At 44.3% G+C, this 114,957-nt stretch overlaps 1 protein-coding gene across 1 annotated transcript; it reads right to left on the bottom strand.

Annotated features, from left to right (window-relative positions):
• Nucleotides 1-3,788: 3,788 nt before the first annotated feature.
• On the bottom strand, nucleotides 3,789-107,018 carry col16a1 (collagen, type XVI, alpha 1). The gene is made up of 70 exons (XM_042338619.1): nucleotides 106,765-107,018; nucleotides 92,524-92,643; nucleotides 87,527-87,598; nucleotides 86,181-86,298; nucleotides 81,450-81,573; nucleotides 80,497-80,772; nucleotides 79,553-79,633; nucleotides 79,105-79,200; nucleotides 71,307-71,342; nucleotides 66,799-66,825; nucleotides 65,325-65,342; nucleotides 63,742-63,786; nucleotides 61,552-61,596; nucleotides 60,313-60,378; nucleotides 59,073-59,117; nucleotides 56,645-56,731; nucleotides 55,485-55,523; nucleotides 53,071-53,115; nucleotides 52,460-52,495; nucleotides 51,307-51,414; nucleotides 47,749-47,784; nucleotides 46,627-46,662; nucleotides 46,125-46,247; nucleotides 44,305-44,349; nucleotides 43,592-43,627; nucleotides 42,865-42,918; nucleotides 42,521-42,574; nucleotides 42,046-42,171; nucleotides 40,843-40,878; nucleotides 39,920-40,027; nucleotides 38,709-38,831; nucleotides 37,350-37,403; nucleotides 37,228-37,269; nucleotides 36,756-36,791; nucleotides 35,824-35,877; nucleotides 35,195-35,263; nucleotides 34,661-34,714; nucleotides 33,851-33,877; nucleotides 31,806-31,901; nucleotides 30,868-30,921; nucleotides 30,666-30,737; nucleotides 28,662-28,715; nucleotides 27,761-27,805; nucleotides 25,685-25,801; nucleotides 24,213-24,257; nucleotides 23,966-24,046; nucleotides 23,022-23,066; nucleotides 21,953-21,997; nucleotides 21,281-21,334; nucleotides 19,766-19,819; nucleotides 18,470-18,523; nucleotides 16,731-16,775; nucleotides 15,814-15,867; nucleotides 15,187-15,222; nucleotides 13,977-14,039; nucleotides 13,468-13,539; nucleotides 12,563-12,616; nucleotides 12,433-12,477; nucleotides 12,292-12,336; nucleotides 11,739-11,792; nucleotides 11,335-11,388; nucleotides 10,709-10,759; nucleotides 10,026-10,115; nucleotides 9,202-9,237; nucleotides 8,165-8,209; nucleotides 7,266-7,454; nucleotides 6,780-6,846; nucleotides 5,114-5,287; nucleotides 4,715-4,792; nucleotides 3,789-4,004 (listed from the first exon to the last, which is right to left on the bottom strand). The coding sequence occupies exons 2-70, from the start codon at nucleotides 92,603-92,605 to the stop codon at nucleotides 3,802-3,804; spliced, it is 4,830 nt and encodes a 1,609-aa protein (XP_042194553.1). The 5' UTR covers nucleotides 92,606-92,643; nucleotides 106,765-107,018; the 3' UTR covers nucleotides 3,789-3,801.
• Between the last annotated feature and the right edge of the window lie 7,939 nt (nucleotides 107,019-114,957).

Genomic DNA, 114,957 nt, shown 5'->3' with positions numbered 1-114,957 from the left:
CTAGGCTCGAAGCATTGCTTTACTTTATATTTTAGTTGCATTTTTAGCTTTCCACTGAGCCTGTAATAAATGTGTACATATAACCACGGAACCGAAGGAAGACTGTTTGGTGTTTTATCATGTCTGTGCCAAATCACCTACATCTTTTTTTTCCAGAAACTTCCATGGAGATGTTTAAATCGAACTATTGAGGGTGTTGAAAGGTGCTAAATAAATTGTCAACACTTTGAAAGGTCTGATTCCTACCCCTTGGTGACGTGAGTTTGAACCCAAACCATGGACTGATTGGGAGGGATGGGAAAATTTACAGCCCATTCGGCCTAACGTGTCTGTGCGAAAGTGGGTGTTGGATGTGAATTTGCGATGTTTCGTAATTAACCCATTATGAAATTACACAAATGTGTCACTTGACAAGATCTCCAGCCAGGTACCTGTTTGGGGCATTGCTTGGTTATGAGGGTCAAGGCCAAGGGGTGTGATTGGATGAGTTTTCTCTGGTATATCACCTGGCCTAGGATTATCCCATCATTGAACGTCAAAACAAAGACAAAGTTCTAATCCCGTGGTTTGGCATTCCTCATCTTAATGAACGCACAGGAAACAGGAGCCTCGTCACTTGGGATCATTCTTACACGCTCCCACTCATGACAACATTCATCATATTGACAAAATGTGAGGTAAAGACCAGGGCAGGTAACAGTGAGGTTGCGTGACCAGGAAGCCAGTATCGAGTGACAGCTTAGGGGTTAGAGGGCTATGGTTTCCAGCACTTTGTTGGGAGCTGAGCTCATTGTCTAGGTTGACAGTAATACAGCAATTTGCATTTATATAGCGCCTCTCACGACTCAGCTGCGTATGGGATCTTGATATGACCAGATAGCTGTCAGAGTTGGTACAAAAAAAGTTTAACCTCAATACTAGACAGTAATGACTGTAAAGAACTTTGAGATGTTTTACTCCACTGAAACATTGTAAAAAAAGCACGTTCTTTCTCATTTGAGTCCAGTTAAATTACAGACTTTGTGGTTTGCATAGAGAAATGGATCAACAGTCGAGCACTAAAAAAACATTAATGGGAGAGAAATGGAAAATGGAAAAATCAATCATAGAAATAAAAACAAAGGAGCAATGGCACAGACTTGATGGGCCAAATGCTCCTTTTGTGGGGAAAGTTTCGATATTACACAGGAGACTGACAAAGAACCAGAGGAAAACCAGTCGTGCAGAAGATCAATTCTTTCAAAATCCACAAAATACCCTTTAATTTAATTCAGGCATCTGGAGGAGTCTCTGCATTTAACAAGATACAAGCACAAGTGATTCTCAAAAACCCTTTACAACCGGGCATCGGAGAACCCAGTGATCAACCCAAACCACACAGGTAAGTCCATTCCACACACGGGGCAATAGTGGGGTTGGTGAGTACATAACACAACATAATAGGAGACAAGGAAGAAGCAGGGAGGTGAATGGGGAGGGGGTGGAATCCCACTGAAGAAATGGCTACAATCAAGTTAGTGTCACACCTGCTCTGGAAGTCCTGCTTCCAGAAAACCCACAATTTTGTCCACTCGTTTGGCAAAGTGCATATTCTCCAATGACCTGTACCCGCAGGTCCTAAAATATGCACAAGCAGATGAGTAGCCCACCAGCAGGGGCTAATGAGGGTGGGATGGGGGGGTTGGTGGGGAGGAGGGAAAGAGGCCTGACCTGGAGAAAGCTCACAGTCTATACTGACACTCCATTGCAGTGCTAGGGGTGTCTGCTTCATTATCAGAGGTGCTGTATTGCGGAGGACACAATCTAACTGTCGCCCTATTTGCCTTCTCTTTTCTAATAGATCCCCTGGTGCTATTCGAAAAGAGAAGGTAATTTCTCCCGGTGTCCGGGCCAGTAATACCCCCAGGTTGAACTGGTCTCTCACTTCAGTTCTGTTTGTGGGACATCGCTGTGAGCGAATTAGCTGCCGCGTTTTCTTACAAATGCACTTTACAGTAGATCCTGTGAAGTGTTTTGAGATGTCTTGAAGTTGTGATAAGACACAAGGATTGTTATTGTATAAAATGCAAGGGTTATTATTATATTTCACACTTGGGGAACTTGACCGATTTAACCCAGGAACTGTCTGTGCTGGCTCCCTCAAGAGCAATCCTTTCAGGTCCATTTACCTGATCTTTCTCCATGCCCGTGTAGCTGACTCTTTTTAAGGTATCTGTCTAGTTCCTTCTTGAAGGACAATATGGATTCCCCGCTACCAAAGCTTCGCCCTACCGCTCCTCGCAGAGCATTCCCTATCCTATCCTAACCACTCTGGTGTGTGAAAAAATCTCTCGTAACCTCCTCCCCATTTGCTCGTTTACTACGTTAGTTGATACCCTCTAGTTACTTACTCACAAATGGTGGAAATAATTTCTCCCTATTGATTCATCAACAAATAATTACATCTGTATAGCGCCTTTCACACCGGGAAGTCATGCTAACATGCTGGACTCTATCAAAACCCTTCATAATTTTAAAAACCTCTATCAGGTCACCCCTCCACCTTCTTTGTTCCAGCAAAAAAAAAGTTCCAGTTCCTCCAGTCTCCTTTTATAGGCCAAACCTCTCATTCCCTTTATCATCCTAGTAAATCTCCTCTGCCCCACCCTCACATCATTCCTAAAGTGGGGGCGACCAATACTGGACACAATATTCTAACTGCGTCTAACTAACAAGTTATGCAAGTTTAGAATTACCTCTTTCCTTCTACATTTTAAGTTCATCACTTTACAGTATATTCTGCGAAGCGCTTTGAGACGCTTTGAGGTGCTACACCAAATGCAAGGATTATTATTATTCCACACCATCGTGAGATTAATGAGTTGATAAGACAGTCCGCTACACGATTGCTGTAAAATGCAACGATAGTTTATTTCATTATATGCGGTCGATTTTTTTTGCGCTCTTTCAAAGAGAGGGAATCAACGGTTGAGGGACGGAATTTGTTTCAGATTTCCAGCATTTGCAGTATTTTGCATTTTGTTTGAACACTAAAATATACTTTGGAAACTGCATTGCCTTTTGTTGCAAGCGGACAGGAAGGAATCGGCAAAAGGTACGGATTAAAGCAGTTGAGCCTAAGTCGGCGCATGAATTCAACACATGGAGGACATGGAGCAGAATAACCTCAATAAGTCTCGATCCCTGCCTCAGAAGATCCCTGCCCCCGACCGCCCCCTAACCCAGTCCTGTGCCCTTCCCACACCAGCTGTCCCCTTGCTCCACCCGTCTGAACAAAATCCCTAATTTAGTGCTAATTTATGAGCAATTTTGCCCTGCGAGCTCATGCTCTAGAAACTGCAATGAGAACAACGCAGTCCCAAATCACAATCCTATGTGCCACCACTGCTTAATGAAGCTACAGTTTGACCACTAGGGGGCAAAAGAAAGCAACCCCATGGCTGCTGCCTGATGCCTCCCATGTGGGTGGTGCTGTGTCTATGGGTGGAAGGGAATGGCACCCGACCCAATTGCAGGGACCCACGTACGCTCTCACAGTGGATATACTATGTCGATGCAAGCCTCGGTTATCTGGGTTCATCTGATGGCCGGTGGATCAGGGCTCAGTCCCGGTGACTAAAACTTTGAACCTGTCGCCCAGGAACGTATCAGGTGATGTTTGTCCATGTGAGAAGCTTTCATCCAAAGGAATAAAAAGGGAAAAGATCTGGGCTTGAAGATATTTGCAAATATAACCCCCCACTCCCACCCACCCCCATAATCCTCCCCCCTCCCCCCCACCTACCCCAAAAATAAAATGTCTCATTTGTCCCAGTAAGAAGGTCCTTTTGAATTCTTGGAGTTATAAGGCTCTGGAGCCCTCATAAGGCAATCAGAGGGTAAACAACGACCATCTTTCCCCGTCGATCCTTGATGGCCAAGAGGACCTTGAACGCCAGGAATTCCCTGCTGTCCCGCTGGCCCTGGTGGTCCCATTTTACCATATCCTGGGGGTCCCGGCAACCCTGAAACACAGAGAAAGAAATATAACACCCTGGAATGGTTCATGGAACACTCGCTAATTGTTGAATGTGAGACGGAGATGGATAGCTATTTGTTAGGTCAGCATATTAAGGGATACGGGGCAAGGGCGGGTAATTGGACTTGAGGTACAGATCAGCCATGAGCTTATAGAATGGCAGAACAGGCTCGAGGGGCTGAATGGCCTACTCCTGTTCCTGTTTCTCTGAGACATTGTTCATTTAGTCACTCAATCCACGACTGTTTGTGGGACATTACTGGGCGCAATTGGCTGCCGTGTTTCGCTCATGAAATACACAGTCATTTCACTTTACAATATATCCTGTGAAGATGTTTGAGACGTTTCAATGACGTGATAAGGCGCTTTATCAAATGCAAAGATCATTATCGTTATTATTATTATTTTTATCTCCATCTGCACCTGAAGCCTAGCTAAAGGATATAGCCCCCATCCTCGACTTCAGCCATCATTATTCCCACAACAATAGCGGGCTTCGGCTCAGAGCGCCATTTCGGAATGCTGGATGATTTCCAGGCCTGGCTGTTAAATCCTTAAATCCTGCTTCACCAGCTATCAGCTTCATATTACAAATTTCTTTCACAAATCACTCGAGGCATAGGAGGAGGAAGGACTAGCGAAGAGGACGTCTGAGGAGGCACTGCTCACACCGAACGTCACACCCCCCTCACTCACCTTGAGGCCCAGGGGGCCCCGAGTCTCCCATGTTGCCTATTCCCTGCTGCCCACGTTCACCCTTCACACCAGGTTCACCTGTTTCAAGAAACGTTTCAATCATTAGCATTTCGACTGAACCACGTTCAATTTACAATGTAAGATTCCGGTTCACGAATCCTGTTTTATATAGCACATAATCACAAGGAGGGTTGATGCTCACAGTGTTCTGTCCTCTTAATGCTGAGAAACTGAACTCTTTGTAGAAGATACCGTAGATATGACTTGGATTTTACAGAGATTAATAATAAATTGTCATAATTACTATATTAGTTATATTATACATTATTATATTAATTATTATTATTGATTAATCAATACACTTCACATTCTAATTCTCAGAATATATACCCTCATTACCTTTAGACCCAGGTAACCCTGAACGTCCTTCTCTTCCGATCTGTCCTGGAATTCCAGGCTGTCCTGGTGGCCCGGGGATACCAGGGTTTCCTGGTTTGCCAGGAGTGCCTGGCCTGCCTGAGGTTGTTATCTCTGATGGAGTCTGCATTCGGGATAGGTAGTAAGCCATTCTTTCTGAAGAACATAACACACGGCCATCAGGTAACCCCCAAACTGGCTGTGATATTACACTGAGCACTCACAATTTTCATTACAAGGAAGAACAGGTCTCCCAGTCAGCAACTGGAGATGTTCAGATAGTGTTAAAATGTGTGTGTTTCTGTACTTAGATGGATCTAGTCTTCCATCATAGACTTGGCACAGCGAAAGCACAGTGTTAGAGTTCTCATCCCCAAGTCAGAAAGTTTTGGGTTCAAGTCCCACATCAGGAATTGGAATCACATAGTCTAAGCTGACTCTCCAATGCAGTGCTGGGGGTTGTGTTGCTTTGTCAGAGGTGATGTCTTTCAGATGAGACGTTAAACTGAGGGGTCTGCCTGTTCAGGTGGACATTAAAGATCTCATGGCACTATTCGAAAAGAAAAGGGAGTTTCTCCCGATGTCCTGGCCAACAATCCCCACAATAAAATTAGTCACTCACTCCGTGGCTGTTTGTGGGATATTGTTGTGCTAAACTGGCTGCTACGTGTCACCAACAAAATACACAGTGAAACATTTTACAATATATCCTGTGACGCACTTTGGGACGTCTCAACGATGTGATAAGCCATTATGTCATATGCAACGATTATTATCTATAGTTATTTCCTATTTAAGCATCTTACTAGACTCACATTCACAAGTTCGCAGCTGAGCGTGTCACTGGCTCCCAAACCCTTCTGTAATGGAGGGTCCCTCATGGGGATTAGGGCACAGGTGGTTTTCCACTCCACACCCCTTCTGAGATAAAGAGCTTCACTCTGCTGCTAAGCAGTTTCCTAGAGTAATGCCAAACTGCCAGGCTCAGGTACTGCAGCAATGAACACAGCCCCATCCCTGCCTTTATTGGATTTACCACCTCGAAGCTCAAGCCCAATGAGCCCCTTAACTACCTGAAGGGGCTAGAGAAACAGACTTAAGTTTTTCCACTTGCAATCCCACTCTGATCCTGATCGCATCACTGCTCTGTGCCCAGCAATATTTTAGGTTGGCCCATCGCTTTACGACAGTGGACTAAATGTGGATTACTTTTTCAGCTAATAGTTGATTTGAGGAGAAGAGGGCACAAATTTAAGATTAGAAATAGTAATATGCCTTTGATATAAGCCCTTGAGAAAAAATAAATAAATTGGTCACTTCAATCCACGACACTGTTTGTGGGACATTGCTGTGCTAAACTGGCTGCTAAGTTTCGCCAACAAAATACACAGTGAGAACACTGCTGTGTGCAATTGGCTGCTGCATTTCGCCCACAAATATATAGTCAATTCACTTTACAATATATTCCGTGAAGCGCTTGAGATGTCTAGAAGTTATGAAAAGCGCTTTATCAAATGCAAGGATCAAATGCATGGAACTGTACAGTGTATTTTTGTATTTTGTGGGCAAATGTGCCAGCCGGTCTGTGCCCATCAGTGTCCTCCAAACAAACAATTAAAACAATGGAAGAAATCAATTGTACATTTACCATCAAACACTTTGATAACTTCCTGTCTTATCATCCTCCTGATCTCGTCAAAGTTAATGGACTCAGCCTGTTGGAAAGAAACAAGGAATATTAGGATTCTTTCCAAAATGGACATGCATTGCACGAGTCTAGGCAAGTCTGTGTTTGATTGGAAGTGTGTTTTCAGTTTATTCTTGATTGAATATTTCCTTATTTATGACATAAATCACTGGTTTACAGTATAATTCTAGTCATATGGCTCCGACAGAAGTTGGGATGATTAAGTCTCTTTGGCCTATTTGATCTCATGCTTCCACAATGTCAACCCTACCATCTTCCTGTTATAACATCAAGCTGGTTAGTAAGGATGAGATCAAGTAGGCCAAACCCTCCTTTAATAATGCAACTTCTCTTGTGATCTCATGAGTACCTTCCTTTGTGACATTAAAATGTCTATCATGACAAACCTCTGTGTGGTGTGGAAGTGCTGACAAAATAAATCCTTACCCCTGTTCCTGGCATTCCTTGCACACCAGGTACTCCTGAAGGCCCTGGCAATCCGGGAAGTCCTCTCTCTCCATTAGTACCACGGGGTCCAATTGGCCCCATGGAGCCGCTCTTTCCCGGACCCCCATGCATGCCAGATTTCCCCCTCTCTCCTGGGGAACCCTTATCCCCTGGACTTCCCGGATCTCCCTAAGGAAAAAACATTGGAAGAAAGTATTTAACATCCATTGCCAGCCTGGAGCGGGATTCACCATCAGCATCAAGCGGCACACATAGAAAAAAGCCTTGCAGCAATGTGGTGAGGGCAGCTTTTGGCTGTGTTTCCTCTGTGATATCCCTGACCAGCCGAGTGTTGCCTCTCAACCACTCTCCTACAGCGACACTCTCTGATCAATGCCAAAGGGAACCATGAGGCAAAATCTTACAACCATCCCCTCAGCCCCCAGTTGGGCTATCAAAATAGCTGTGATGTTGAGCAGACAGGGCTTGTACAAGTGAACTGAACCATTGCGAGCTGCACCTATTCACTGGACAATCAGCAATTAACAAGGTATTATTCCTGTTAAAATAACAGTCAGCCAGTGGGAACTCCGCTCCGGGAGATGATCTCGCAGGAGTGACGTTCCCGTGCGCTGGCATAGAGCACTTCCGGTTATTGGAAGGAATCCTGATTTATACGATTCAGATTACTTATCAAGGAATTTTCATTCCTATTAATAACTACATTATAAACAGAGCCTTATAATATCATCAATATGTGCCACAGGATTCATTGTAAATTGTAGCGACTGTATTTATAGGTCAATGTGGCAATCCATTTGCACACAGCCAGCCTGACAGCTAAGGAGTTCTGACAGACCAGAGCTCGGAGGCTGATGTTCTTCACAATGTTCACTTGCCTTGGGTCCAGGTGATCCTGAGTCTCCAGGTTTACCAGACTGCCCCTAAAAACACAAGTCACGGCACCAGTGAGAGTTGTAACAAACAGAGAGCACAGAAAGAACTTACATTTTTTATACTATTTTTCAAAACCACATCCAACTATTCCAAAGCCTCCTATAGAACTCTGTTAAGTTTAGCTACTGTATATTTGTAGACAAATGTTGCAGCCCATTTAGCTCAAGGCAAAGTCCCGAGTGGTCTGAGACACCGCCCCTCATGAAGGGCATGATATACATGCACATTACTGTTGCCCCTCAAATGGTCATGAAGTGAATCTTCATGTGGATTATTGGCCAGACACCAAGAAAAATCATTTTCTTTTTCAAGTGTCATTTGTGTCTTTGACGGGACGGGAGCTCGGTTTAACACCTTGTTCAAAGGACGGCATCTCCGACTATGTCAGCTCTCCTCCCCCCCCTCTGTGCTGGGTCTGTGAGCTCAAGTGAGGCTTGAACTCACCATCTGCTGAACTAGAGTTGAGGACACTATGAAAGTAACGGTCCTGGCGGGTTACGGCGGTGTGTACCTAACAGGCTCTATAACACTTTTCGAAGGTTTCAAATAAGTTAAAGAAAGCACAGCAGCAAATTCCAGAGCTCGGTACAGGACCCAGCGCAGCTTACTGCAACAGGGTGAGTGTCAGAGATAGGTCAGACCGAAGGGATTGGACAAAAGCGGTTGAACGTAGTTACGGAGCCATTTCTCCCACAGCAGATATCGCCTGGGATATCTCCTGGAGTGAAATCCCAGACTGTATCATTTGCCGCATTTTTCTGCCCATTTATTTTAATGTACACACACTGCTGTGCGCCACGATATGTGGATGCGGAGACTTGGCAATGTATAAAGAGCGAGTGCACCTCCATGACAGGAGCTGTGTGCGAGGTCAGGGGGCAGACCCACACCAATGGGGCCACGGCCAATCCCAATTTTACTCAACGCTGATGTTCAACTTCAACCAAATTACGATTGTGTTTCTTGTCATGCATTGTACCTCTTTCCCCACTGGCCCATCATTGCCGGGCTCGCCCTAGAGAAACAGGACACAAAACACACACAAGAATTAGTTCCAGGAAGCAGTCGTGCTGGTGAAAGCCAATATTTCCTCCCAACCTCTCCAACCTGCTCACATTCCACCCACCCTTCCCCATTGCTCAGCTGGCTTGGCATTTCTGTACGTCCCTCACTTCTGCGCTTCACTATCTGTGCCCATACTTTCAGCCACTACCTCTGGAACTCCCTGCATCAATCCCCTCTATCCTGCCCCCTCTTTGCTTATCTCCAGATCCCACTTGAAGACCTTCTCCTTTGACTGTACCTACGGTTACCTCCACTTTCTTACTAGCTCGGCATCAAACTGTTCAACGCTCTGAGACTCCCCTGCACCTCCCAACCCCTCCCGGTGTTGGGAGCTATATAAATGCAAGTAGTAGTTGTTATTGTACCAGCAAATCTCCTGCACCCCAATCTACAATGTAGTGCGAGCCACTTGAACATGATCAGACAATGGTTTTTATTCTTCTCGCCTCTTCCTATCCCCAATCCACCCTCCCCCCAGTTCAATTACAGAAACACAGTTACATAATTCAGGCCATCTCCACCTGACAAGACCTTTGGTTCATACATGTAATCCAGTCCCTTGCTCCTACCTCAGGTCAGGAGATGAGCTGTCACCTATTGCGCTGGATAGATTTCTGAAACTAACTGCTTGATCTTAACCCTCCTCCACTGAGACTGAAACCAACTAAACACAGCAGCCGGTGGCTGCACCTGGAGCAATGACTCAGATTGAGTAGATAGTTGGAGCACATGACCTACCATTGATCCGGAGAGTCCAGGTGGCCCTGGAAGTCCAGCCAAACCTGGCAGCCCTCGCTCTCCCTTTGAGCCACGGTCACCCTTTATTCCCTGCAAGAGATCCAGGCAGTTGCATTAATTAGGCAGTTTGGTTTCCTGTGATCAGCCGGGTGGGTCTCAGATACACGAGAAACCAAACCAGAGTGAGAGCTGTGCTGAGTCAGTGTATAACAGAGAGAGAGGGAGAGAGAGAGCGAGCTCGCTGTGCTGAATCAAGATTCGTCTACAAATCCCTTCGTGCCTTGGCATCTCCCTACCTCTCCGACCTCCTTACTCCCCACGACCTTTCGCCTTGACTCGTCTGGCTTCGGCCTCTCAATTGTTCCACATCCCCTCTGACCCGACATCGGCGGTTGTGCTTTCAGTCACTATGCCCTGAATCTTTGGAATCTCTGCCTCAAGCCCTCCGCCTTTCCCCCTCCCTCCTCTTTTTCAGATCATGGTTCCTCCTTGACCGTGCCTACAGTCACCTTCCCCCTCCCGCTGGCTCAGCGTCAGATTCCGCCACAGTTAAGCTCTCACTGTTAAGCTCTCCCTCTGCGTGAAGGGCGCTATATAAATGCAAGTTACCTTTGTTGAATCACAGTAAATGTTCTGCTAACGACCAAAATGTACCTTCAATGTAAACCGTGTTTGTTACTCACCACACCTGCTGGTCCCGATGGTCCTGCTGGACCTGGATTTCCCGCAGAGCCCTGAGCGTAACACAGACAGTTAGATACAAATCACCACACGTGTAACTCTCACACACCGCGTGTTACTGTGGGTGACACTCTCTGACACACCGCGTGTTACTATGTGTGACACTCTTTCACACGCCGCGTGTTACTGTGCGTAAAGCTCTCTCACACGCCGCGTGTTACTGTGCGTGACGCTCTCTCACACGCCGCGTGTTACTGTGCGTGACACTCTCTCACACACCGCGTGTTACTGTGCGTGACGCTCTCTCACACGCCGCATGTTACTGTGCGTGACGCTCTCTCACACGCCGCGTGTTACTGTGCGTGACGCTCTCTCACACGCCGCGTGTTACTGTGCGTGACGCTCTCTCACACGCCGCATGTTACTGTGCGTGACGCTCTCTCACACGCCGCGTGTTACTGTGCGTGACGCTCTCTCACACGCTGTGTTACTGAGTGTCATACACACACACGAACCACGCAGACACATATCCGGACACAGGCACAGACCCTCACACACATTCACAGATGAAGCACTCTCGCACTAACGCTGATTAAACGCAACATTAAAATGAAAATTGAAAACTCACAATGTGGCCGGGGAGCCCTGGAGGTCCTGCTGGCCCCAGGGGCCCCGGTTCCCCCTGCGGAGGAAGAGAAACAATCACATCAAACCGCTGTCAGCACCAACACCAGCACTGCAGTCTATCCTCCTCTCAAACAGGCCACAGGTCAGGAGCGGAGTGAGGGAGGAGTGGATCGCACACCGGATGCTCTTTAAACTGCGTTTCGGCCATTCTCTTGACGGGAACACAAACTGCCGGTTGACAGCGGGTCACCAAGGGTCAAGGATGAAACACTGGTGTATCAATTCCAGCATTTCCTGATTTATTTCGGATTTCCCGGCTTTGACGGAATTATTTTTATTCTTGCTCTGGCACAGGCTCAGTGGCTCACGGGGAGCAAATACGTGAAATGAACTTTTAATACTTGCCTCAAACCCTGTCCGCCCCTGGCTCCCCGGTGCACCGGGTGGTCCTGGCTCTCCCTGGAATAAACAGAGGCTGAGGTCAAAGCTCTCCCGTGCTCCATGGTCTGCACAGCCTCACAGACAGACAGACAGACAGACAGAGCTCTTAGGATTACACACACACACACACATACAATACACATACAAGCACAAATACAGGCACACACATACCCATTCAAATACATGCACATAAACACAGACACCCAAATACACATACACAGACACATGCATGCACACTCGAATACACATGCACACACACACATGAACGTAAAGAGCCATTAATGGAGTCATACAACATACATACACACACACACACAAACCACACAGACAGGCACATACACAGGCACATACCCTCACACATATACACAGATGAACATGCACATACATACTTACATACACACACACGTACAAGACCATTAATGTAGTCATCACAGCACACACATATACAGACACACAGACATACATCCATACACATGCACACACATATACACATGTACAAGCACAGGGGAATACATACCCGGAGTCCAGGCTGGCCGGTCATTCCATGTTTTCCTTTGAAACCCTTTCAAAATAAAGAAGAGTCAAGTAAACACATGCAGTTCCCCTCTCGCATACTGTGAATGTGACACTGATTAAAGACAAAAAGCTGAAGGCTTACTGGAGGACCACGGAGTCCTGGTAGACCTGGGGGACCAAACTCGCCCTGCAAAAGAAATCAAAGATGGTTCCTACTGCCCCGCTTCACCGTGGAAACCACAGAACACTTGGCGATCAAGTACCAGTCCTACCCGCATCCCAGGCTTTCCGTCTTTCCCTTCAAGACCTTCCATCCCTGGGGGGCCCTGCAGATACAGGAAGGAACATGATAATAATAATAATAATAATCCTCGCATTTGATAATCACGTCACTGTGACATCTTAAAGCGCTTCACAGAATACTGTAAAGTATGTATTTTGTGGGCGAAACATGCAACCTCAATAACTGGAAAAATCATGGAGTCAATGACCAGAAAGAAAGTGGAGGATGACCTACAGAAAAAGAATCTAATGAATGGCAGCCAACATGAGTGCAGAGAGGACAGGTCTTGTCTGATCGGTCTCATGAGCTTTTTTTTGATGAGGTGACAGCTCAGATTGACTGTGGGAACCAATATAATGCAGTATATCTAGACTTCTAAATGGTGTTTGACAAGGTACCAGATGAAAGACTCCTTCACAAACTGTGTTCACTGGGTATCAAGGTCATTAAGCAGGATGTCTATAGTGGGACCCTATCCTATTCCTGATATAATTAATGACCTGACCTGACACTGACTGAGACACATGCGATGTGCAGGTGAAGTGTTTAAGATCAAAGTACCTGAGTGTAGTTCCCCATCAGATGTTTGGAGTTAGGTGGGTTCTTGGCTGGAGATGTGTGTGTATGTGGAGGAGTTGGGGGGAGGAGGGTTGGAGCAGAGAATGGATTCACAGATTTGTGGAATTAGGGCAAAGATCAGGAAAAAATTCACAGATGAAAACCCTGGACTTGTGAGCTGACTCCAGAGACCCGATCTCGAGGTCTCCAGTTTGTATCAGCTCTAACTTTCAAAGTGTCCAAAACGAGCTAAATCTGATCAGAAATGATACCACTAGTCGCTGGCACTATCCATCACCATTATCAGCTTCTAAAGGTACGTAGAGAGGGGCTTACCTGTAATCCAGGCGGCCCGGAACGTCCTGGAGGACCTGTGGGTCCCGTTTCTCCCGGATTTCCCCCAATCCCCTGGAACACAATATTAAACAGCATTACACAATAATATTACACGTTACAACAATAATAAGATTCCTTACATTTTGTATTGCGCCTTTCACATCGGGAGGACATCGCAAAGCACTTCACAGGATACACTGTAAAGTGCAGTAGGGTATTTTGTGCGCAATGCGGCAGCCAATTTGCACACAGCAATGTCCCACAAACAGTCGTGAAACCTAGGACCAATTTTATCTGGGGGATTGCCCTCCCATTTGTGAAAGTTGGGAAGTGATACAACATCTCACCCTGCGGTTGTTTCAAGTGTGTTGACACTCCAGAGTCAGAAGGACATGGAGGCTTCTGTCTCTCAAACACACACACACACACACAACCTCTCTGAAGGTGATTGCATATCTAATTCTATGAGTAGCAGCGGTTTCCACCAACACTGTAAGGAATGAACTCACCTTCTCGCCCGGAGGTCCAGGAGTCCCAGACTGACCAGACTTTCCTGGGAATCCAATCGGTCCCTACAAACACACAGCAGATGAGGTTGAGAGCAGTGCTGATACAGGACAACCTTCATTCTGTTACTGAAACGTGAGTAAACTTAACGATTAGAGAGAAACCTTTGACGAGCCTCTTTGCTGATTTGAGTGACGTTTTTGCTAGTCAGTTTCTGGGTGGTTCTGGTGTCAGAGGGGGGCTGTTTTATACAACTGCCACAACACTTAACTTTACACAGGAGAAGCAAGATATCACTCTCACTGCTGAATCCATAGCTATCCCTCTCTCCTACCAGAGACAAGCAAAAAAACAGCCGATCACAGCTGATCACACCTGGGGAGAGAGGTCTCTCTGACTTCACTCTGTGAAACATCACAGGTTTTAAACTTTTCCTCTAAACTATTGCTCCCATATCCTTCCCAAAACTACGCAAAAGACTTGTTCTGCTTACTGCTCCTAACCAATGTCTTACATCAACACCTCCTCTCTGTTTCCTCTATTCAATGCCCAGCTTCTCATTTCTCTCAAGGATTTTTACAATCTGTGTATCTCGCACAGGCTCCTCACATACCCATCTAGATTCTGGTTAGTCAGGACCTTTTTAAATGTGACTAACCTCAATAATAGTCCTCGAAAAAGTGCGTAAAATGTCAAAATGTATTTCACACAGAATCACTATTAACTGCATCAACTGCGTAGTTTTAGGTGAACACAGCAGACACCTAACTTTGCACACAGCAAAGTCCTACAAACAAAAGTGATACGTATGACCAATTTATGAAGTAAAATAATCTTTGTCTGGAGATTTGTTGGCCAGGACATCAGAAAAATCTCCCTTCTCTAAATGTACTACAGGATCTATACTGCCCAACTGAACGGGTAAATAGAATCCGGATGAATTGAACGTCTCATCCAAAGGACAATATCTCCAATAATTCAGTGCTCCCCAAGCTCTGCCAGTCTAGACTGTGAAGCCAATCCCTGACCTGGGGCTTGAATCCACAAACTTCAGAGATGAGAATGCTACCAACTGAGCTAGGCTGACACTCATGTTATTCAGAAATAAACAACCTGCTAACATCCACTGTTCACATCAAGCAGAGACTGGAAATTGGATTAGAAACAACAGCATTATCACCCCAGCGTCATCCTTCTTTAGATAACACTCACCTGCTGACCAGGAAATCCCGCTTGTCCTTGAAATCCCTGGAAAAGAATATTGGGAGATATTTTACACGGCAGGATCATTTTATTTTGGTCAGCCAAGTGTCTGACACATGCTGGAACCCATCACCACGCGTTGTGAGTATACAAACTTGACTGAGGGTTACACATATATACTCCATCTAGTCATGGAAACCTCCCCGTATCTGGAATGGAATTCACATTCACTCTCTGGAGGGACACATCCTGCTCATCTAATTCTAGACAGTATTAGACGCAAGTTGGCAAAAATCGTTAGGGTAACTGTTGGAGTTTAACCAGCCAAAACTATACAGCGTTGCATTGAGGGTGCTCTCTGCCAAGTTTCCTGCTGCTTGTTCAGATAGTACCAGCCTAGCCTTTAGGGCTTTGGTTTGTAGGGTTAACTGGAGCTAAGTGTGAATAACCCCTGCACCAGTGACTTGTCTATAAAAGAACAATGTGCCAATACATCACAGACCACAATTTTCACCCCCAAATCTGGAGGAAGGAATCTGGAGTGAGGATGGGCAGGATCACGAGTTTGCAGTGAGGTTGGGGAGGGAGGGGGTTAGGTCATGAACAGTTTTAATTACAAATCACAGAAGCACTAACCTGATCTCCCTTCTCCCCCTGAGAACCAGGCAGTCCACGGTCACCTTTGAGTCCCTGTCAAAGCAAGGGTATCACGTGAGAAGGCGTCAGTTTCAGCTGCTTGCATTTGTGTCTATGCAATAAAATCAGGTTATAACTTTCACTTTTGTCGTTATCCCTGTTCAGCTTTGAGGCAGAAATTTGATTGAATCAAAATAGAAAAATGTGGGGCCAGTTTGTGCCGTGTGTAAACCACGAGCATTATCCACCGTATGTATACAAGTGCCAAGAGGCAATCACATGTGCTCTCAATTATTTCATTAGCGTTCAATAAAGGATTGGGTTGTTACTCAACTCTAAGCCTAGGAAATCCTTTTCACGAGTAGTCATGAAGGCAGCTGTAGCCTGTATACACATGAAGGATAACTTCCATCTGGGTCTAGATTTACTCTATTGTCTTACAATTTCAGAGTCCAGATTTTGGCAAGTTTGGCAAATAGGCTTTCCCTTCAGTCCTCCCGGGAACTAGAACTCAGGCCCAGACCCACTCAATCCCTCCCAAAGAAAAAACAGTCATCCATAATCATCGGTACAGACACGATGGGCCAAATGGCCTCCTTCTGTGCTGTCTAATTCTATGATTCTAATTCTAGGTGAGCGTTATTGTGATGTCTTTATCTTGGGGAAGGAGCTCGAGTTTGGAACACTAACTTGCGACACTTATGTACAATCTCTTAAAAGCTGCCTGTCATCCCTTTTCTTTCTGTACTCAGCTTCCGCTCATTTTTTTTACTTCATGGAGTCTGATGCCTTCTGACCTCTAGACAAATGTTGCTCAATTTCCGCTTTTACTTGATAATCTTCGGACACCTGCCTGCAGCTCCCAGCTGTCCCAATCGGCTTGTGTTTGCAGTATACTCAGACTGGTGTGTACTCACCGCTGGTCCAGTTGGGCCCTGGGAACCAGGAGAACCAGGGGGTCCCTGCACACAAGAACAAGATAATAACAATCCTTGTGTTTGACATCACAATCTTACCACGTCACTGAAATGTCTCAAAGCGCTTCACAAAATTTACCTTAGAGCACAACTAATTTGCGACAGCAGTGCCGCACAGACAACAATGAATTGGGCAGCTAAATGTATTTGAATTCTAGAAGGAATTTCGATCGGGGAGGGAAGAAATGTAAACCACATAACACAACAACACAAAATTACATTTGTATAGCGCCTTTCACATCAGGAGGAAGTCCCAAGGCACTGGACAGTCAGAGTTTCGGACCGGAGCTGGGGGTCGGGATTGGGGAGGGTGAAGGCTGGTGGGGGGAAGCAGGGAGATCGAAAGCCTGGTCGAAGAGGAGGGTCTTGAGATGGAGGCAAAGGAGGGGCAAGGCAGAGGGACTGTGGGATGTAGTTCCAGAGGGTGGCGGCAGAATGGCAGAAGGCCCGCCCGCCAATGATGGGGCGGGCAAGGCAGGGGACGTAAAGCAGACCAGAGCCCGCTGAGTGGAGGGAGCAGGCAGGATGGTAGAAGGTTTAGGAGGTCGCAGAGATAGGGGGGAGCAAGATCATGGAGGGCTTTGAAGGTGAGGACCAGGATCTTGAACTGTATTCTCTGTGTGATGGGAAGCCAGTAGAGTTGGGCAAGGATGGGGATGATAGGGTCATGGAGCCTGGTGCGGGAAAGAGCACGGGCTGCGCAATTCTGGATGATCTGTAGGGTGGGAGTTGTTGGGGAGTCGACAAACAAGGAGTTTGTATAGTCAAGCCTTGATGTAATGAATGTTTGTATGAGGGTCTTGGCAGCCTGCAGTGTGAGATATTGGCAGAGCTGGGCAAAGCTACAGAAGTGGGGGAAGGCAGAGTGGGTCATGGCACAGATGTGGGGTAGAAAGGATAGTTGACAGTCAAACAAAATACAACAACAACAAGATTCCATTTATAGAGCGCCTTTCACGTCGGGAGGACATCCCAAAGCGCTGGACAGTTGGGTCAGGAAATGGCAAGGTTCTGGACTGGCTTAGCAGAGTGGAGTGTGCAACCATGGATGGTGATGCTGTCGGCGCCTGAGGCGAGGAGGCACTGACAGGAGCCAATCAGGAGAGCCTCGGTCTTGTTGCCGTTCAACTGAAGAAAGTTAGCTCTCATCCAGGACTTGATGTCTGACAGACATTATGTCAGGACAACAATGGTCCTGGAGTCAAGGGTGGAAGCAGAGAGGTACAGTTGGGTGTCATCCGCATACATGTGAGAGTTGACCCCATGTCTGCGGATAATGTAACCATGAAGGAGCGTATAGATATTGAAGAGGAGGGTACCAAGGACAGAGCCCTGAGGAACTCCGCACGAGATGATGTGGGGGCTGGAGGAGAAACCGTTTGTGGAGATGAAGTGGAGGTGGTGTGGGAGGTACGATCAGAGGAGGTACAAAGTACGAAGGAGCAGAGCTGGGAAGCAACGACTCGTTCCAGGACCTTGGAGAGGAAAGGGAGGTTGGAGATGGGGCAGTAGCTTGAGAGCAGAGATGGGTGCAGGGAGAACCTTTTAAGGATAGGAGTGATGACGGATGTTTTTAAGGGGACAGGGAGAGGTTTATGATGTCTGTGAGTAGAGGGGCAAGGAGGTGGAGCTGGGAGGTAAGGAAATAACCGAGAGGAAAAGAACAACTCCTTTCTCACCAAAGCTCCTGTTTGTCCACTTGGACCACTGACTCCACGCTCTCCCTTCATTCCCTGAAAACAAACGGGGGCAAGTGGTTAACAGGCGTCTCTCAATGACGCTTGGGGAGAGGTTAGAGCAAATGGTTTCATGTTAATGACCATTAGAACGTGCAATGGTTTGCCACAAGTATAATGTTTCAAGGTGAATTTAGCTAAATCTAGAGTTTTATTTTTGGCCAGTCAAATGTCTGACACATGCGCAAACCCATCGCCCATCACCGTGCTTAAGAGTATCCAAACCAAAATAAGAATTCCATGTATCCCACCTACACATGGATGTCCCAGAGAAAGATCCTGGTTCCTAATTCCGTAAAGTATTAGGCACAGTTTGGCAATAGCCAAAGCTTGGGGACTCCAGAGTGTGCGTTGGGGTAACTATTGGAGTCTAACGAGCTAACACCGCATAGCTTGCCATTGATATTGTTGTTCGGCAAGCTTTTCCGCTGTTTACCCAGCTAGGACCACCCCGCCCATTAGGGCTTTGGCTTGCAGGGTTAGCAGGAGCGGAGTGGGATGACTCCCTGCAGTGACTGGTCTGTCCTTCCAGGTCCTGCCAAAGAGCCAGCTGGCTGTGCTGGAAGAACGCAGCCCGGCCTGGCTCAGGAACTGGACTACCGAGACCCCCGCAGATGGCTGGCTCGATTCCGACATTCCATTGCCAGCATTTCACCTTCAGCTCCAAGGAGACCCTGCACCTTGCTTACCTCCCCTCCACACCCCCAACGAGGACAGTCACTAGTTGGTCATTTGATATTTGACAAATGTGGGTTTGGTACAAAGTACAGCTCCCTCTCCCCCAACACCCTCCCTTTCCCTCCCCCCCCACCACCAGATCAGGTGCAGCACACAGATCTAGAGTAATGCTTCGACATTGACTCAACCAGCTGCATATTCTCTAACTTCAGAAAAGTGCCACTACTACACTTGTTTGACGATTCCTATTCCCAATTCTGTAGCCGATCTGAGCGAGTGTAGGAACAAGGGTCAGACACCCAGGGAGGGTATGTGCACCGCAGTCAATAGCCTGTAAGAACAGACACTTCAACGCTCTCATCCAGACTTGATTCAGACCCGAGTCACAGAGGTAAAAAGGCTGAGGGTCCAGTGCGCTGAGATATCGCGGAGCTCACAGCATGTTTTGTCTTGGCAACACTCAACCCATCATCTTTCCTGACTCAGGCTATGACCTGATAAAGGTGTCAGTTTCGGAGTTGCTTTCCCCACCCGCCCGCACAGTGCGAGAATGAAACCTACCGGCATTCCTGGAGGCCCTCCGGATCCAGGGTACCCCGGGGAGCCTGGTTGGCCCTGAAGAGACAGAGAGACATGAATGCGTGTTTACTCTGAGCTGATGGAGGTTCAATTACTGAGGAAGTTTCAGTGTATCAGCTGTTGAAGTGAGAGCCCTGTCTCCTCATCTCCCTGACATAACCTGGCTTATGGCGATGCATGATAAGGTGCTACCATGTCATCTGCTTATCGTGTCTATTTTGTAATATTTCTTAACAGGATTCCTTGATAAAGAAATCATGGGAAACAAATGAGAATACAGAAGGATTCTGTTCATCCCTGCTCCGCCAGTATATTAGATTATGGCATATCTTCTACTTCCATTCCATTAAACAGGTAGGTTTTTTGATGACTTTGGAAGACAGATCAAAGTGGAATGTTTGCGGGAGGGAGTTCCAGAGATTGGGGCAGTAGGGGCTGAAGGCTTGACCGCCGATGTTGTGGGATATTGTGGTGGGGTGGTGGTGCAGAAAGTCACAGTTTCCTGATCAGACGATGGGAAGATCATAGAGGGGCAAGGGCGGGAGCATCCAGATTAGAAAAAGGAAGGGACAGAGAAGAGAGTCTCGAGGTACACCACAGGTGACTGCGCGAGTGCAAATGGAGAAATCATTGGAGGAAACAAAACCCATGTGATGGGGCAAGTTGGACTGAAATCAGGAAAGTCAATCCAATGGAGAAAGATGAGAGAGGAGAAGCAATTGAGGAGGATGGAGTGGTCAACAGTGTCAAAGACAGAGGACAAGGAGGGAACAAAGACCATCATTTGTGTCTTGGACAAGAACTTCCTCAGTTGTGGATTTGGGGAGGCAAATGTGTTGAAAGTTGAGGAGATGCAATTGTTCGGTTACTGGATTGCAGCATTCAAAAGGGAATTCAATACCATTTGTTGAACAAAAAAGAAATTTCTTTTTTATAATAATAATAACCTTTGTGTTTGATACAGCGCCTTATCACGTCGTTGAGACGTCTCAAAGTGCTTTACAGAATATACTGTAAAGTGAATTTACTGTGTATTTTTGTGGGGAAAACGAAGCAGCCAATTGTGCACAGCAATGTCCCACAAATGGTTGTGGATTGAGTAACCAAATTTTTGAAACATATAATAATTTATTGCATTGAAATGCCCGAAAAGCATCATAGTAATGAATATTTGTGCAGCCACTGTTTTTGAATGAGAAATGGAGAGATAGAGAGTATGATTGTTTATTGAGTTACTCTAAGATGGGCGGATGCACTGCTATGGTTTGTTCTGTTCTTACACAATATGACAATTAAAAAATTACATTTAGATAAAGTCTTTGATGTCGGGAGGACATCCCAAAGCGTTTGACATCACTGTCTGGGCAACTGAGCTGGGGATGGGAGCTGAGGGTGGTGTGAAGGAGAAAGTGACTGAATGAATGGTCAGAAAGGTAGGTTTTGAGACAGACGGACTTGCAAAGCACAACTGCTGACATGAACGAAGCACCCACTCACCTGCTCTCCTTTCTGCCCGGACAGCCCTGGTAACCCTCGCTCACCTTGAAGTCCCTGACACAGAAACACATTTAACAATCAAGCTCTTCTGAACTGACAGGAGATTCTTTTTTTATATCAGCCCAGTGTCTGACACAAGCAGAAACCCGTCACCATGCTTAAGAGTATCCAGACTGGACTGAGAGTTCCACGCTTACATATGGAAATTTCTGTGGTGTTTGGAATGCAATGTGCCCATTCTCCCCAGAGAAACGAACCCTGCTTATTTGGCAGAGGCTGTGAAGAGATGAAGCTTGGGGATCCTGAACATGTGTTGGGGTACTGCTGCTGTTTAACCAGCTAAACCAATTCCAAAATTTTGGATGTTATTCCAGATTAGTGAAAGCTCTTCTCAGTACCTGCTCAATGCCATTCCCAATAATTCCCAATTAAATCCTAATCATTTCTTACTGATCCACAATAACCATTAGGTAACACCAGACAGATCAGCTTACTATTGCTGGGCTGAATTCTTCCATTGCCCCCATCCCAGAACACGCCCTGCTCCACCCGCTGCTTCCACCATTCCCTTTAATCTGTCTGCCTCCTCCCATTTCCCCCCCGCCCATCTCCGGCCCCTTCCTATTGGAATAAATCAGAAGATTCCAGGGAGCATTCCCATCGCATACTTACAGGTAAAGCCGGGGGGCCTGGAGAGCCAGGAAAGCCAGGGGGACCCTGTGGGGAATCACATCCAATTAATGTCACATTTCAGCTCAGAGCCTGACAGGTAGCGCTCACTTTACACATAGTTTCAGAACAGAATTATTTGTACTAATTAAGGAGGGAAAGTCATGAGGAACCTGACTCTGGGAGACTGGGAAGCCTGGCCATTGCATAGTCACAGGCATCATTTGGCTCCAGAACACCTTTGACCCGAGCTGAGAGCGATAGGTGGTGACCAGCGATGACCTACATTTGGAGCTTCTGGTTTTAATGGCAGAGCCCGGGCACTGCCACTTGGCGGGAGAACACTCCATAAAAACTTCAGCTCCAATAATATTAACACAGTGGTTTGTTACACAGATAACACTGGGTTTACATTGCTCTACATAAAATCCCCTTGTGGGGGAACAGCTCTGTGCCATCACCAACCAGGTCCAGATGCACTCGAGCAGGACTCCTGCTTGGGCCAACGATGGGTTGGCGGGTCACCAATGCTGCCTGGACCACATTTTTTATGTAGATAGTTAAAGCCAATGTCGGGAGCTCAGTGATTTATTAAGAGAAATTAGAAAATGTGGCTTGTGATCACCCCTGGAGAAAGTCGTGACGTTTTTCATTACGCAGTGGGTAATCAACGACTGGAACGGGTTGTCAGCAAAAGCGGTAGCAGCTCGGACCTGGAACCCATTTAAAAAAAAACAGCTTGATGCTGTGATGGGGGTGATGGTAAGGTGGGTGTTCTGGAGGGATGAGATCAGATGGGTCAAAGGGCCTTCTTCATCTAAACCAAACTTTTGGTCTTGTGGAGCTGTACGACTGGTGACTGACTGGTGAATATCCCATTGAGTTTGTTCAAGTGATGTTGCCCAGAGCCACTTAGAGAAGCACTGTGCTGGCTGGCGTGGACTTGATTCAGCCTTCACGCCATCCGTCTTCAGCGCTGGCTTCGCTCACTCGTTGAGAACTAAACATCATGTTCCCTGTTCGCACCCCATATTCTCAATCAGTGGCTGTTCCAATCCGGTCCGACACTTACCGGGGGTCCAGGGGAGCCAATATATCCTCGGAGACCTGGGGGGCCCTGCGAGGAAAGAAACGACACGTTTATTACGCCTCCAATGTCGAAATGTCTGAAAGCACTTTATAGTAATGATAGTAATTATTGTCAAAGTTTTTTTTAAAAAAAAGGCAAATGTGGCAAACAGCAAGGTCCCAATGCCAGCATGAGGTGACCATACGGCTAATTAGGCGAAATGTCAGCCTGGGAGGTACTCCATTCTCTCCCAACTGTCTCACAGGAACTTTAACATCACAAAATACACAGTCAATTCACTTTACAATATTCTGTGAAGCGCTTTGAGACGTCTCAACGATGTGATAAGGCGCTATGTCAAATGCACGGACTATTGTTATCAATGAATAGACAATCTAGAATAATATAATAATAATAATCCTTGCATTTGATACAGAGCTTTTCATGTTTTCCAGACGTCTCAAAGAGCTTCAAAGAATATACTGTAAAGTAAATTGACTGTGTATTTGTGGGCCAAACGTGGCAGCCAATTGCGCACAGCAGCATCCCACTAACCGTTGTAGATTGAAGTGACCAATTCATTATTTTTTTTTCTTCAGGGATTATTATCAGGTCCGGGAATCGAATCCATGTCTCTTGCTTGTGAGGCGAGTGCTTTAACCACTGAACTGCAGGACTCCACTGTGATTTACATCTCATTTCACACAAAGGATAGCATGTTTAACGGTGGAGAGTTGCCAATTCTACACTAAACTGCCCGACTAGAATATAAGCTCCAGATCAGATATGAGGCTTGAACCCACGACCTTCGGATCCAGAAACGAGAGAGTGACTGACTGAGGCAGGCTGTCAGTCATTTTGTGTTTATGATCGAGGGAGGGAGGGACAGCCCGCGAGGGAGGGAGAGAGAGACACGAGTTCCTCCACATTAACTCCTGTATCCTCACTTGCTCGCCTTTGACTCCATCATGACCCGGGAGTCCAGGCATCCCAGGAGCCCCAGGCTGCGCACAGTCACGGCCATTTTCCTGCAGAGAGAAAATAAAACATTTGGTTGAAGTTTGTGACAATCAATAACCGTCAGCAGTTGCTGTGTTGGATGCAGCACTGGGATTGGGTTGAGACGCTGTCCTGCTCCCAGTCCAGCTCTGTGACTGTGGATTGAGCTTTAATTGCCTGATGCTGTGTACGTACCCTCTGTTCCTGTGTACGCGGCAGCCCTCTCTGCTCCAGTTTGCACTGAGGAGAAATGGAAGGGAACCAGTTATACTAACAATAATCCTTGGATTGGATATAATACATCTAATGTCAAAACATCCCTCAGAGCTTCAGTCACCTGTCAAAGCTAATCCAGTAGAAGAATGTTTACCTGAACCTCACTTTAGCAGGATCATACTCCCCCCCCCCCGGACTATGAGTCTCAAATCTCATCCTGGGGCTTAAACCTACAGCCTTCTGACCCAGAAGATTATCACCTCCCGAATTGACTTCTCAAATGGCCTGTTGGTCTCCCCAGCTCCACAATGAACTGATCCAAAACTCTGCCGCCCACATACTCATCTGCACTAAACTGTGTACCCCCATCACACAAGTTCTAGCCGGGCTCCGCTGGCTCCCTATCGCTGATCGGATCGATTTTAAGATCCTCACACTCGTTCTCAAATCCCTTCATGCCCTGGCACCTCCTTATGTCTCCGACCTGCTCACCCCCCAATGCACAGCCTCTGCTCGACTGGCTCCGGCCTCCTGCTTGTCCCTCGTGCCCTCTGTTCCACTATTGGTGGCCGCGCTCTCACCCAGTACACCCCGAAACTCTGGAACACTCTTCATCTATCCCTCCGTCTGGCCTCTTCCTTCCTCATCTTCAGGTCGTGCCTGAAGACCTTCCTATTCGGCCGTGCCTACGGTCACCTACCCCCAGCCCCACCCCCTGGCCGGTCGTCGTGCTCCACCACTGTTAAGCGCTCTGGGACGCTTCCCTGTGTGAGGGGCGCTATATAAATGCAAGTTGCTGTTGTGAAACTGCTACTGACTGAATCAACACCATCAACATTGTTGTTGTGTTTGTTGATGTTGACACCCACTGTCCTGCATCGTGGATCCTTCCTACTGTCACTGCAGAAATAAATACATTACGAGGTGAGGACAAACAGGAAACCCGAGGCCAGGGGTTCTGAGGCTGAGGTGGGAGCGGGCTGAGGTGTGCAGGAGACCAGGACCTGGGAGTATGGCAGGGCCAAGTGTGGGGTATAGATGAATGCAGAGAATGAGGGCTGCTGGAACAAGGGTGAGAGAAAGGTGGGTAGAGCGATGGGGTGGGGGGGGTGCAGTATGGGGGTGGGGAAGGATGGACAGTGTGATGAGGAGTGCGGACAGATTCACTTCTATAGGATTTGTCAGTACAGTGGCCTCCTGTGCCTGTAGGAGGTATTTGTTTAGTCCCACCCTCCCTCCTTTCCACCCCAAAATCTTCCGCATTTATCCTTTTATCTAATTCCCTTTAAAAGCTACAATGTATTTTGCTCCAACTGCAGTTCTCGGTCGGGCATTCAGTGTCCTAAAAATAAGCCTCAAAGTAAAACAACTTTCTGCACTCCTCTTCTCCCTGTGTGTTTTTAGTGAAGTTATCAAAATTAAGTCCTAATTAGCGGTGACATCGCACTGACCTTCTCACAATGATCGACACCAGCTGCTCCTGGGATGCCATGTTCTACCTTCTCCACTTTGACCCCCGACACTCCCTGGGCCCCAGGCTGCCCGAAGGTGCAGTTTCCACATATATTCTGCAGAGAGGCAGACAGGGAGAGAGTGGTTAAATGTGACTCCATTCCTCAGTCCCATGGCCTTGCTCCCTCACTTGCCTCCTTCAAGGCAGGTCTCAAGACTCTCTCCTTCGACCGTGCCTTTGGCCTTCCTCCTACCCATACTCTTCCTCGCTCCTGATCCCCAACCCCCTGCTCAGGTCCAAATCCTAGACCGTCCAGCGCCTTGGGACAACCTGCCAACGTGAGAGGCGCAACACAAATTTAATTTGTTGTGTGTGTGTGTGAATGAGAGACAGAGCGAGTGCGTGAGAGAGTGGGGCAGAGTCTGTGAGAGGGAATGAAAGATACATTGTGAGAGACAGAAAGAGTCTATTGGGAGAGACAGAATGTGTGTGAAAGAGAAAAAGGAAAGAAAGCAGTTTACAGCAAAGTGTATATTATAAATAATAATAAACTTAAATTTGATACATCGCCTTTCACATCAAGAGGATGTGTCAAAGCACTTCACAAAATTTACTGTCAAGTGAATAATAATAATAATCCTTGCATTTGATATAGTGCCTTATCACGTTTTCTCAACGTCTCAAAGCACTTCACAGAATATACTGTAAAGTGAATTGACTGTATATTTGTGGGCGAAACGCGGCAGCCAATTGCGCACAGCAATGTCCCCACAAACAGTCGTGGATTGAAGTAATATACAGGAATCAGGTGTTTGAACCGACTCATATCTTCAAGCAAGCATATATCCAAACTAAGGCAAATATTTAATTAAACATATTACATTCAGAATGATTCCTTATAATAATACTTGCATTTGATATGGCGACGTCTCAAAGCGCTTCACAGAACATATTGTAAAGTTGATTCACTGTACATTTTGTGAATGAAACTCAGCAGCCGATTGCGCACAATTGTGACCCACAAACAGTCGTGGATTGAGTGACAACATTATTATGTTTTTGAAGGATTTATTACTCCCCAGAAAAGCGATCCGCCAAATGACTAACAACCAAGTTCCTGTTAATAATAATAAACATTAACGATGCTTATTACTGTTTTGGGCAAAACTTTCACTATCAGGTTTGTAGCTGTGTATGTTACCAAGGGTACTAGACTATAAATTCCCTTTATTTCATCTTTGTGGTAAACAAATCCTTGTCTTAATGTGAACAGGTGTCCAATGCTGAATCTGTATATTAAAACATACAAAAAAGTACAGAGAAAGGGGCAACTGCTTTGCGCACAGCAAGGTCCCGCAAACGGCCATTAAGTTTTATCTTTATCGTATTATTCCGCAGACACATTTTAGCTATGGGTATTGTTGGCAAGATCACCTCGTGCAGGGTAAAACGCAGTGTGTTATCAATACTGTGGTAATATGCAAAGTGTTTTAAAATTATGAGGGTTCACTGCAGTCTGTGTTATTAATGCTCAGTTACCGCACGCAGCTTACACAGAACTGAATGTAGCAACTGTTGTGAAGGAGCAATGAGAGGGAAAATATAATGTTGGGCAATATTGTGAGCTCCCATTGACTTCAGGTATATTACTATTATTATTCTATAACTATTATATTATTATTAGGTGGTGTGGGTTACTATTGGCCTTAGGACTACTGTTGAGGTCTGGGCAGAGGGACAGCTCTCTGGACCAGGTGATCGAGGTGATTAGCGGATAAACAGCATGTCAGGAAATCAGGAGGCAGGAGTTTTTCACCCAAAGGGCAGTGGTAATCTGGAACTCTCTCCCCCAAACGGTTGTGGCTGGTGGATCCATACATATTTTCAAGACTGAGGTGGACAGATATTTGTTAGGTCTGGGTATCAAGGGATATGGGGCAAAGGCGGGTAGTTGAGGGACAGATCAGCCTTAATCTTATAGAATGGCAGAACAGGCTCGAGGGGCTGAATGGCCTACTCCTGTTCCTATGTTTCTGGAAGAGAGTGAGGTCTCGCACGTTTAAAGGATTCTCACCTTGAGCAGGGTGTGGTTTCGCTCAGCGACCAGTGACAGCGGCGGCTACAGCACAGAGCAGAGACAGAAAACACAGCTGAAAATATAGCAATATAGCAACCAAGACACATTCCAGCTTCTCCGCTTTATTGCTGGGAGACATCCGTGAGCTGCTTTTCAAATGCAGCCGAACCTATTGTCTGTGAAATCCACCAGAGATCTTCACACGTGATTGTATTGCGTCCATTCCCCTCAACTTCTCTCCTCTCCCCGCACATATACAACCTCTTGGCCCCACCACTAAAACCTCCCTCCAGGCCTCCAATTACCACTGCAGTTTGAGACTCAAGGACTAGACAGCTCTCTGCTCACTGCCCAGTGCTGTGAGCAGTGTCCATGGGTCTCATCTGTGATTCTCTCTCCCTCCCCTGATGGGGGGACGGCAGAGAATTCAGTCTTTCTCCAAAGATCAGGAACTTGTTGTGAAGAGAAACGTGGGGCTGGAGTGGGGTGGTGGTGGGGGGGGGAAGGTTCATGGTGTGATCACCTCCTAGAGAGGCTGTAGGGACTGATTAATAGCGACTGTGCAATAGGCTGTCATGCTTTCAGTTAGCCTACGCCATCCACGCCTCTCTAGGTAACTCTCTGACCTCCTCCTAACTCCAAACTTAAATTAGTTTTTCGCCCAAAGAGCAGTGGAAATCTGGAACTCTCTCCCCCAAAAGGCTGTGGATGCTGGATCCATTCACATCTTCAAGACTGAGACGGACAGCTTTTTGTCAGGTCAGGGTATTAAGGGATATAGGGAAAGGCAGGCATTTGGACTTGAGGTACAGATCAGCCATGATCTTACAAAATGTCCGAACAGGCTTGAGGGGCTGGATACTCTATGTAACACCACATAGCTTAGTGATATACTCACCATCTCTCCGGGCAGGCCTGGTGTACCGGGCAATCCATCATCACCTGCGACTCCCTGAAAAACAGAGGCCGGGTTAGAGGGTCGTGGCCCAGGCCAGGGAGTGCTGGAACCAGGTGTGTTACGAAGGGCAGGACCAGATGTTATATCTGAGAGTGCTACAAAGAAGGTCAATCCAGAGCTCAGATTAGTGACGGAGACAATCAGTATCATGCTATCTGTACATTTCTTCATTTTCAGTGTTTCATCACCAAATTTGCAGATTGTGAGATTATTTGGGGACCAGTTTTCACTGATATTTGTGACAAATTCAGGGGGGGGGGGGAACAAGGATTCTTCCCACTCAGTTCTTGTTAAACCTGTAAGCCAAAGCCTGAACAGGTAATGAGGTACAGTTCTGGCTTCTACCATTGACTGTCTAGTTTCCTGTACATAGTGGACAAGTCAGGAGGTCTCACTAGTGTCAACAGTGTCCTTGGTAACCATTGGAAACTCTTGCAAGATCGCGCTGATGGCTGATCAACTTCCTGCTGAGTGACGTCAATTGTGACCTGATGAGTTGGAAGCACTGAGCAGCGTCCATTTTTATAAGACAACTCATTATAAGACGGGTACTGAATATTGAACCTAAACTAACCCCATTGTAACAGGATCTGACTGTAGATGGAAATATCCAGAGAAGCTTGCTATCAAAGAGTTAATACAGAACTGGCCCTCTCCTCCACCAATTTTCAGTGAGGAAATATAGCTTGTTACCCCGTGTTTAAGTGCTCCAAAACGCCGTCCGGTATGAAGGGTGCTATATAAATGCGAGTTGTTGCAAGTGTTTACAGAATTTAAAGGAAAACTGAAAATTTCCTGGAAACATTTGCTAAAGTAATGTAAACTCTGGAAATGAAGAAACTGTGTATTATCGGGTGTTAGAGAGGGAGACAGGGCAATGTAGACCAGACGTGGTTTACTGCCCCTCCCTTGGTGACATGCACTCTTTGCATCTCTCTCTCTCTGTGTGTCGGTATCTCTGTAAAATTCGCTCTGGATTTTCGTGTGAAACTGGAGGTAACATCCCGCCGGCCAGGAACGTCATCGGAGGTCCAGTGTATGCAGGAGCCCAGCCAGCGGGAATGTGCACCTGTCTCAGATTTACTGCGTTCTGTAAATATCTGATGGCAACCTAGGGCCTGAAATGCAAAGCTCGCCGTGCGTTGTAGGGTTGGCTACCCTGACTGGACAGGTACCTGTGTGTTCAGTCTTCTTTCTGTATTGAGAAACTGTATGAGAAACAACAAGGAAACTATTAATGATACCAGTCAAGGTGTGTTCCACCACACAGTGCAAGTGTGTTTGGGTGAGAATACCTTTGTTATAGTGTTACAGAACATCAGTGTTACAGTGAGCGGTATATCAGTGATATAGTGAAGAGTACGTGTTATGTCAGTATTACAGTGAGGGTTGGGTCAGTGTCACACTAGTTCTAGCCAGGTGCCACTGGCTCCCTATTGCTGAATGGATCAATTTCAAAATCCTCACACTCGTTTTCAAATCCCTTCATGCCCTGGCACCTCTATACCTCTCCGACCTGCTTACCCCCCCAACCCACTACCTCTGTTCGACTGGCTCTGGCCTCCTGCACGTCCCTCGTGCCCTCCGTTCCACCATTGGTGGCCGTGCTTTCAGCCACTACGCCCCGAAACTCTGAAACACTCTTCCTCTATCCCTCTGCCTTACCCCTTCCTTCCCCAACTTCAGGTCGCGCCTGAGGACCTTCCTATTCAACTGTGCCTTCAGTCACCCCCGGCTCAGCATCATGCTCCACCACTCTCAAGTGCTCTGGAATGTTACCATGCGTGAGGGGCGCTATGTAAATGCAAGTTGTTGTTGTTACAGTGAGGGGTGTGTCATTGTTACAGTGAGGGGTGTGTCAGTGTCTTGTGAAGTGGGTAACCGGTTAACAGCCCTTATTCCCCTGAACACGGGTTAGACTGAGACCTGTTTAAAGTTTCTCACCTGAAGGCCTGGGATGCCAGGCAATCCCGGGGGCCCAGGGGGACCTGGAGGACCAGGGGGTCCCAGCGGTAACTGAAAAAAATAAATCAAAGGGGTCATAAACACATTAAAGTATCAAAGTTAACGCTAATATCCTCTTTGAGCGCGTGTAGTGGGTGCGTGGTGACGTGAGTCGCGGTAGTGTGGACTCTCTGGGAATCACCTGTTGACTGTTTGGTCGCTTTGTGTGTGATCCTCGGTCTCCGGGTGCCCCTGGCTGACCACGGTTCAGGAGATAAAGAAGATGATTAGTCCAGGATTCTCTGCTGCGAGCCTATCACCCTCATCCATTAATACACCATGGAACCACGTTAATGCACGTTTCGCCCAAAAAACACACACAGTCACTACACTTTACAGTATATCCTGTGACGACGTGACAAAGCACTATATCAAATGCAATGATTATTATTATTATGGACCAGTGTGGAGTTCAACATTCTTGATCAACTCACCTTTCGTTCTTGTCCGTGCTCTTCGCCATTCCTATCTTTGTGACCTCCTTCAACCCTACCGACCTGGCCACTCCCTTCACTGAGCTTGCTTCATGCCCCCACCGCCACCCTCTCCGTCCACCATCAGCAGTCGGGCTTCTCAGCCTTTCTGTCCCTGCTCTCTGCACCTCTCTGACTTGCTCTTTCCCCTCTTACTTGGCACATCTCAAAGCTTATCTCTCTGACAGCACTTTTGGTTATCTTTTAACTCCCCACCCGATTCCCACCCCAAGCTTAGGTGCCCGTCCAGCATGGTGATTGTCCTCCTGACAGGCACTACATAAATATAAACTGTATTGTAATGCAATAATAATATAATAATAATCCTTGCATTTGATATAGTGCCTTATCATGTCTTCAAGACACCTCAAAGAACGTTGACACTCAATTGCACCTCTCACACCCTATATAGTGTGTGTATAGTGACTGAGACCCATGGGTCAGACATACGTTGTATATTGTGAGATACCCAGGAGTCTGTCTCAAGGGGATATTATGATATTGCATGTTATTGCATCCATAATGTCAAAATGGCTCAAGGCAAGGTGACATCAAAATATGCTCAGCCCAATGCCCTGGTCCGCATGTCACAGATGTGTATACTTACAGAGGCTCCGGGATACCCTATGTCTCCTGGTTGGCTCGGTGTTGCTGGCTCAATGTGGCGTCCATGTAAACATGCACAAGACTCGCCACGTTCTCCCTACACAGCATAGGGATCAATAGAGACATTCAGCAGTATATCAATTCTCATTACGCAGCACAAGAGCGCTAATAAGAACATAAGAATTAGGAGCAGGAGTAGGCCATTCGGCCCCTCGAGCCTGCCCCGTCATTCAATAAGATCATGGCTGATCTATTCTAACTCCACCTACCTGCCTTATCCCCATATCCCTCAATCCCTTTATCCACAAGAAATCTATCAGTCTCAGTCTTGAATATGTTCAAGGACTCAGCATCTACAGCCATTTGGGGTAGAGAATTCCATAAATTCACTACCCTCTGAGTGAAGAAGTTTTTCCTCAACTCAGTGCAAAAAGGCTTTCCCCTAATTTTAAGACTGTGAACCCTGGTCATAGTTTCTCTAACCAGGGGATAAAGTCTCCCACTATCTATTCTGTCATTCCCCTTAATAATCTTATAGGTTTCTATAAGATCACCTCTCATTCTTCTATATTCTAGAGAATATAGGCCTAAATTGCTCAACCTATCCTCATAACTCATCCCCCTCATCCCTGGTACCAACCTAGTGAATCTACGCTGCACCCCCTCCAAGGCGAGTACATCCTTTCTTAAATAAGGAGACCAAAACTGCACACAATACTCTAGGTGCGGTCTCACCAGGGCCCTATACAGTTGCAGAAAGACTTCCCTACTCTTATATTCTAACCCTTTTGTAACAAATGCCAACATACCATTAACCTTCCTAATTGCTTGCTGTACCTGCAAACTAACTTTTTGTGACTGGTGTACAAGGACACCCAAGTCCCTCTGAACGCTAACACTATCTAGTTTCTCCCCTTCTAAAAAATAATCTGCTCTACTGTTTCTGCCACCTCGGTGGATGACCTCACACTTCCCTACATTATACTTCATCTGCCACCTATTTGCCCACTCCCCTAACCTATCTATATCTCGTTGCATTTTCTTAATGTCATCCTCGGTGTTTACTCTCCCTAGTTTAGTGTCATCCGCGAATTTGGATACATTATGTTCAATGTCCTCATCTTGATCGTTGATGTAGATTGTAAATAGCTGAGGTCCAAGCACTGATCCTTGTGGCACTCCACTAGTCACAACCCGCCAATCTGAGAAGGACCCATTTATCCCTACTCTGTTTTTTTCCCGTTAGCCATTCTTCAATCCATGCTAATATATTCCCCTTAATTCCATGGGCCCTAATCTTGTGGATCAACCTTTTATGTGGCACCTTATCGAATGCCTTTTGGAAATCTAAATACACTACATCCACTGATTCCCCCTATCTAATCTACTTGATATGTCCTCAAAAAAATCTAAAAGATTTTTTTTAAGCATGACTTTCCTTTTGTAAAGCCATGTTGACTCTGTCTAATCATATTGTGATCCTCTGAGTATCCCAGTATGACATCCTTAATTAAGGATTCTGTGAGAGCTAGATCAACATTACAGTGAAAGATGTGGGTATATCACTGTGTTACAGTTATGGGTATGACACAGTGTTATCAAATTCAACAAGGCAAACTAGATGCTGGGTTTATTATAAGAGACCGAGAATATAAAGTATGGCAATGCTGTTTCAGTTTGGGTGGTTGGGTGGTTTGGGGAACCCAATTGTAGGAAGGGTCCAGTGACAGTTCCTTACACTAATACCTGGCTGACAGGACTTCCTTATACTGAGAGGGATCACAAGAACATAATAATAATTGGATGAAAGAAAACCAAGGTCCTTCCAGTTTGCCTTCCACCATCCTGGCAGTCACATGCACATGTCATGTCCCAAACTATATACTGTATCCGAAGATGTTATTTCCTAAAACAATTCTATCCAATTTGCTATGGTTTTGATCAATCTCAATAGCAGATTTAGTTTGCAAAAGCTTGGTTACTGGATCACTGTTGACAATCCTGATGACATTACTCTCCTTCGTACATCAACTTCTCCAGTCTTACCTTCTCGCCTTTTCCTCCTTTTCCTCCCTAAAATATAGAAAATACAAATGGTTACTTTTCACAAGATAGGGACAGATATCCAGAACTAATTCCTATCAGAGGAGTAGCAAGGGATCATGTAATGTGATGGGAGTCAGTGACTAATCCGTAACATTGCCTCCGCCACTATCTCTCCCCTCAGGCTGCCAGACTCTAATCCACACATTCATCACATCCAGGCTAGATTACTCCAACTCGCCGATCGCTGGACTTCTTCCCTTCACAAGCTGCAGACTATCCAAAACTCAGCATTCGTTAAGCTCCGTGAGCCTATCACTCCCATCCTCTCCCAGCTCCACTGGCTCCCCGTTACCCCAACAGATCAAGTTCAAGATCCTCATTCTAACCTTTAAAATCCTTCCATGGTCTTATCCCACCCTACCTCTCAAACACGGCCATCCCCTCCGCTCAGCAGGCAACGAACGGCCAGCTTTACGTCCGCCGCCCCACCCACCCCAACACTGGAGGTCAGGCTTTCAGCATATCTGCCCCAACCCTGGAACTCCATCCTAGAGTCCCTTCACTTCGCTCCTTCCTTCACCTGCTCCACAGTCCACCTCAAGACCTTCCTCTGAGGTACAACCTTGATTGTACTTTCAGTCATCTTAATCCCCATCGGCTTGGCCCCCCATCCCCCTTGGCCTGCAGCTGAAAGATACTAAATCAATGTAAATTTGTGTTGTATCCCAGTTTCACTCATTGAATGACATTCTACTGCATAAACTAACAGTGAATATGGAATCGGCAACTAATAAGTTAAGGAATACTTACAGGGAAACCTCTTTTACCCAGTAACCCTGGATCGCCAGACTGGCCATCTTTTCCCTAGTGAAAATCAACAGGAGAGTTGATAGTTAACTGGAGGACAGGTACAGAGTTTAGATGCACAAAAAAAAGGCTAAAAGGGTGAAAACACAATGACGTCTCTGAGGTCAGTCTCACTGGTTTTCGATGCACTGAAGCCTTTTTTTTTAACAGCACTTGCAATGGAATGAGGAGCATTGCAGGAAAGAGATATCTGTTTTTGTGTGTGTGTGTGTGTGTGTATGTGGGGGGGGGGAAGAGAGAGGGGGAGTCTGCGGGTGTCTGACTCATGCGGGAACCCATCATCATGCTGAAGAGTATCCCAACCAAATTGAGAAATCATGCATCCCAACTACACATAGAAATCCCAGAGATAGATTGTTGGAATGGAATGCCCTCTCTCTCCCTGAAGGGATGCTTCCTGCTTACCTAATTCTGGAAAGTATCAGGCACAGGTTGGCAAATAAAAATACAGTGGAAAGAAAAATCAAGGGCACTTACCCTGATACCAGGGATTCCTACTCCAGGTGCCCCGGGATGCCCTGGCAGGCCGTGTTCTCCAGCTTGTCCCTATGTATGTACAAAATGAAGTAAGTTAACTCATCCTCAAAGCATTGCTGTCTGACACATATGAGGATCGATCATCACACTTAACAGTATACACAGATAAACGGCCTTGTGAACAGGGATATANTTTTTATTATGCATAAAACTGGGCTTAATATTCCAGGAGCTGAACTAATACCTTATGGAAATGTGCCATTATCTTCTTGGCTCTCGTACAGAATCTGGAATTACGTCTTTTTTTTTAATGGGTTTGTTTATTTGCTTATTTGCTGGCTTATCTTTAATGCCCCGTGCACCTGTGATCCTCACTCTCTCTGCTCCTCCACTTCATATAGAAATATAACATTGATGAAAAATTTATTTCCTATAGCTTTCCTCTCTCTTTTGCATTTTTTCCACATTGTACTCTGCCTGCCCTCTCTGCTGGCTTGTCCATGGCCTCCATAGGGCAATGCGCACCTCAGCTCATGAGCTGCTGAGGTAATAAACAGTTCAGTTGATAATGACAGCTCAGAAATGACGGATGAACACTCGATGTCTCGCTTTCTCTTTTAGACACTTACTTTGTTGCCTTTCAGCCCCCGCGTTCCAGGATCACCTGGAACTCCCGCAATGCCCTGGAGACAAGTACAACAGCAATGTCTGAGGCTGCGCAAAATAACAAGCCAACTCGCTGCTCTCTCTCTCTCGCTCTCCCTCCCGCCACACATTCCCGCGACCGTCACAAAATTCAACTAAACTCTGCGACTTACGTTATTTCCTTCGTTGAGAATATATTTTGTGTGTACACACACATAATTCAGATTTGCAAAGTGCTTCGGGCACATATTTTAATTGAAAGCTGCTCTATAAATGCAAGTTATTATTAAAGGTAAGCGGTTCCTGTCTTAAACAGGTATGAGAAGGTTGGTTCCTAAATGGGTTCTGGAGACAGTGCAGTTGCTTTGTGCCCTATAAGGCATGAAAGGAACAACATGAATCCCAAGACTGGGGATGTCCCAAATGCTGTAACAAATGTTACAAACAAAGCTTTGGGACTTGATGTCATTTTACAATCTGAAAATGTTTGGGACTTGTTTACATTTCGATTCTTACTGGGACCAAAGGAGACATCAAAACGGAATCTTTCAACATTACGAGTGAGTGGTTTGGCCCATTCGTTTGTGGTCAAAGGACTCCTTTGGGGTCCACAACATTTTCACAAAAACCCAGCTCCAGCTACGAGAATTTTTGAATTTTTCAAATCTGTTTGGACATTTCATTAATAGTGACTAATAGTGGGAATCACTAAGAAAGTCAACATGTAATGACTGATTTGCAGAGTGTCAGGCATGATGTATTGTGACACCTTGATGCAGTGCTGGGGATATATATGTTCCATTGTCAAGTAATCCCCAAGTTCTATCAATCCTCACTTAAATCCACCGATTCACTGTTAATGGATCCTGTTTCATCACTTTTCTGATTTATTGTTTCTCTGTTGGGTTTTACTTACAGCTGCTCCTTTGGGTCCCACTGAACCATCCTTTCCCTGGAAATGAGTAAAAAAAAATTTCAATACAAATAGTTATTTATATCCTCTATACATTCTTGGATAAGTTTCTGAGTCACTGCAAAACCATGACTGGGCAGGGCTAACTGTGGTTTTTGTGCACTTCCAGCTAAGATACTGAAGGAGATTGAGAAAGTAAACCCAGACTGTCATGCTGGAAGGATAAGATATATAGACTGAAGGGCCTTCTTCATCCAAACCTTTCTGGCCATCATTTAGGACTCATTAAAGCTTCTTATCAGGACCCTCTGATTGTTTTCGGAGGCGAAAATTTGCCCCTTCTGCAGTCTCCATCTCCTCCATCTCACTGCACCTCGTGTACAGTTATTAACCACATCCCGTGAATCTCAGTACAAATCCATACTTTCCCCTAAGCTGTGGTGTTTGTATCAGGGACAGGAGTGTCTTCACTCACCCGGGGACCTGGATGTCCTTCTCCCGAGGTTCCCTGAAGGCCCTGTCGAACACACAGCACATTAACTTCCATTCAGTGCCCGAGACCAATGTACTGCTGATGTTACCACCACGAGCACTTACCTTCTCGCCCTTGGTACCTGGTAAACCTGGAATTCCTGACTTTCCTGGGAGACCCTAAAACAATTCAAATTTCACAAAGTGAGTAAAGAATCCATTCCTGAAAACAGCCTATTTGTGCTCTGGTTTTACATCTTAGTCTCTCTGTGCCAGGCTTCATTCCTATCCTGTGACCCCTCCTGGCCCTCAGTGTGTCTACCTTTCCCCTCAAGGGTATACCATCATCCCTTATTTGGCTCCCTGCATGTATCTCTTAATATGCCCGTCTACATCTTGTAATGTAATGTGTTTCTGTGTTTTACAGCTACAAGAACAATTTGCATTTATATAGCAGTCTTCCCAGGCCTAGTGTCTAAGAGTGCTGGGATTGACTGTGGCAGGGAGTTCCAGAGATTAGGGGAGTGATGACTTAAGACACGGCCACCAATGCTGTTGCACACGGACGTGGGAACACACAGCAGTAAAGGGCATTTGTGTGGGGTACAAGCAGGCCAGAGAGGTAGGGAGATGCAAGGGCTTGAAGGGAGCTGCAGCTAAGGGTGAGGACCTTGAAATAGATCCTTTCGGAGACGCGGAGTTAGTGGAACCTCACAAGGATTGAGGTGCAGCGTTTTCTATGAGCGAAGTTTTGTACGAGTTGGACCTTGTGGATGGTGGGACTGGGAAGACCTGCGATGAGGGTGTTTCAGAAATCGAAGTGGGATGTCACAACGGCATGCATGGATTTTAGTACCTAGGGTGAGCTTAGCCCAGTTGCCGAGTTACATAGGAACAGGAGTTAATGGAATATGCCATCCTGCCAGAACAATGACTGTGGGACTGACCTGCTTACTCCCCAGCCCACAACTCTCGCCTCCGCTCATCTGGCTCCAGCCTGCTGCTTGTCCCTCGTGCCCTCCATTCCACCATTGCTGGCCGCGCTTTCAGCCACTACGCCCTGAATCTCTGGAACACTCTCCCTTTGCCCTTGCCCCCTCCTTCTCCATCTTCAGGTCGCGCCTGAAGACCTTCTTCTTCGATTGTGCTTATGGTCACCTCCCTTTCGTGCTCAGTCACTGTCAAGCGCTCTGGGACTCTAACCCGCGTGAGCTGTTGTTGCTGTTGTTGTTGAGCCACCGTTTTGAGAATGAGAATGAGAATGACCGTGCCTTCAGCTCCCCTCTCGACTCTCTTCCCCCTCCTCGCTCCCTCCCTTCCCTCCCCTCACCCTGACCATTTCCCCCCTCCTCGCTCCCTCCCTTCCCTCACCCTGACCATTTCCCCCCTGCTCGGGTCATGACCCAACTGTGCAGCGCCTTGGGACGTCCTCCTGACGTGAAAGGCGCTTTATAAATGGAATCTTGTTGTTGTTGAGAAACTCACATGTTTGCCAGGCTCTCCGATGCCAGGATGCCCCGGATCACCCTGAGGTCCTGGTCTGCCGGGAAGTCCGATAACACCCGCAAAATTTTCCGGAATGGTGGGGCAGATCTCACATTGATCTCCCTTTACAGCACAGGGTGAAATAAATACCACAGGTCAGAGAGCGACAGTAGGGAGTTGACAACAAATGTACGAAACAAAGAGAGGCTGGCTAAGATTAATGCTTTTCCTAGTGAGAGCTCAGGAGATTGCGAAAGGACGTGATGGAGGTCTTTAAGATCGTGAAGGAGTGTGACAGTGTAGATAGCAGAAATCTTCCTTTAATTAGGGAATCAGTGACAAGGGGATTGTTAGTAAAAGAGGTTATAAAAGGTCTCTCAATCCTTTGGAATTATAATAATAATCCTTGCATTTAATATATCGTCTTATCACATCTTCAAGACGTCTCAAAGTGCTTCACAGAATAGACTGTAAAATTAATTGACTGTGTATTTTGTGGGTGAAACGCAATAGCCAATTGTGTACAGCAGTGTCCCACAAACAGTAGTGGATTGAGTGACCAAATTATTATTGTTTTAAAAAAAACGTTTTGAAGGGATTATTACCCCCGGAAAAGCGATCCGTCATTCGACTAACCACTGGGTTCTTACTTACTGTAAGGTAAACAGAGGAGTGTGGAGTAAGGAAACTTGCCTAACATTTCGCCCTTTCTGGGAACTGAAACCAGGTCCTCTTGGTTGTGAGGCAAGTGCTCTAACTGATACACTACAGGACTCCACAAATTCATCACCACGAGGGACTATTGAGCTGAATTAATAGCAGTGTTCAAAAAGGAACTGGATAATCACCTGAGCAGTAAAAACATTAAGGGATATGTCTAAAGAGCCGGAAAATGGGATGATATTAATGGGCAACAATATGGTTGCAGTGGCAGACATTGACCCCTATGGGTTCTTATGTGCTGAAAATATAAACACACCCCTCTAACAGGTTTGCTTGCCATCAATAGCACTGTCTGGTACGCTTTCCCGCTGCTTTTCCATCTAGGACCACCCAACCCGATAGGGCTTTGGTTTGCGGAGCAAAGTGGGAGGATCAGGTTAAAGTAGACGTGAGCTAAAGGTTATGGAGGACAGATCCTGAAAGGCTGGAAATGCTGAGAGCAGCTGGACAGCAAGTGAAGTGGAGACTTTTGTTCATTATTAACTTACCTTTTGACCTTTCAGTCCTTGTGGGCCTCGTCTACCTGGATCCCCGGGAATTCCTGACAGTCCTGTGAGACCCGGAATTCCTGATTCTCCCGGTTCCCCGGTGTCTCCCTAGATCAGGAGGTTTAACACAGTTGCTGGTTACTAAAATAACTGATAATAATCCTTGCATTTGATATAGCGCCTCACCCCATCATCGAGACGTCTCAAAGCACTTCACAGAATATATTGTAAAGTGTATTGACTGTATATTTTGTGGGAGCCAATTGCGCACAGCAGAATAAACAGCTTCAATTCTCCCCAACCTACCACTCAATAACAAGAACTGACACTTTATTCCACTGTGTCATACTATCATACTCAAACGCCTCAAATCATTAAACAGTACTGACAGGTTCACTGACATTATTCACAGACAACCATGAAGGGAATGATCATTGTATCTGGAGGATTTTTGGGCAGATCAACAGAAGAGACTCCCTTCTCTTTTTGAATAGTGTCAGTGATCTTTAGTATCTGCCTAAAGCATACCAAGCAATTGAGACCAGATTTAACAACACTGCAGGACTCCCCAGTGGAGCACTGAAGTGCCAGTCGAGATTATGAGACCACACTCACAATCTTCTGATGAGATTGCTACTAACTGAGCCATACAGCTCCTAAATTAGGCCAGAGGGAAATCCCCTGGGGAAAAATCTCTTATCTCCCCCTCCAAACCGCAGTGGGTCTGCGAAAGGAAAATAGATAGATATTTATGACATAAGAATTATGAGCGATATTGAGAAAAGGCAGGGAAATGGGATTAAAAGTCTGCCTCGTGCCCATCAAGATCCTTAGATTCTCAACACCATGATCTGAGACTCTGTTGATGCTGGGGACTGGGGGGAGGAGGTTGAGTCTCCCCTAGTGACCTTCTAGGAACGTACCTTTGTTCCCCTCACTCCAGGCGGTCCCGGTAAACCCTGGGGAAACAGGAAAAGATGAATTGATGACCGAGAGTTTTCACTGAATCGCTTGGTTCATGGAATATTGGACCCCTAAAAAATTTCGATTCAAAACAGGAACATTTTCTCCATCTTAACAGCCAGAATTTGTACACTTATTTCTCTTGGGAGTTCAAACCATGGAATGTTCCTGCACAGATACAGATAATTCTGCCCATTGTTTTCTCTGGATGTCTAATCTCACTCTCCCGCTCGCTCCTCCATACTCTTTATCTATGGGCTCTGTCTCACCTATGGTTTGTGGCAGAGAATTCTACATTCCAACTACTCTCTATATGAAGTTTTTTTTTTCTTCCTTCCCCTTCCATTCTTTCTGCGATTATCTTAAATTGTTACGCTCTAGTTACTGACTCACTGACCGAGCAGGTAGCAGCATTTTTAAGGGAATTGAAGAAGGTTGATAAAAAGGTAGGAGAAGAACAAGGGAATGGATTTGAATAGACGTCTCTTGTGGGAGAGTTAATACAAGCACAGACACGATGGGCCAAATGTTGTCATTCCTGATGTAAATGTGATCAAAAGAACGAGCAGTCAAATATCTTCTGAGAGGAGGGAGAAAAATTGAAAGTAAAAGGTTGCAGGAAAAATGTATTAAAAAGTTTTTGATCACGAATAGTTTAGAGTTATGTTCTTCTCTCTCCTGAACAATGGATGTGTGCAACAGAATGCCAAGAACAGCTGTAAATTCTGTGTTATGTAAACTGCTTCAAACATAAAACTATATTAACTACTGGAGGTACAGACTAAGAGGTCAATATTCTGTGTGCTGGTGGGGCCTGGGTGGGGGTTATGCGGAGGGCAGGATGGAAGGTTTATAACAGTGATGTTCTAGAGTTTGGGGGAGTAAGAGAATATCCATGCCGGGGATGGGGATGGGGTTTATTTGTGGGACATTAAACAACTTGGGGCTAGGTGGGTCAATCTCATAGCCTTTAGTGCGAAGCAAGACATGCATTTTCAATGAAAGATCAGCGACCTGAAATGTTAACTCACTTTCCTCTCTCCATAGATGCTGCCTGACCTGCTGCATATTCCCGGCGACGTCTGTTTTTATAATTACCTTGTTCTCTGTTCATTCGAAGGTTCATATCCATGGTTGAAAGATTTGCGTTTCGAGGAACTCACCGGGTTCTGAATCTGACTCATAGCTACAGGATTCATCCCCTTTTCATGGGTATCCCTTCCTGGTTCTCCTATTTGGATCCCAATCGGATGAAGGTTGGTTGGTGAACATGCGGTACATCCATCCCCCTGTTTTATGAGAAAGTAGAAACCTCAGTGGCAGCTGTGGCAACCATTCCAATAGGATAGACTCCAATAGGATAGAGTACACACCAATAGACTACACACCAATAGTGTACACACTAATACATCACACACCAATACATTACAATGTGCTGCAAGCTGTAATGAAGCACATTACCAGGGCCCTGACTGCCGAATGATGCAGCTGGTAAATCAATGACTGAATGGATCCATTATAACTGCTGTATCTCAGAAGTGCAGAGAAGTGTGGTCTATGCAGTTTGATATGATACAGAGGCCAATATGTTAAGTGAAGGAAATCCTCCAATGGCTTGTCACACACTGCAACACTAACCTTTTCTCCTTTAATTCCTTGTGTTCCTGCTTTACCATCGTTCCCTCGATCACCCTTAAAAATATAAAACATTCATGAAAACTCTCAAATATTAGACCATTATTTTATACATGGTCATGACACAGGGGGCGTCTGGGCTGTGAGCTAATGCTCCGTGCATTATATCTGATCTAAAAATCAACGTGAGCTCAGGGTCTTAATATCCTTTAGAAACAGTTTTAGACCTTAGATGTTTTGAAAACACACTGCTTTGTTTCTTTTGTCCTCACAGATTTCCACTGATCTCTGTGACATGCGAAAGTCTTTAGCAAGAGACGAGAGAAATGAAAATACCCATCACTTACTCTGTCACCCTTCGACCCATCTCGTCCGGCTAAGCCTGAATTGCCTCGCTTCCCCTAACAATACAGAACAAGGTTTAGTTACAAAGGTTGACCCCAGTGAGTATCCCCAGCCAAGTTTCATTCTACCGACCATTCAGAGTCAGCGTCTAGTTTTAAAGCCAACTGCGATCGCAGGTTGTACGGTCTCCTTATTCTGAGGGGTGCAGGAACTGATAAAAAGCCCGGCTGCCCCTCGCTGTGCAGTCTCAGTTCTATCACTTTTATATTTATCTTGTCATCACGTGTAGAGAGTCCACAGTGAGAAAAACCAACAGACCTTACATAAACACATCCCGACATAGAAACTCGCTCACCACATACACCAACAAAACAATACACACACACACACGCATGCACACACACACACACACACAAATGTGCAGAGGAAAACAAATGATTTGAAAAGGTGGAGAATTTTATAATTGACGAGGGTTTCTGTTTTCCAGCAAGTTCCGCTGCCATTAAAAGTGAAATGAATGCGTATAAACGAAATAAATTTGGGGATTGGATACTTCCAATGTTGAGTTAGCATTGTTGGGTGTACGTGGTAACGCTCTCTCTACAGTGCCTCGGCCAGCAACCCCACATCAGGTACAGCGCAGTTAGACACAGAGGAAATCTGATGTTAAATAACATCAACAAATTACAAACGAACACAATCTTAAGTGGAAACGACCTATAGACTCACGGTTCTTCCTGTGCGTCCTTGTTCCCCGGCATTACCCTGTAGAGGAGAAACTGTGTCAACTCATCCGAACAGTGAACAAACAGCGTTCAGCCTCTGCCATGTTACCCGCTGAATTTCTTCTAAGTTCGTATTGTAACTTTTACTCCGCTATTTTAAAAAAAAGCGCTTCCATGAGAATCTTAAAAGGAAAAACTTCCTTCGATCGCACACCCAATCCACAGGAACATGCAGCCAGTGCAAGGCTACCTGGGTTTGATGGGTCACTGAATAGATACACAAGGCTCCTCTCCCAGTATGGTAGTGGCAGGGTATATCAAGTCTCCGCTCTCATCGAAAGGACATTTTAGTGATGATAATAATTGTTATTTTCTTGGTGTAGGAATAAAGCATCCTGCTGCAGCCGCCCTCTGACAAAGTGGCCTTGATACAGAGACACGCCTTGTTGAAGGAGTCCATAGCAAAATGGAAAGGAGTCAATGTCAAAACTCCCCCATTAAGAGGAGTCTCATAGAGCGGAGACTTGCTGTGTCCCCATCTCCTCTTCTGTGAGAGGGAGACGTCCCACAGACAGCCAAACAGCAATGTTCCTGTCCTAATATTTCAGGTGTGATTAAAGTCCGTGCTCGATTCCGTATAACTTTCAATAACTTTAATAAATGTTTCAAGAAAGTAGCTGTCGAGAAGTTTTAAAGTTAGAGACACTGTGACCTTACCTTCTCTCCTTTTGCACCCTCTAATCCTCGCTCTCCTGGCTGGCCCTGGGGGAAGTTTAAAAAGCCGTGCATTAACTCGTGACAGCAAAGAGATCGACAGCAATGAGATGTCACAGCTCAGAGGCACAGGGCAGCTCTTGACGACAGACTTTTAATATCAATTTAATTTAGTGTGTCCATTCGTTGGATCCAATTTTCTCCAATTTTCTCCCCACTGGCGTTCGTTCCGCTCTCTGCTCCTGGTCTGGCCTCCTCTTGCTGGTTGTGGTACCACACGGTCATTGGCTGCATGCCATTACCCTCCTGCCAGTGATTGTCCGAGGGCAGGAACCGAGTGACTATTGTTCAGGTGTGAGCGTCGACAGGCCACACCACTGTAAAGGGCGCCACGGCCAAAGCTGACCTCTCTTCACCCCCACACGAGCACACAACCAGCAGAGGGACCAGGAACAGGAAACTGGGCTGGTTTTCCCTTTCCTAACCCTGAAAAGATCAGAGTCAGTTCAATCTCCCCACGTAGTCCAGGCTGGGACCAGCAAACTGCATGGATCACATTTTGACCAGCAGGTTCCTCCTGTATGATACCGGTAATTCTTGTTTGATATTTAAGGAATCTCTACATTTAAACCATTTGTTAAACCCACCCCCCACCACCTCTCCTCACACACACTGTACAATATCTTCCTGAACTCAAACTGGCTCGATTTGTATCACTGACCGTATCAGTCTCACAGGAGATCGCAAGATCGCTTTAGATAAAGATTTCCTTCAGCCCATTTGATCTCTTCATCCCAGAAAACCCACATCACCATCCTTTCATCACAGCATCAAGCTGTCTTATAACAAGTCCAGTATCCTGGCCTCAACAACCTTCCTCGTAACCTGTTCCAGTCTTTAGTTACCCTCTAGGTAATAAATACTTCCTGGTGTCTGTTCTGAAATTGTTCTTTGCAACTCTACAATAATAACTTGCCTTTATATAATGCCCGTCACGCAGGATAGCGTCTCAAAGCTCTCAGTTCCTGTGTCCTCTTGTTCTACTGTCTCAGTGTATTTGAAAGCATTGTTCTGGGTTTACTTATTCAATCTTGTTTAATATCTTGTACACTTCCATAAGGTCACCTCTGAGACGTCTCACCTGCTGGGACATACACTGTGGTCTCTCCACTATGAAACCATCTTAGGCCGAAATAACACGGGGTCAGACACCAACTGCGATCTTACTCCACGTCAATTTCTCAAAAAGTTTTGAATGAACAGAAACGTTTCTGACAAATTGTGAAATTGTTAGTAAAGGTACGTCGCTGAGGAGCACAGACGCGGAGGGTGTCAGGTTCAAATCGGCTGCAAAACAATGGAGCCCCATTATAAAGCACTTTATAGAGCAAATTTGATTCTAATGTGGTTGCCTTATGGACCCCATTCACTTTGAATGGCAGCACCTCGCCAACTTCACTGAGGTCAACGTCCGGGTTACCATGCCAACGTCATTTCCTGCTTCCTTGAGCATGCCCCAACCAGGAAGTGCTGTCGGCCGAGACCCAATGCCCAGGAAGTCAGCCATTTTAGCTTCCGGTTTAAAAAAAAGCCCACGTTCTGGGTCATTAGGTCATTCTGCGTGCGTAGGAAACAGGAAGTGATTTTGGAGGTCACCCAGTGACCCATTGGCTTTAGGAACCACCCTGGCAGGCAGTGAGCATGCACAGTGAAAGGGGCAACTTTCTGGATCCCAAATATTGTATTATAACACAGCTCTGCTGTAGTTGATCGCAGCTCAGGTGACGTTAAGCAATGGGGGAGTTTTGTGCTGTGACACTTACAGGCCTTCCATGGTTCCCTGTTCCTGGTGTTCCTTGGTCTCCCTTAGATCCCGGAGCTCCAGGCAGTCCCACATTGCTTGCGAGCCCATTAGGCAGCGTAGGACATGTCTTGCATGCGTCACCCTGCAGCACACATCCACGCGCACAAAAAAAACAATCACTGACATTCCTATTCAAAGCTGGGCAGGTAAGGAACTGTATTACACCGACAACCACTTGCACGTTCAGTAAATGTCTCAAAGCACTTTACAGAGATGGAATGGGAGCTCAGGTAGGGGGGGATAAAGGAGAGACAAGTGGTTGAAAGTACAGTCAAAGAGATAGTTTTTAGATGGGATTTGAAAGTGTGGTGGGAGGGTATGAGGCAGAGGGATCTAAGGAGAGAGTTTCAGAGATAGGAGGCAAAGTGGCTGAAAGCTACTCCAGCACTGGTGCAGCTGAGGAATATAATATGGAGTTAGCATCAATAAGAATGAACTTGTGAACACACAAGTGAACGCACCTTCGCTCCCTTCACACCTGGCTGTCCTTTGTCTCCCTGTTTGGAGTGTAAATCAGACACCGATCAGATAATGCAAGACTGTATGGATACGAGGTATGTGATGGATTTTGGATAAGCAAGCAGCACAGTGAGACTAAACAAACATAAATAATGCCACAGGAATTGCAAATCATAACATCTACAGACTCTGGCAGACAACAGACTCTTATTTTAATTGGTTATTTTGGAAATTATGAATTGCCACTTCAGATTTTACAGGGAAAACATGGAAGGGCGCAGCTTAAACTCCAGGATTTACAGCATTGTTGCTCTCTATGCAATTACATCTTCCATTCAGTTCTCTATTGATTGACAAACCATGCTTGTAAGAGAAGTCCATAAAACTGGCCATCTGCTCTTTATTAGTCTGTTCATTGTTCATGCAGTATATTGCTAAAGACTCCCAATCGCCTCCCTACACAAGTTGCAGACTGTCTAGAACTCTGCAGCTCGTGTCCTTTCCCGTCCAAGGATCCACAAGCCTATCACCTCCACCCTCGCCTGGCCCCTTCTTTTTAAAAAAAATCATACAGTTTTAATGTAATTTTTAAGTTACTCAGGCTACGTCTAACTGATTATTTTCTCCAATTTATTACTACCACAAAATACAGTCAATTCACTTTTGTTTTCGGTCAGCTGGGTGTCTGACACATGCGGAAACCCATTACCATGCTTAAGAACCAAGGTTTGGGGACACCAGAGTGAGAACCAGAATAAAGCGCTCCGGGACGCTAACCCCCGTGAAGGGTGCTATATTAATGTAAGTTGTTGTTGAGATTGGATACTGATCAATGGGTACAAGGAGGGCGAAGGGGAGGTGACCATAATAATAATAATCCTTGCAATTGATATAGTGCTTTTCATGTCTTCTAGACGATTCAAAGCGCCTCACAGGATATACTGTTTAGTGAATTGACTGTATTTATTGTGGGTGACTATAACCTCAGAGGATCTCAAGATCAACGCCCTGATCTCAATATGCACCACCCAGGAACAATGCCCTGATTCTCCCAGACAGTAATTGGGATGCCGTTAATAGAATATGATGATCACATCAATTTTCCTCTTGATCTGTGAACTCACCTTTTCTCCCCATGCTCCTGTTGGATCTGGTTTGCCCTAGGAGAGATGAGTGAATTAATTACAGGAGCAAACACCTTCACTTGTCAAGGAACATAATTCTGTGCCCTTAAAAGTAATTAACCATCACTTTCCAGCTCGTTCCCATGACTACGGCAGACACACTGAACTGCCAAACAGAATATTTTTGCAACTGAGCAACGAATGCTGCATCCCAGACACCGGGTAAGTTTAGCATTGCCTCGGGACCTGCTTTGTGTATCGGGGAGATACATTTTGTAATATTTTCTACATTAAAACCAATTCCAGTTCAATAGTTTTGTGGAAGCCTGTGGTTTATTGATTATAACATAATAATAATAATAATAATCCTTGCATTTGATATAGCGCTTTTCACGTCGGGAGGACGTCCCAAAGCGCTTCACAGAACACACACTGTAAAGTGAATTGACTGTATATTTGTGGGCGAACGCGGCAGCCAATTGCGCACAGCAATGTCCCACAAACAGTCGTAGATTAAAAATGACCAATTTATTATTGTTTTGGTTTTGGAGGGATTATTATTAGGCTCTGTGTGGAGTAAGGAAACTTGCCCAAGGTTTCGCCCTGCCTGGATAGTGAAACATAGTGAAATACTGAGCACCTTTGGATGTTCTCCCGACGTGAAAGGTGCTTCACAAATGTAATTTTGTTGTTGGTTGGGATTCCCATCCCTGGGGACTTCCCAGGCAATGACATCCACCGACTTAGTGAAAATACAGCACCATACAATATAATACAATACAGCACAGCTCTACATTATCAGTCTAGGAGTCTCAGGTCCTGATACTGAGCTCGATCATTCTGGGGTGACTAGGCAAGAGTGATACCAACTAACAGAGACAAGCTGCCTCACAATTTAGCAAATTTGCTTTAGCAAAGACCATCTGAACATAAGTAGGACCGGAATTGAGGTCTCACACCTAACAGTTGTAGTAGCCACCAAGTGCTGTTCTCAGGCTGTCATTAAAGTGAACTATAAGGGAAAAGGTTAACTACTCAGTAGCTATGAAAGATTAACGTTAGGTTAAAAAACTTTCATAATGTTGGAGCGGTGAAAGCGATGAAATAAGGGACAGAAGGAAAACTTGGGAGCTGATGGTGTAACTGGGGATCTGTGCTACAGATGATTCTGGCCAATATGCTCCTTTTTTGGCAAGATGCTTGGATCAGGCACTGGAATCCAACTAAAAATAGCTAGTCTGGAAAGCCTTGTACCAACCATTTCCTGGTGAATCATTCATTCAGGGTTCAAATGAAATTGACTTTATTGCTGTTTTTTCACTTTGTAAGGATTCTTAAGAGAGTAGCTGCTGGTAACCAACCCCTAGCCATAGAAATTGGAGAGAAGACTTTTTCTTTAAAACACCCTTTTTTATTGAGAAACCAGGTTGAAGAACCTTGGTGCTGGACACCATCAAGAGTGAGCACGCTGTTCCAAGGCTTCTGCAATCTCTACTGTTCAATCAATTTGCTTTGGATACTGTTAAGCATGGTGTCAGACACCCGGCTGACCAAACAAAATCAATCTGCTCATGGAGCGTGAGTGATGTAAGGCGAGTGATATGGATTGGTTTGATGCTCCCAATCGTGAAGCATTTCCCCATCACACCTAACACCCGGCCGAATGATCCGGCTGAAACCAGAGGCCTTGCTAATTTTGTCTTAGCACTTCAAGGCTGTGCAAAAAATTCTTAAATTCTAAAGTCTCAATTTCGAAGCCGGTTCTTTTTAAGGATGGCGTTAATCCGATTTCCAAACTGAGGCAGCGATTAAGAATATTTCCATAATTCTGTGCAAATTTAGAGGTTAAGATGAAGTCGTTGTTCAGCCCTCCGAACCTCAAGGTGGGGAATCTGTGGCCTGGGGTCTCCTCTTGTCTTGCTTTCCACACTATCTTTTCACTATCTTAGGTATGATGCCTTTGTTGTTGTTGTTGTTGTTAATTAATAATAATTGTTGCATTTGGTATGATGCCTTTCACAACAGGAGGTAATGGATTTATGTTAAACTTATGTTTGTTTTAGAAACCTGCAAAACAAAAGCAACTCACGAAAGGACTGAAAAGCGACTTTAAACATGGAGAGACCCACTGAACGAGGCAGGTAAAAAGGTTGCCTTCCGCGAAGAATAATCCTTGCATTTGATACAGCGCCTTATCATGTCACTGAGACGTATCAAAGTGCTTCACAGGATATATTCACAGGATATATTGTATATTAAATTGTATTTTGTATTTCGGGGATTGGGTGACCCACATTTTTTTTGAGGGATTAATAATCCAGAAAGTGATCTGCCAATTGACTAACAACCGGTTCCTATCTACTGCTAGATAAACAGAGGCAAACAATAAATAATAGTAATAATAAATACAAGGCATAAAACAACCTTAATGGCTTCCAACAGCCATATAAAGTGTTCAGCAGCTTTCCCTTTTATGTAAAAATACTCCGGTACTAAACACATGAAAATTCCTGGGGATTAATTATGTGTAACTGCTTCGGTCGTCCAAGTTTAGCTGGTTTGCATCTTTCAGTTACTGTATATTTTAGCAGCCTCCATAGTTTCTTTCGTAACACAAACCAGGCTGAAAGTTTCAACATAATCCTTGCACATTAAATATTAAATTCGCCTTCAATAATATACTACAGATGACTCCAGAGTAGGTCATGCCAGATACAAATATTAAAGATAACAGGATAATAGGAAGCAAACCCCATCCCATTTACTCCCATTGTACCGAAATCCAACAGACGAAACAACCACGCAAACAAATTGCATTTGTACAGGGCCTTTCACTTCAGAAGGACGTCCCAAGGCACTGGACATTTAAGGGTTTGCACCCAATCTAGGGATTGTAATCAAGAGGGATGGAGGGTACTGTCAAAGAGGAAGGTCTTGAGACAGAAGGAAGTTAAAATTAAACGTCTTCCCATTTCACACACCACGCCAGAGAGAGTGATCTTTCTCATTTCCACCAGGAAGGGTTGCTAGCCACTAATACCTACTCATCCCCTCAGTTGGTGACTCGTCACGTTCAGGTATACCGAGGGGAGTTTAATAATAATTATCCTTGCATTTGATATAGTGCCTTATTATTATCACCCCCGGAAAAGCAATCCACCAATCGACTAACAACTGGGTTCCTACTTACTGCTAAGTTAACAGAGGGTTGTGAAGGAAGGAAACCTGCCCAACATTTCACCCTGACAGGAATCAAACTCAGGTCTCTCGCTTGCAAAGCGAGTGCTCTAACCACTGAGCTACAAGACTCCACTTTAACATAGTCTCACTCTGATCGGAAGTTTTTTGTTTTGAGCTGAGACACAGAAATCTTATAACTCTCCACTACGGCTCATCGAGTCACCACTGACTGGCAGTGACAGAGAGTATTTCCCTTCTGGCCATCACTTGCTATATCCTTGACTGCAGAGGGACTTGAGCAAGTGGACATCCTGAAGAGAAGAGGTATTACTGAGAAAATCCAACGAGCATCAACTTCACTATGGAGTTAGCACTCACCGGCTTCCCAGGGTCTCCATGCCCACCCGGGATTCTTACTTTTCCTGGAAATACTTCAGATGGTCCAAATCCTTCTGGAATGGTGGGGCAAACACCACACGAATCTCCCTAGAAACCATTAAATGATCACACATAATAAATATGGGAAATGCCACCCGGAATTAGTTATCACAAGGCTAGAAGCAACTTCAGAACCTTTGGCAAATTTGTAGCTTTGGTTATAATAAAATAATAATAATCCTTGCATTTGATATAGCGCCTCATCACGTCTTTCAGATGTCGCAAAGCGCTTTACAGAATATACTGTAAAGTGTAGTGACTGTGTATTTTTGTGGGTGAAACGCGGCAGCCAATTGGACACAGTTGTGTTATAATAATATATAATAATAATCCTTGTATTTGATATAGCGCTTTTCACGTCTTCTCGACGTCTCAAAGCGCTTCACAGAATATGCTGTAAAGTGATTTGACTGTATATTTGTGGGCGAAATGCGGCAGCTAATTGCGCACAGCAATGTCCCACAAACAGTCGTGGATTGAAAATGACCAATTTATTATTGCTTTTTGTTTTGGAGGGATTATTATTAGGCTCTGTGTGGAGTAAGGAAACTTGCCCAAGGTTTCGCCTTGTTCCACGAACAGTCGTGAATTTGAGTAACCAAATTCTTCTTATTTTTTTTGAGGGACTATTACCCCCGGAAAGCGATCCTCCAATTGATTAACAAGGGGGTTCCTACTTACTGCTAATAGGACATCAGAGGGGTTCAGTGTGAGGGGGGTGGGGATAATCAGTCTGTACATAATACCCAATACACAGATCCAACCAGTTCATGTTTAGCTCACAAAATTATGCAAATTAGAGAGGAAATTAAACAGGAAATCTTGAATACATCCTAGCCCTGAAATTCCACCTGCTCTTAGCCAGTAACACTAGTTATCTTCAAATTTATGACCGTGCAAGACTGAGGGAAATATCTTAAATTTAAAACCGGCAGAAAGCAGGTTTACAAATTCAGATTGAGTTTATTTATTGAGTTTTCCACAATTCTACAAATTTTCCAAAACTCTTAGATTTTGAAGCCAAAATAGTTTTGTGGACTAAGACGAGGTGAAATTTAGACAACCCTCATTTGTAAATAATGAAATAAAGCACCTTTTCTCCCTTTGTCCCTGGGATTCCATCTTTACCCTGTGGGAAGGAGAGAGGACAGAGATTAACTAGCGAATCAGACAAAACAAGGATATGGAGATTTTCCACTCTATATATAGTTTCTGTTACAAACCAGACTCCCAGTGCTTGAAACTGAGTTACTCAAGAGCATTAAACAAACCAGAAAGTTCGGAACATTTATTTTCAGAGAGTTTTGTCCTCATCAAGGAGAGGGAATTAGTACTGAGAATGAGAACTTTCCCCTTTTGGGCATTTCTAAACCAGCATTCCCAGGCCAGCGATAGCACGGGTTAGATACATAGTAAAGCTCCCTTTACACTGTCTATCCACACTCCCAGGTCAGGATCAGGACATCAGTACAGCTCCCTGGATCTACTCCAAAGATGTACACTTACCACAATGACTGAGCAATGTCTCTTGTTGTGCTAGTGTTGAGGCATTTTTGAGTCAGAATCCAATCAAGTTAAATGCTGGGCAGCATTGTACTGCGCACACTTTACCTGGGTCAGATTTTACATTTAAACGTACTTCTACTTAAACCACAAGAATAAAAGAGTTTTTTTTTCTCAATACGGTGATGAGGTGATACTCACTGGAGTTCCAGAGACACCAGGGGTGCCTGACTGCCCATCGTTTCCCTACAGAACAGAAAGAGATCAGTAAAAGGCTTCAATCTGGAGACACACACACAGACAACAGACAGCCTCTCTAGGTCAGATGCTAAACAGACTCTTCAGGTCAGATTTGTGTGGAGTATAAACAGCGGCACAAACTGGTTGGGCTGAGTGGTCTGTTTCCGTGCTGTACATTCTATTTAGACACTAAATACTTCATCTCCAGGTTGGACAGTATAGATATTAGAGCGTCTATTTGATAGAGCATCTGTAAACATCAAACATCTCAAAATGCTTGCTAGGGATTTGCTGTAAAACGTAGTGACTGGTCAGCACAGCAGCCAACTTGCACACAGGCAATGTTGCACAAACAGCCATGAAGCGAACGACCAATATACTGGGGGGATGTTTTGGCCAGGACACCCCTTTTCAAATAGTGTCGCGAGATCTTTAACGCTCAACTGAGCAGGCGGACGGGACCTCGGTTTCAAGTCTCATCTGAAGGATGATGCCTCTGACATTGCAGGCCCTCCCCTGGTATTTCACTGGACTGTCAGCCTGGACTGTGAGCTCAAAAGCCCGACTTGGAGCTCGAACCCACGACCAGAGGTGAGAGTGCTGAGCCAAGCGGATACAAGACCATAACAAACATAACATTATTATATAAAACAGATGGGCAGAATGACCAAAAAGTCGTGATACCATTACAATGTCTAATAAGCCTTAGAGAAATTATGATTTTCTTTTAGGTAATAGGTTGGATATCACGACTTTTTGGTCACCCTGGAGAAAGGCACAAAAGCAGCTTGCCCTTAGCTGGGCCCTCTTCCGCCCCCCCCACCACCACCCACCATACTCCCACACCTTCCGCTTGTCTCTGCACAAGGGGATAGTGTTCTGCAGAGGAAAGCAATATGAAAAATAAGTAAAATCAGCACAGTTTGCACAGCAAGGTGCTGTCTGTTTAACCTCTCAAAAGACTGGCACAGTGTACCCGAGGACAAGCAGCAGAACTAACAACTGAGAGAAAGAAAGCCCGACTGTTGTGAAATCATGAAATATTAAAAAAAAGTAGATTAAACCATACCCAATGTTTTTTTATAAAGCAATGACAACTGCCTCTGCCACTTTTTTTTTTGCTTTGAGCGAGAAAGATCAAAACAGTGACATTTGTTACCGCAGAAAAATCAATGTGAGTCAAGAGATCGATGCGGAGATCTGTCACTGGGTCTCTCAGGCAACGTCAACGTGCAAATAAAAAGCTTCCCTGCTGATCAGTTACAGTCCCTCAGTGTCATTGAGATTATACATTTACTATGTATGAATCAGGACATAAATGTCCTATTCCATGCCTAGTAAATGTGGAGCCTCAATGATGTGATCTATATCTATATCAAATGCAAGGATCATCATGGTGCATGACGTGTATTTGATAAATCGCAATTAATACTAAAAATAATCCTCGCATTTGATACAGCGCCATTCACATCAGGAGGACGTCTCGAAGCACCTCCGCGGACTTGCTGTAAAGTGTAGGGACTGTGTATTTTGTAGGCAAATTAAGCTGACGCGGTTTATATTGGGAATGGAGGCTTGGGAAATAAGATGAAAAGATGAGAAATCCTGTCTTTGGAAGGTAGCAGGCCTGAAGAGGAGAGGAGAGGTGGAGGAGAGATGCATACATCCTCAGGAGATATCCTTGAGTGCCTTTGGTCAGTAATTGCCTGCAGTAGAGCTTTTTGGCAGGAGAGAGAATGAGAGAGTAAACAATAGTGGACTGATTTTTGCGCTTTCATCAGAGATTGTGCTTTCACCCACTGCTCCCCAAGACTTTCCAGTATCTTGTGGGTGTAGTGGATGAAAGCACAAACAGCTTTTTTTTTCTGACCAGAGGGTTGGGTCAATAGTCTGCAGTGAGGTGAATTACTACACACACACACACACGCACACGCACACACAAATGGACTTTTTTTTGCACACACCTCCGACTCAAATTGTAGACTTGGATGCGAAAGCAATCGACATATGTTCATTCGCTGGGGGAAGTCGTCACCATTGCTGATGGTGAGCGGAGGGGACAAGTGGGGAGGAGTGGGGTCTGAGCAGGAAGGTGATGCTGAACAATGTCAGGGCACTGGTTTGAGCCCAGCTGCATCACTGGGTATAATTCTGCTTGCAGTTTTGCTGTGAGGACATCTTGACATTGGAGAAAGCGAATCATTTGCCAGTGAGGCAGATTGTGTGAGAACATCCGGAAGTGAATTGGATTGCTATTTGGCGCTGAGCTGGATTGAGTGTGCAGAGCGTGTGAGATTACGGTCTTGGTTCAGACAGATCAAATGGACTGCTCCTCATTTCCCAGCCCCCATGCTGCAGCCTGAGATCTCACTCACTTGCTCTCCTTTTGTTCCGGGTGGTCCTCCAGGCAGTCCCTTTGGAAGAAGAAAGAAAATAACCTTCAGTGGTGACTGACAGCACATTGATTGCTTCCTATTGAGGTGGATGGATGAGATCGTTAAACAAGCTTCAGTGAAAGCTGCGATGCAGCTCACTTCCCAGCATGGAGGCTTGGAGAAGCAGAACCACAAGCTCCCAGTGGATTCAAACTCTCCTCTTGGCCCCTGAAGGTGACTGAACTGTGCTTGAAAAGTAAACTTGATGACAAATTTTCATCATTTATATTTGACCACATATAGATGCAGCACAGATTAGATACAGAGGAAAGCTCTACACTGCCCATCCAGCACTCCCAGGTCAGATATAGCACAGGTTAGATACAGGAAAAGCTTCCTCTACAGCTTTCAAACAATGTGCCTTTACTTCAGAGGAGCCCTCTGGCACTACACCAGTGGAACATTCCCTTTCTTTGTGGCTTGACTTTTTGTGCCGTGACCTCAGACGTAAATGGTCAAATCACCCTCAAGATAAGACCCTTCCACCCTTCCAGGTGGCGGAGATTGAAGACTTTTATCACATCAGCTTGGTCTCCTAAGTCCAGAGGTGAAAGATTATCGCACTAAAAATCTACTTGTCTACTTTTGAATTACTGGGTGTAAAATGCAATGCCTTGATGTGTAGACTGACTTAGGTATTCTGTGAAGGGTCTCAGAAACGCCATTTGCTGTGGAATTTGCTGTGTGTGATATGATAGTGACCAAACGTGGTCAAAAGCTGCCCATAATCATTGTTGGACAAGAGCGATGGCGTTTCATCGTTGAAGACCAGTGATAACTTTTTTTTCTTTGATGTGATAATATCACCAGCGATGACATACAATGTGCCCCTCACAATGTGACACTTCACAGTGAGTTTGTTGTGAAACATCAGTTTTCACCCATTGAATTATGTCAGATTAAGTGGCGCTTTGGGACATCCTGCCGTCATGAAAGGCGTTAAACAAGTGCAATTTGTTGTTGTTGTAGTCCTCACAAGTGCAGCATTAAGTAAACCCCATGGAACTGGTGTCATTACAACGGCAGAGCTAGATAAGGAAAGGAGAAGAAAGTTTGTTCCATCACAAGTGTCACAAACAGAGCTGGAGCGGGATACTCACTGGTTTTCCCGGGATTCCTATTCCCGGAGGTCCTGGAGGTCCCTGCTCACCCACGAGACCTTCAGGCCCAACAGCTCCCACATTTCCCTGAATGAGAAGGAAACAGAATGGGGTCAAAACTTCCTTACATTCTACCCACTGGTGAAAGAGTTAGGGCCACATTTCCTTCAGTTTCCCTGACATATATATCCATAACTGAGGAGGCAGGGAAAGAAGCACCTTGCTGAGCAGATAGAGACATTTGCCACATAACCCATTCTGACAAATAGCAACATGTTTAAATACAACTGGAAAGGCTTGTCCAGATGGTACAAAACCAATAAGATCTTGATTTATATAGCGCCCTTCATATAGAGTAATGTCTCATCAATCTTTTTTGGACAGTGTTGGACTCTGAGCAAGGGGGGGAGGGGGTCGGGGCAGGAGGAGGGGGGGGAGGTATCCATTGACACGTTCAAAGAGTAAGATTTAAGAAGTGACTTAAAGACAGACAGAGGAGGTGAGATGGATTAATGGAGGGCAGGAATTGCAGAAGTTAGGGTGTAGGAATTGAAGGCTCGGCCACTGATGGTGGCGCGGAAAGGAAAGGGGGATAGGAAACACTAGATGAAAAAAGACCAAAGTCCATCCGGTTTGCCTTCCACCACCCTGGCAGTCGCTTGTACATGCCATGTCCTGAACTACTCACAGTTCAACATTTGTGTTTGGTATGGATATGGAGTTAGCTGAGCTGAGAGGCAAGCGGAGGAGTGGGATAGGATAGAAGATTAGAGAGATCAGGAGGTGTCATATGTATTCCCTCTTAAACCGAAATCAACGGGTATGTATTCTCAATCTCTCACAAAAACCTTCCCGGTGAATGGTGTCTTGTAGCAAAGGAGTCCAGTAATTCACTTCACATTGGTTGCCGTTTGTTTCGCTGGCTGAAGATGGCGCTATTTATTCACAATGTCAACAGTATGCTCCCACCCAATCTCTCGCTCTTCCAGGACACATCCCGGAGTTGGCAGATTATCAACCCTGAGTTCAGTACTGCGCAAACTAACATCACTGTATCTCTGAAGAACTCAGCAACAATCAACAACGACTAGGCGTTTATCACTAAATTTATTGCAGTTCGCGTGCAGTGTGCCACACGTGGATTAATATCAATACTTAATAATTAATAACCAATAATTAACAGTCAGTTTGGTGCATCTTCTCGGCATTCCTCTCATCGCTCCCACCCTCTCCTCACAGACTCTCAGATCAATCTGAGCCAAAAGATGCCTAACTGCAGACGGCAACACACCAATGCCAAGTGCGGAGAGCAGATACCCTGCGGGCACAGTCACAGTTTATAACTGAGACTATGTACCTCTGCAACCCCTTGTCAGAGATTGATACAATGAGCTATGGCACTCCCAGTGGATGGGGCTCATTTCAATCCTATACCCTCTGGGCAACTCATACATCAGGCTCAGGAGCTCCACAAGCTCCCGAGCTCTCAAGAGATTAGATGATCTGAAAGTTAATCTGGGCCACCCCCAGGTAAAATTATTTTGCACCGAAGCTTATTAGAAATGTGGACAGCGTTACAAAAAATGGCTGGTGAAGGTCAACCGCTAACAGCACGTAAAAAACTATTAAAAGGCACAGGGAGAGAGCGAGAATGGGATTAAAAGTGGAAAGTTCCATTGGGGGAGCTAGACTTGATGGGGAAAGCGCAGGTGAATAGGATTAGAATATGAAGCTCCAGTAGTAATAATAAGAATCCTTGCATTTGATTTAGTACCTTATCAAGTCTTTGAGAAGTCTCAAAACGCTTCACAGAAAATTCTGCAAAGTGAATTGACTGTATATTTTGTTATCGAAACAGTCCGGGAGCTAGAACCAGCACAAATTTGATGTGGAAGGTGAGAGGAAAGGAATTAGAGTAGAGAGCTCCAGTAGAGGTAGAGAACACTAGCACAGACTTGGTGTGCATCATGGTCTATTAATAATCCTATAAATCCCAAGTCCCAAATCCCTTTCCTTGACCGATTTCTCTATCCAGTTCTCTGTTACAATTACTAATTGATTACTGGGACTCCCTGCTATGCTGCTCCTTTCGAGTGGGAATAAATTAGAAAGAGATCCAAATCCTGTAAATAGCATGCGTAAATGTCACACTTATGCCCTCTTAATGGCCTTGTCAGAAATCAACCGCTATTTAACACACAGTGTGCTTACATTGATTCACTACCAGCCTTTATTTACTGTGGGTGCTTTTACGAGGCCCAGGGGGTATGTATGAGGCTCTCAGACTTAACAGATGGACCTGAAGTTCAGGACATGATCCTCAGCCTAACAACAACACTCCCAGCCACTCTCCATACAATAGTACAGCATCTTCCCCCCACTCCACCCTCCCGAAAAATCTTATGCAGGTTATAAATCGCTGACAAACCTTTGCACCCTTTGGTCCGGTCACACACCGCTCTCCCGGTATGCCCTGAGATAAAAAAGGACACAGGAGTAACAAATTAGAGAAGGAATGAAAAGGATAAAAAATAAACAGGGTTAATCACTGGCAATCTTATTCTGCATCAAATCCACGTCTCTCAGAGGTAAACAGGAGAGACTTTCATCCTGTCCATCAGAATGTCCGTGCTAACCACTATCACCCTGGAGGTATCTGTCTGTCTCATTGTCAGTTGCTTTCTACATCATCTAATTAGACTGTCAGCCACTTGGACACTGGCCAGTTGAGACATCAACAAAATTGAGGGTTTTGCTGAAAGCAAACTCTCTTCAGAACACTGGGGTGGTTCTATGGTCAATTGCTATTACTTCTCAAGTTACTGTGAGCATCAGCAGGTTTGGTGGTAGTGATGTGTGGGGTGGGTGGGGGGATGGAGGTGAGAGGGAGTTGAGCCCCATTCACTCATGATATCCACGCACCTTCCATCTCTGCATCTTTCATTTCCAGCCAGTCATGAGCCTGGAGCAGGCTGATTATTCCTTACCTAAGCAAGGGTCGCAGAGACTAATTGTAGCCTGGGCCCAGATCAGCCACTCGCAGGCTGGAACCTGTGACAATGGCTCCCTGCCACAAGAGGCGGGAAATGCTTTCCAATTATTTACTGACCTCCAGGATCATACTGAAAGCGTCTGCTTTTCATTTAAACATCAATCCAGCGCAAGCCAATTTTATTGCACATATGTGATCGGTTTGCTGAAAGTGCCCTGCCAAAACTCCCTGTCACAGTGCACATAAACAAAATGCTTACTTAGACAGAGTACAGCTTCCTCTACCCTGACCATGCAGCACTCCAAGTTCAACCACAGTAAAGCTCCCTCTTGCACTCCCAGGTGAAGTATTGTAAGGGTCAGACACACCGTAAAGCTACCTCTAAACAATTTTTAATTGCATATTGTTTACAATGCCATGAATTCTGTAATTAGATAAACGCTTGAAGGAATATTATAGGATAAGATGGGAACAAACAGGAGAGTGGGGTTAAATCAAGTGACCCGTGTGATTAAAAAAAGACATGATAATAACAATAATCCCTGCATCTGATATAGCGCCTTATCACGATAAGAAAATAATAGTAAGCTAAAATAGCTTGCTTCATGCTGTAAATCTATGATTCTATGAAGGCATGAAAATCAGTATATGGTTTGAGTGTAGGTGGGATACTCACATCTCGTCCTGGGAGCCCAGCCAACCCTCGGGACCCAATATCACCCTTTTCACCTTTCTGAGGGTTCTGAGGTGAAAAGACACTTTGAATTACATGTCGTCAATTCAACCAGGGCCTGATACAGACCTGTTAAATGCTCACTTGCCTGAAAAAAAACACTGGCCACTGGAAAGCAGAGGCTGACAGCTGGAATTGTTGCAAGTACTGCTTCACCTTGTCTACCCAACCTTGTTCCCCCATCACTATGTCGAGCTGCTTTTTAAAACGAGTCCATTGTCCAGGCCTCTACGACCCTTCCCGGCAAACGGTTCCAGTCATGAAGGCGTAAAGATACATTCTGAAGTATTGATCTGGGTTTACTAAAGTATCACAACCCACTTCATAAAGCTTTGTTGTCAAGTATACTGCCTGCGTTTGTAAACATGGCAGTCAATTGCACCAAAAAAGATTTCACCAACAAGACATGAAGTAAATAATCAATTAAACTGGAGCATCATTGATCAGGTGGACGCTGAGAGAAAATATCCTCTTTTTCAGAAGTGTCGGCCTGAACAGGCAGATGGGACTTTGTTTCAATGTCTCATCTGAAAGATGCCCTCTCCGACAACATACATCACTCCACAGGAATGCCAGCCTAAATTATGAGCTTAAATCCTGACATGAAGCTCGCACACACAACATTCCTGCCTAGAGGCAAGAATATTGTCAAGCTGATACACAGGAGAGATCTGCAAATGTCTTTTTAACAGATATGTTCCTTGTGCATTCTTTCCCAGCCTTCAAAAACCTTTCACCGTGCTTGGTCAAAACCCCTGAAATCCCCCTCCTCGCCTCCTGCTTGTTGATCCACATAGTATTTGTGAAGACGGTTGTCTTACACGAAGGTTGCTCAATATATAAATGGAGTTTGAGGCAGGCTAGAGAGAGGGATTAGGATGGGTGGAGGCTCATGTGGAGTATAAACATTGACATGGGATACTGGAGCTGAATGTCTGTGCCGATGCTGTAGATTCTACGTGATATAAGAGTAAGTTGCTCCCGCTGACTTTATCAGCGACCTTCAAAGCCTGTAGCTCTTCCAAAATTAATTTTAAAATGCACAACAGGTTCCATAAAATATGAAACATTGATTCTGAATTACAAGCTAATTGAAGCGATACAGAGAATTACAGCCACTGTAAGTCAAAGCAAACTCGCAGCAGATAAATCTGTAGATCGACCGACCAGTGATGAATTTACCTGAGATCCCAGTAAACCAGAGTCTCCAGGAGGTCCCATTTCGCCCTGTTTAAAATCACAGAAAAATCAGAAAGTCACAACTCACCCAACAATGTTAGATCGTAGAGAATCAGACTTTACAGGTCTCAGAGATGAGATGTGAGAAGTTTGGGGACGGTAATTTTCACTTGTTTTAATGCTATTTTATTCCCAGAACGGTCTCTGTCACCAAACTAATCAAGAACAAACTATTCCCAGGCTTCTGCTAGAGGCACTGTGTAATTGAATGGCATATTGGCAGATGCACTGTGTAACTGAAGGACATTGATAGATTAGCTGTGTAACTGAGATGCATATTGGCAGATGCAATGTGCTTGAGGTGCACTTTGATCGATGCTCTATTTGACTAAGGGGCACATACTCAGAGAGGGATTAAACGTCTCAGGATGGGTTTGATCATAATATCTGATGGGTTATAATTCCTTCTAAAAAAATAATTTGGTCACTCAATCCACAACTGTTCGTGAGACGCTGCTGTGTGCAATTGGCTGCCGCGTTTCGCCCACAAAATATACAGTCAATTCACTTTACAGTCTATTCTGTGAAGCACTTTGAGACGTCGAGAAGACGTGAAGAGCGCTATATCAAATGCAAGGATTATTATTATTATTATTATACAGTCATTTCACTTTACAATATATTCTGTGAAGCGCTTTGAGACATCTCAAAGATGTGATAAGGCACTACATCAAATGCAAGGATTATTATTATTATTAATCAACTAATCTGTGATGACTCCCCTTCGTTTTGATTAATTAACTTGTTGAGACCACTGCACCGACAATTCCAAGCAATCCACCCAGAGTTGGATTCCAGTACTTCATTCCATGTTTTATGTTCTAAAGCAGCAGAGATAAAGTGGATTTGGGACTCCCTCTCCCATCAAATCGTTACTCTTAGCTCCTAAATATTGTTAATGAAATTTAAAAAAAGTAAGCATTTGACATAGTACCAGTAATATTGAAATGTCTCAAAATGCTTCACTGTAATTACTGTCAGGAAAAGTGGCAGCCAATTTAAGCAGAGCAATGTGCCACAAATAGTCGTGAAGTGAATGACTAATTTTCTGCAGGATTGTTGGCCAAGAGCCTGGGAGAAACACATTCCTCATTTTGAACAGTGAAGTGGGATCTTTAACATTCATCTGAACAGGCAAGTGGGACTTTGGTGTATTGCCTCAACCAAAGAACGGCACCTCCGTCAATGCAGCCACAAGCCAAGTACGAGACTCTGGGCTCAAGGTCCCAGCATGGTCCAGCGTAAATCGGGCTGGGGAGGGGTTAGGGTTAAGGTTTGGGTTATGGACAAGTTGACACAACAGCAGATCCTCAGCTGCAGCTTAGACATCAAATACATCAAGTCGCCCACCAGGGCTGCTTCAGCAAGTTCAACTCTGTCATCCACCAAACATTCAGTTGTTTTTTAGAAAAATTCTGGAGTCTTTTTTTGTGCCAAAGCAAAGAAAACAAATCTTGATTTCCAATCACATCTGGTGCCCAGCCAAAAAGAACATATCTGGACTCAACTTACATTTGTTTTGAATAAGGATTAATTCACAACAAGTGGAAAGCAATTACTCAACAGAAATAATTGGTACAAAATTCAATGTAAGCTCAAGACGCCAACTCTTTGTTTACTCTGGATTATTTCTTTTTCTTAGCCTTTGTGATTTCTTGGTCAGAGATATTTAACTGCCGAGCTGATGAAGTCCACTGCGGAGGAAGCTTTGGCAGGAGAATTAAAGAGAATGTCTCAAACGCAGCTGGTACGTAACATCTCATGGCTGGCACCATTCTGACCGCTACCTTGTGTGTGTTCAGCTTGTTACCACTGCAATTGTTGCTCAGCTCTTTAGCATTACAACAACAACAATGTGCTTCCTTGTATTGACTGTCATGTCCTCCGCTGCCAAGAAAATGACCCAACGCAGCAGACACTGACAGAGCATCAGGCTCTGCCAAGGATTTTTTTTCATGGGCTCTGACTAAGCCGACTGGCGTGCAAGCAAGAAGCTGAAATCTATCACTGCGCATAAGAGTGGAGATGGGAAGAGAAAGAACAACAACAATCGGAAATAACTTCATCCTTAAGGCATCAGAGCACTGTATATTAAGACACTTGAAAGCTCCAGTGACAATGATGAATACTTACTGCTCTACCTGGCTGTCCCTTCTCTCCTTTCTGTCCTTGTGGGCACTGAAAATCAAGAGCACAAATTCAATCTGTTTCTAACTGGCCGGAACTTGATTCATCACTCGCGCTCAGTTCCATTTGGTCCAACGTCAAAATGAATGTTGTGTTTTATGCAAGAAAGACCAATGACAACACAGAGCTGGCAAAGCAGAAACCAGGCGTGGAACTCGGTCCTCGGTCTAAGTGGGCAAGTGCAATAAAACATGTCCTAATAATCTTCACTCAGTCCAATCCCCATCAGGAACATGGAAACAAGAGGAGGCCATTCGGCCATCTTGCTTGTGCCACCAGTTAATCAGGTCACTGCAGACATTAGATATTTTAAATCCTATTTGCTGCCGTTTCTCCATACTCTTTGCTAATCTGACCTTTCAAGTGTTTATCTACTTCCCTATTCCAACATATTCTGTATCTATATGCTTGTGGGACACTGCATTCTGCATTTTCACGTAGATATTTTCTGATCCCACTTGTACACAGCCTGTACCTTTGTCAACAACAACAACAACACATTGCATTTATAGAGTCTTTCATATCAGGTGGGCAGTCCCCTCAGACTGTCCTATACCGCCCTTATCCCCTCAGACTGAGCTCAGTGCCCCTGTTCTCTCAGTGAGACATGGGGAGGGAGGGGAGGTGGAGAGAGAAAAAATAAGTACGGAATAGGCTTAAAAATAAATGAAAAATACTCAATTTTGAAGTCATTTAATCCCATCTGCTTGTTTCCTCATTGACTTCCTTTTCAATCTTTCACTGTGCTCTTCTAGAGGTCTTGATCAATATGAAAAATTGAGAATCTCCAAGTTAAGCTTGTTGTGAATGGAGCTTTGCCCAAGGACAGAGAACGTGAATTTAAAGCCACAGAGGAGACCAAATAATCCTCCTACATCTTGTGAATCATTAAAGCTGAGATGGTACTAGGAAAGAGCATTGGTTTCAGAGATAAATAATGGGGCCAAACCCTTTTCACAGGCTGGGAAAATAGCTGAACAGATTTCAAAACAGCCTTTTCTTCACTTGTCTCCTCACTGCTTGGAGCTGAGCGCAGTCACAGGGGAAATCAGGCCCGTAGAGTAAACAGGACATGGCACTATATCAGCCAGTCTAAATACTAAAAATCTTCCTTTATATTCTATTTGCACAAACAATAGTCAAGCCTGAGATTTGGCTTGTTCCCCTGGAGTCTTCGTTTGGTCCAGACACAGACAAACTGAGGTTGTTTCAGGGTCATAGATTCATAGAATATTACAGCACAGGAGGCCATTCAGCCCATCATGCCTGTGCCGGCTCTTTGAAAGAGCTACCCAATCAGTCCCACTCCCCGCTCTTTGCCCATACCCCTGCAAATGTCATAGGAACATAGGAATTGCTGGAAGAAAAAAGATCAAGGTCCATCCAATCCACTTTCTACCATTTTGGTAGTCACATGCTATAATAATGGAGATTTTGAGACCAATTAATTCTAAGCTTTAATCTTTTGTTCTTTTAATTCTGAGCCCCAACACATCAGGAATCTGAGAGATTGATCGCAGGTCACTTACCAACAGGCAGTTTTCAATCTGGGAAGAGAAAAATATTACAAATAATGAGAGTTCAAAGATAAACCTTGGTAAAATCTCAGCTGTAACCTTCGCTATTGCTGTCACACTACGACACTCTGGGTCTCTCTCCCTGTAGTCCACGGACATCAAACCCAGGAGAGTCACTTGTCAATGGGAGAGTCATGTTATTCTTGTGAACATCCCAGTGACTAGCATGAGATTGGGGGTTGGGCTTCCCCAGTGGCTCAGTTGCTACTGGAAGGGAGCCACAAAGATAATAATAACAATAATAATCATAATAATAATAATCTTTACATTTGATATAGCACCTCACTGGTACTGAAGATATGGGACACCAATTCTGAACCTTAGTACACTAAGATGGGGAGGGGGAAGGGAGGAAAAATACCAGTCTGGGCTCGTAGTGAGGAATCTTGATGAATTCCTTCAATAAAAAATTGGTCACTTCAATCCACAACTGTTTGTGACACACTGCTGTGTGCAATTGGCTGCCATGTTTCGTCCACAAAATATAGTCAATTCACTTTACAATATATTCCGTGAAGCGCTTTGACACATCTCGATGACGTGATACGATGCTATATCAAATGCAAGGGATATTATATTATTATTGTATTGTAATGGTTGGCGTGTACACAGACTGGGTCAGCTTTAGACCTGATGGGCAACACTAGTCATCGGTGCTCAAATATGAAGAATGCCACTGGGAGCCAAGATGGGCAAATCCTGACCATAATCAGTATCTCCAGAAGAAAATCAGGGAGACAAACACTTCGAGCCAGACGATGATCCCCTTTTGAATCAGCCCAGATCGAGTTCAGTTTAACTCAACATTCAAAGCATTCGCCGAACAGAAGGGAATTACTGGGGTATTTCTAGGAATGGAATGTCCTACAATGTGATAAATATCATATCACACACTGCATTTTGTACCCATGTGATTCGCAAACTCTTCCAGTCATTCCCTGAGGATTTGGGGGGATTTCCCCCTCCCCTCTTTAGGGGATCCTTAAGGGGATCTTTAGGGGATCCTCTAATCCTTAAGCGTCGTAACCCAGCCCGCTCTCTAAAGTGGGTAAAAGACACTCACACGTCCACAGTTCACAACCGCAACCTTTCAAAACCTCCTAAAGGCAGTGTAGACACTGATTCCAATGTAAACGATGCCAAGACTGTTCATGTGATTGACATCTATAGCCAAGTGCAGTTACACATTGTTTCACCTTGTCTGCACTAGTGCGCGCTGCACATGTGTAATGCAGAAGGAGTGGGGTGCCCACAGCAGAATACTCTGAGTGCGTAATGTAAGGGCAGAGTGCTGCATATGTGCTGCTCTGATGCAGCGAATAGGGTGCATTTACATTGCTAAACTGAAGTACGCTGCATCACACGGCTCTTACACAGCGTGCTCACTTAGTCTGATCAGTGAGATTCATTCATTGCGGTTAATTACCTTCTGTCTGTTCAAGCTGCTTGCATCCTGCAAGAGATTAATGAGAAAGCGAAAAATTAACGTCTTCTCAAAACTCTTGGAGGATGCTAAGTTGAATTGAAGGATGCCTGCCCTTCGCGTGAGTTTCTGATATCTCCTCAGGCTAGAGATTTAGTCTAGTGTTAAGTGTCATTGAACTTTTCTCATTAATCTTTCTTGTTTGCACTATACTCATGGGGTAAATGGAGTTTACACAATCCTTGCAACACCACACTCTCATTCTCCATCCCAAAGACATTCTTCTTTGACCGCACTTTCACTTATCTTCCCGAAGCCCTCAGCTCGGGTGCAAACCTCGACTGTCCACCCATCATGAAACCAGGCATTGTTTCAGGTATATTTGGATTGATGCCCATCCTCCCCTCAAACTCACCACTGGAAATATGCATTGAACATATTGACGCTCAATTCACCATTAAATACAAGGTGCAGGTGCATACCCATCCAGCAGAGGGCAACAGTGTCCTGCCTACACGAAATAACAGAGCAAAACACAGTTTTTGGGTCACCAATACCCCTGGACTTACACTCCCTGGACCACCAACCCCACCTCCCCATCCCTCCCATGACTATGAGGGAGCCAGAATGATTGGGTGTACAAGAATCCTCCGCCTCCCCACCCCAGAAATCAGTCAGGCAGATAGAAACCATCACGAACCATATTTCCATCTCAGTTGGCAGCTCTCTGACAAAGAAAGTTGGTCTACGGTTCTTTTCAAACTCCTATCCACCTCTGGATAAATAACTCCCCCGTTCCTGGCCCAAGTTCGTGTGCCCCCCCCTTACTGCCGCACTCTTTGCCAGACTCCCTTACCACTCTGCCCATCACTCACTGCTCTCACAATTTAACTGAGCCACTGAACCTCTGGTCCTTCACTCCACAGCTGTTAGCAAGGACATCGCTGTGCACAAAATTGGCTGCCTAATTCGCGCACAAAATACACAGTCACTACACTTTACAGTGTAATGAAGTGAAGCGCTCTGAGATATCTCGACGACGTGATAAAGCGCTATATCAAGGGCAAGGTTTATTATTATATCACTGACAGAAATAGTAGGCAAAATAGATGCTCGGAAACAGCCTTTATTTTCTATACTCTAATAAATCATTCACGTGTGGGTTAAGAAGGTGGGAATATGCTGACAATACACATTACCAGATCAGAACACTCGCACAAATGATGAAGCGACAGCATCACATAGATTCAACCCAGTGAGAGCAAATACTGGCCCACGTCCATCACACGGCTCACAGGCATTTCCATACAAACAATGTCAAATGTATTCCAGCGATTGCTGACTGTGCTCGCCGACTCTGCCAGCTGTTCGCACCCTCCTCCCCCATGCCAGCTGTTCACCTCCTCCTTTCCCCCACTCTTCCTACCTCCACTGACACTACGCTCATTAACCTGCAACAGCTGTTTAGATACAGCAACAGCAGTCGCTCATGTATCATTAAGTAAACCATATGCCAGTTTGGCTCAGTTGGCAGATCAGTCTTGCCACTGGAACGGAAAGTTCCAAATCCACCTTAAATTCACTGTCCAAGCTGACGCTCCAATGTAATGCTGGGTAAACGCTGCATTGTCAGAGGTGACTTCCTTCCGATGAGACCTTAAACCAAGATCCCGTCTGCAGGTGAATGTTAAAAGATTCCATGGCACTATTTCAAAATAGAAGTTGAATTTCTCCTGGCCAACAATCCCAATCCTCCAGATTAATTGCTCCGGATTGTTTGCGGGATGTGATGTGTGCATATTGGCTGCCGCGTTTGGCTACGAAAACAGTCACTACACTTACAATTATTGTAAAGTGCTTTAACGTGTTTCAGTATAAGACACCACAAAAATGCAACTTCTTTTCCTGGTCCTTCAAATCCCACTGACAGCTTCCCAAGACATTAACATTTAAATTATTGGTTCAGTTTCAGGTTTTTTGTTTCTTTTCCCGATAACTTTGCTGAGAGCCTTCCATCATTTGACCTGAATCATCAGTGAATTCCCTGAGATGGTGAAATGTGAGCATGACTTACTGAGGCAGTGGTTCACGGATTATAGGCCAAAATTGCACAAAGTCTTAACTTGTCAGGCTATTGTATCTTGAAATTCATGAGAGTGCAGAATTGTGGAGTACTGTTAAAATTTGCTTAATTTGAAAACTAGTTCTTTTTAAGAACTGCAAAAAAAGTCCACGTGTCAAACCGGCTCAGTTAGAAGGACTCTCCAAGTCATGAAGGCAGTGGGTTCAAGTCACAATGGCTGGGATTTGACCTCACACACTCTAGGCTGACATTCCAGTACAGTGATGGGGTTCCCTTCCATTGGTGAAACTTGATGCGATATTAAACCGTGCTTTTGATGAGATGTTAAACCAAGCTACTTGTTGACGTGGATGATAAACATCTCTTCGAAAAGAGAAAGGAGTTTCTCCTGATGCCCTTGTCAATTGTGCCCGAGATAAAATTGGTCATTCGCTTTGTGGCTGTTTCAGGGATATTGCTGTATCAATTGGCTGCCACGTTCACTTACAAAGGCACAGTCAGTACATTTAAGAGTAAATTCTGTGAAGTGCTTTGAGGCATCTTCCCGACGGCAAAGGAGTTAAGTGAAATGTAGTTGTCCTTATTATTATCAGTGGAGGGAGTCCTGTAGCTCAGTGGTTAGAGCACTCGCTTTGCAAGCGAGAGACCTGAGTTTAATTCCAGGCAGAGGGCGAAACCTTGGGCAAGTTTCCTTACTCCACACAGAGCCTAATAATAATCCCTCCAAAACCAAAACAATAATAAATTGGTCATTTTCAATCCACGACTGTTTGTGGGACATTGCTGTGCGCAATTGGCTGTCCGTGTTCGCCCACAAATATACAGTCAATTCACTTTACAATGTGTTCTGTGAAGCGCTTTGGGACGTCCTCCCGACGTGAAAAGCGCTATATCAAAATGCAAGGATTATTATTATTAAAACCAACGTCCAGATTAAGGCTGAATTTAAGAATTTTACCCAATCTTAATTTTTAAAACAAAGTGCTCTTACTGAATGGAAAATCATCCAGTAAGATCTGTCTTCTCACTGTGACGCTGGGTTTGATTACTGTCTCACAACACCTCTTTCCTGCTGTGAGCTCACTCACAGATGTGCCTCAGAGCTAAGCAGCTGTTGCAGGAGCTCACTGCGTAGCTGGGGATATGGAGACTGCCCTGGGGCTAGGAAATCAACCCTCTGTTCTGAATGTGGAATCTTAACCCTTCAACTCAGTAAAAGTTAACGCAGAAACCCCCTCTGTATTGGGACTCTAAACCACATCTCCGTAACATCAGACCCACACACAGCTCCCAGTGTAGGGGACATCACAGAAACTCATTTACTAAGCACTTCAATGCAACATTTCATAATAAGTAATTGCTAAGAAATTGCACTCTGGTCTACATTGACTTGAGTTATGCGGCATTTCGGAATGGCCCAGAATTTGGCAAAATTATTGAATTCAGTCTTAACTTTGAAGTCGGTTTTCTGCAGGTATTGAACTAAATTTACTGAAAGCGTAAGGCTGTTCTGTTTAAGAGTTCGAAAATTCTGGACATTGTAAAATGTTACAGAAATCTGGACTTGGGTGGATTCACACTGACTCTGAATGAGTTGAAGGAATATTCATCGGAATTTCAATCAGTAGTTCTCAGCACATGGGGTGGGTTGAGGTTTTTATTCCTTGTGAGTGGAAACAATAAAGGGAGCAAAGATAAAAGTAGCTGATGGCTTTGGACTGGGGTGCAGTTTAGAGGGAATTTTACAGCTTTATTCTACATTGAATCTGTCCTGTAACTGACCTGGTACTATTGGACGGACAGCGTAGAGGGAGCTTCACTCAATCTCTAACCCATTGCTGTACGCATTAGAAAAAAAAACTGTCATTACAGTGTAAGTTGACCCCACAAATGACAAACATAATGTAAAATCAGTGTTATTCTCACTCCCAATGCTCAGGGGAGCAATGGGTATGAGAATGAGGCTCGAAACTACAACCTAATGACTAAGAGGCAAGAGATCTACCAATTCATCCAGGCTGACACACATACAATATCCAAACATCACCACCCCGCTCCCACACACACACACACACACACACACACACACACAACAGGAACATTCTCCCTCCCTAACTGAGGGGCACTGGAATCCCATCCCTGTTCTGCCTAAGACCACCTAACTTTATAAAGATTGGGATTTGAATCTGTGGCTCCTGGTCAGCATAACCTTGTGATGGGTTTACGTTTCCCCAGTGGGTCAGTGAAGGAGCCCAGTATCACAGATGTATCCCAATCGTCTACAATTCTGTTCACGTTTTGTTTGCCCTCATTTCAATACAATTACTGCCGAGGACACCTCACCACTCATGACAACTCATAGCATTTTCAACAGCTTAAGAAAGGTTTTTCAAGACATTTAAATAAATGAATAATGTGCGGTACTCACATTTTGTCCCAAAGGCCCCTTGATGCACGATTTACACTGAAATAAAGCAGACGGTAAGTGTCACTCAGAGAAGGCCTAAGACACCAGAGACATATTGGATGCAAACATCACTGAGGTAATTGCACACAAAATAATCTGATCCTTTGCATCTGATAAACTCACAGAAAACTTTGCCCCATCAGTGTTTAATTTGCGTAATTTCTTCACAGATATCCTTATAGGGAACGGGTAATTATAGACTATGGAAAGGGGAGCAAGCAATGTAAATGTCTATAATCAGTGCGTTTCAGCAAATCCGCAATTATCATTGCAGCAATCTGAATGAGAACAAATTCCACAGTTCTTTTTAAAAATTCTGTTAAGAAATTCCGCAAGTTAGACCATACTCTCTGTATCTCTACAGATCCTCAATGACTAACTTCAGGGTTTTAGCAAGAAGCAAACCCTTGGGTCTCTACAGCACTCATGGTTTTAGCTGAACCCAAAAAAAACAGAATTACTCAGAAATTAACTTTAATAGAGGTAGCCTGAGAGATCCAGGTGACGTAGGTACAAGAAGGGACTGTGAAAACTAGAGGACACAGAATTAAAATGAACAAGCCTGCAGCGTGTCGGGAGATTACAAGGATTATTTCCCTCAGGTATTATAGTGCGACAAAAGAAGGTTTGGGCTTTTTTTTGTTGATTAACAACTGCTAAAAATAATCTGACAAATATCTGGCTGGGAATAGTAGTGTAGGATATATGGAGGACATTTGGAGGATGTGTGTCATTTGGGTGTGTGTCAGCCTGGCTCAGTTGGCAGCACTCTTGTCTTTGAGTCAGAACGTGCATTCAAGCTCCACATCGGGACTTTGAATTGACTTTTAATTCACAGTCAAGATTGGTACTCCAGTCAGTGCCATGATGCATTACAGACTGCGAGCAGACACCCTGACCTTGACCCTGGCCATCCCCAAAACGAAAATCTCATCCTGATCGTGTTTCACGCCATTTCTTATGAAACCAGTAAATTCTAACACCAATCCTAACCTTTGATACTTTAGGAGGACATCTCAAAGCGCATTGCAGGATATACTGTAAAGTGGAGCGTAAATGTTATGTGGAATGCGCACACTTTTGTATCCTGTGTATACTGTGCACACTTCATAATACTGGGTCACCAAACCATGATACAGCAGAACAGACATTAATGGGGAATTAACACAAATCAGATCAACACTGAGTGTGTGATTTGGCTGAAAGTCCAGTTTGACTAGTTTCAGATGTGTATCTGATAAAACCAGCCACCCTCAAAGTCTTCCATTATTGCCAACTGATAGTCTCAGTCTATAGTTTTCCCTGGTTGCTCTTTCTTTCTTGAACTGTGCTGCAGTCAAACTGAAGGCAATAAACTCAAGAGTTTACAAGTTTCTGCGTTGGATCTGAACGTTTATTTTCTCTAACAGTAAAGGCTGCCCAGACTAAAGCAGACAGGAGCTGGCACACAAGGCATTGCTTGTTCCATTTGGCAACAGTTTGGGGACAGTTGAGTTTATCAGATACCACATCTGAAGCTGATCAAGTGGTCAAACATTTGGAAAGTGGAAGCCTAGACCAAGCCAGAGCCAGAACCTCAGCTTTGCTCTGAGCATATCAGCCCAAGTGTAAACAATGTTATTTGCCACCAGAGAAACACAGCGAACTCAGTCGTGGCATGTTATGCGAAAGAATCGAATTAACACTGGGAAACACTGGGCATTTCTGCCCTAGAAAAAGGCACATCATCCAATAGGTGATTTTCCCTATCTCCCCCACACCCCACCATTCCCCCAACCTCTCTCTGTCTCTCTCTGTGTCTCTCTGTTACAGTCATGCTGCTGTAATCAGGTCTGAACCTAGAGAACTCATGTCAGTCCATAGGCCTTAGAAAGAAGGTGAAGGACTAAAGTCACAGCGAACGAGGGGGAAGATGGAGGAGGTTAGACGCAAAACTTATTTTTAAAAACTTTTAAAGTGAAGGATTTGGAAAGGAAGAGGGGGGAAAGAGTGATATAGTCTTGGAAAGCTCCTTGGAAAGAATCAATTCGATGAGAAAACAGTGCAATAAATCTACACAGTGCAGTGAGGAAGGAAATGGGGTAGGACAGTGCGTATTCAGAGATTGGAGGAACAATTACTATAGTATTCTGAGAGAAAGACTTCAAAAGAACAAGTGGAGGTGTGAAAGATATCATGTAGTTTTGATTTTGACTCTCTCACGGAATGTATACATGGTAGCAAATATTTTACTCATCAAAACAGAAGCTTGTGGGTTCAAGCCCCACGTTGGGGCAAATGTAAGAATTTATTGTATTACTATATTGGCTTTCAATGTTTGGCTCCCAGAATTTCAGGCCTTTGAAGCTACAATTGGGAAGAGGCACGATGGGTAATCTGAAAGGGTGAGATTAAATGGGCCGAGGGCCATAATCCTCCAAAACTGCCTTGTGAGATACATACTATACTGGGTGAGGTTTGAAATTGGGCCATTAAGATGAAATAGTCCATGCCACAACCAACAAGGAATAGTGTTGAGGTGGTTTGTAATTGGCTTCAGATAAAATATCCCACAAACAGTCATGAAGGCACTGCTGACTCCACTTGACATGGTTGCATCCAACCGAGCGTCGAAAACATTAGTGTAACTATCTCTGAACAATAATATAGGTTTGCATCAATAATCAAATGAGGTTTACGAGGCAGCAATGACAGGCCACAAATTCCTTTTCTTAACCAATGATTACAAGTAAATAACTGGAACTTTGCACGACACACAATCATCACAATGAATGTGATGACAAAAGATCATTAACCTAAAAGGTTAAGTCATTTTTCTCTCTCCGTAAATGCCGCATGACCTGCTATGTGTTCCCAGCGACTTCTGCGTTTACATCACAATGAATGGGGTCTATTCATTCAGGATCCGCTTTAAAGACAGTTAAAAATACACTTGAGAGCCATTTCAGACCTTTACAGATATTTTTTTCAGGTTGGCAAGGGATTTCAGCAAACTGGAGTTTGGATGGAACTTTTCTGTGTTCCAGGTAAGTTTAGCCCCAGGTGTTGAACAGACGACAGCCGGGTCTGGCAACAAATCAGTGTGGTTACACTGCCAGCCAAAATCAACAGCAGCCGCTCCAGGCTAGGAACATGCCCCTTGCTGCTCTGCCGCTATCATAATAAGCCAGTGGACGAGCAGTGAAGGCGGGCACTAGCTCAGTCGTCAGGTCCACACATAGAGTAACTTGTTACCCAGCTGGTGCACAGCCTCACTGCTAATGGAACTGCTGTCCTCCAAATCCCCCAACTGACAATAATAATCCTTGCATTTGATATAGCGCCTTATCATGTTGTTAAAGATGTTAAAGACATGGAGTCCTGTATCTCACTGGTCAGAGTACTAGCCTCACAAGTGAGAAAACTGGGCTCGATTCCCAGCAGTGCAAAATGTTGAGCAAGTTTCCTTACTCCACATGACTCTGTTTACCTAGCAGTAAGTAGGAACCCGGTTATTAGTCAAATGCAAGGATTATATTATTAGTCGATTGGCGGATCGCTTTTCTGGGGGTAATAATTCCTTTCAAAGATAACTAATAATAATGAATTGGTCACTCAATCCACGACTGTTTGTGGGACGCTGCTGTGCGCAATTGGCTGCTGCGTTTCACCCACAAAATATACAGTCAAATCACTTTACAGTTTATTCTGTGAAGGCTTTGAGACATCTCGAAGACGTGATAAGGTGCTATATCAAAATGCAAGGATTATTATTATTGTCTCAAAGTGTTTCCCAGGAGGGTACTGTGAAGAATAGTGACTGGTTTGTGTATTTGTAGGTGAATGTGGCAACCATATGCACACACCAATGTCCCACAAACAGTCATTAAGTGAGTGACCCATTTTATTTGGGGGATTGTCAGCTAAGATACTGGGAGAGAACAACTCCCTTCTCTTTCCGATAAAAGAAAATAGAAAGAATACCTTAAGGAACATTGATCCAAATCGTGGTCGAAAAGCTATGGTTTTATGTGGCTGAAGTCAAGAAGAGTTTTGAAGAAAGGATAGACTGCAATGGTGATGGCTGAAAGGTTTAAGGAAAGGCAATAAGGAAATGTATAAAGAATGAGCAATAGACTAGAATAGAGAGTAGGGGATAACTATAGAAGAAACGAGACTTGGAGGGATTTGAAAGTCGGGTCAAGACACACTGTCTCACTCTGACACTGGAGCATTGTGAGCTCAAGTTCCAACAATGGGTTTGAACCCACAGCTTTCTGTCCAACGGGTGAGAGTGTTGCCAACTGAGTCATACTATTTGTCCAAAGCAATCACAAGGTTAAAGCTATTGTGGAGCCTTGTGGAGAATAACTGATAACTCATTTGCTCAACAGATTTGCTGGTGCCCTTCCACCTCGGCACAATATGTGTTCAATGTATTCCGAGGTACCCTGGTGCCGAGTTTTCAAGGTTAGAGTCACTTGCTCGCTATCCCATCCAGTCCGAGGCTTACAAAGCCATGTGATGACAGACTTACCTCCCCCTGTTCCCTTCATTTCCTCAGTTACAGCCCAGCTGCTCTCCTTTACATCTCATCTCCTTCCTGTCAGTTGGACCTCTCTCTCGGTCTCCTTTGCTGCTATTGCTCATATTACCATCTCCACGCATCAATGCTTTCTTTCTCTCCCTATGGCTCTTGTTGTTCTGAATCACTCCTTCACCTCTCCATCTCCTTCAGCTTGTCAAGATGTTGCTGTTATTTCTGAGCTCATTCCTCTGCTGCTCTCTCACCTGCTTACATCACTTTTATTTCTGCCCCCCTCCCCCACCCCCTCCAATGTGTTCTCAACAACAATTTAGCTTATATAGCACCTTTCACATAGAACATCTCAAAGTGGTCAACAGGGATCACAGACAAACCAGTGTCCAGAAAGGAATCTGAGAGAAAACTGGAAAGGAAACAACCATTTTCTTTAAGTACAAACTCAATAAAGTTCCTACGAGTCAATAAATGCAGATGTTATTGGGATCACGACTTGGCACTGAGCCTGTGAGAGGCAAGAATGTCAGGAAGGAGATGAGATGTGAAGGAGAGCAGCTGGGCTGTAACTGAGGAGATGATGGGAACAGGGGGAGGTAAGTCTGTCAGAGGACGGCTTTGTACTCACGCTGCCTATTATAAGTTGGCCTGACCTGAGAAAGTTTATTTGAAAGGATTAGTTTTAAAAGTTATAATTAAAGGTTGGGTGGAAAATGGATAATCGCATAGGCGAGAATCCAGGTAAATGCGATGTGTTGTTGTAGGCGGAGTTGCGTGCTTTTAAATCTTGAACACTTTTGGAATTGATATGTTTTTACAAGATAATGTGTGTAGGCGAGGGAGGGCAGGAGGCAGTGGTGGAGAGAAGGAGACTTGATACACACACCCACACAGCAGGAGAGAGACGGAAAGCATGTACTTGCTGTTGCTTTAATGACCAGTTCAAGTGGGCGTTGGGAGCATTGAGGTTACACTGGGATTATCCGATGGGTTTATGGCTACTGTGTGGTCAGGCATGTAGATAGTGCAGAGTACAAGAGATGCTGATTGAGGGACTGACTGCTTGCCTCACGTAATTTACCTTACAATAATTACTGTAATGCACTTTTTGAGACGTTTTGTACAACTGTACAGCGCCTTGGGACATCCTCCCGAAGTGAAAGGCGCTCAATAAATGGAATCTTCTTGTTGTTGTTGTTGTTTTGACATGATAGACACTATAAAGATGCACGTATTCTTCCTTACTGGCCAGCCACTGGGAGCAGGTCAGGAAGGATAATCAAGCTTTAGAGAATTGCTTGTGATTCAGCCACAGAGAAACTAGGATTCTCTTCAGACTGGGCTAGCGTCCAAAATAACTTGTTGGAGGCCGAGGTGGGAGGGGAAGGAGCACTTTGTGCAGCCGGTCTGTAGTTAAGAAGAAACCCAGATGTTTACTCACGCTCGGGTCAAGGCAAATCGCTACAGCAATGCCCAGCAGACAGAGAGTAAAACATAGCCAGGACTGACTGAAGAAATCTGTCTTGTAAACTCCCTGTGGCCCGAAGTCAAAACAGTTCCGGAGAGCTGAGCCCCTCTGTTTTAATCATGATTTATAGCGTATGGCATTTACAATTCCGTGTCGGAAATCTGTACAAGAAATTAGAGGAGGAATCTCCTTTACGTTCTGATCACTACAGTGATTACTCTGTGGTCACTTGCTTTGTGTCTCCCCACCCTATCCCCTCATCAATTGGATGAGCTTTTAGCCAATTTGCCACCCCCCAACCCCCCTTCTCTCTCTCTCTCTCTCTCTCAATCCCTCACTCCATTTCTTTCTACCTTCAAAACATGTCTAATACCATCTGTTTGACTGCTCCTTTGGCCACTCCCCCCTCTGTCTCTATTGAAGACGTTCTCCTATGGGAAAGGCATTATAGAAGTGCAAATTGCTGTTGTATTGCACAGTGTTTGGAGGCAGCCATTACCCTGTGAGCCTCAATGATCGGTTCGTTCTTGCTCTTTGTTCTTAAGTCCACAAAATATACAGTCAATTCACTTTACAGTATATCCTGAGAAGCGCTTTGAGACATCTTAACAATGTGATAAGGCGCTATATCAAATGAAAAGATTATTATTATTATTATTCATTCAGTGTCCAAAAATGAAAACACACAATCTAGATCGGTGTTGCCCAATCCATGGTACCACTGCTCTGGATTGTGCATTTAATAAATCTAGAAATATTCAATCGAACATCTTTATTTCATTGGCCGACCAAAAGGGTTGGCCACCACCGATCTAGAGAATCAATGAACAATATGTGGGCCGAGCTGAAGCTGAGGAAAGGCAGCAGTTATGGAATGTCAGTCTGAAATGACCGTAGTTCTCTCTCATTGTAAACCACAGCCCTTCAGTCTTAGATTAGAGATGATGGGCCAACTTTGTTCAAGAAACAGGGAAAAGAAAAAAAGGCTTCAACAGCAAAGGAAAGGCAGGCAGAGGATAGTAAAAAAAATATCGGGAGATAGTTTGCAACACGGTACTGCTAAAGTCTAAAGAAAGACATAACAATAACAATCCTTGCAATTTGATATAGTGCCTTTCATTAGTTAGGAGGACTTCTCAAAGTGCCTCACAAGATTTATTGTAAAGTCTAGCAGCAATACTTTGCAGGCAAAAACATCAGCCAATTTTGTGCACAGCAACATTCCCACAAACAGCCATGGAGTGAATGATCAGTTTTATTTGTGCAATTGCTGGTCAAGCCATCAGGAGAGGAAACATAATCCCCAATTACAGCCAATGTGATTACACAACAACAACAATAAAACCTAAACCTGAATTAAACCTCTCAGCGGGTTCAGGATCCACAACACTTCACCTGCTCCCCCAATGTGCCTGCGAAGAGTTACTGCACTTAACAGTAATTACCAGACAGGGACAGACCACACCGATCATAACAGAGCCTGATGCCATCCTTACCAACAGTACATATACATTCAGTTTCCACTGGACGCCACTGGACAGCACTGGATGGATGGATGGATGGATGGATGGATAGAACCCAGTCTCCCTTTCTCTCCCCCACCCACCCCCAGTCCAAGTCTCCAAGGCCTGTAACTCCCTCGATCAACACCCAGATGAGATTAGTATCTCTGCACAGAGCATGAATTGAACCTGACAACTGGCTGGTTGGATGACTCAGTGCAACACTGGGCAGTGCCTTCAACTGCTGGCAATGTAATAAACATTGCTTACCTTTGGATCCACCTTCCCACTGGCTTGAAGAGTGGCGTCTGCCAAAGCTACCTTCTTCTCCGCGTTCCGTCTGCTCTTTGGAATCCGTGTTTTACACTGTGCAAGAGATGATCAACCTGGGTTAATTATCAGAGAGTAGGCACGAACTCCTCAACTTCAAATACAATATATTACTTAACAAACCACCCTCATTTTAGTCATATAATCACAAATAAAACATGAATAAATGGTGCACTAATCATTTGATTCATTGAGCGCTCACCATTGGACAGGTCAACTCCCAAATAAGGGGTGAGAACATGGAAGGTGCAGAAAGTGCTGGTGCTCAGGCCACTGACTCTTTGAAAGAGTGTGGACAGATGTCGAATGGAAGGGAATGTTCTCCTTATTTGGGGCTTGGATGTTCTGGCAGGAAATGATCAGTTCCTGGAGGGATTTTGGCACTTACCCCAACGCCTGGTATTTCACAGCAGGTCTCCAGTTCGGCCATGGAGGGGCCACAAAATACAATCATCTGCTGGATGTCAACCTGGGACCGAGAGCAGAGGTAAGATTAGAGACAAGATGACGGCCTTCTGTGTGAGCTGCTGGTTTTGTTCACTTTGAGTACTGACCTGTGCCCACTCCTCCATATGGACGGACAGAGCAGCAGATAAGAGTCTCTGCCTTATTTTTGGCAGCTAGGTACCTGACACACGAGTAAACCCATAACCATGCTTAAGAGAATCCAAACCAAACTACAGAGAATTCTACTATGTTTGCTAATTTCCTGTCCTCTGGCATGGAGTATGCTCTCTCTCCCAAGAGGGACTCACCCTGCTTAATCCTGAGTCTAGGGGCAAGCAGGCAAGAGCCAAGACTTGGTGGGTGGGGCGCAGAAGTCATTTGGCTACTGATGATAGTTTAACCAATTAAAACCATGCAGCTAACCATTGCAAACATTGGCACACTACTTCCTGTTGCTCAGGGCTATGGTTTGCAAAGTTAACAATGTATCCCACAGCCTCCAATATTAAATGTTTTATTAAGTATATTTTATGGTATTGGCCCATGTGTGTGCTGGGAGCTTTTTTGTTACATAGCATTTAGCCAAGGAGAAAAGACTAGATTCAGAGAGGAAAAATATATCCATAAAATTTATTTCACACATATGGTAAACTTTTATAATATATGTAGCGCAAAAAAGCAAAATGGTTTCACGGAAACTAGACTCTCAAATCTGGTCAAAGGACAAAATACTGGAAATACTGTTGGAAATTTGAACAGAAATAAGAACAGCAGTCACTGGGAACACACAGCAGGTCAGGCAGTATCTATAGAGAGAGGAAAAATAAGTTAATGTTTCAGGTCTATGACCTTTTGTCAGAACTTAGGCCTATGTCACTGGGTTACCTCGAGCGGCTTCTCCCCCTCGGCTGTCTCTGCGATGACGGTTCTCCCCTCAGTGTTGATACTCGACCTCTCCTCGATCGATTTGATGGCGATCAGCTTGCAGTCGAGGTAGAGGGATGCCATGTTGCCCTGCACGCTGATGGCGAGCTTGTGCCACCGCAGATCAAACATGGTGGCCACACCAGCGCTGCCGAACACCCAGCGCACAGAGTCCTCGAAACGTCCCCGGGCTTTGTACTCCACCGTCTTGTCCCGACCGTCAACCCGCACGGAAAACTGGAAGCAAAATGCAATCACCACCAATACATATTTCATATCTTGTCATCGGGTGACGATTTCAAGATTACACTCTTCTTCAAATGCCTCCATGCCCTGACACCTGCCTACCTCCCTGACCTGCTTATACCCCAACCCACTACCCATTGCCTCAACTCGATTAGCTCCGGCCTCCTCCTTTGTCTGTCTTGCCCTCTGTTCCACCATCAGTGGCTGTGCTTTCAGCAGCTACACCCTGAAAATCTTGAGCACTCTCTCCCTCTATCTTGTCCCCTTTCCTTCCCCATCTTCAGGTCGCACCTGAAGATCTTCCTCTTCGACCATGCTCCCCGGCTCAACGTCGTGCTCCGCCACTGTCAAGCATTCTGAGAACCTACCCTGGGTGAGGGGAGGTGGTGTTGGTGGTGGTGGTGGTGGGGGGGGGAGCGCAAGTTGCTGTTGTTGAAGACAACAAAGAGCTGAGCTAAAGTATTTCAACCTCAAAATAAAACCTCTCAAAGAGCGTGTAGAAGGTGTTAAACTGGGTTGGAAAAGTAAACCCAGAATAATTATTTCTCCTGGACTTTACCCCAACAACAACTTGCATTTAGCTAGTGTCATTCACTCGGGGTAGCGGGTCAGAGTGCTACCCTTTGCCCTCCCTGTAACCCTCCCTGTGTTCTGACCCAAGATCTTACCTGTGTCAGACCCTCCTGATCTGCGACCTTGATGAGGTACCAGTTCTCCCTCAGAGTCTTCCTCTTCAGCAGCAGGATAGCGGTGAAGGTGAACTGCTGTGGTAGCCCTCGTGGGAACACATGCCTACACATGGAAAAAATCACAGCATCACTGATCATGCTGCACGCAGCGTGTCCAGAGAGCATCAGCCACCCCAGAGGACAACACACGACAAGAAAAGCACTAAGAATGAATACATTTCGCCCACAAAACACACATACAGTTACTACACTCTACAGTATATCCTGTGAAGCGCTTTGAGATGTCTCAAAGACGTGATGAGGCGCTATATCAAACGCAAGGATTATTATTATTATTAACCAGACAAGTGCCTCAGACAAGGTGATCCTGGGATCTACAAGGAAACCAGGCGAGGGTCTGGTTTTGTTATCAGGAGCTGTAAGTACTAGACCAGCGCCTAGAATTGGAAATGCAGTTGATTCCCTGTTATAATGTGTTTTTTATAGGGTGGGGGGTTTGGGGGCAGTTCACTTATAGCACGCTTGTGTCCCTCGGCATTCCCTTACAGGAAAAAACAAAGTGCATGCAGATAGCCAGCCACTGTCCGGCATCCGAAAACTCAGTGACTTCCAATAATAATAATCCTTACATTTGATATAACACGTCAGAAGGACATCTGAAAGCACTTAAAACAGCTGATTGGAAGACCGAGGCTGTGAAGAGGGACGGTGACTGAAGGCACAGTCAACATAATAATAATCCTTGCATTTGATATAGTTCCTTATCCCGTCGTTGAGACGTCTCAAAGCGCTTCACAGCATATACGGTAAAGTGAATTCATTGTATATTTGGTCACTGTCAACATAATAAACAAGGCAAACAGGAGGATGGTCTTTATTGCTAAATGAATTGTGTTTAGATCCCCATACGGCATAGTCAGGCTACACGGTGATCTGGTCAGGCCACACCAGGAGTAGTGCGTACAGCTCTGGTCACCACAACGTAAAGGGCTGTTGAGGCCCTCGAGGCTGTGCAGGAGAGCAAGGAGCATTATCCGCAGTGTTAGAGGAATGAGCTGCGAGCTGCGACTAGACAAGATCGTGCTCTTTAGTAGAACAGGAGTACACAGGCTTAGAGGTACAAAGGGCAATTTCAGGACAGATACCAGGAAGTCTTTCTATACGTGAAGTGTAATCAATGACTGGAACGGGTTGCTAGAAAAGGTGGTAGAGGCCAGGACACTAGACTCATTTTAAAAAGCATGCTGTGATGGGACGGTGGGGCGGGTTTTTTGGAAGGATGAGATGGGATGTGCTGCAGGGCCAAATTCCTATGTTTGCCTATAGTTATCACACTTCACAGTAAAATGCTAGAACGCTCCATTGCAGCGCTGGAGGAGGGGTTGGTGGTGTTGCATTGTGAGAGGTACCATCACTCAAATGAGATATTAAAGACATGAGACTTTAAACTGAGGTCCCGTCTGCTTGTTCAGGTGGACGTTAAAGATCCTCTGGTACTATTCGAAAAGAGAATGGAGTTTTCGATCGCTCCTTTGGTCACCCTCTAACCCCTACCCTCCGTGCCCTCCACCTCTCCTGATCCCAGTCCCTTGCTCGGGTCCAAATCCCTGATTTTCCAGCGCCTTGGGACATCTTCCCGACATGAAAGGTGCTATGCAAATGTAATTGTTTACTGCTGTTGTTTTTCCCGCTATGTTGCTATGCCCACGGCACAGTAAAAGCGAGGTTTTAAAGAGGGTTCTTAAGGCAGGCAGAGAAGGCACATGATGAAGAGATTTAGGGACTGAGTGGGGTTGCATTGCCTGGAGCTTGGCCACTAATAATTCTTAAAGACCAATTATAGCTTAACATTTATAGCAAAGGAAACTGCTTGGGAGAATTGTAAGGGATGCTAAACTGTCTGTGTAATGTTTCTGGTATGGTCATAAAACATAGGGTTCTCCCAGTGGGATTTCCTGGAAAATAAAGGGATATGCTATGTGTGTGGGCAGAGATGCCGAGAGGTACAGGCAAGGTTCAAATTTGTTACCCAAAGCGATGCACCATAATTTGGTCAGGTCTTACACTGAGTGAGAGGGCTTTGTGTGTAAAGTCAATAACTCCAGTTATCCTGATCCAGCAATTGTTAACCCGCCAATAATTCAAACACAGACATCTCTTTAGCAATGGAAACAACAGATGATGAACCCAGAAACACTGCACACATTAGAGCAACTGCACGAGCAAGGTTTCTGTGCCAGAGCTATCAAATGGACAGACTTTAATTTAATTCCCTGAAGTTGTGAGACAGATTAGCCTGCTCTCCCTGCAAATATAACCCTGCATCAACGCCCAAATGCAATTCAGTAAAAGTTGCATAAACCTGATCCTTTCGTATACATTGTATAATCACCTAAGTTGTACATCTGCCCAAGGCCCATTCAAACGTCTATATTCTATGCAAGTTTGACATAATTCATACTTTCCATAAATCATATTAAATGTACGGTCCCACCTGATACGACTTGTGAGGTTTACTGTGATATAAAACCAGCCACCATGTGACTAACACGTCAAATCTGAACTTGAAGAGCAAAATATCTTCCAGCATCAGAGAGGCCTGACAAGTCATTGCGGGTTAGTTAAGACATTACCAACTCAAATTAATCCTCACTAAAAAATGCCCGTGTGAGTCCAACGATGTCCTGAGAGCTGAAAACCTCTCTAGCGCACGCACGTTTAATGTAAACGCACTACATGCTGTCGCTTTCTCAGGGTAAGAACAATGCTGCTAAGGCTCTCAGAACAACATTGAACGGGAACAAAGATGACAATTGCGGAAAATTGTATTGAGAACATACTTTGACATTGCAAATGAGATGAGAGTAGGGTGGGAGAGAGTCAGAGTAGCAAGCTCCAGCTCCAATGTGGGAGCGAGCACCAGCACAGACACAATGGGCTGAAAACTTTATAGTTGTGACGCTTGTCGCACCTCCCAAGGATCAGAGACGTAGAAGCCACAGACAAGCTTGTCTTTCCTTTTCAGTGCCCTGAGGAATTGCCTCCTACTGGGGCATGTTCCTCTGGCACGTCAGGCAAGGAACGTGAGCCAAGAGGTACTCGCCCTGGGACCATTCCCTCACAGCAGCTTTGGCAGCGACTTCAGGCCGAGGGCTGGCTCCTCACCCTCTCACTCAGAGCCACGTATGAGGCCCAGAGACAGGCAATGCCGCTAGTTACACACATGAGCAAAAATGAGTGCTGTACACGCTCGCTCTGACACGCACAAGCTTTCAATACCACAGGGGAGGGAGAAAGCAGAGAGGTGCCCAGCGGGTCTCACATTACATGTACAATTGCTGAAAAACAAGGCTTCTCAGGGTTTCAGCTTTTACCTGACGTGTGCTGACTACACGGGAACTGAGACTGAAGTACATATGAGCTGTAAAACACCAGACAGAGGTGAATTGCTCCCTTTTAACGAGCAGCGCACAGACAGGAAACTGAGATAAAGGAGCTGTACAACATCAGTATTTGCCCTCAAGTTTAAAGAACAGAAACATCGACCCTAATGAATGCTGCGTCTCTATTTAAAATACAGTAAAAGTGAAACAAAATCTCAAACCTGCCAAACAGAGCAGCTCGTGTCTCTGAACTTTAACAAGGACACACAGTGCCTCAAAGCAGTAAAAACTGGCTTGTGAGTTAATTACTCTCATGAATTGAGTTCCTCACGAGGCTGGTTCACTACGGAATCAGGGCTGCACTTAAACACCCGCAGTGTGGGGAATTAAACGCTGCTCTTGTGGTCAACTCACCATCTCTGCCGGCTCTTGTTCAATGCAGCTTTTTAACAGCTTTGGGTTTTAAAAAGCTGATGCTTTCACCTGCCTCAAGGCGAAAAGATCGACCTGCGATGTTATGTAATAATCAATCCTTTGATTTAATACAGCCTTTAACATCAAACCATTTTGCCCACAACTCACTTTGCAGTATATTCTGTGAAGCGCTTTCAGACGTCTCGAACACGTGATGAGGCGCTACATCAAATGCAAAGATTATTATAAGGGTTATTATTAACATCTCCAATTGCTATCAAGTCACGAGGCGAATCAATGATTTATATGAAGGACTGTTGCTCAGAATACCAAGAGACACCCCCTTCTCTTCTACAGATGGGTGTCTTTAAAATCTATCCAAAACGGGAGCTTGATTTAATCGTCTCATCCGAAACACGGCTGCCTGATAACGTGGTTCTCCCCCATTATTGCCTGGAAGTGTCAGCCTAGACTCTGAGCTCCAAGTTGATGCACTGAAGAAAATTGCAGCCGATATCCAAGTGAGTCACTGCAAACACTCCGTGTGATGGAGAGACCCATTCGCTGCAATCATTGCGTGTGATCCCTATCAATGAATCGTTACCGGACTCTGTTTCACTAAGTCCACATCCTTTTAAGCTAGAAGACTGCAGCTTATAAATAGCCTGTAAAAGTAATGCACAGACTAGTTGGGCCAAATGGTTTGTTTCCTTGCTGTACAATCTATGTACTCAACAACAATCACACAGCACTGGTCACCACAGAATCATAGATATTTAGAGCGCAGAAGGAGCAATTCAGCTGATCAAATCTGCACTTGCACTCAGAACAAGCTGTCCATTCAATCCCACTGCTTTGCCCTGTCACAGAATAAAGACATAGCTTCAAGACCTTCATATAGGCTGTAACTTACTCAGTGGGTTTGGAGAGAGGAAGTTTTCCTAGTTTTGCGATTAAAGAACCCTTTGAAGTTCGGATTTTCTTGATCGCTGGAGTCTTAAAGAGCGAGAATCTTTTCATCAGGTTAAAGCCTGCACGGAACAGTAAAGCCATCAATGTTGCAGTATTTCATCCTCACATCTGCATATTCCTTATGTTCAATGGACTCCCAACATTTTCGCCCACAAATTACACAGTCAATCCACTTTACAATGTATTCGGTTTGAGATGTCTCAACGACGTGATAAGCTGCGATATCAAATGCAAGGATTATTATATTATTATTATTATAATGCGAGCAGCAAGGTTGGCTGCAGGAGCTTCTCATTGGAGCTGAGCCCAAGCCTGTCCTCACCCAATATCTAATTTCAAACCAATATCATTGGATTTTGAGTGTAAATCTTGGCTAATTTCACCCTCTGTGTTCAGTGATCCCATTTCTGCCTCTACTGAGAGGAGGTCTGAAGTATGTGACTAACATGTGATCACTACAGAGGTCAACGAGCCTCGGCTGGTCACAGGAACTTGCAGGGACAGAGAAAGGGCGTAAGAGGCTGTCTTGACGGACTCATTTTCAAATCCCACCTTTCCCTGTCTCAGATATCCCCCACACCCCCCCACACACACAATCCTCATTTCAATTAAAAACAATCAAATTCCCTCTTATATATGGCCACACTTTCCACTTCCACAGGCAAACAGTTTCACTTTAATCACTTGCCAAGCCATTAACTCAATTCAATCTAAATTGTCTATTTGGCCCCCTCGTCCTTCTGAGATTCAGATCATGGCACTAGTTGAAAATGAAGATAAAACCAGTCCTGGGGTCATCATTTTCCCTGGTAAACATTCCCAGCTCATGTCACCTCCCACTCAGAGCTCACACACACAACCTCATGCATCAATCTAGTTGCTCTTTGCTGTACCTTCTGCAGCACTTGTACGTGATAATTAAAGGACAGATTGCTCAGCTCGGACAAACCACATCTCACCTTAGGCTGTGAGATCACGTGGTTGTAAAATTTCACATCATGCAGAATTCTGAAATTCAGCCTTGATGTGAAATCTGGTAGTTCTTGAAAAAAATAGGGTTATAAAGACATTAAGACTGAGTTTAAGAATTTTTTCACACTTCTGAACAGTCCTAAATTTTAAGACAAAGTGGTTTGCAAGGTTGGACTGAGTGGAATTTGGGGTTTTGAACTGCAATACCTGCCTTGGGACGTCCCCCTGACGTGAAAGGCGCTATACAAATATAATTTGTTGCTGTTGTTGCTCCAAGCGCAACCAGCTTCTAAATGAACAAGAGACAGTCATCACCTGAAGCATTAGCGTACTGTTCCTGGCCCTGCAATTTCCGTCCATCATCGTTTAAACGAGGGCATGGAATATCTGGAAAAGAAAACATTGGCAACTTGTGACAGAATGCATGACACATTGCTGAGAATCCCCACAGACCACCCACCTCCTCTATAATCAAATCCCACTGCTGTCTTTCTAGTCCGTACTGTACACAGATTCAGAGCAGCTTTAACCGTGGGAGGTTAAAGATGTTCTGTGATCCCCACACACTGAGTTCATGTGGAAGTCCAACCAGTGTGCAAAGCTTCATCATCCCTTAGGAGCACAGGAAAACAGAAACAACAGGAGGCTATTCAGCCTAGCAAGCTTGTTCCACATGGCTTATTACATCTTGTCAGAACTTTTGATCCCAATGCCTTGCCCTTTAGTCATACACCCCTCTACTGTCCAAGCCTCTGCCTCGCTCCTTTTATTGATTCCCTGCTTTCTGGTGCAGAATGTTCCACATTCTCACAATCCTCTGTGTGAACAAATGCTCCCACTTCATCATCTTTTCTGCAGTTCGACAGTAAATGGCGGGTTATCTGTACTAATTGGCTTGTTGCCAATAAACAAACCATGTGAACAATCAGATATCATTCAAATGGGTTATAGCACAAAGTAATAATAATCCTTGCATTTGATATAGCGCCTTATCACGTCTTTGAGACGTCTTAACGGGTTTCACAGAATATACTGTAAAGTGAATTGCCTGGATTGTGGGTGAAACCCGGCAACCATTTCCTTACTCTACACGCCTTTGTTTACCTAGTGGGAACCTAATTGTTAGTTGATTGGTAGATTGCTTTCCAGGGGTAATAATCCCTCCAAAAAGAAATCTGGTCACTCAATCCATAACTGTTTGTGGGACACTGCTGTCACAGTTGGCTGCCACGTTTCTCCCACAAAATACAGTAAATTCACTTATAATAAATTGAGACGCCTCAACGACTTGATAAGGCACGATATCAAATGCATGGATTATTATTATTAACTAACCCACCCACAGACTCCACCTCTCTCAAACTCCCTCCTCCTCGGTGTTAAACAACCCTTTAAAGAGGAAATAGACAATTAATTGGGAAAAAATGAAAGAAGACCAAGAAGTACAGGGTGATCAAAAAGTTGCGATACCTACCCAATAACCAAAAAAAATCATTATTTCTTTAAGACTTATTAGACATTATAATGATATCACAACTTTTTGGTCATCCTGTATGAACACGGATTCTGGGAGAACAATTGGTGTGGGTTGATGGTTGAAGTTAACAATAAAATATGAAAAAATTATTACATGGTGTGTGAGTGAAACTGAACTTGGATTGGAACAGACCATGAGATTGAACATGGATGATAAAGTGGCAAAATGAGTTTGGGGAGCAATGGAAATGGATGCCATACCAAGGTATGTGCAAATACTGAGGCCGTTGAAAGTTAGTAGGCAATTTACGACAGAATTGGCAATTGTTTGAGTGAGATTTTGAAATATTTGCAATAGCTCAAATGTGATCCAAACTGCTGTAAATGCAGAATTTTCTGCTATCCCTGAATGTGACAGGAGAAGAGGCAAGAGATCCTTTTGCAACTCTGGAGAGAGATATAAGCATGCTATTGGATGATACAATGATGATCCTGTGGGAGATATGTTGTGGACAAAACAATGTCACAATAGATGGATATAAGTTCAGAATGAGGAAGCAAGGGCCTATTGAATCATTTCACCAGTACCGTTTGGTATTTTGATGTTAAGTAAAGTAAAACATTAAATTATGGTCCCTTAAGCGAAGAAACAAGCAGGGACCAGACTATAATTGGAATAAAAGATAATCAAATATGCAGGAAGTTCCTGGAACAAGAGACTTTAACACTGCAAACAGCTTTACGGTTGTTATGAAATGTCTGGAGCAGCTCTTGCAGACAGGAACATTGGGAGTGTGCCAAACATGTGGAAGATAAGTTGGTCTCTATCACTGATAACAGCAAGTAAACAGCCTGTCCTCCAACCCCAACCAGGCTGGCGAGGCTTACACACTGTAAGCACAGCTCTAAGCTCAATAGCTGCTCAACATGTATTATTGAGCGCTGTGCGCAATCGGCTTCCTCGTTTCGCCCACAAAATATACAGGCAATCTACTTTACAGTATGTTCTGTGAAGAGCTTTGAGACATCTCGATGACGTGATAAGGCGCTGTATCAAATGCAAGGATTATTATTCTTATTCTTATGTTAATAAGAGGCTGTTGCTGGTGAGCGGCAGAGAACTTAACCCTAACCCTCTTAGCACACAGGACAAGAAATGTTCCTGTTTTCACTCATTGGATGTCACAAATTGCTGAGTGTGTATCACCACTTTGACCGGGTCTGGTGTTAATCATTGCCTCTTTAATTATTCCTTTTCCTGCAATATTGACCCTTTAAATGTACTTCTCCCTCAAATACAACCACCCAGAATCTACAAGCGCTCAGTCCAACCCAGCGGGCTTCAGTACACGTGGAAACTTATTTTTGGAAAAAAAGTACTTGCTATTTCCACTTAAGCATTCCCAATCTTTTCTCAATTACCCGCAAGGGAGCAGCCAAAGAAATGGAGCCAGCGAGTAAATTATACAATACATCTTAACCCTTGCATCTCCTGCTGGGCAGAACATGGGTTGGGGTTGCAAGTATTATTATTAATTATTATTATTATTATTATTATTATTATTATAATATGGCAACACAGATTTTCTGCACAGAAATGGGTCACAGTATCTGTGTCACTGCCGTCTGTTTTACGACTTTATTCTTTTTAATCTCAAATTGAAGGCAGGCTAGGACCTAATTTCCACACGCACCACTTTCCTGTACTTACCTGCGGTTCGGGAGATTCTTGCCAGGAAGTCTATAACTGGAAAGAATGATCTAGGTTTGGACTTGTATTTACAGGAATTGTCATGCGAATAATACAGTATAGAGAGAGTGCAGCAGTGATTGCTGGATTCAGTCCAGGGACAGAGCTGCCATGAAAGTTTGGCCACTTCAGGATTTTTGTCTCTTTTTTAAAAAAATTGTCTGCACTTATTAGAGGTGTTCAAACTGATGAAGGGTTTGGATACATTATTATGCTTTTCTGCCGTGTAGTAATTGACAAACGAGTCCCAGATTCAAACTAAGTTCCTGTAGCTAAGAACAGTAACTGGGGAATGTTTTTCGTAACAAGGTTATTGAGGATGTGAAATAAGCAGTTGAGTGTAGTGACTGTTTATTTGTAGCCAAAGAAAATGGCCAATTTCACACAGAAAGGTCCCATAGACAACCTTACGGTGAATTAGTATTTGAAAGACCTGTGACTGTCACACCAGGAGAAACTCGTCTCTGTTCAAACGATGTCACTGCAGACAACAACAACAACAAGATTCCATTTATAGAGCGCCTTTCACGTCGGGAGGACGTCCCAAGGCGCTGGACAGTTCGGTCGGGACCCGAGCAGGGAGGAAATGGTCAGGGTGAGGAGAGGGAAGGGAGGAGTGGGGAAATGGCAGGGGAGGGAGGGGAGCGAGGAGGGGGTAGAGAGTCGAGAGGGGAGCTGAAGGCATGGTCAAAGAGAAAGGTCTTGAGACCGGCCTTGAAGGAGGAAAGGGAGGAGGCGGCGAAGGCACTGGGGGATAGAGTTCCAGAGCCTCGGGGCTGAGAGGCTGAAGGCCCGGCCACCGATGGTAGGGCGGATGGGGCGGGGGATGTGGAGCAGACCGGAGCCAGAGGAACGGAGGGTACGGGCGGGTAGGTAGGGGGATAGTAGGTCAGAGAGGTAGGAGAGAGCGAGGCCATGAATGGCCTTGTAGGTGAGGATGAGGATCTTGAATTCGATCCTCTGGGGGATGGGGAGCCAGTGGAGGCGAGCGAGGGTGGGAGTGATGTGGTCGCGGTGTCTGGTGCGGGACAGTACACGAGCTGCAGAGTTCTGAATGACCTGCAGTGTGGAGGGAGGGCCGGGAAGGCCGGAGAGGAGAGAGTTCCCATAGTCCAGCCTTGAGGTGATAAAGGCGTGGACCAGAGTTTCAGCCGCGTGAGGGGTGAGGTAGTGCCGTAGTCTGGCGACATTCCGGAGGTGGTGGAAGGCGGTGCCAGTTGTGGTGCGGATATGAGGGAGAAAGGACAGCTCAGGGTCGAACAGAACCCCGAGGTTCCTGATGGCTTTGAGAGGTGGAGAGTGCGGCCTTGGATGCTGATGGTGTCAGCGCCTGAGGTGCGGAGGCACTGACGTGAGCCAATCAGGAAGGCCTCAGTTTTGCGCACGTTGAGCTGAAGAAAGTTGTCTCTCGTCCAGGACTCGATGTCGGACAGACAGCTGTCAGGACATCGGGGGTCGTGGAGTTGAGGGTAGAGGAGGAAAGGCAGAGTTGGGTGTCATCCGCATACATGTGGAAGTTAACCCCATGTCTGCGGATGATGTCACCACAGGGGGAGCATATAGAGGGTGAAGAGGAGGACCTCGGTTTAATATCTCAATGGAAGGACAGCACCTCCAGCAATGCAACGCTCCCCAAAACTGCACTCCATGGCTGATTGTTGGGCAGCACTAAGCGCAAATTACCTGTGGCAATTCGCGCGTAGCCATATACTCCTGTGAGCTTTGAGACGTCTCAGTGACGTGATAAGGTGATGTATCAAATATTTATTATGATTATTATGATTCCATCTTCCTAGATTGGTGATGAGATGGACAACTTCTGCTTGAAGCTCTTACATTTTTTCACCTTTGTATTTTCCGACACTGCGAGCCGTAGCTCTGACCCCGACCTCCTCAATATGCTCCACCTTTAACAGATGCCTCAGTAGCATTTCCCGATTAAGACAGAATCTTGTAGCCAATATGAAATCACTTGATCATGAAACTTTATCTAGAATATTTCAGGCAGAACATCTCGCTTCAGTCCGGCAACAAACGTTAATCTTTATGAAGAGGTTCAAAGTGCTGTCGAGGAATAAATATCTACCTGGGTGGGTGGTGAGTAATGCTTCACTGGCCCACTGAGCGAAGACAGACACCCACAGTAAGGAGACCCACAACATCCACATCTCTGCGACAATACTGGTCAACACCACTCAACCATCACCTGCAAAAGAAAGAGCAAGATTTTTACATTACTCAACGTGACAACAGCTCGCATTTAAACAGCACCGTTCACACAGGAGAACGTCTCAGAAGTCTTTTACAGAGACGGAGTGGGAACCTGAGGAAGTGGGCTAAGGATTATTTTATAAAGCACTTACTATATAGAAATATCTGAAAATGCTTTAGAATGATTACGCTCAAGTGTTGTGACTGTGTATTTTATGCAAACCAGGCAGTCAGTTTGCACACAGCAAGGTCCCACAAACGGCCAGGAGGCAAATGATCAATGGAAGGATTGATGGCCGAGCACTCTGCGAGAAACTCCTTTTTATTTTCGCCCACAAAATACACAGTCAAACCATTTTACAGTAAAGCGCTTTGAGGAGTCTCGACGACGTGATAAGGCGCTGTATCAAATGCAAGGATTATTAAGAGCAAAGAGTTGAAAATGAAACTCGTGCCTTTTTTTAAGGTTCTGAAGATCACAGAGAAAAAAATCGCCACTCAGTCAAACACAAAATCACTGGTGTTCTGCAGCGCTCTGAGGGTGAGTGTTTCAGGCAATCCATGAAGGACGCATCAGCACAGCAACAATGCAACAAAGATCATAAGTCCCGAGCTCCAGGAGTCGCACACTGAAGTTAGTAACTACTTAAGTAAGGAATATAAATATAAAAATTAATACTTATAATTGATATAGCACCTTATAACATTCTCAAAATATCTCAAAGCACTTCACGGGTTATTACCGTGAGGTCATAGAATCATAGAATTATACATTACAGAAAGAGGCCATTCGGTCCATCGTGTCTGTGCTGGTTCTTTGAAAAGAGCTTCCAAATCAACCCCCACTCCCCCGCTCTCTCCCCATAGCTCTGCAAACTTGTCCTCCCCAAATAATTATCTACTTCTCTCTTAAAAGTTGTTATCGAATTAGCTTCCACCAGCCTTTCAGGCAAATGTTTTGGACTTTGGGACGTCCTCCTGACGTGAAAGGCGCTCTATAAATGTCATTTTGTCGTTGTTGTGTACCAACTGGGTGAATCTGCAGGCAATTTACACACAGCAGTGATCCACAAACAGTCATGAAGTGAAACAACCATTTTTGTTTTGGACTGCCTTCTTGTTCTGAATAGTGCCATTGGGATTTTTAACATCCACCTGGAAGTCAGAAGGGAACTCGGTTCATCTGAAGGACAGCACCTCTGACAATGCGGCACTGCCCCAATGTTGTAGTGGAGTGTGAGCCTGGATTGTGCGTTCAAACTCCAGATTGAACCCACAAACTTCTGACTTTGCGGGGAGACTGCTAATAACAGGCTTCCCCAGGGCTCTGTCCTTGGCCCTCTCCTCTTTAATATCTCATGCTCCCCCTTGGTGACATCATCCGCAGACATGGGGTCAAATTCCACATGTATGTGAATGACACCCAACTCTATCTTTCTGCCTCCACCCTCAACTCCAGGACCACTGCTGTCCTGACAGACTGTCTGTCGGACATCAAGTCCTGGATGAGGGCAAATTTCCTACAGTTGAATGTGAACAAGACTGAGGCCCTCCTGATTGGATTGCGCCAACGCCTCAGCACCTCAGGCGATGGTAGCATCAACCTCCATGGTTGTACACTATAACTCACCAACAGTCAGGAACCTCGGTGTCTTGTTCAACGCTCAACTGTCTTTTCTTCCCCACATCCAAGCCATGACCCGCTCTGCCTTCCTTCACCTCCGTAACATCACCCGACTCTGCCACTACCTCACCCCTCAGGCCGCTGAAACTCTTGTTCATGCCTTCATCACCTCCAGGCTCGACTATGCAAACTCCCTGCTTGTCGGCCTTCCCAACTCCTCCCTCCACAGGCTGCAGATAATCCAGAACTCTGCAGCCCGTGTCCTATCCCGCACCAAACTCCGTGACCCCATCTCCCCCATTCTCCACTGGCTCCCTATCCTTCAGAGGATCCAATTCAAGATCCTGGTCCTCACCTACAAAGCCCTCCATGACCTTGCCCCACCCTACCTCTGCAACCTCCTAACCCCCTACCAACCCGCCCGCTCCACCGCTCAGCCGGTTCTGGTCTGCTCCACGTCCCTCGACCCACCCGCCCCACCATTGATGGGAGAGCCTTCAGCCACTGCCCCCAACCTCTGGAATTCGATCCCCCAGTCCTTCCGCCTCTCCCCCTCCTTAGCCTCCTTCAAGTCTCGCCTCAAAACCCTCCTCTTCGACCATTCCATCGGTCAACCCCCTTCCCCTCCCCTCCCTTCTACCTCCCTGACCTCAGCTCGGGTCTGAAATGCTGTACTCTGTCTTCCCGACGTGAAAGGTACTATACAAATGTAATCTTGTTGTTGTTGAAATAATTTACCTATATTTCTACAGTAATATCCTTTGCAGTGCTTTAAGACGTTTTGATAACATAAGAAAACATTATACGCAAGGATAACGATAACGATAGTCTTGAAGGCAAAATGTGTATTTGGCTTCCAGCTGCCCAATAAACTGCTGATCTAACTAACAAAGGAATCTGACTGGTATCAGGACCCTGGCATTGAGAGCGAGTGGGAAAGGAGTCCGTAGCTCAGTGGTTAGAGCACTTGCATTGCAAGCGAGACACCTGGGTACAATTCCAGGCAGGGCGAAACCTTGGGCAAGTTTTCTTACTCCATACGCTTATTAATAATCCCTCCAAAACAAAACAATAATAAAGTGGTCATTTTCAATCCACGACTGCTGTGGGACACTGTTGTGTGCAATTGGCTGCCGCGTTTCGCCCACAAATATACGGTCAATTCACTTTACAGCATATTCTGTGAAGCGCTTTGAGACGTCGAGAAGACGTAAAAAGCGCTATATCAAATGCAAGGATTATTATTATTATTAAAGGGGTCGCCTCAAGCAATTCGTATCCAATATTGTAAGAAATCACTGTTAATCACTGTATAAATACAATAGGTTTTCATTCAAATGCACCAACACACAGCTGAGTTCTGGTTCATATCCGTAGGCAGAGTGCACGTTACACAAAGACAACATCACAGTGTTACGGCAGCTCTACCCAACTGGACAGGCTCCTAGGTGACATCTCTTCCTCGGGGCACGGATTTTTAGAAAAGGTGGAGTTTTCATTGTGTCAGGGCCTGACATCCACTTTTTTGCTTTAACTTTTATCTATAGACAATATTTCCTGTTTTTATTTCTGTGCTTTCACTCCGCTGCTGAGAAGGAGGCTAGACAGTGCACTCCAGGCCTCTCCTATCCTCCCTCCTCACTATACTCAACCTTTCACTCACTCCAAGATCATTAACTAAACAACAGCTGCATTTATCTTACAGTGATGCAGTCACTACACTTTACATAAAGTGCTTTGTGAAGTGCGTTGAGATGTTCTCAATGATGTAGACGCTGTATCAAATACAAAAAATTATTATTAATCAAAAGATAATATCTCGAAGCACTTCACAAAGTCGCTACCAAATACTGAGAAGACAGAATAGGGAGGGGGCAGAGGAGGAGGATGGTACAGAAGGCATAGTTGAGGAGATACATTTTCAGGAGGCTTTTAAAGACAGGGATGAGGTAGAGGCATTGAGAAGGACTTCCAGGAGGATAGAGTGGCCAAAGGCAGGACGGAACGGGTGAGCAACAAGCAGCAAGCCTGAGTTGACTGAGTGGAAGGGAGAGCAGGAGAGTGAGGCTGGAGAAGAGGAGAGTTAGGGTCAAGATGTAAAATGCATCTCACAGAGGTAGGAAGGCTCGAGTTTGTCCCTTGATTTGGAGGTGAGGTTAAGGATATTATGCTCAATTTGTTGGCAGACAACGGAGCCTGGTGAGGATGTGAGATTTGGGTAAACTTTATACCATTGAGCTTTACTTTGATTTAAACACTCCACAACTTATGAAGTTACTGCCGATGTGTCCTGTTGCTGGAAAGTATTAAGAATAAACATTCCAGAGACTGTTCCAGTTAAAAGGAGGCATTGTGCCAATACAAGAGCACACAGACAGATATTTAGGCCCTAAGCCCGACCATCACCACCCGCCACAGCTGTTGCTGGAGTCCTGGTCAAATTAGATGTTGCTCGTTTGCACTGCATTCTATGTGGTTTGGCAAGGTGATGTTGGACAAGCATGGGTTCAACATGAAAAGGATAGAGTCCCATGGCACAGTGGTTAGCACACTCACCTTGTAGGCGAGAGGATCCAGGTTTAATTCCTTGAGGGTGAGAAAGCTTAGGCAAGTTTTGTTACTCCATTTGCCTCTGTTTATGTAGCAATAAGTAGGAACCCAGTTGTTAGTTGATTGGCGGATCGTTTTCCACGGGTAATAAGCCCTCCAAAAAAAATAAAATAATTGGTCACACAATCCACGAGTGTTTGTGGGACATTGCTGTAGGCAACTAACTGCTGCATTTCTCCCACAAAATACAGAGTCAACCCACTTTACAATATATTCTGTGAAGCGCTTTCAGGTGTCTTAACAACGTGATAAGGTGCTATATCAATTGCAAGGCTTATTATTATTAAATGGTAATTTCACCAGATGGGCCAAAGGAGCAAGAACCATAAAGCCTAATTTCTGAAGGTGCTGCTGCTGGTAGTCTCTATTTTATTTAAGAGTCAAAAAACAGGAACCTGAAGCAAGAACTAGACTTGTGGGTCAGCCTGTTTCAGTTGGTAGAACTCTTGCCTTTGAGCCAGAAAGTTGTGCGTTCAAGCCCCACATTGTAATTGGCAACTCATGTAGTCTCTGCTGACACTCCAATGCATTGCTGGGGGGGTGTGTGCCTGTTCAGGAGGATGTTAAAAACCCTATGGCACTATTCTCCCCAAAATGGCAGTTTCTTCCAGTGTCCTGGCCAACAAATCCTCCAAATAGAATTGGGCATTCCCTTCATGGCAGTTTGTGGGTCACTACTGTGGGTAAATTGGTTGTCGTGTTCATCTATAGTATTCACAGTAACTACACTTTACAGTAAATCCTGTGAAGCTCTTTCCTCCCAACGTATCAGGGGCTGTATCAGATGTATATATTATTATGATTAGATAGATGGTGGTTTTGTGAGCCAAGAAAATAAAGGTGTCTGCTCAATGGTCCTCATGGATGAGGCAAGAACCGATGAATAAGGATTATTATAACTCACCCTGTGGAGAATCTCAAGTGTAAATCCTTATATACTTTCTGGTGGAATATACTCTGAGCCCATCTCACCCACAGGCAAGCTCCATGCCCTGTACCTACCTCACCTACTGCCTCTTCCAAAATATAACTTTAAAACTTTTAAAAAGAGTGTGATCTCAGGGGATCATGCTTAGAGCTCTGCCCCACACTGGGGGGGAACTCATGATGCTAGACATTTAAAATAGAATGGTAAAATGAAAATGCACTGGTGTGCTGAAGCGCAGGCTACGAGCTCTGCGTCCAAGAGCTCTGAGACGCTGCTTGGGTGTAGGGCGCTATATAAATCCAATTTGGTATTGTGTTCCGCATCTCTTGGATCTAACGTACTGCTGATCCTGGATCAGACAGTAAAGAACTAAATTTTCGTCCACAAAATACACAGACAATCCACTTTACAGTATAGCCGTACAGAAATTTGAGATGTCTGGACAACATGATGAGGCGTTATGCCAGAAAGAAATGCAAGGAGTAATCAAAGCTCTGATTTGTTAGCATACAGACACAGTTTGTTGACATTCAATCTGTTGAATGATGTTCAGTTTCGGAAATTCTAATTGCAAATGCGGTAGTGAATAAGAGCATCAGCCCAACCACTGAGTACTGCTCTCTGCATTCAGTTCTTACAGTTCTTATATTGTGCATTATATATTCTGTAGTGTTAAAAAAAAAGCCGGGCAAATGCAGTGTATATTCATATTTTTGTATTTCACTGTGAATATTACTGGACAAATATGCTATGCTTTATATTTGACATTATATCAGAATGTATATTACGGGGTATTGACGTTATTTAACTTTCTATACCTTGGTCTTCTCAAGAACTCAAAACTATGGAATTTTTACCTCCATGGTATTTCCTTCCTCCTGCACGCTACCGGCCTTTGCTTGGTATCTTGCCACCCTTTTCTTGCACTCTTTTCAAACTTTTCTGTGACTTTTTGAACTTCTTGCATCTCAACAAAAAAAACTCACATTGTATATTTTACTATGTCTACAGGAATAAGTAAGTGGCAGTGAGTATAAAGGCATTTATTGACTTCAGGGGTTGTGATAATGCCCTAACCTTTGAAAACAAGTCTGATGTGCTTTCTAATTTCATCAGAACTCTGATATTCAATATTTACCTTGTATCTCTGTCAGTCTCTTTTTTTTGTTCATCAAGATGCAAACCAGGTGGTAATTCTATATGTCACTGAACTAGTGCAAATGACTTACTGGTGCTGATTTGGGCCAGCAATAAACATACAAAATGCTGGAAATTAATATCAGGTCAATTGATAACAACAATTTCCTTCAATAAAGAGACGTTCAAGTCAGAAGGACATCCGAAAGCACTTAACACAGCTGATTGGAAGACCGAGCCTGTGGAAGAGGGAAGGTGACTGAAGGCACAGTCAACAAGATATAATAATCCTTGCATTTGATATAGCACCTTATCACATCTTCGAGACGTCTCAAAGTGCTTCACAGAATATACTGTAAAGTGAATTGGCTGTATAATTTGTGGGCAAAATGTGGCAGCCAATTGCACACAAACAGTCGTGAATTGAGTGACCAATTTATTATTTTTTTTGAAAGAATTATTATTATCCCTGAAAAAGCAATCCGGCAATCAACGAACAACAACTTACTGCTAGGCAAACAGAGGCATGTGGAGTAACGAAACTTGCCCAACATTTCACCCTGCTGGGAATCGAACACAGGTCTCTCGCTTGCGAGGTGTGTGCTCTAACCACTGAGCTACAGAACTCCAAAGATACAGATAATAAGGCTGCTTGAGTGGCTCTGGGATGGAGTTGCAGAAAACAGGTGCAGAATGACTGAAAGCTCACCTATTGATGATGGCGCAGATTGGACCAGGAACATGAAGCAGGCCAGTGTTCACTGAAAGGAGGGAGCAGCTGGGTCATTAGGGTTGTTGGATGCAGCCTCAGGCCACTTCCGACCTCTAAGAAAATCAAAGTTCTTTCCAAAATGCTGCAAAGAGCAGAATGTGTCGAGAGCCAACAGCTTGAGATTTTTTTGATGTTCCATCAAGAGCGAGGCTACTAACGGAACATCAAAAGATTGATTGAAGAGTTCTTCGTGATATTTCACTGCTAATCTACTGTTCTCATCTGTGATTCGATTGAGACTTAAAATTTTGTCTGTTAGAGATGGGCACTGAAGATCCCACAATGCTAACTGTCAAAGGTAGAGAATTTGTTTCACATCAGGAGGACATCTAAAAGCACTTAACACCGTTGACTGGAAACCTCAGTTTTTGCATCCCAGCTCAGGTGCAAATCCTTGACACTCCAGCACCTTGGAACGTCCTCTCAACATGAAAGGCACCATAGAAATGTAAGTTGTTGTTGTTTCTCCTGGTGCCCCAGCCAATAATCCTACAGAAAAGTCATTCATTTGTGAAATCCTGCTGCATGAATAGCTGGCACGTTTATCCACAAAAACATTACAGTTGACAGCAATTACTGTAAAGTGCATTGGATGTTAAAAATAATAAACTGCTATAAAAAATCAGGTTCTTGCTTTCTAAATACCAAATTGCGACCTGGAAATGAACAGTCCGTTTAGTTCTCCCGGTACCTGTAACTGGAAAGAGGTATCTGCTTACAGAGCAGATGTTTTGAATGTTCATTGAGAATTTGTTACAATCCTAAATTGAGAGAGTATGCGCAGAGCAAACCTCTGATTGGTTTTACAATGTGATTGATCAGTGATCTGCAATACGTTAACTGTGAAATGGCAGTGATACTTGGGAAGGACATTACATTGGCTTCTCACCATTGGGTGATCCTGACAAAGGGTGGTACAAGTGAGAATGAGGGGTTGCAGGGTATTTAAGAGGAGAGTGTTAACTCAAACTCAAAACAGAATTTCTGTTACACTGTGTAAGACTAACTAACCCAGGGATGACTTGTGGAGCGAGTGAATGCACGCACACACCTGTAAGTCGCTTGTGTCAGTGTGCAACACAGTTTCTACACATGTGTAACACATGTGGTTTCCAAAGGTGGGATGAGCATTTAACTATTTTGTTCTGTTCATCAACAGCAGCATTAATATAGTGCTTTTCATGCTGGGAGGAGGTCCCAAAGACACCACTTTTTTATCAATAGTTAGTAATTAGGTTATGTTTTATTTTCTTTCCGTTGTGAAGCTGCAAATCTGCGTCTACAACAATAACAACAAGATTACATTTTGTCCCAAGGCGCATGTCTACCTAAGGCATGTTACCAACAGCAACAAACAAACAACAGGCAGTAAGAGCTTGACTGAGAGAGCCGTGCGGGGAAACACGTCCATCACTTTGTGCCTGTTTTTGACACTAGATTTTATTTCACTGAGTCCTGTAGCTCAGTGGTCAGAGCACTTGCCTCGCAAGCGAGAGACCTGGTTTTGATTCCTGGCAGGGTGAAACCTTGGGCAACTTTTCTTACTTCACACGCCTGATAATAATCCCTCAAGAAAAATACAATAATAAATTGGTCATTTCAATCCATGACTGTTTGTATGACGCTGTTGTGCGCAATTGGCTGCCATGTTTCGCCCACAAATACACAGTCAATTCACTTTACAGCATATTTTGTGAGGCACTTTGAGATGTCTAGAAGATGTGAAAAGCACTATGTCAAATGCAAGGATTATTATTTTTAATTTATTTTTTATTGATCAGTCTTGGTTCGTGGAATAAGCACAATGTGACCCCATGGAAAGATGAGGCGAGAGAAAAGATGCATTTGAAATGCTGCCCTTGGTAGACAATGAATGGCACTTGTTGCAAACTACAGCATTCAAAAAATTCAAGTATTCTCATAAAACAGCAACTGATGAGCTTCATTGTGGCTTCTTTGATTTTGTAGAGGTTCAAAGCTATCTAAGTGATTTATCAGGTGATGTCAGCTAGGGACGTAATGCAGTAATCATCCTTGCATTTGATACAGTGCCTTATCACATCTTCGAGATGTTTCAAAGGGCTTCACAGGATTTGTGTAATAGGAAGAGAAGTACAATTCATTTGACTGCCACCAAGTTTTAAAAGGGGCAAAAGAACAAAGAGCTGCTCATGATCATCGAATGCAGCTAATGGATACTGAAACTAGGGAGATCGATGAGGAGTGCATCAAAAAGGCCAAGTTGAACGGTAAAAAGGTGTGAATGAGGGCGTCAGTGAGAGAGGCATAGATGGACAAAGTGAGGGAGGTGAAGAGAAGCTGATTGTAAGGAAGGAAGAAGTCAGGTTTGTACTGAACGCTGAGGTTGCACACTGGTTTAAGAAATGGGAGAGGGAGATTGAGGGGGTCAGAGCTGAAAGTGAAGAGACACTCGCAGAAGTCAAGGAAGATAGCTTCCATTTTGTCCATGTTAAGATGCAAAAAACTTGAGGCTCATCCAGGCCTTGGTATCTGACAGACAAATAGACAATACCAAATGATCTGAAATCATGAGTAGAGGTGTAGTAGTAGATTTCGCCCACAAAATACACAGTCATTTCACTTTACTGTATATTCTGTGAAGCCCTTTGAAATGTCTCGAAGACGTTATAAGTGCTATATCAAATGCAAGTATTCTTATTATTAGATATAGCCCTAAATATGAATCTTAGTTTGAGGATGATGCAAAGGTAAAATACTGAGGAGAATCAAAGTAACATTCAAAGAAAACATGGGTGGGGGGGAAGCTTTGAAATATAGAACTAACATGAGTTGTGCTGCTTAACGTCTTTCTTATTCTAATTAAGGCAGGAATGCATTTAGGAATATCTACAAATGTATTCTTTAACTTGTTAGTATTGCCGTAAAGTCTTCTCAGATATCTCAGCAATACATACAATATATAATTCCCTTTAACCCATACTCTGATTTCACCCCTCTAGCCACTGATATTGACCTTCACCTCCACTGCTGGTTCACATCAAGCCTTCCAGTTGTGTTTCTGTCTCACCTGTATGCAAAAGGAGTGAGGTGGTCAGAGAGGTAGGGAGTGAAGGGATTTGAACACAAGAGTGAAGATCTTGAAGTCGATCCGTTGGGTGATGGGGAGCCAGTGGAGCCTGGGCCAGAACTGGTGAGATGTGGGTACCGAGTTTGGTCTGGGTCAGTATGTGGGCAGCAGAGTTCTGAATGAGCTAGATTTTTTGAATAGTTGGAGCTGGGGAGACCAGCGAGGAGTGTGTTTCGAGTTGAACCAACTTTCCTGGTGCTGATCCATCCTATCCCATCGCGTGCACTGCATTTCCTTCAATGGTTTTGTTTCTCACGCTGTGGTGCACCTCAAACCACTATCCTGATTCCTTCTTTTCCTCATACAATAAACTTCCCTGTGATGACACACAGACATGAACTAACATTCCACCCTTTGCTGAACATGCCCAAACCTACCTCTCTGCCTCTGCCCCTTAATTTTACTAATGGAAAGGGTTTCAAATAAACTGAAACCGTAGGAATCCAGTTAGCCCAGCAGTCCAACAGTTAACACCAGAAACCTTGTAAAATTCACTGCTGTTTATTTGACATGTTTGAACAGATAAAAGAGGTTGTACCAAGAGACAATTCAGCCCCAGCTCAGCTCCATGAGAAAGCAAAAAGCATCTGAAGTGTGCAAAGTAAAGTATATTTACAAACTTTTGATGATTTTGAGAATTTTCTACGAAGTTCAATTGTGATATGACCAACAAACGATAAGGTTTCTCCAGAGTCTTATTCCTTTTATCTGGATAATACATCGGCCCAATTGTTAATGGATTTTCTTTGGGAGCAGATGGCTTCCATTTACTGCACTTACTTCAGCCTACGCACGTATTAATAAGACTGCACAATATTTTATTACGTTTGGGACACTAAACATATTCGTCACAGTCTCGACGAGCGCACCTTCTAGATGAACTGATCAATATTCATCCCGATTACATGTCTCAAGTATAAAACAGAATTGGTTTCAAAATATGAATCGCTGTTGGTCTTTGTGTTACACGCTGTGTATCATACACACAATCCGTAGCATGAACAAACAGCTCAGCAAGGACCAGATGGTGGATTTTGTTGTGATATTTTTTACATTGATAAATGTAACTCGGCTCAGTAATTAGCTGTTTTAAATCTGAAAGTCTAATTCTGATATTTTCGTTCTCGTGCAATGAAAATGTCATGCTCTGCTCAACCGAGGCCACTGCTCCTAGAGGGGAGAAATTACACCAGTTTTGTGTCCACTACTTTTGGGACAGATTCAGTGAAGCCAGAACAATACGTTCAGGTATGTCAGGGCACAAGCACAAGAATACAACAACAAAATTACATTTGTATAGCGCCTTTCACATCAGGAGGACGACCCAAGGTACTGGACAGACAGAGTTTCGGACCCGAGCTGGGGTCAGGGAGCGTGGGGGTCAGGGGGACAAGCATGGAGATCGAAAGTATGGTCGAAAAGGAGGGTCTTGAGATGGGTCTTGAAGAAGGAAAGGGAGGGGCTGAGGTAGAGGGACTACGGGATGGAGTTCCAGAGGGTGAGGGCTGAGTGGCAGAAGGCTCGCCCACCAAAAGAGGGAGTGAGCAGGATGGTAGAGGGTTAGGAAGTCGCAGAGGTATGATGGGAACCCAGTGGAGTCAGGTGAGGATGGGGGTGATAGGGTTACGGAGCCAGGTGCGGGAGAAGATGCAGGCTGCAGCGTTCTGGGTGATCTGCAGCCTATGTAGGGAGGAGGTGGGAGAGGCCGACAAGCAAGGAGTTTGCATAGTCAAGCCTTGATGTTATGAAAGCATGTAAACAGCCTAACCTATGAAGCCCTTGTGGTCTAGAGTTAAGTATCATAAAAATAATATTCCTTCTAATCCTAAGGACAGCTGTGTAAATCTATTGGAATGATCGCACTTTTCCTAAAGGGTTCCAAGACCATTTTAAACATCACTGAGTCACTCTCGCTGCTAACTCTCGAAGGTTGTGGGTTCACATCCCATCTAGGGACTTTGATATCAGTCTCTGTTGACACTCCAGTACTGGGAGAGCGCACCATGATTGGTAGGTGCCATTTTTCGGATGAGACATTAAACCCACCTGCCTGTTGAGATGGACGCTAAAGATCCCATAGAACTATCCCAAAAGAGAATCAAATTTCTTATGCTGTTCTGGCCAACAATCTTCGAGATAAAATTTGTTATTCATTCATGGAATTTGTGAGGCTTTGATGTGCGCATTAGTTTGCCTACAAAACTATGCAGTAACTACACTTTACGTTAAATTCTGAGCAGCACTTTCAGATGCCCTCCTGATGTGAATATATAAAAATGGCTATATAATAATCCTTGCTTTTGATATAGCATCTTATCACGTCTTCGAGACGTCTCAAAGCGCTTCACGGAATATACTGTAAAGTGAATTGACTGTATATTTTGTGGACAAAATGCGGCAGCAAATTGCACACAGCAGCGTCCCACAAACAGTGGTAGATTGAGTGACCAATTTATTATTTTTTTTTGAAGGAATTATTACCCCTGGAAAAGCGATCTGCTTTGTTGCACCAACATGCTCAGTGGAGTGTTTGTCTCATTGAGGCATGACTGTAAAAATATCAACATCAGCCAGAGAATCTACGTGCCATTTTATTACAGACACGGAAGACATGTTCCTGCTGTGATGACATGTTCAGCGCTGATTGTGCCGTTGATCTAAACACGTGTAAAGCAGAGAGGAAACGCAACACGGTACAGGATCCATAGAACACAGTGCTCAGGCACTGCTACCTGTAAGAAATAACAATCCTTGCATAGCGCCTTATCATGTCGGAAGGATGTCTCAAAGCGCTGCACGGGATTTACTGTGAAATGAAGTGACTGTGTATTTGTAGGCAAGCACGGCAGTACAATTGTGCACAGCACTGCCCCACAAACAGCCACGAAATGAATGATCAGCCGCAAAATAAAATGATTTTTCTTTTATTTGGGGGATTGTTGGCCAGGAACATGCGTAGGGGTGATCACACCCTGTGCAGAGCTGATCATTACCTGACCATCACACCTCCCCAGGAGCGCAGGGCCATGTCCCCTTTGAGGGAATCATCCCAAGTCAGGGTTGAGTTGAGAGCTTTACTCCACCACTTTCTGTCGTCATTTCTCAATTGAATTACAGCCTAATAAATACCAGACAGCAGTGTTCTGGCCTTAATATCCCGAGGGAGGAGGGGGGGGAGCTGGAAAAAAAATGTAGATACCATCACATGACCTAATTTCTTCTGTTTTCTTCTGTTCCAAAACCCATCTCTGTGTATATATATATATATAAAAAACTCCTAAATCAGGGGGAGAGATTTTTTTTATATACCTTTAAGAACCTCCACGCTTTAAATGGAAAACTTTTTGAAAAAAAAAGGTACTGTATTAAATCACAATCTGTTCTGTATTAAAAAAGAAGTAATTTCCCCCCCCACCCCCCCCCCCCAACCCCCCACACCCCCAAAAAAAGCAAATGATGTGATGAAGTCAGACCCTTGCAATGCTGCTCTGCATCTTGGCAATACATTGCAGTACAATATATTAGTTCTGCAATGATTTCCCAACTTTCCATCGTGTCAGCAATTGATTCCCAGGTATTTATTTGCATGAGCATTTGTTACACACTCTCTGAGCTCAGATGTCTCTGTTTTACACACCTCACCTTAAACTAATCCACACTAACTACTCCCCAACAGTCACAAACAAACACAGCTAAAATGGACAGGGATCACTCCCCACCCACCCACCCCCTGCCCCACCAAGGCAATCCCACACCTTAAACTCTTCCAAACTTTTCTGCTGGAAAAAAAGTTTTCAGAGACCAACACACACACACACACACACACACACACAACAACGCAAAGAGGAGAGGAGGAATCCGAGCCGCAGGGACCGTTTCAAGGAAAGTTGCTGTCACAAGTCGTGTGTTACGAGTTGCAAAGTCTGAAAATCCTACCTTTTGGAATCTAATGCAAATTCCCCCAAAAATCGTTGCAATAATCCCAAATGGCTTGTCCAGGACTCAGAGGGCAGGTGAGAAGGAGTCAGTTTAAGGGGTTAAAAAAAAAAGAGATGGAATTGAATGGTGATTAATCTTCCCAGAGAGAAAAAGGATAGGAGACTCCTCTCTGTTAGACTTGAGTTCCCTATTACTGCAATAACATCAGCTGAGGCTCTGCGATGGTTATTCCTACCCCTGGATCTCCCCACCACTGGATCAGCCCAACTTCTCCAGACAGTAGCTGTGAACTACTGTAATTCACAGGGTCCCGAATGGCAATGACACCATCATGAGGGCGTGTAGGAATGCAATTAGCCCTCCAAACCCACAGCATCAGGTCACAGCGATTAACACACAGAAAGTTTTGCAGCAAAAAAAAATTCTGTGGAAAAAAAAAGTCATAATGGGTCTTTTTTTTTTACAAAAAAACAAAAACTCTTCAGCCAGGCTTTCGACTGTAAAAGCACCAGCCATAGAATAGCAGTTACAGTTCACATCTGGTTTGAGGATGGTGCTGGCTCGTTTTGAAATCGTATAATAATATTAAATAACAATGATAATAATATTCCTTGCATTTGATATAGCGCTTTTCACGTCGGGAGGACGTCCCAAAGCGCTTCACAGAACACACTGTAAAGTGAATTGACTGTATATTTGTGGGCGAACGCGGCAGCCAATTGCGCACAGCAATGTCCCACAAACAGTCGTAGATTGAAAATGACCAATTTATTATTGTTTTTGGTTTGGGAGGGATTATTATTAGGCTCTGTGTGGAGTAAGGAAACTTGCCCAAGGTTTCGCCCTCTGCCTGGAATTGAACTCAGGTCTCTCACTTGCAAAGCGAGTGCTCTAACCACTGAGCTACAGGACTCCACATTAACCTTTGCATTGGATTACAGCTTATTGCTTCGCCGAAGTGCCTCACAGGATGCAATGTGAAGTGGAGTGACTGAGTATTTTGTGGGCGAATGTGGAAGCCGGGTACGCACAGCAATATCCCACAAACAGAGGTGGAGTGAGTGAACAATTTTATTCAGGGGAATAACAATTCTTTGCAAATAATTGTCAGGAATTAATTGTTTTGGGGCTCAATTATTGCAAAATTCCCGTTGAATGTCCGAATCAGGATCTTGCAGTGTCTGTGACTACGAACTACTGAGCCTGACCATGACACCCACCCTGCAAATCACAAAGGTTATCTGACAAATTGGCTTTAGTGGCCGCCCATTACACATCTGTGGATTTAGTAGCCACACTGGTTATTTGATTGAAAGCTAGAAATAAATCTACATTTTTTTTCATATTGTATCAGTAGATTGAGTCTGAAGTTAATTGTCACAGTGCAATAATACAACGTGGGGAACTTAAGAGCAGTATTGTGCTGAGTTTTCTGCCTCAGATTACTGGGTGCTTTAAGAGATGAGGAAGATGCAATGAGGTTTCACAAGGAAGATACAAGGTGGGAAACAATATACAGTAAATTCCTAGTAACTCGGCCCTGACTTAACTTATCACTACCACTTAATTCACCATGTTGTCAATATCCTGGCTGTATTTACAGTATTTATACAGATGCCTAACTTACCACAACTGCCTTTCCCCTGGAGTGATGAGTTATCAGGAGTTTACTGTTTGTATGAAGAGAGGCTGGCTTCATTTACAGGAGAGGCGAAGGGGGTATGATAGAAGCTTTTATAATTGTGAAAAGGCCAGATGGGTTAAATGGAAAAACGATTTCCTTTAGTTGGGGAACTAATGAGACTTAGTCTCAGGCTATCGGGAGAGACATTAGAGTCATTTCATCAAAGAATTTTATGAGAATGTGAAATTTATTATGAGTCCCTTTTGATGCTGAATCAATAGAATCGTTCAGTGGGAACTGGCTAAGCAACTGGAAAGTTAGAACCTCGAAATGGTATAAGCAAAGAGCTGGAAAGTGTGATTATATCCTTCCATTTGGTATAGCGCCTTACCACATCATCAATATGTCAAACAGGTTCACGGGATTTACTGTAAAGTGTAACAACTGTATATTTGTAAGCAAATGCAGCACCAATTTATGCACATCAATGACCCACCAACAGACAAAAATAACAGCACTGGCACGATAGGTCGAGGGGCCTGCTTCTGTGCTGAAAGTTTTCTAACTTTTTAGGTATGTTTTCACTGAGCATCTGAGGGCAATGTAGCACTGTGATTGCATCTGAAAAGCTGCACAGATCAAAATGGATTGGGTGGTACAGCTAAGAAGAACGTTACCTTTTCATCTCAAGAATATGTATCGGAACCAGCCCAGAGCTGAGCCCTCGCCTGAAAATGTCCTCTCTCATCTCTCTCTCTCTCCAAGCGTTTGGATACTATCAACCCAACATCTTTTGAACAAGGCTCCACAGCGTAAAACAGGCTAATAACATGTCAGCCCCATTAATACCTGGTGTGGGGTATTGGAAGATGCAGAATTTGGCAATCTTCTGGGATCTGTTGAAGAGTATAGAGTTTTACTCTGAAATGCTGCCCCCTGACTGGCAATATGTTTCTCAGCACGGACACTTCACCCTGATCAAAGGAAAACTTGTGACAAAAGATAGAGAGATTGATTTTGCGGTACTTCTTGTCTGTGATGTGAGCTTGTAGGAACATTCCATCAGTCCATCAAACCACTTTCAAGAGAGAAGTGGATAGATATTTGGGGAGGACAAATTTACAAGGCTATGGGGAGAGAGTGGGGAAGTGGGATTAATCTTTCAAGAGCTGGCATAGGCACGATGGACCGAATGGCCTCCTTCTGTGCTGTATAATTCTATGATTCTATGATTTTCAGAACGATGGTTCAGTGCCTGGTTTTGGGAGGTCCATTAACATTTCCTGCTCATAAAATGTCCTGACCGGTAGTTACATAATTGATAGTTAAAGGAAGTTTCTCCCCTGATGTCATGGCCAACAATCCTTCAGATAAGGAGTCCTGTAGCCCAGAAGTTTGAGAGCTCACCTCGCAAGCAAGAGGACCCAGGTACTACAACAACAACAACGACAAGATTACATTTCTGTAGCGCTTTTCACGTCAGGAGGACACCCCAAGGCGCTGGACAGAGTACAGCATTTCAGACCCGAGCTGGGGTCAGGGGGGGGAGAGGGGAGGGGAGGGGAAGGGGGGTTATTATTACTATTCTTACTAGTATTTTTATTATTATTTTATTATTAATATATATTATTAATATTGTTATTATTATTATAATTACTATTCCCGACAGGGCAAAATGTTTGGCAAGTTTCCTTTGGCAGTAAGTAGGAATCCGATTGTTAGTTGACTGGCGGATCGCTTTTCCGAGTGTGATAATCCCTCCAAAAATAAATAAATAATAATAATTTGGTCACTCAATCCTCGACTGTTTGTGGGACACTGCTGTGCGCAATTGACTGCCGTGTTTTTCCCACAAAATACACAGTCAATTCACTTTACAATATATTCTGTGAAGTGCTTTGAGACGTCTTGAAGATGTGATCATGCGCTGTATCAAATTCAAGGATTATTATTTTGAACAGTGCTGCAGGAAGCGCAACATCCAACTGACCAGTGGACAAAGGTCAGTTGGATGTTGACCCTGGGTTACTGGTCAGTAGAGCCCCCGGAATGGATCAGTTTCCATTGAAATCTAATCCATTGTGCAACTATCCTGCAGTTAACATTTCTACTTCACAGAGATCCTGATTCCAACATCAAATATTCCCATCTAGGGGCTCGGGTTCCTGAACGGTGAATTTATTGCTGCGCTGCAATTGGATACAGCGCCACATGCTAGATCTCTCACAGTTTTGGGTAAATATGATTCTGTTCAATGGAATTTCTCAATAAATGACTAAACCATCTATGATCGAAAGGTTTGTAAATTGCCTGATTGTACATCTTAGTTATAGGTGTTGGGGGCGAGACACCCTTCTTGTTGCTAAGTGTTTCAACTTTGCCAACAAGCTATTTCCGTTGGACTGTTGTGTGAGGGGAGGCCAGACTTCAGGCACCAAGATTAATAACTGGTTGTTAAATAAACCCTTCACACAGGTCTCAAATCACAGCTGCAACCTACGTCTATGGTTGTACTTGTACCTTCAATGGAGGGCACTCATGGGGGAAAGGAAAAGGTACATATTTTCAGACCATTCAAAAATGTACAAAAAGCTCTTAGTCCAAGTTACCTTTTTTAAAAAAAAGGAATTAACATTTTAGGACTTGGCTCCTTGTTCTCACTGCTTTCTACATTTCTGAAAGTGATTCACAAACCGGAGAAACAGGAAGCAGAGAAGAGAGTCTTCCAGTGGCAGAATCCAGATGCTGGCCAAAATAAAATTGGAGGTGGACGTAAAGGAAAAGGCTGCTCCTCTCCTAACTAGGTTGCCCAGTGTGTAGTTGAGTCTTGTGGGTCCCAGATTTTAATCTCTGGTCCGTACTGAGTTACCTAATCTTAGTTTGAAATGGTGGTGGACAACTGGCTTCAGAGCCCAGGGTAAGAGGGGGCAGGAATCAGTGACCCTTACTGGAACATGCATGTTTGTGGATGTTGGGTTGGGACAGGATGAACTCATCTGTGATGACCTTTTGGTTTTGCTCTCAGCTGCTGCCTCATGCCATAATTTTCCCTTCTCCCGTTGCTCTCTTTCATTCTTTTAATGTCTGTTTGGATGCAGGATCAAGCACTCTGTCTCCCACACGCAGTGTTGAGACCCATTGTGGAATCCTGTAGCTCAGTGGTTAGAGCACTCGCCTTGCAAGCGAGAGACTTGGGTTCGATTCTCGGAAGGGCGAAACCTTGGGCAAGTTTCCTTACTCCACACACCTGATAATAATCCCTCAAGAAAAAAATAATAAAATTGGTCACTACAATCTACGACTGTTTGTGGGACGCTGCTGTGCACAATTGGCTGCCGCGTTTTGCCCACAAATATACAGTCAATTCACTTTACAGTATATTCTGTGAAGCTCTTTGAGAAGTCTCGAAGACGTGAAAATCGCTATATCAAATGCAAGGAATATTATTATTATTATTGTCTGGAGGTACCACCTGCAAAGTCACTGATAACTTGGTTGCTTTGGCAACTGATACTTCTTTGATAAAACGTTAGTTGGAGTCATTATTTTATCCTGGTTAGAATTTAAGTGATATACTTACATTTAACAACATTGATCATGTTGAAACGTCCAGAAAGCTTCACACAGCGACACTGAAGTCAATAAATCTGCTATAACATTGGCCCAGAAACCAAGTTGTGAAATGAGTGATGAAAATTCACAAGATTAGGAAAAAATTATAAAAATTGCTTCCAAAGATTTTGAATTCATTAGAGGGTACATCTTTTCACCTTTAACACAGCCAGAGGAGACTTTCATCCTATCAGGCTGGTCAGGGTGAGGATCAGTCGGAGTAAAATTATCAGTATTAGTGCATCGACCTGTTGTTTTTTACAACAATGTTTTCAGCAGCAGCCCGTCATTTCTCATTCCAGGAATTGAAATAGGACACAGATGTTTTTGTTGCAGATTAAACACAAAGTTACAGAGGAATTGATCAGATTCTAACTTATTTAACAACAATAATAATAATAATCCTTGCATTTGATATTGCGTCTCATCAAGTCTTCGAGACGTCTCAAAGTACTTCACAGAATATACTGTAAAGTGAATTGACTGTATATTTTGCGGCCGAAACTGCTCCTCTCTCAGGACCAGGAAGAGCTGAGCAAGTTTACCTTCACATTGAGGGAATTGCTCAGCAAACTTTCGTTCTCAACAAACGGCTGCTTTTATAATTTGAAGAATTGTTCGTTATTGTTCCAATGGATTGTATTGTGTGCCAGGTGTAAAGCATGCGTAAACCACTTGTACCAGGTATAAACTGTAGAATCATAGAAATTTACAGCATTGAAGCCATTCATCCCATCAAGTCTGCACCAGCTCTCAGGGCAAGGAGTTTCATTCAGTTCCACTGCCCTGCCTTGTCCCCATACCGCTTCAAGCCTCTATCCTTCATATATCTCTCTACATCCCTTCTGAAACCCATAATGGACTCTGCCTCTACCACCTTACTTGGCAGGGCATTCCACATCCCAACAACTCTGAGTGAAAAATTCTCCAAAACTCTCCTTTCGTTCTTCTTGTGACAATCTTTTAACTGTGGTCACTAGTCACTGACTCCCAATAGCAGTGGAAATAGCTTCTCACTATTTTATCCTGTCAAATCCCTTCATAATTTTGTACACCTCTATAGGGTCCACTTTCAATCCACTCTAGTGAAAATAGAGCCAAGTTTGCTGATCTCTCCTCATTACTGTAACCCCTCATTCCTGGGATCATTCTTGTAAATCTCATCTGCAGCCCTTTCAAGAGATTTAACATTTTTTCCTGAAGTGTGGTGTATAAAACTGAAAGCAGTGTCGAGATGTGGTGGCTTAACAGATGATTTGTACAAACTTAGCACGTTGCTAAAAGTGATGTGCGTCACAAGGCATGAAAGGAAATAACCAAAAGGCTGAATGAGATCTGCTGTAGTAGAGGGACACACCTAAAGTTGCGGATAAAGTACAATAATTTAAAAAACAATAACAACAACTTGGCATTTTATCAGTGCTTTTCATGTAGAATAACATCTCTGATGCTTTATAGTTGGGGACAGATGCCGAGCAGGGGGAGGGGAGCGGGGGGGACAGAGAAGGAGATGTGATCAGAGAACCATCTTGCGAAATGTCCAGGGGTGATACTGAAAGATGAAACAGAAGCTAAGTACACTGCCAGTGGCCAAACTGTCAGTTAGAAGTATGTACTTTGCTTTTTTTTGTGGAAAAATTATATTATATTTAATTTAACACCAGTTGGTGATTTTGTGTATTCTTTTTAAAACAAAAATAATGCAGTTTGCCAAAGATGGTTTATTATTAATTATAGTTTATTATTATATTAAAAAGTCATTGACTTTATTTGTTTTTCTTATTTGATAAAAATTACATAATTTGGTATTTGTTTTAATTTTATACTTCTTAAAGTACTCCCCTAAATTATACCAATATATTTAACCCTTTAGCATTATGAAGCCATAGTAAATGTAAGATCCACATGTAGACAGGTCTTATAAGCATGTAGCTTACTAAAAGGAATAGTAATAATGATTTCAGTTGATACATATATCATTGAAACATCTCAAAGAGCTTCACATGTAATTACTGTCAAACATAATAACTGTATTTGTAGGCAATAGAGAGAGAGTAAGAGAAAGAGTGAGAAAAACAGGATGAGAAAAAAGTTGAAATCAAAAGATAAGAAAAGGATGTGGGAGTGAAAGAAAATAGGCTTTTATATAACATTGATGAGTAATGCAAACAGCAATATCTATCGCCTGGATTAATCTGACGTACATATGAAGGAATTTACACTTAAACGCTCTGAGATGCTAACCTGCTTGAAGATTGCTATATAAATGCAAATTGTTGTTACACTGAATAGCTAATGATGAGGTGAAGATGAACAATGAAAGGGAGTATTAAACATGGTTGTTTAAGGGAGCCACTATCTGTTGTGATGAAATATCAGAGGGATTAGCTGAACTATTGAAAGTGTGCCCACAGAAGTCAATAGCAAAACAACTCCCTGATGGATGTGTGTGAACCCAAGGCCTTACATAACTGTACGTCATCAAACATTGGCTATACTGGTGCATGGTTCAATCTGGGGCTTCCTTCACTGATAAACTGCTTTATTTTTGTGCTTTTGATTTATAACATCAAGCGAATGCCTTGACTGGATTAATCCTTTATAATCTGTGGCCAGCCACCTGGGAAATGTCTGGGTGAAGTCATCAGTGTCCAATTGGGAAATGTGTACTCACCAGAGGCCTGAAATTCCACTTCTTAGTCAGATCTTTTTATCCTAAGATTTAAGATCTCGGAAAATTTGATCCTAATTTGGAGGCCAGTTTTCTGCAGCTTCTATTAGGATTAAATTTAAGAATTTTATCCAATGCTGTAGAATCTCTCATTTCGTCCACAAAATACTGTACACAGTCAATCCATTTTACAGTGAAGCGCTTTGAGACGTCTCGATGATTCAATAAGGCTCTGCATCAAATGCAAGGATTATTATTCTTAAATTTTAAGAAAAAACTGTCT

Source organism: Callorhinchus milii, unplaced genomic scaffold, assembly GCF_018977255.1.
Source record: "Callorhinchus milii isolate IMCB2004 unplaced genomic scaffold, IMCB_Cmil_1.0 Scaffold10, whole genome shotgun sequence".
Classification (NCBI taxonomy): Eukaryota; Metazoa; Chordata; class Chondrichthyes; order Chimaeriformes; family Callorhinchidae; genus Callorhinchus; species Callorhinchus milii.
This window is presented reverse-complemented; position numbering and strand designations above follow the sequence as displayed.

Excerpts from the sequence above, each read along its gene's own strand:
- col16a1 (XM_042338619.1), bottom strand. The coding sequence starts at position 92,605 with ATGTGGATGTTGTGGGTCTCCTTACTGTGGGTGTCTGTCTTCGCTCAG. Across the intron at positions 71,343-79,104 it reads GTGGGAAGGTGGATCCAAAG|TGTAAATCGTGCATCAAGGG; the intron begins GTAAGCAATGTT and ends GCTTTATTTCAG. Across the intron at positions 6,847-7,265 it reads AAGGAATGCCAGGAACAGGG|GCTGAGTCCATTAACTTTGA; the intron begins GTAAGGATTTAT and ends TCTTTCCAACAG.